Raw genomic sequence first — 144,179 nt, 5'->3', positions numbered from 1 at the left:
TTTGTCTTCTATATTGTCCTGCAAGTAAAATAACAGAACCTGTTTTTAAAATACTACGAATAAACTAGTGAAGGAGAGCTCCAGCAAAATAGATCCTTAAAATAGTCTTGTGCGTATAGCGTATCACAAGGGGCAGGGGCGGATTAAGCCATTTTAAAAAAAGGGGGGTCCCAACCCATGGTAAAGGGAGTTCAAACTATGTGTCCCCATTCAAATGCACTGATCGGTAAATAAAAAGGGGGTTCCAACCCCGGACCCCCTTAAATCCACCACTGAGGGGAACCTTGTCAATTTGTATATACAGCAATGTTATTCATATATAAAGACAAACTAAGATTTTAATCTGCTTCCTCTGGAACCATACACACAGGCTCGATTACCGGATATTCATATGTTTGATTAGTGTTTTTTATGCTCCATTCATGGGCATTATGTTTTCTGGTCTGTGCGTCCGTTCGTTTGTTCGTCCGTTCGTCTGCTCGTTCGTCCGTCTGTCCCACCTCAGGTTAAAGTTTTTGGTCGAGGAGGTTTTTGATGACGTTGAAGTCCAATCAACTTGAAACTTAATACACATGTTTTCTATGATATGATCTTTCTTATCATAATGCCAAAATAAAGTTTTCACCCCATTTTACGGTCCACTGAACATAGAAAATTATAGTGTAGATGAGGTATGTACTAGAGACACCTCAGAGGGACACATTCTTGTTTCTTCAACTTTTCGTCATATCTCTGTCAATTTGTATTAAAATTTTAAAGTCGTTATCAATAAATATTTCATTGTTTACGAGAAATTTGCAATTTACTATCATTGTCATGAACTCAAAATACGGCAAATAGTTAAAAATAAAATTGATGAAACATGTTTATATCCGCTATCTAAGCCCCTATTGAGACAAACACAACAAAAAGCTATGAATACAAATACGGATATTCTTAGAATTGAGGGTCATCATTTAAAAGTTACGATCATCCTTTATAAATTACAGTTATTCTTTACAAATTACGGTCATCTTTTGCAAGTTACGGACATCTGTTTACCAATCACAGTCATCCTTGTTTTATGTTACGGTCATCTTGAAAATATTTTGATAATGATTTACGGACATCTTAGCGATTTTTTTCAAATTGAATTTCGCATTTCCTGAACATTTTTCGGTAGTAATTTGTGATTTCTGTGTGAATCTTTTATAAATTTACATCGTATCAATGTACACTTTGAAAAGAAAATGATATAGAAACACTGTAACAGACAATACAGATACTGACCTTATTTTTCATCCGACATCTTGGGATGACCGTGAATGCAGTTACGGTCATCAGCTTTACCCCAGTGAAGCAAGAGCATTATAAGAAAAATAACGTTTGAGATCGAGGCTACCATTTAAATTTCAGAGAAAAATACGAACCGAAAAAAAATCCTACCATTTTTTTCAAAACCTCCCCTTAGTTTATGAATTTGCACATTAAAATTACAAACAGATAGACTGGTATGCCCTTGACACATACATGAAAAATTATTTAAGAAAAAGAAAAGAAGAGCAGTAAGTAATGTATTCTCTAAATTATAGTTTTAAAAGAAAATAAAAGTATTAAATATATAAAAATTGCCAGCCTTGAAATTCGTATTTCCATCATTTTTGAGTCTGCAATTAATTTTGTCGAGAACTTGTCTAAAGATTGGTAAGGCACAAAGAAAGTGGAAGATGAAAAGTATAAAGAAATAAATAAAAAATGGAAGGAGAAAAAATTGTGTCGAACTTACAACGTTATATCCATGACGTCACAAATAGTACTCATCTTGTTTTTCCACGAAAAAATCTATGAAATAGGTGAATTGACAGGAAACATAGAGCGCATACGTCGACCAAAAACATCTTTTGAAATAATGTTAGTAAAGACATATTACATATTTGACGAAGCCTGCGTTCTATGTGTTCTTGACCTTTTGGTTAAAATCTAGCCGAAATCACTTATCTTGACCTATTTAGAATGTAAAAATCAAAGCTTTGGAATATAACTATGACACACATAGTTCTGTTTTACTATCTTACATGTATTTTAGTCAGCATAAATTTTTTTTTTATCTTATAACACAAGATTAAGAGAAAACATCATCCGAGATTAAAATTCCCCACTTTCAAAATTAAAACATATTAAAGTTAATTAAAAAAAAATAATTATCACTTGAAATATTTTGACACATATCAATTAAGCCAATGTAGATTGAGACAGCACAGGGCAACAATGACGTACAAATAGTCGAATGGATTAATGTTTTACACTCTCTTAAAAAGAATTGAACCCTAGTAATTTATAAGAGATGCAATTAAACAATCCGACACTCTTGGCAATATGTACGAGAAGTAACAACATTTAATTCTTAAAGAGAGACAAACGATACCAAAGGGGCAATCAAACTCATAAGTCGAAAATAAACTGACTTGGCTAAAAAAGAAAAAGATGGACAAACAAACAAAAGTACACAAAACACAACATAAATCTAAAGACTGACTCAAATAACAATTAAATCAGTGTTCATGTCAAAGCTCCAGACTGTTATTATAGCCTCTGCTAATTCTTTTTTAAGCAATTAGTCGATCAGAAGAAACATGTTTGAAACAGCGTGACACTGTAGCAGGTTTGTCATTTTGTGGAGGAACGGTGAATTTATATTTAGCGGATCTCAAAAACCGAAACAAATTGAAAAACAGGAATCAATATCATTCGAATCGCAATTACACCACAACACCTACTATTGAACCCGGAAACGTATCAGACATCTGCCCGTAAGTGAAATGCTTAGTTTGTATTTTTCAATCTGCATTTCATACAAAATGTTTTGACATTTTAAAATTTCAATTGCGCATGCATACGTTCCATGTATATGTATATCGTATTGAATTCGAGCAGATGAGTATATTGATTCAGTCACAACTGTTATCTACTATCACGTTTTGCTTCTATGCTGAGTCGATTTTAGAAATCAGTTTATAATTTATTGAAAAGTACTAAACAAAAGTTGGTAACCTTCTCGGACAAATTTAATTCAATCCAGATCTATATTTTACACCATGTTTGGTTTTATGCTCCAAAAAGTTGTATACATCTCGTATTTACATATTTTAGCTTAGATGGTACAAGATTGAGATTCTTCGAGAAAATACGTGTTGCGTATCAAAATTATGAGTTTCTTAGAAAAAAAACGTGTTTCGTTGGAACACAAAGTATAAAAAGATAAGGAGAATTCAAACTTATTGAATAATGGATAGTTTTAATATTGACCTCATCTCTTCATATGACCGTAATGCGTTTATCTATACTGCAACTAGTTGCGTGTATTTCCTAAATATAGCAACATAGCTTTATTTTGTATAATGTCAATTTCACCATGGAACACTTTCTCAACAATCAGGGGTTAATTGAGGGATAAAAATAAGTTTAACATTTGGGTGACAATTTAAAAAGCTATCAATGTATTAATTATGTTGCAGTATAAAAACAATATTAGGTCAATGTCATAAAAACATAAACTTTTCTGTACTAGGCGCAAAACTGGTGAAGGGCTCGGTAGAACCTCGCCCTTCCCCATTTTCTCGGCTTCATACAAAAATGTTTATATGTTTTACCCCGCCAGATTATTTATGTATGTGCCTGTTTCAATTCAGGAGCCTGTAATTCAGTGGTTGTCGTTTGTTTATATATTACATATTTGTTTTTCGTATTTTTTTTATATAAATAAGGCCGTTAGTTTTCTCGATTGAATTGTTTTACATTGTCATATCGGTGCCTTTTATAGCTGACTATGCAGTATGGTCTTTGCTCATTGTTGAAGGTCGTACGTCGGTGACCTAGTGTTGTAAATTACTGTGTCATTTTGGTCTCTTGTGGACAGTTGTCTCATTGGCAATCAAACCACATCTTCTTTTTTATATTATATTTTTCTTTCATTGACCTAAGATTGTATATTTATATATCACGTTTTAAACACCGGTATACTATTGTTGCCTTTATTTATATACACTCTTTGTAGAGCAATACGAACTGTGGATCAATGTATTCGCATACAGCTACAGAGATGCAGTCCCAGTTTAGCACAAGCCTTCGCAGATGTGGAGAAACAACTTCTTACAACTGAATGCTTTAACTCAAAATCTAAATGGATTGAGAATTCGCACTTTACCTCGGTTATGATGTATTGTGGTATGCACATGTGGGGTGAACTCGTTCTACGCATCAATGGCAAAAACAAAACAATTGACAGAAAACAAGCTAATTTGAATTTTGTTAAAGAATTTATTCCATACGTATGTGGGTAAGTAAATAAATAATTTCTGTAAAAGGAGATACTACTTATTGAATTTGGTTCGAACAAAGCCCTTTTCTCGATTAACGCCAAAATCCCAAAAATTAAAAGCCAATCATGTATAGATATCAGAATAACAAGAATGTGTCCCCAGTACACAGATGCCCAATCCGCACTATCATTTTCTATGTTCAGTGGACAGTGAAAATTGAGGAAAATCTCTAATTTGGCATTAAAATTAGAAAGATCATATCACAGGGAACATGTGTACTAAGTTTCAAGTTGATTGGACTTAAACTTTATCAAAAACAAGTGAAACTGCGAGCTACTGCTCACTGATGATACCCCCGCCGCAAGTGGATAATATTAATAGTGTAAAAATATGCAAGTGTTCGGTAAACAGGAAGTTGTCGAGTGATGAATCTGAAAACGCATCACACGGTATAGCTGACTTATAAAAATCCTGAAACCAAATTTCAGAAATCCTTGTATTGTAGTTCCTGAGAAAAATGTGACGAAAATTTTCAACTTGGCTATCATGTGTAAAATCAGACAAGTGTTCGGTAAACAGGAAGTTGTCGAGTGATGAATCTGAAAACGCATCACACGGTATGGCTGACATATATAAATGTTGATACCAAATTACAGAAAGGGTGGATGTGTAGTTCCTGAGAAAAATGTGACGAAAGTTTCATGGGACGGACTGACTGACTGACTGACGGACGGACTGATGGACGGACGGACTGACAGACAGAGGTAAAACAGTATACCCCCCCTTTTTTAAAGCGGGGGTATAATAAATCCTGAAACCAAATTTCAGAAATCCTTGTATTGTAGTTCCTGAGAAAAATGTGACGAAAATTTTCAACTTGGCTATCATGTGTAAAATCATACAAGTGTTCGGTAAACAGGAAGTTGTCAAGTGATGAATCTGAAAACGCATCACACGGTATAGCTGACTTATATAAATCCTGAAACCAAATTTCAGAAATCCTTGTATTGTAGTTCCTGAGAAAAATGTGACGAAAATTTTCAACTTGGCTATCATGTGTAAAATCAGACAAGTGTTCGGTAAACAGGAAGTTGTCAAGTGATGAATCTGAAAACGCATCACACGGTATGGCTGACATATATAAATGTTGATACCAAATTACAGAAAGGGTGGATGTGTAGTTCCTGAGAAAAATGTGACGAAAGTTTCATGGGACGGACTGACTGACGGACTGACGGACTGACGGACTGATGGACGGACGGACGGACGGACTGACAGACAGAGGTAAAACAGTATACCCCCCCTTTTTTAAAGCGGGGGTATAACTACCTCGACCAAAAACTTTTACCACAATTTTAACCTGAAGTGGGATGCACGGACGGACGGACGAACGAACGAACAGAAGGATCACAGACCAGAAAACATAATGCCCATAAATGGGCATAAAAAAGGGACGAAAGATACCAGAGTGACAGTTAAACTAATAGATTGAAAATATACTGCCATGGCTAAAAAAATAAACAAAAGGCTGTCAGAGTGACAGCAAACCGGATTTTTTAACATTTATTTGTGTCATAGCATTTTCAATATCACGTACAAGAACCATTACTGATGAACGGTGAAAGTGAAAATTTTTAATATGAAATTTTACCTCAATTTTGTCACCAGTAACATCATGTTTAAATTTGAAAAGCTTTTGTTGAACTGTTCATGAGTAAATACACGGACACGACTAGAAACGCCAATTTTTCAATCTTTCAAGAACCATAACTCCTGAACGGTTAAAAGTCAAAATCGCTTATATTAAATTTGACCTCCATTTTGTCATCAGTAACAACATATCAACATATTGAAAGCTTTGGTGAAACAGTTTATGAGTAAATGCACGGACAGGACTGGAAACGCCAATTTTTAATCTTTCAAGAACCATAACTCCAGAACGATAAAAGTCAAAATCGTCATTATTGAACTAGACCTCCATTTTGTTCTCAGTAACAACATACTAAAATTTTAAAAGCTTTGGTTGAACAGTTCATGAGTTAATGCACGGAAAGGACTGGAAACGCCATTTTTCAATCTTTCAAGAATTAAAACTCCTGAACGGTAAAAGTCAAAATCGTCATTATTGAACTTGACCTCCATTTTGTTGTCAGTAACAACATACTAAGATTTTAAAAGCTTTGGTTAAACGGTTCATGAGTAAATGCACGGACAGAACTGGAAACGCCATTTTTCAATCTTTCAAGAACCATAACTCCTGAACAGTAAAAGTCAAAATCGTCATTATTGAACTTGACCTCCATTTTCTTGTCAGTAACAACATATTATGTTCATGAATAAATGCACGGACAACATTTGGCTGCCGCCCGCCCGGCCTCCCGGTGATTATGGACTTTCCGATTTGATTTTCCTCTGAGTTCAGTATTTTTGTGATTTTACTTTTTTCCCGCCCGCTGTACATCCCCAAATCAATAACTTACATTTTTGTCACAAAAAAATCCGGTTAAAATGACAAACAGACAAATAATAGTATAGAAGACACAACATAGAAAACTAAAGACAACACGAACCCCACCAAAAATAAATGAGGAGCTATATGGTCGAAAGGGACATACAAAGATTAGTTTAGATGGAACTTACAAAGAAAAGCCAAACTAGAGGCTCTCAAGAGCCTGTATAGCTCACCTGATTTACTTGGGTTTTTGAAATCATATAAAAAAATATAAAATTTGGCTAAAAGTAACAACACTTGGCAAGCACCTCATAAGGAAAGGAACATTCATGCTATGTTTGATTTCATTCAATTAAGTGGTTCTTTAGGAGAAGACTTTTGTATGCATTCCCCATAGGGTCCTATGTTAAACTAAGTCCCTCCCCACTGGCGGCCATTATGGATGTTGCAATGACAACAAAGTAACAACACTTGGTCAGCATCTAATTAGGAACATTCATGCTATGTTAGGTTTCATTCCATTCAGTGGTTCACTAAAAGAAGACATTTGTATGTATTTCCCATAGGGTCCTATGTTAAACTGTCCCCCACTGGCGGCCATCTTGGATGATGGATGGGCTACAAAGTAACAACACTTGGTCAGCATCTTATAAGGAACATTTATGCTATGTCGCTTTCATTCCATTCAGTGGTTCTCTATAAGAAAAAAACATGTATGTATTTTCCATAGGGTCCTATGTTAAACTAAGTCCCTTACTGGCAGCCATCTTGGACGTTGGAATGGCGACAAAGTAACAACAGTTGGTCAGTATCTCATTAGGAACATTCATGCTATGTTTGGTTTCATTCCATTCCGTGGTTCACTAAAAGAAGACATTTGTATGCATTTCCCGTAGGGTCCTATGTTAAACTAAGTCCACCGCTGGCGGCCATCTTGGATGACGGATCGGCTACAAAGTAACAACACACTTGGTCAGCACCTCATAAGGAACATTCATGCTATGTTTTGTTTTATTCCATTCAGTGGTTCTCTAAAAGAAGTCATTTGTATGCATTTCCCATAGGGTCCTATGTTAAACTAAGTCCCCCTGCTGGCGGCCATCTTGAATGTTGGATCGGCTACAAAGTAACAACACTTGGTCAGCACCTCATAAGAAACATTCAGGCCATGTTTGGATTCATTCCATTCAGTGGTTCTCTAGAAGTTTAAAATGTAAAAGGTTAACGACGACGACGACGACGGACGACGAACGACGACGGACGCCAAGTGATGAGAAAAGCTCACTTGGCCCTTTGGGCCAGGTGAGCTAAAAAAGGACCTTCAAAGATAAGCCAAAAGGGACATAAAAGGAATAGCAAAGTACATCAAGGATCAGCGTAGAAAATCTTGGAGACGTGTTTGGTTAATTTGCAAAAATAAAAACTTTAAAAAAAGCAATTTACTGAACTAAAATACAAGAAATACCAATACAGAGTCTGATCTAGAGGAATATACTAGAAAGTAATATAATAATTCGAAGCTTAACTAACAGCTAAAATATTTGGAACAAATCATTAGTTTTTGCTTAAGGGTACGGGATCCTTGTTGAATATTACGAATACTGAAATAAAATCAATTAAATCAGTAGGCTATATATTGCACGTTCCTGCAATATGAAATCAAGTGCACTTCTCAAATGCAATTCAAGACAAGATGGGGAATTGTTTTGACAAGAAAACACGAAAAATAATGGCCTTCTAAGATCATCAATCTACCTTTTTTATTGACTCCATATTCCAATGTTGTAATACAAATTTATGTGTAGTATTTAAATTGATAGCCTTTATTATGAATAGTATGAAATCTTTCTCAGCCTACCTTCTACTAGAAAGTATCCAGCTGTACGTAAAGACGTATATGATAATCATATAATGTTCGTTCTGTTTAGGGTTGTCAAAACAATTTTGAAATTTGTCAGAACTGCTTTTGAGCAAATCTAAATTCCTACATTATTATCTTTACAGCGATATGAACGATTTTGTCACTTGCATCGCTCGGGAAGTTGGTCAGTCCAAAAATATGTTAGATAGAATTTCCCTGAAGTTACTTGACCTAACCAATGCTTATCGCCTACAAGTAATTTTTGGAACAATGTGTGATCGAACACGAGGTAATAATTCTAAATATCTTAAATGAAAAAGGGTTGCTGCCTTTTTTTGACACTTTTGAAACATCGTGAGGAAAATATGTATTAAGGTATATTTTCAATTTTAGCTGGAACATATGTATTAAGTTGACAAAAAGCAAAAATTTAGGCCCACAAAATACACCAAGATTCAAGCATAATTGCAGGCCAGAATGATTTTTTTTTAACATTTAATTCTATTGTCAATATGGTGTGTTTGATTTTAATTGAAATTCCCACAGTGCTAAATCTGATACATCACTGGTTCATTTTAACAAATTTATAAAGAATCATTAGTCCATGACATGCATGCCTATTTCAACTACCTTCCCTGTTGATTTATAACTAGATAAAATGCGGTTCAGTACTATTTACTTATCTCAATGTCATTGTTTCAGACATTCAGGATAACGTGGAATGCTTCAGTAAGGGAGCATTCACTAATTGTACATATCTACCAAAGGAGCAAAATCGTCTTTTCATGAAATATTGGGAAACTTTTCAAAACAACATAACATATTTTGATGTGGATTCTGTAACAGAACTTTGTGGGTATGTATTCTTTAGATGAAAAATAATATTTAATGTAATCGCTTATAAACGTATAAGATAGAAATATACTTCTATAGTTCCATGTATGCATATTCTGATATATAATGACTAAGACATGTTGTTATTTAACTAATTCGCACATTAGAAGGAAATATTGTTCTAGAAAAAACTAAGTGAACACTCATTAAAACATTATGAACTCCAGTATTTGTACCGAGCTATCAGAATACCACAAAATACTGAAATTACTTATAAATTTAAAAAATATAAATAAAGGTTACAGTATTATACCGCTGTTCAATAGTCATCAATCGATTAAGCGAAAACAAATCCGGGTCGCACATTTTCAACTGGATCTGGTTGTTGGTCTTTAGAACGAGGACTGCACCTAATAGTTATCAAAGGTACCAGGATTATAATTTAGTACGCCAGACGCGCGTTATGTCTACATAAGACTCATCAGTGACGCTCAAATCAAAATATTTATAAGCCAAACAAGTACAAAGTTGAAGAGCATTGAGGAGCCAAAATCCTAAAAAGTTGTGCCAAATACGGCTAAGGTAATCTATACCTGGGATAAGAAAATCCTTAGTTTTTCTAAAATTCAAAGTTTTGTAAACAGGAAATTATTCAAAATGACCACATTGTTGATATTCATGTCAACACCGAAGTGTTGACTACTGGGCTGGTGATACCCTCGGGGACGAAACGTCCACCAGCAGTGGCATCGACCCAGTGGTGTTAATAGTTATCAAAGGTACCAGGATTATAATTTAGTACGCCAGACGCGCGTTTCTTCTACATAAGACTCATCAGTGACGCTCAAATCAAAATATTTATAAGCCAAACAAGTACAAAGTTGAAGAGCATTGAGGAGCCAAAATCCCAAAAAGTTGTGCCAAATACGGCTAAGGTAATCTATACCTGGGATAAGAAAATCCTTAGTTTTTCGAAAATTCTAAGTTTTGTAAACGGAAATTTATCAAAATGACCACATTGTCGATATTCATGTCAACACCGAAGTGTTGACTACTGGGCTGGTGATACCCTCGGGGACGAAACGTCCACCAGCAGTGGCATCGACCCAGTGGTGTTAATAGTTATCAAAGGTACCAGGATTATAAAAGGTTTAAAAGACTTACATTTACTCGAAATTTTAGATGCATCGGTGATATATGGCGTTTATGGGCTCTCTCAAGTTTTGTTTTATTAAACACAAATTATGGTACCTGGCATTTTCCTTTTTCATTGTGCTTTCAATACCATATCCGTGGTTTAAACGCCGAATGTCTAGAGGGATAGGGAAGGCATTTAATTTATGAAAAAAGGGATTTTTTTGTCCCAACATTGTATATCCTTCATCTGACGATTTCAGTAGGTCTGTTGTGACACAAACAACATTTTGTCCATATAGTTTCCCAACTATCTGCTGAGGAAGCTGATAAGCGAATTCTTTTTGCCATTTCAAAAATAAAATAACTATTATAAAAATAAACAAAAGTAATCAACAATGAAATAATAGAACAATAACGCAAATAGTATCTTGGTAATAGATAAATGCAACAGTAGTAGTCAGCGGGTTTCAAACTAAAACCGAGTGAAACACATCAACTATAGGAGAAGTCCACAAAGTGTGTGTCTGTAACATGAATGGATTAACGCAACAAAGAGTAACGTCACTTTAAATTTAAATTTCTATAAATTCCAGATTAGTTTTCTAGTTATGTTATTTGTTGTATTTAACAACAATATTATTATAGAATTGCGTTAGTAATAGGGATAGAATTCCGTCGAATCAATATCCGATCAGAATTACAAATAAAACTTCGTAACTAAATACATGAACGTTGAATAGACAAATACCGAGACACGTCTTAATACAATGCGAATTCACACTCAGTAAAACTGTTAACTCGGATAACTCTGCGACCTCAAGCGGCCTATAGACTATCGAACCTAATGTAGCACTCGAAAATTAGTCGGCGCTCGGAGGAATATAACGACTGACATTATTAGGGTTATAAAACAGTTATATTCGGGATATTCATAAAAACCAGAAGTGCGTTATCGACCGATATTTGATCGGAAGGGATATTTTATCTTTATTTACAATGATTTACTCTATCTTGTAACATTTTGGATACAAAAGAAGCAAAAGGGATCATACATTTGATGTTTTCCCTGAAAAGACGTCATTTTGAAAATCCAAGATGACCGCCATGATCGGATGAATTTTTTTCGTGTCTACCCCCCTAATATTATTACATACACATAAAGCCATGTTGATACAAAGTTTCATGCTTGTATCTCAATTTGCATGATTTGTGTGGTAAGCTGCTTAACTATATGTATTAAACAAGACTACACATTGGGCGAAGAACAAGCACGATATTATATTCAAATGGGGAAAACACAACCTTCTAAAGGTTTCTTATCGTAAAAGGATGTTATCAGCAAAAAAATGTCCTCTAAAACAAAACAAAAAAACTCAGTAAGATGTCTTAAATTATGAGGGTTTAAAATTATGATTAATAAACAAGATCTTAACTAAGATTATTTTCAAAATTTTCAAACTTTAAATCGTATTTTTTCCCAACGTTCTTATATCAATATCTTTGTATTGATAGTTTGTTAAACAAAAAATACATTTTAAATTAACTGAAGATTATTTTTTTTTTAATTAAAGAACTGTTAAAGAATTTGGAATGTGTGGTGCAAGAGCGTTGTCACCCTGTAGCAAAGATCTCAGTCAGCTTGGACAGAACATCATCAATGAACTTCTTAGACCGGACTGTGGAGGCTCACGCCCTTTGACAAGATATATCACAAATGGAACTCAGAAGATTCCATTGAAATTTACTTTGTTTTCAAGCATCTTCTTACTGATGCACTTCATGTTATGATGAGGTAGAAAGATTGTTAGTTTTCTATGTTGTGTCTTTTGTACTATTATTTGTCCTTTGTCTTTTTCTTTTTAAGCCATGGCGTTGTCAGTTAATTTTTTATGTATGGTGGCTGCTGTCCATCTGGTATCTGTCGCCCCTCTTGTTTTTAAAGCCTATTCATTCAAATATAAAAAGTATATTTGATCTTGAAATATATATCTCGGTTGCTTTGCTGATTACTAGTATTTCTTAATTTCATATCGAAAGTTTTTAGAAATTTAGAATGAATTTACCGTTATCAATGATTCTTGCAAATGAGGTTAAGGTCATATAAACATGTCAACCAAATATAGATTCCCTTCAAGAATTTTTAGTATAAGAAATACTTCAAGATGGCACAAGAAAATGAGTGGAGGCCAGATGAACAATGTGATAGGTACAAATGAAGTTTTGATTGTACATTTCATGCCGTCTGTATTTTCCTATTTATGAATCATCCCCTCCAGGATATGTGTCAATCTGTGATAATATACGAGTGGTGGTATGAAAACGGATCACAAATCAACATTCGTGTGGTTTGGAATCCGTATCTGTTCTATTCTATACTTAGTATAAGTACGCACATACGAGTCCTCTTAAATGACTATTTTACTGTACAATGTTCACTATATTTATGATTCATAACATCAATTCTTGAAATTTTTCGTTGGTTATTTAGAATTAAGAAACTAAGGTTCCAGCTCCAACTGGCTAAATTGACCGTAAGTCGATTTTGCGATTCTTTTCAATCCCATTTGATAATATAGGAGATCTCAGTATTTATATACACTCTTCTATTTGTGGACGTGAGCTGATTGAAGTAATTCACGTAAAGAGCTTCGGACTAGTTTTGTTTTCATGTCATTATCACCGTATTCAATATACAGCTGTTCAGCTATTATAGCTTCGATTCTTAAAACTGCCTTTGGATGGCATCGAATTGTTAAAAGACAATCACGGGGTCATCCAAGACCTTATCGCTTTTTGAGAATTTGCGACACTTCAGCTTTTTGACGTCCGACAATTTCTTCCGCTTGTCCTCTTCGATAAAATTACTTCACAGAGTTAGAAATCGTATTTCGGATGTCATATTTAGTTAATTATATAGAAAACAGAAATTGTAAAAAACAAAAGTAAATTTGTGTTTGAGGCCAAATGCATTGCATACAATCCCCCGGTGTAAATTGCCTTGACTTATGAATGCCTGTTTTACAAAGCTAATAAAAATAGAAAAAATAAAAAAAGATTCTCGGCTTTTATTTCAATACACGGTTAGTTGTAGTATTGAATCCCTTTGTAAAAAAAAACACGGTGTTGACGAAGAATCTGAAAGGTTTCAATAGACGAAGAAATTGATGATGAACGATTGAAATAAGTGCAGAAAACGCATTGAAAGCTAACAAGTTGTTATAGTTGTCATTTGTTTTTGTAAAGTCCGATGGACGTAGGTTCTTGATGAAGACTTGCATGATCACTTAAGCTGAATACCACATGCTAAAATAGTACGTAGGCTAAATTCGTTAGTGTTCTAGTGACCTAATACGATACATACGGGGTCAGTAAATTCCATATGGGTTGAGAGCGAATATGGGATAAGTGAATTACAGATGGGGTTAGAGCGAATTTACTGATCCCTTAAACCGGTTTATCGTATTAGGTCACTAGAACTCTAATACCATAACTTATTATATGCAGTAGTTAAACAAACAAAAAAACTGAGCTGAAGACCAATATCCGCTTCGAAAACTGGTTTTCATTTATTTGATGTATTTGAGCTTTTGATTTTTTCATTTTATAAAGGACTTTCAAATTTGAGTTTTCCTTTATATTCTGTTTTTTATACTATACTTTTTTATGTTAAAGAATAGGTTGGTTGTTTCTCCTTGCACTGTTGTGTTGCTAAAAAAATATAAAAGAAAATTAAAAAAAAAATGCGGTTCTAAGCATTTCCCAACTCATTGTAATGTATTGTGAAACAGGAAGGTGTCTGGAATATCCAACTAGAGGCTCTAAAGAGCCTGTGTCGCTCACCTTGGTCTATGTGAATATTAAACAAGACACATATGGATTCAGGTCAAAATTGTGTTTTGGTGATGGTGATGTGTTTGAAGATCTTACTTTACTAAACACTCTTGTTGCTTACAATTATCTCTAACTATAATAAACTTGGTCCAGTAGTTTCAGTGGAAAATGTTAGTGAAAATCGACAAATTTTATGAAAATTGTTAAAAATTGACTATGAAGAGCAATAACTCCTTAGGGGGTCAATTGACCATTTTGGTCATGTTGACTTATTTTTAGGTCTTACTTTGCTGTACATTATTGCTGTTTACAGTTTATCTCTATCTATAATAATATTCAAGATAATAACAAAAAAAACAGCAAATTTTCCTTAAAATTACCAATTCAGGGGCAGCAACCCAACAAAGGGTTGTCCGATTCATCTGAAAATTTCAGGGCAGATAGATCTTGACCAGATAAACAATTTTAGTCCTGATTTGCCCTAAATGCTTTGGTTTTTGAGTTATAAGCCAAAAACTGCATTTTACCCCTATGTTCTATTTTTAGCTATAGCGGCCATCTTGGTTGGTTGGCCGAGTTACCGGACACATTTTTTCAAATTGATACCCCAATGATGATTGTGGCCAAGTTTGGTTAAATTTGACCCAGTAGTTTCAGAGGAGAAGGTTTTGTATAAGAAAACTAAGATTTACGAAAAATGGTTAAAAATGTACTATAAAGTGCAATAACTCCTAAAGGTGTCAACTAACCATTTCGGCCATATTGACTTATTTGTAAATCTTACTTTGCTGAACATTATTGCAGTTTACAGTTTATCTCTATCTATAATAATATTCAAGGTACAAAAATGTATTAAGTACCGGTCTTTGTAAGAATCATGCAGGTTCCTGTTGATAGGCGATTCATGACCCATCCTCAAATGTCTTTATATTTTGTTTATGAGGAGGGTATGGTATGAAAATAAGTTTCATGTATTAATTTTTTTCTTTTGAACCTTGGTTGCCATGGAAACCATCCTTACAAAATTTTGCCTAAATACGTTCATAAGTAGCCTTTGAAAATTGAAATATAAGGGGTTTTAAAGTCCCATAGAAATAAAGTTAATCAATACAAAAAATATGTATATTTACAGTATTGACAAACAAAACCCCTAACTATACAAAAACGTTAAAATTTTGAATTTACTAAATAGTTTGTTTCCATAGCAACCATTTAAAAATGTGTTAAAATTCGAAAATGAAAAATTTCAAAAAATCTTTAATTTTAAATCTGTTTATCTCCCAAGACCAACAATACCATGAAATGTCATTGACAAATTTTGAAAGACCACATTCTATATATTGATAAAATAAAAAGAAAGTCGTGTGTTTTTTTTTCTTTAAAAAAATAATTTTAGTCAAAAATTGTCAATTTTCACCAAAATTCAGATTACCAAACAGATGAATACTGAAACATTTTGAACTGAAAAAGCTAAAACATTCCATTTATACGTGCATTTCTGACACAAATTTGGTAATTATAAATGAGAATATGTGATTGATAGAGATATTTTGGTAGAGAAGGAATTTTTTTCTCTCTGGGCATGGTGCCACCCCCTCAAAATTCAAAAAATTATTAAAAATTTAAAAGATGGAATTCAATTGTGAACATTTTGAGCATTAAAACATGAAATTTCTTCAAAGGGTGAGAGCAATAATAGAAACCCCCTACACCATTTTTATACGACCCCAAAAAAATTTTGGGATCGTATAATGGTATGATGTCGTCGTCTGCGTCGTCTACGTCGTCTGCGTCGTCGTCGCCCGAAGACACATTGGTTTCCGGATAATAACTTTAGTTTAAGTGGATAGATCTTCATGAAACTTTTTCAGAAGTTTTAATACCACAAAAGGAAGGTTGGGATTGATTTTGGGGATGATGGTCCCAACCGATTAGGAATTAGGGGCCCAAAGGGGCCCAAAACAAGCATTTTTTTAGTTTCAGGATAATAACTTGTGTAGAAGTATTTCAATTGCTCTGAAATCATATCGCAATGTTTAAAACCACAAGTAGAAGGTTTGGATTCATTTTAGGGGTAATGGGGCCAAAGTTTAGGAATTAAGGGCCAAAAAGGGGTCAAAAGTAAAATCACAAAAATACTGAACTCAGAGGAAAATCAATTCGGAAAGTCCATAATTTGCCCAAAACAAGCATTTTTCTAGTTTCAAGACAATAACTTATGTGTAATTGTATGGATCTCTCTGAAATTGTACTACAATGTTCAATACTGCAATGGAAAGCATGGGATTGAGTTTAAGGGTTATTGCTCCAAGGGGGTTTAAAAAAATTGGGGGGGGGATTTTTTGTTTACGATTTTTGAAGGGCTTCCTTTTTTTTCAAAATTTTTCAAATTTCGAATTTTGAAAAGTTTCAAGAAGAAATCTTCAATTGCACAGTATTGTGCAATAGATTTGTTAGATCTTTGACCACATTAATTTTGTGACAAAAACCTATATTATTTCAAAAATTTGATCACAATCCAAATTCAGACAGAATCAAGCTTGAATATTGTGACCAAATTTGCCCTAACTGTTCAGGGTTCAACCACTGGGGTCGTATAAAGCTGCGCCCTGCGGAGCACCTGGTTATATATTAACATATTTTTTTAGAAATGGGGAATGTGTCAAAGAGACAACAACCCAAGCAATCAACAGAAAATAGCCGAAAGGCTGAAAACTAAATGAAGGATAGCTGCGTCCCTAATTACACTTGTTTTGTGCAAATTGAAATTTAAAATCTTTAAGTGCTATTTCATGGTCTTTAAAATTGACTCTGTCCTAGTTTCATAAATTTTGCATCAATGATTATTTGTGTCTTTCAATATATATCAATGAGTGGCTTAAAAAATCCATTTAAATGTTCTTTGTATCTGTCGTTTTTTCTTCAAAAGCAAAAAAATGCATTTTACCCCTATGTTCCATTTTAGCCATAGTGACTAAGTTTCTTGAAGTACAAGGAAATAAAATACAAAGTTTATACAAGATACTCCCAAGTTGGGCCGAAATCGATTTAGCATATTCAGAAGAAGACTTTTTTTAAAGTAAGCAAACTAGATGAACAAATTGTGAAAAAATTCTTTAAAGGGCTATAACTCCAGAAGGATTCAATTGACAATTTTGGTCATATAAACTTATTTGTAGATCTTACTTTGCTGAAAGTTGTGCTGTTTACAGTTTATCTTTGTCATTAATAATATTCAAGATAATAACCAAAAACTGCAAAATTTCGGTACAATTAACAATTTAGTGGCCGCAACCCAACAATGGGTTGTTAGATTTATCTGAAAATTTGCTCTTAAGGCTTTAGTGTTTGAGATATAAGCTACACACTGCATGTTACCCCTATGTTCTATTTTTACCCATGGCGGCCATGTTTTTTTACGAAATTGAAAATAAAACACAAACTTTATTCTAGATATCTTAAGGATCATTCAGTTTAAGTTTTACTGGAATTGGTTCCGTAGTTTCAGTGGAAATGTTTCAAATATTTAACACCGAACAGACGACGACGGACGCCAAGTGATGGCAAATTTCACAGTTCCTTTGAAACGGTGAGCTAAAAAAAACTACGTCCGTCCTATTAGAAATAAACTGAAAATAAAAAATTAAAAACTTGTACCATCCAGAGCGCTAACGAGGCCACTTTCCACAAATTTTAATATTTTTAAGGGTCAAAACTCTTTAAAAAAAGTCCATTGTCCATCATTATAGAACTTAATTTCGAATTTTTTATTTATAAAAATACTATTTTTGATATAACAAAAATAAAAAAATATTCTATTTTTTTTGTCTTAAAACAGTGGTTTTGATAAGAAAATAACACTCTGTAAAGATTATACCAATGGACAGTTTTAAGCTTGGTACAGTGTATCCAATTTCATTATCTATGGAAAATACATTGCCTTGTATTGTTTCTTTTGTGGACTAGTATACTATTGCGCAGAGTCAGATTATGTACACATAATGGCTGTTACTATTTACCTCCAATGTAAATCGACATGTACATCAAAACCTTTATGCAAACACTTATTTGTCACTATGTCAATTTAACTGGGTTAAAATTGAAATTGAAGAAGAACTACAGAACCTTTCTTTCTATTCTAATATATAATAAATTAATCTAACTTATGTAAAAGATTTGAAATACATGCGGAATGTGTCCATTGGACACAGATGATGCTCCCGCTTGCATATCATAAAAGTTATAAACGGACATAACTGAAGAACAGTAAAAGTGACACTTACCAATTGTGTACTAACTTTTATGGTGATAAGTATTGTGTAAAAGTTTCATAACATTTTGTTGAGGCAAACTAAAGAAAGAAATTCAAAACAAAAAAATCAGCAACTTTTTTCCTCTATAAAGAGGCATTGCATAGAACAGTGAAAGTGACACCACCAAAATTCAAAGTTGATCTGTATTTGGTGGTTTTAAGCATTGTGTATAATTTTAATAACATCTGGTAAAGACAAACTAAAGTTAGAGAACATAAACGGAAAATTTAGCAATTTTTCTATCTGTAAAGGGGCATAACTCTTGGACGGTTTAAGTGACACCACCAAAATTCAAACTAAGTCTGTGTTTTATGGTAATAAGCAATGTGATTAAGTTTCATAACATTTGTTTGAGGCAAACTAAAGATAGAGAACAGAAACCAACTTTGGGACGTACTGAAGGACGGACAAGGGTAAACCTTAATGCCCCCTCCGCCACTGCGGGGGCATAAAATGTGTAAATATAACAATTGATTAAATTAGGCAAAATTCAATGAATGGTCATTGCACATGGTTGTCATAAAGGTTTGAGAATCAAAAGAGTATATAATAGTTAGGACCAGCAAATTGTCCTCAAGGCCACAAGGAAAATGTGTTTTGAGAACCATAAAAAAAATCGATTATTCTGCCGTATACAAATAATAATCAGTTAGGTTTTTAAAAATAATAATAATAGACAAGCTGTCCTTTTCCACCATATACAATAGAAACATTGACAAATTCTTGCACAATTTAATGTAGATCGTTGGTATATTTTTTCTCAGATAGAACATGTAGAATTTGTATGCCCCCACCGTAGCAAAGGGGGCATTAAGTTGTACCCTTGTCCGTAAGTACGTCCGTTCCAAAAAAAAGTGCTGACTTTTTTGTTTCCGTTCTTTAACTTAAGTTCATGAAGTTTGCCACAACCAAATGTTTTGAAACTTATACACAATGCTTATTTCCATAAAATTCAGAACAGTTTGAATGTTATTGGTTTAACATGTACTGTCAATAAGTTATGCCCCTTATAAATTGGAAAAAATGCTGAATTTTCCGTTTCCGTTCTCTCTTTTTCGTCTGTCTGACATAGTTCATCTTACACTGACCTCATTTTCTTAGAACATTGATAATGTTAAGTTAATATGATACTTGAATTAAAATCTTTACATAACACTTACAGAGTTTCAAAAGTAATTCAATGATAAATAAAGCCAACCAGACATTTCAGGGTGAACCTTCTTGCTTAGCAGATCTTAGTCTAGGTTTAAAGTTTTTAAAGCATCTATCTGTTTCAAAAACCAACAATGAGTTGCATTAAATTGTTCCTGTAACTTTTTATAGCCATTTTGAAAGACAAAGTATCCTGAGCTATTTTTTTTTAAATGTTCATTAAGATTTGTTTTTCTAGATAATCATGTTATGCTCATTGTTGAAGGATATACGGTGACCTGTGTTTGTTGATTTCTATGTCTTTGCTCTCTGGTGGAGAGTTAATTGTCTCATTGACAATTACAACACATCGTCTTATTTTTATACATAGACTTACTAGTAATTAAGTTTTGGATTCAACATTATTCTTTTTCACTGACAGCATCAGTCTTAGATACGACAACGGGTTATGCGTATTACCAATTTTTTTTAAACTTCTGAGAAATCTTACATATATAAGATTGAAGGGAGGGGGTACATTTGCTTTAGAAGTTGTGTTATGCTTAAATTCTTAAAATACTTAGTTCACAAGTAAACTAAATGAGATACCACGTTTTTTTTTCAACAAATTTTATAATTTTGAAAAAAAAAAAAAAAAAAAAATCGAAAAAAGGGGGGTGGACCATACCCAAAGTGATGATTTTTCATTTTGTACAAGTCTATCTTCATTTACTATATATTTTTGTTTAAAATTAACAAATGCGTGTCAGAATTGCACATATAAATGGAATATTTTAGCTTTTTAAGTTACTAAATGTTTGATTATTCATCTGATTGTTAATCTGAATTTTGGTGAAAATTGACAATTTTTGACTAAAATTTTTTTTTTAAAGAAAAAAAAACGCACGACTTTCTTTTTATTTTATGAATATATAGAATGTGGTCTTTCAAAATTTGTCAATGACATTTCATGGTATTGTTGGTCTTGGGAGATAAACAGATTTAAAATTTAGGAGTTTTTGAAATTTTTCATTTTCGAAATTTAACACATTTTTAAATGGTTGCTATGGAAACAAACTATTTAGTAAATTCACAATTTTAATGTTTTTGTATAGTTTGGGGTTTTGTTTGTCAATACTGTAAATATACATATTGTTTGAATTGATTAACAATATTTCTATGGGACTTTAAATTCCCTTATTTTATATTTTCAAAAAGGGTCTTTTTTCACATATTCAAGCAAAATGTTGATTTGATGGTTACCATGGCAACGGGCATAATACAGGGAAAATAAAGACAGAATTTTACTCATCTACCAAAGTTCTTATGATATAGGGCAAAAAAAATTACTTCTGTGACATGTCATGAATCACCTTCTGCATGATTTTTACAAAGACAGGTACTTAATAAATAACCAAAAACAGCAAAATTTTCCTAAAATTACCAATTCAGGGACAGCAATCTAACAACAGAATGTCTGATTCATCTGAAAATTTCAGGAGAGATAGATCTTGACCTGATAAACAATTTTATTCCATCAGATTTGCTCTTAATGCTTTGGTTTTTGAGTTATAAGCCAAAAACTGCATTTTATCCTATGTTCTAATTTTAGCCATGGCGGCAATCTTGGTTGGTTGGCCGGGTCACTGGACACATTTTTTAAACTAGAAACCCCAATGATAATTGTGGCCAAGTTTGGTTAAATTTGGCCCAGTAGTTTCAGAGGAGAAGATTTTTGTAAAAGTTAACGACGGCGGACGACGCCGGACGCCGGACGCCAAATGATGAGAAAAGCTCACTTGGCCCTTTGGGCCAGATGAGCTAAAAAGGATACATATAAGTCAACACAATTGAGCTGTTGGCCAAATATGGAGTTATTCTGTTCAGTAAATTTGAAAAAATGTTTCTTATTGACAAAAATCGAAGTAATTAAAAAAAGGACGTAGGTGTCTAACACACTACACTTAAAAGCGCACATATGTCACTACTTATCGCTGTTATGATGCTTTCCTAATATATTGCCATTCATTCTGTTCAGTGATATATTGAGAAATATTTGACCTAAATTTTAAAGTTCACTCAAAGTACTGAAAAAAAATCAAATAATCGAAAAACAGGAGATAGGTGTCTAGCAGACTCTTAACAGTTTCGATAATCATAAGCATGAGCTGTTAACCAGATATGAAGTTGAATTAGAAATGTTTGAACAGTACTATATGTAGATTCGTTCAACAAAACAATTTCGACAAACAAAAAGTATGTTTATGAGAAACCTAAAAACGCACACACAATACAACGCATCACCAAACTGCTGGCGAAATATAGTCATTCGGTAGTTTTTTGATTAAAGTCTGACGGAAATAATTGTTTGACAAATGTACAAGATGATTGCAATATATGCCTAAGATGTATAAGCGAGTCAGAAGATACCAAAAGGACATTCAAATTCATTCGATGACAAACTGGCAATGCCATTGCAAATCAATATAAAACTAGAGGCTCTAAAGGGCCTGTGTCGCTCACCTTGGTCTATGTGAATATTAAACAAAGGAAGCAGATGGATTCATGACAAAAATGTGTTTTGGTGATGGTGATGTGTTTGTACATCTTACTTTACTGAACATTCTAGCTGCTTACAATTATCTCTATCTATAATGAACTTGGCCTAGTAGTTTCAGTGGAAAATGTTAGTAAAAATTTACAAATTTTATGAAAATTGTTAAAATTGACTATTAAGGACAATAACTCCTTAGGGGGTCGATTGACCATTTCGTTCATGTTGACTTATTTGTAAATCTTACAATGCTGAACATTATTGCTGTTTACAGTTTATCTCTATTTATAATAGTATTCAAGATAATAACCAAAAACAGTAAAATTTACTTAAAATTACCAATTTATGGGCAGCAACCCAACAACGGGTTGTCCGATTCATCTGAAAATTTCAGGTTTTTGAGTTATAAGCCAAAAACTGCATTTTACCCCTATTTTCTATTTTTAGCCATGGCGGCCATCTTGGTTGGTTGGCCGGGTCACCGGATACATTTTTAAACTAGATACCCCAATGATGATTGTGGCCAAGTTTGGTCAAATTTGGCCAAGTAGTTTCAGAGGAGAATATTTTTGTAAAAGTTAACGACGACGGACGCAAAGTGATGGGAAAAGCTCAATTAGCCCTTTGGGCCAGGTGAGCTTAAAACGAAGAAAGATCAAATGACAAATAACAGTATACAAATCACTACTAGAAAACTAGACTGAAAAACACGAATCCCAAACATCAGCGGAGATCTCAGGTGCTCTGTGAAAGCAAATCCTACTCCACATGTGGCACCCTTCGTGTTGCTGTTGTACCCGTGTTTGTGACATTGTTACCTATTGTGTTTGTTTGTTTTGTTCCCATATTCTTGTCAATATAACGGAATTTGATGCAACTGTCATACAAATGAGACGTTTGTCTAGCTCATTTAACCCACCATTTTTCTTAAAATGTTCTGAAAGTTAGGAAAATGGCAGTTGTTTTCGAAGGAATGTTTCCAACTTCATCACTTAAACTCAAGAATCACGATAGAAAATGCAACAGCTTGAATATCATACCAACTGGGATGTATATACTCCACAAGCAGGCGCTATTGGAATTTTTCTAAATAGAAACGAAATCGAGCGGAAATCATCTTTTTTATTGTTAAGCTTTGCTCTCAACCGACTGTCATAGTCTATATCTAGATGTAAGTAAAGATATGTTGCAATCTTAACTGTTGTACCCTTTTTCAAGTTTGATGATTTGATAAAACTATGATATATTTCACCAAGGATTTGTATAGTAAGACAAGTACTATACAAATCCTTGATTTCACATGTTTAGAGGAACGTGGAGAAATGTATAAGGCTAGCTTCTTTTAATTCTTCCTAAAAAGCTACTTTATGAGGTATGCCTCATGTGAATCCAGGAAGAATTCAGTTAGTAACAATGGGAATGCCTATTGTTTGTTTGACAAAAAACACGTCTTTCAAACAACAAATATTTTGTTCATCAAGAACACAAGCTTCTTAATAAAAAAAAAAAGAGGCAGACAATACCAAAGGGATGAGATGAGAATAAACTGACCCAATCTCCGGCGCAGAGCTCACATCTGTTCCGTACTTACTTCGTATCACTACACTAAATATGACATTGTATTGTAGTGTACTAAGTATACGGAAAGGAAACGAGCGCTGTACGGAGATTGAAACTGACCATGCATGACAAAGAACTAAAGAACAAAAAGAAACTAAAACACAAACAAAATTATATTAAACACAGGATAGAATTCTAATGACTGAACAACATGAACGCCACCAAAATCTTGGATAACCTTAGATACTTGCAGAAGAGTAAGAAGAGAGTATTTTTTGTTTGTATTAGACTGCTTTTTTACAAAGTATGATTTGTCACTCCTTAAAACAACATTATATCTACGTAGGTAATTCTTTCATGTTAAGAATTCAATTTATATTTTACTTTGAAATAGGAAATACTTGTGTAAAGGATAGACAAATCAAAAGTGGTATAGTATTGAAAAAATACATAGATTGTATGTACTCTAATAGTGTTTTCATTTAATTCACAGTACAGAGAGCAGGGCTCAGCAGGCAGTTTCATATCAACTCAGAAGACTAGCTTGTTTTGCTAATCAAATTGATGTCAATAGTTTTGAGAGGTTTTGCAGCGCACTTGGAATACCTAGAAATATACTGCTGTTTGTAGGGGCACCAATGTTTTTTAGGTATCAATTAACATAAGGGAAGATCCACTTCTCCATCTCTGGTTGAAATTCCAAATGAATAGAGAAAAGAACTGATATAATTCAGCAATTCCTCTTTGCAAAGTGGAAAGGGATTTATATAAGTTGCAAAACTTGTTTCCCAATCCACTATAAATAAATATGTTTAAACTAATTCCTCTTTGGTAAGTGTCGTGGGGGTATATGTTAAGTTTCCAAGTGAATTGTCAGTACCTAATTCCTTTATCAGCGGCCTATGGAATGTGATTGACACAAAAATATGGAAGGAGGATAACAACATATTTGTCATGGTAGTTGGATAGTTGCTTAGGAACATTTTTTTCTTTAAATCATAGTCAATCAGTTTTATAATTGTAATTCATATCATTGACCACAATGACCATTCGGAAAGATCATCTGCATCTTCTTTTTCAGTTTGCCCATTGTCATGCATAATCCTCAACTGAATCGACCAGTATTTTAAATTTGTGTTTCCAATCGGAGGATAATACTTAGTGTTACTTGGAAAACTGTAAAATTTAACATGTTTATCAAACAATCTCAAATAACTTTTAGTTTAATCATCAATCACCTACAACTGGTATGCAGCCTCAATGTAGCACTTGCAACCAATATGGAGCTCACTCATTATCCTGGTGTGTCAGGAGACCATTGACTAAAGTTATTATTATCATGAAGTAATAAGTTGTAAAAGCAACAACTGAATATCTCAAAATCAGCAAAATGTGTAAGTTAATTTTTTTCCTGCAAGCTGCAACCTGGTAAGCTATCAAGTTTATAATCTTACTCAGGTTTAAGTTGCATCAAAAAGGGTTTATTCACAAATATTTGCTACTAGAAAACAAAAATTAATCAATCTTCATTCCAACTTATTTTTTCAAAAACATTATTAAATGTAAAACTTAATTATCTTCCTTTTGCATATTTAAATACATGAAATGAAAACCTAATATTTGAAAATTGTTTAAACTTCACTTCTTCCATACCAGGCAAAATAGAAACATGTCTACTTGAGTCAAAACTTTCTTACTTTGACATTTTTGACCAAGAAAGTACTTTTGACACTGATGGTGTCTTAAATTGATTTGTATTTATTAAAGTAAACAGGAAAAGAAGACTGACCACTGGCCAATAGTAAAGACAATAACTTATCATGTAATAAATGACAATATAACTCTACCTCAATACATTAAAGATAACATATTATTATATAAATTATTTATTGTATTTCATGATCATCTGGATGATAAAGTTCACTTAAAAGTCTGTACACATAGGATGGTGCATTTCCTCCACTGAAAAATCAATTAAAGTGTAGTAACTCAAATGTACAAGTAGAATTACATTAAAACAAATCAAATAAAAAAAAAGTTTAATATAGGTAGAACTTCAAATAAAAATGATGAGTTAGGATGTCAAATGTTTATACTTGTCACTATATGTTGATTGATTCCTTAGCAATATCCTCTTAACATGTCAATTGTCATCCCATTGTTATATGTAAATGTTATGTTGAGTTAGATCTGATTAGACACATTTCTAGTATCATTGAAAAGTATTCTTCATTCTATTTATTTTTTAAACTTGAGATATGTGTGTATTTTTTTTTCTTCAAAAGTTGCTGGTAAAGATACTTGGCTCATAATGTTGTACACCAGACATTGTACAACAAAAGTTACACTTCAATGTTTTTTTTAACTGCAAAGCAGACAACTGATAAATTCCTCATAACAAACACCATCCCTTTAACCATCATTGTTAACTATTGGTTTGATGTGTTTGGACTTTCGATTTTGTCATTTGATTAGGGACTTTTAGTTTTGAATTTTCCTCTGAGTTTTGTATTTTTGTTTTTTTTTACTTTTCAAAAGTAGGCATAAATCAAATGGTTCAGTACTTACATATTAGAAACAAACAGAGTTACTAATTCTGGTGGTACATAGTCAAACACAGGGTTGTGAACTTGAACTTTTGACAAGATTTCACCTTCAGAAAAGTTTAACACATCTTGTGGACTAACAAACTTGTTAAAGGCATCCTGTATAAAGAAATATAAAGACAGAGTTATTTTGCTTGATAATGCAGGATGATAATTACAACACTACCACTATTTATCAGTGTTGTATTTGCTGTATAAGCCTTAAATTTTCCTGAAAAGATTAAACATTTGGTAGTATATATTTGTGGTCTCTATGGATAGTTATCTCATTGGAAATTATAACACATCTCCTTATTTTTATATTTCTAAATGCAAAACCCTACACCTTACCTGATGAAAATAAAATATCACTAAAAATCCCCAAAATGTTCAAAAAATAAAACACATAAATGCAATCACATATTAACAAATATTTTAGTTTCTTTTCTAAACATATCACCCATACTTATATTTCAAATATAATACTAGTGTTTTCATGTTGATTGTTTTATATTCATTGATAAAATAGTGTTTGAATAAAGATAAGAATAAAATTACCTGATCATAGGAGCATAAAAACTGTGGTGATAACTTAAACATAGCTGCACATACTATAAGCTGAAAATAAAAACAAATGTGGAATAAGGAGATAAACTGGAATCAATAGGGACATTTTTGTTAGGGAAGATGGTTGTTTGAACAAGCAGGAATGTTTTATAAACTTATCAATTAGCCGAACACCTGAAAACCATTACTTCTTTTCAAAGTTGAATGTTTACAAATTATATATTTTAACCTCAAGAAGTCTGTTGGTTTAATTTTGTAAGGTTACTGTCTCCTTAACAGATATATCCACATATCAGTTTTATCACCAGTGTACACAAATTACAAAATTGTTCTAAATTAAATTCCTTGCATTTTCATTCATCTCTTAATATCTGTTTTATGTTGTCAATAAGGTCTTAAAAAAAATCCCATTTAGTTTCAGAAAAAAGTTTAACAGATATATTGGAAATGTGCCAATGATGGTGTATCATCAACTGTAATGTTGCCTTAAGCAAATCCCATGCAGTATTTAAAGAATATACATTCCCTTTCTGGTTGTTAGGAAAAACAGATCTGACTTAAGACAACATTATAACATAAATGAGCTGATTAAATTATCAAACTTACCGGTACAGAGTAATGTTTTGCTGCTAAAGCTATTGCATGACTTCCATTTATTGCCTTCAGTCTGTAAAATAATTTTAAATATGATTACTGTAACAAAACAATAAACTATATATGTGTTTCAACATGTTAAGCTCACTAACACTCTGTGTTCATTGTATTTAAACAGATCTATGTATTTAAACATCTGTAAACCGATGGGACATTACTCTTATTAATATTACTGCTAGGTTTAAGTTTACCATTTTTGTTAAGGTATTATAAGGTAACAGATTGTTTTAAAGGTAATTTGGTTTCTTCTAAATGTCTGTTTTTTTTTTTGTAAAACTATATACTATTACTTCAACTTAATTCTATGAAATAATAGTGACTCTATAAAATGGCATTCTATCTTTATAAAGCATAACAGTCACTCCAGGGTAGAGCAACAGGAGCGAGCCACTTTCACTGTAACAGGAGTATAATCACCCTAAAGGAACATTATTAGTCAAAACAAAATTGTCTTGATGCAAAAAGAGGTAGTTTTTCCTTAATCATAGATATTGTAGAGATGGTATAGAAATCAATGGGGATTTCATGATACATGAATATACTGTTTTTAAGGATTTTTTTGCTTATTTTGCTTTGAAGTCAAATGTACCACTAAACATAACCTTCTCAAGCTATTTTCAGAAACCAAAATTTAAAATATATGATAGTACAAATTTATGACTGTTGCAAAAACTTAACCCCTGTGGTAAAGTGAAATTGTAAGTATATACCGGTATATATTAAACTTGTTTTAACATGTCTCCTTTTAAACTTACCCTCCATTTGCCATAACAGTATGTGTTCCTATGATAACTTTGTTTACTCTTGACATAATAGCAAATACAGCAGCATCATTAATGACTGTAGTTTCTATTCCAGACTTTGCCAAACTCATTGCTAGTTCTTGACCCTGAAATGTAAAGCAATTTTAAACTACAAAGTTTAAATAGCATGTATGGCAAAGCTAGAATGTAAATAATATAACTAATATTTTTTGTTCTAATTTTTACTTTTAGGAACTTTGAGTAGAACTTCTACCTAAGTTTAAATGGGTTCATCATTGGCGAATCTTAATGAGGAAAATCTATGATTTTGTTTTTAAAATCAGTCTGATATAGCCCTTGGTTTTCACAACCCTTTATTAGATATTTTTATTGATTTTTTTCCCCCCATTTTTTTTTATATTTCTAAATATAGTGGTGGCCATGTTTGAATCTAATTTGCCTATAAACCAGAATTCTTCAAAAGAACTACGAAGGTAAAATTTAGTCCAGTTTGATAGCAATTAGTGAAAAAAACTTCTTTCTTTTTTTTCACCTTTGGTATACCTTTAGTACCAGCTCTATGACACAGCAGAATATTACTCTGAATCTGAAAATTGTAAATTGAATGCATATAAATTCAATATCTTTATGGTATACGATTTGCAAGGAACAAATTAATTAATTCAAATTCAACAGAATAGCACGATATAGGTGCCCAGGATGTAATTCATAATCTGCAAGAAAATGATATACACACATGATTATGTGATGGCATATACAAACTTATTTCCATTACCGGGATGCTGGGAATCTGGAGCCTTCTCAGGAAATTTTATGATCGGCAAACTTCAAATTTCACTAAGTAAATGTAAACAATAAACAAATAAATTGAACCAGAATCTGTTAATGTTTATGGTATAGGTAGAGGTGAAGCCAAAAATCTGGAGAAAAAAAAATCTTAATAACTTTCTTTCTTTTGATTTCTTAATACTGGCAGACACTTAAATTCATTTGATCTAAAGTTTGGAATCTATCGTACAACCAAATTCATTAGTTTGACATTTTGTTACGGTAGCATGAGCCATGAAGGTGTTTGCGTCACAAAGTTAAACTCCAAAAGAGGAAATAATTGAAAACTGGCAAATTCTTACAAATTTATGTCAAGAAAGTATCATTTTACTGATGCAGGTGTGTTACAATTATCACATAAAACTAGCAAAACTTGTTCATGGGTCATTAACATGTCTTGCTCTCATTTTATAATAAGGAGCTACGGCATGAATGCCGATGACACAACTATATGAGTGTCCAAATGATGATGCTTGTAAGAAATTATAGGTCACCATATACATTCTTGCTACATTAAAATCAAACCATACAAGATTACCAATCTGTATTGCTTACATTGTGACAATTCTTTTTTAATTGCAATGTATTGTCAATGCAGGAGTTTTCATGCTTTATAAGCTAGGGTAATTTTGATTATAATTTAAACATTACTTTGTAGATTTTAGTATTTCTTCTTTTTCTACAAAACCTAGTGGTTAGTTTGATCAATAAAAGACAGTATGTGTGAAAGAAGATATATTTCTTTGTGTATTTCCTAACTGACATACAACTATCATATAACTCTGCATAATGAATCTAGTATTCACACATACAAAAGTTAATAAAAGAAGACATTCAAAGACCTTTTAGGCTTTTATCAAAGAACAATTAGCAATGATTCACAGATATTCTGAACTTTATAAAAGTACCTTGAAAAAGTCTGGATTACACTGGAAGACATTATCTTACGACAATTAACACATACAAATTCTTTTACCAGACCTATTCACAGATATTCTGAACTTTAAAATTACCTTGAAAAAGTCTAGATTAGACTGGAAGACATTATTTTACTTCAATTAACACATACAAATCATTTTACCAGACCACCTCAAAAGACATTTGCAGGGAAATAAGCAATGATTAACAGAAAGCCTACAGATTGAAAATAGCAGTGAGAAAAAATCTGCACTTTCACACCTTTGAAGAATGAAGATGTTCAATAGTCTGCATAATTAATTTTTAATAAAAAAAAACGATAGGAGACTGATTACTGTAAATTCAGAAATTATTGCGAGGTTTTTATTATTGCGAAAAATGCGACAGAGTTGTAAACGCAATAATTCAAACTCGCATTTTGAAATATTTAATATGAATTTAACAAGATATATCTCAAAATCATAATGACTAATATCGCATTTTAGTCTAAAATGACAAAATCACAATAATAAATGCACACAATAATTTCTGAATTTACAGTACATGAATGCCTAAAAGACCTTTAAGAAAATGCAAGTCTTTCATGAAACATTGTTAAAATTGAAGAAAAAAGTTCTAACAGGAAAAATTCATCAACAATTAACACTTTCTATTAAAATTAATTCATATTATTATTTAATATTTTATTACAGTTATATACTGGCTGAAGTGAGGAAATATTACTGGAAATCAGTTCATTCAGTTCTTATATAAAATCTATTCCAAATAATTATAACGTGTCGTCTAGTAAGGCTATCTAAGATTTTTGCTGTGACACTTTTCTATATGACGTCATCATGCCAAAGTCAAATTTTTCAGCTGGAGTTCATTTTGCGTCACAAACTTTATTGAAAGGAAAGATATAATTGACATCTGGAAGATTCTTAAAAATGTATTTTATGGTTATAACAAGTAATTTAACTGACGCAGTTGTGTTTAGTTTTTCTATTAGCACATATATACATTTACCAGTGACTTAAAAGACCTTTAACTGAAGGACAATAAGCAATGATTCACAAAATGCCTACACTTTGAAAATATGTTCATTCCTTGAAAGACATTTAAACACATTGTCTGATGAGTTTTCTGTTAGTATTAATAAACAACTAACTTTACAATAATAAAGTAAAGACCTTGAGAGAAAAATTCATCAGCAATTATCACTTTCCAATCAAAATTAATTGAATCCATCATTCTAAATTAAACTATCACTTCCAATGAAATAATATACTAAATGAGAAGTTGAATTAATAATGGAAATATCATTGAAAGAGTTTCAATAGTTCTGATAACCAGCTGTACCATGAATGTAAAGTATGCCCTTACTATGACCATAATATAGACCTATAACTCCAGACCAACATATTTATAATAAGGAGACTGAAAACTTCAGAAATATCAACAAATTTTGTGTTTAACTAGCCTTGTGATATCAGGAATGATTTCAAGTGGAGAAATGTGGATTTCTCCGGCATCAAAGCTGCCATGATTTTGTTTTCGAATAAAATTATCTGAAAATCATGCTAAAAGGAATAGGTTTGATAAGGCCCTAAATTTGTTCTTATAATTAGCTTTAATTTTAAATCAGGATTTATTAACAAATAATACATTGAATTTTAGTCAAAACATTGGCTAGGTAAGACATATACCTTTTTGTTTAAAATTTATGTATAAGAGTTCTGGTCTCCACTTCTTTTAAATAGCACACAATCTGATTTTCCATGAAAATTAAAGGAAATAGGAAGATATCAATTGGAACCGGGTGCTCCGCAGGGTGCAGCTTTATATGACCTCAGAAGTTGAACCGTGAACAGTTGGGGCAAGTATGGACACAACATTCAAGCTTGATACAGCTCTGAATTTTGTTTGCGATCAAATTTTTCACAAAATATGAGTTTCTGACACAAAACAAATGTCAAGATCTTACAAATCTTTTTCGCAATATTGTGCAATGGAAGATTTCTTCTTTTAACTTTTCAAAAATTTATGGTATTAAACATTGTGGTACAATATCAGAACAATTGAAATACTAATACACAACTTTTTGTTCTGAAACTAGATAAATGCTGTGGGACCATAACCCCCAAAATCAATCCCAAACTTCCTTTTGTGGTTATAAACATTGTGTTAAAATTAATTGATTTCTTTTTACTTATTCAAAAGTTATTATCCGGAAACAATATGTCTTCGGACGACGATGACGATGCAGACGACAACGACGTGATACCAATAGCCTGTTGTCTAGAATTCCTTGCCCTAAATTTAGTAAAAATCCAGACGATGTCAAAATTTCATCAAAATCTCTACTTGACGCCTATATCCACTTTGGTTGAAAACATAAAAACTATACAAAAAAAAAAATGCACAAAAATAGTTATATTTCCATTCTTACATGTCTTCATTTACTTAAAACATTTTTTTATCATAAAACTATGAGCTTAATATTTGAGGTCGAATATGACTCTTCCCAATATTACTCCTTTATTTAAAATACCTCCAACAACATTAAAAAAAAAATAGATTCTAGCCATCCAGTGGTTGTTATTGGTTGTTGTCTGCCATACCTGTTTTGGTTGGTTGTTGTAACATAAAATAGACCTTTATTTTTGTATTTTGAAATATGTCAAATTTTGTCATACCAGGGCCTTTTAAAGCTTCCTATATTGTTCACATATTGCTCATTTTTAAAGGCTTTAAGGTATTCTGTAATTGATCATTCTTTGACCTTTGGTCTTTATGCATAGTTGTCCCATTGTCAATCCTACCACAACCCTTTATTTTTATAAAGACCTTTGACTCACATGATAAAATGGGGCACACTCTACAACCATCACTTGGAACTTTCTCTTCTTTGCTGCTTTCTGTAACAAGTGTAAAAGTATCAATCAATTATTGTCTTTCTTATGCCTTTTGAACCGCGGTATACTACTGTTTCCTTTACTCATGGTATTTTCATTATAAATCTTTTTTTCATAGGGCATAAGAAAGACTCAGCCTGTATCAGCTTCTTGGACAATCTTTTTTCCAGAAAGGATTGCAATACTAATACTTAACCCTAGATTGTAAAAAAATAAAGATTTATTTCCTGCTAGATTGTCATCGAGTTTGAAGGAAAAAAAAACAAACAATGTGATAACACAAGAGTGCACACGCTGAAATGTCTCGCCTTCCATACTAATCATTGATATTATGTTGATAGTCCTAGGTATAAAGCTAAGCTTTATTACAACTGTCACATAAACTTAACATTAACCAAGATAACTAAACAGACCAATGAACCTTGAAAATGAGGTCAAGGTCAGATGAAACATGCCAGGCAGACATGTACAGCTAACAATGCTTCTATACAACATATATAGTTGACCCATTACTTATAGTTTAAGAAAAATAGACCAAAACACAAAAACTTGACACTGTGCAATGAACCGTGAAAATGAGGTCACGGTCAAATAAAACCTGTGCAACTGACATAAAGATCATAAAATATTTCCATACACCAAATATAGTTGACCTATGGCATATAGTATTAGATAAAAAGCCCAAAACTCAAAAACTTCACTTTGACCACTGAACCATGAAAATAAGGTCAGGGTCACATGACATCTGCCCGCTAGACATGTACACCTTACAATCATTCCATACAACAAATATAGTAGACCTATTGTATATAGTATGAGAAAAACAGACCAAAACACAAAAATTTAACTATAACCACTGAACCATGAAAATGAGGTCAAGGTCAGATGACACCTGCCAGTTGGACATGTACACCTTACAGTCCTTCCATACACTGAATATACTAGCCCTATTGCTTATAGTATCTGAAATATGGACTTGACCACCAAAACTTAACCTTGTTCACTGATCCATGAAATGAGGTCAATGTCAAGTGAAAACTGTATGACAGACATGAGGACCTTGCAAGGTACGCACATATCAAATATAGTTATCCTTTTACTTATAATAAGAGAGAATTCAACATTACAAAAAATTTGAACTTTTTTTTCAAGTGGTCACTGAACCATGAAAATGAGGTCAAGGACATTGGACATGTGACTGACGGAAACTTTGTAACATGAAGCATCTATATACAAAGTATGAAGCATCCAGGTCTTCCACCTTTTAAAATATAAAGCTTTTAAGAAGTGAGCTAACACCGCCGTAGCTGCCGCCACCACCGCCGCCGCCAGATCACTATCCCTATGTCGAGCTTTCTGCAACAAAAGTTGCAGGCTCGACAAAAACCTCATCATAATTTTTTTGAACCATAACCATTTTATTTTTACTTTTTTCTATCTTTGATGTTATAATGTAAAAGAAGTTACCTCAATTTCAATGAATTTCATTTTAATCATTATGAATATAAAATGTCCTTTTATCTACATGTCAGAAAAAAATTGAGAATGGAAATGGGGAATGTGTCAAAGAGACAAAGAAAGATTTCAACAAATGGCATAATATTCTATATATAAACATTTTTTATCCACACAAGTTCCCCTTCCAATTACCTTTAGAAATGCCTCTACTGTTTTTGATTTTCCTGCTGTTAATATAACTTCATTTGAGTGTATATGTTCTAGGGCTTGTCCAGCTATGTTATCAGCACTGAAAAAACAACATCTTTATCAATCTCATCTCCAAAAATACAATTAAAGATGACATTTTTTTTTAAAATCTTTTTTTTGTGGTATGTTTGACAATTCCTGTGTTATCCCTTTTTATGTTTAATGATATATTTATTACTCTCTGTTTCACTAAGTAATAAATAAACCTAAGTATACTTTTTTTTACTGCAATACAAAAAGCTTTCACAAGAAAATATTTTATTTGAAAAGAAGAGTACATTGTCCTAACAAGAAACTGAGAAACAGTGATTCATTTTGATACTCTGTACTACTGATTGATACTTATATATATGAGTACTCATTGACATCCCTAATACATATATTTAAAAAAATCTTCAGGCCTTGATAATACAATTTGAAATCAATGATAAAGAGAAAAATATTAAACAAACCTATTTTCTAATTCAATCTTTAATTCATTAACAGCCTCTATCACAGTTGCCTGAAATTGAATAAAATAAACTGAATCAACCATGCTTATTATCATATTAATCTACATACAGCCTCATTTTTGCACCTGTCCCAAGTCAGGAGCCTCTGGCCTTTGCTAGTCATGTGTTATTTTTAATTTTAGTTTCTTGTGTACAATTTGGAGTTTCGTATGGCATTAATAATCACTGAAATAGTATATATATTTGTTTGGGGGCCAGCTGAAGGACGCCTCTGGGTGCGGGAATTTCTCCCTGCATTGAAGTCCTGTTGGTGACCTTCTGCTGTTGTTTGTTCTATGGTCCAGTTGTTGTCTCTTTGACACATTCCCCATTTCCATTCTTAATTTTATTGATAAACTTATAATTATTACCTATTATTAATTAACTACACTGTTATTGGACTTAATATGATGAAAACTGCCTATGCAATATAATGTGTAAACTGGGCCAATACAGAATAACTCGGCCAATATAGATTTTTTTCTGTATTGGCCGAGTTATTCTATATTGGCCGAGTTGACACAAGTGCAGGATTTCGGAACGTCTCTAGATTTTACATCGACAGTCACGATAAACACAAACTGAAAGTAAACAGTTGTTTTGAAGACGCAGTTGTCATTTAGTATAAATCTTAAACATGCTGAAATCAGGCGAAAGACGGTCACATTCATTTAAAAGGTATTTTGAAGGCAGACGATAGAACTATTTCAGGTTTGGGGAACGAGTAGATTATCACAAAGTTCATTTCTTGACGACCTCATAATTTCACGATTGTACACATCGATTTTAAATTAGTTTCTGCATAATGCAATGGCAGTACCTTTCCAATTACTATTTATGTGTTGCGTCTAAATTTAAGTTGTAACACTTTATAGTGACTGAAAAGGGTAGAAAAATTCATCAGATGAGAAAATACTGAAGACACCTGGCCCTGCATTTAATAAAAAGAAACAAACAGAGATTTGGATAGTTCCACTTCAAGGTAAAAATATTTATCTCTTTTGAAATGAAATTAAAAAAATATTGTAACACTGTAGTTAATTAATAAAGATATTATTACGTGTATTTCTGTATTGGCCTTGTTATTGGTCCTCGGCCAGCTGTATTGTCCTTCTATTATATTTACCATATGCATCAAATATACTAAAGCACTTATATTTATTACTGAGTGAATATAATATAGATGGTTTCCCCAATATCTTCAAATAGCATGTCCAGATTTGAAATAGCACTGCTACAGCGGGGGCATAAATATATCCAAACATTATACTAATAAAGGAAGGAAATATTGAAATACCTAGAATGATTATTGTGTAAAAATATATGTGCTAGAATACCTGTACTTTAAAAAAAAAAAAAAATTGGAGGATCAAGTTGAAGCCTATATAGTGAGCTTTAGATATCTTTTTTTTATTGAACTGATAATGTTTGGAGCTGTTCTCTTCACCTATGAACACCTTGTTTTGCAATGTTAATAATCTGGCAGTAGAATAAATTGACAAACATACCTTGAGATTTGGCACAGACTGACCATAGTCTTCTTTTTGTCCTTCTGCTGATAATAATTTCTGTATAAAAAAATCAATAATAGAAATATTATCCTCTTTAATGTAGACTAAATTTTGTGGATACTTCAGGAGTTAATCTTTTAATAAAGAGAATAATTATGATAAATATTTCAACTTACACAAGTCTGTCAGTTTAGCCTGTATAGACAATCATAAACATTTTTTCCCTTATATGTGATATGTCAATAATAATAATGAGTAACAAATATGTCATATACTCTCTCTAGATTAGAAATTAATGGATGACAAAAATCCAAAACTCATTTATGTTATTTCTCTTCACACTTGCATGTGACTTGTATTAGAGTTTTTGTAAAACTGTTGCATAAGTGATTGTTCGATGAACATTTATATAAATAATTTCAGTAACATAAATGATTTTGTTGAATGTTGAACACTCATATGTGTGAGTTTGCTTAACCCTTATAGAAGTGATTTTAGTATTAGTGATTTTTTTCACACTTATATTAGTGATTTTGTTCACACTTATATAAGTGATTTAAATGCTGAACACTTGTATAAGTGATTTCACTGCTGAACACTTATATAAGTGCTTACATTGAATACTTATATTAGTGATTTCTTCTACCACTTATATTAGTGATTTTGTTGAACATTTATACAAGTGAATTTACTGAACACTTGCATAAGTGATTACATTGAACATTTATATAAGTGATTACATTGAACACTTATATAAGTGATTACATTGAATTCTTATATAAGTGATTACATTGAACTCTTATATAAGTGATTACATTGAACACTTATATAAGTGATTACATTGAATACTTATATTATTGATTTTGTTGAAAATTTATATTAGTGATTTCTTCAACCACTTATGTTAGTAATTTGGCTGAACACTTATATTAGTGATTTTGTTGAACATTTATCTTTAAGTTAGTGATTTTGCTGAACATTTATACATGTACTAGAACACACCCGTGATTATGCGGGTCTGTGACTGAATTAAAGTATATTACAATATGTAAGCCTTATTTTATGCCTTGATTTTTAGTATTGGTTTTGTCATTTGATAAAGTCATGCTGATTATAAGATGCACAGTTTTCTCTGCTTTTAAAATCTCTCTGTTTGAACCTGTCAACCTGGAACTAATCAATTATTGGAAATATTAATTATTTGGAAAACAAAAGGGCCTGGAGTAATTTTGAATCAACAGCATTGTCTTATATTAGTTATAAATAAAGTTGAATTCTTTGATTGGCTGTTTAACGTCATGCCAGCTAACAAATTGGAAACTGTACCTTTACGCCTTATTTTTAAGTCTAGATTTTTAGTATTCTTATTGTCATCTTACTAAGTCATGCTGATTAAAATACAGTGATTAGGAAACAATGTCACAATGGTTCAATTTAGTACTGTCAACCCTGTGATTATGACCCGTGTATAGAGCAAATCTAAATACACTGTTTTGTGATGCGCCTGTCAGATGCGGAACGTACAGATAAGGTAATAGGTAACAAGTGAATATACTATTGGAATCGGTATCAGATTCGACCCAGTACTTGTTAATTATTGAAACAAAAGGGTCTGGAGTTGTGTAATTTCTAATCAACACCATTGTCCTATATTAGCTATATATAAAGTTGAAGTCTTTGATTTGTCATTGTTACCCCATGATGGCTTACAAATTGGACCTCGTTATTTTGGTATTATATACCAGGTGCTCCGCAGGGCGCAGCTTTATACAACCGCAGAGGTCAAACCCTGAACAGTTGGGCCAAGTGTGGACACAACCTTCAAGCTTGATACAGCTCTGAATTTGGATTGTGATGAAATTCTTGACATATAATGAGTTTCTGACACAAAACAAAGTCAAGATCTTACAAAGCTATTATGCAATATTGTGCAATTAAAGATTTCTTCCTCAAACTTTTCAAAAATTTGGAATTTGAGAAATTTAGGGGAAAAAATTGAAAACTACTAACCCCCTATTTGTTGCAATAAGTCCAAAACCTGACATTTCTTTATACATTATTTACAAGTAGAGTAAGAGAGGTAAATCCAAACATACCAAACATTGTATGCTAACTGTTTTTGAATTACCTCCCTTACACTGCTTTAAATTGTCTTAATTTTCCATTGACAAGAAAAACCTAGTTTCCCCCCTTTTTTGGCCCTAATTCCCCTTTTTTGCCCCCAATTCCAAAACATTTATAGCCATAACCCCCCAAAGCCATAACTAACCATCCCTTCATGGTATGGAGGGACCTATACACTTAAACACAAGTTATAGTTTGAAAACTTCAAATGCTTATTTTGGGCCCCCTTTTTGGCCCTTAATTCCTAAACTATTGGGATTATAACCCCAAAAATCAATCCTGACCTTCCTTTAGTGGTATTGAACCTTCTGGTAAAAATTTATAGAGATCCATTTCCTTAGTCTAAAATTATTGTCCGGAAAACCGGTTTTTCCCCTTTTTTTGGTCCCTAATTTCGCCCTTTTTAGCCCCCTTATTCCAAAATATTTTGAGCCATACCCCCAAAGCCATAACTAACCATCCCTTCATGGTATGGAAACTTGTGGTATAATTTCAGAGAGATTTATACACTTAAACACAAGTTATTGTTTGAAAACTACAAAAATGATTATTTTGGGACTATTAAGACCATAACCCCCAAATTCAATCCCAACCTTCCTTTAGTGGTATTAGACCTTCTGGTAAAAATTTGTAGAGATCCATTGCCTAAATCTAAAGTTATTGTCCGGAAATGCGTCTTCAGACAACAACATGATAACCATTATACTACGCAAAAATTTTTTTGCAGTCGTATAATTAGCATTTTGTTAATATATTTGTGTATTAGTACCCCATGATTATTAACAGATCTATAAGGAAGTAGAAATGTCTCACTGACCAAAGAGGGTAAATTATCAATTCATTTCATCAATATTACTTGTATTACTTACATGTAGAGATTCTTGTGGATCAGCTTCTTCAGAACCTTTTAAAGCACTGTCAATATAAAATAAAATTTCTTAACTTATAAAAAAACATAAAAATGGCAATTATTATAATTAATCAAAGAATATTTACCAAAACTAAAATCTTAGAACTCACTAAGAATAGCTGTTAGAAAATATGGAAGCGATCAAAGGCACACATCTGCCTGTGTCTCTCAATTCGTTAACAAAGTAGCCATCTGCTAATAGGAGCCTTTACATGTACATACTAGTTATTCCTTGTGTTGCCAGTCATTGTTGTACTTTTTTGTGTTTAACCTAGCTCCTATATATTTCAAGATAACAGACATTACTGCAAGAAACATTTAAGGCCATCATTTTCAGGAATAATGTCAGCAAAAGTTGACAGATTTTTTAAAATTTTCTGAGCAGATAGATCTTCTTATGCTGATCATTTTTGAATTTACACTTAAAATTTATGTGCTATAATTTTCAAGAAAAAAGCAAAAAACTATGAAAATAAGAAAAATAAATCATTTCAGGGGTAATCACTCCAAAACATTTGAACATATTTTTCTGAAAACTGCACTATTCTATTTACTCCGGGATGGCCATGCTTAATGTTAAACTTGGACAAAAATAAACAAATTCAAAGAAGAAAACCTACAGATGAAGCATACAAAAGTTTATGCCAATCTTTTGAGCAGTTTGAACTGTTTCAAGGAGAAGATTTTTAACAAAGGGTTGATGGACACAAAGTGATGGTAAAAGCTCATATGGCCCATGAAACAGGGGTGAGCCTTAAAAAAAGAAATTTTCACATTAAACTTTTAATTAATAATTCTTTTACTGACTATTGCATAACAATATCCAAACACATTTATTACACCAATGTCTACATGAATGTTCTCGCAGTAAAACTTCTGGAAATAGAAAAAGACAGCTGCTATCATTAAAATTTCAGCATTATAAGACAGATTAGATTCACATTAATGTAACATAAAGTAACAATTGATGCTGTAAAATATTACCTGGCATATTCTTCTCTAATGATTTTAAGAATTCTCCTGACCATGTTGCCCACAGCTGACTCTGATGGTTGAGCTGAAATCATCCTCTTCCCATGGGTAGTCACATTATCTAACAATTCTCTACAATACACAATAGTATACTATAAGCATGGCAAGTGCAATATGGGTTTCATGAAGTGCTCAGTTGTAACTTCATAGTAAGCCCTCATTTTAACAGCCTCTTATGTTATTCGGCAAAATATATATAAGAGTTAATCCATGATGCATACATGTACAAATGTATATAATCTAAGCTGTATGTTGTGCACTCACACTGTTATATTTATATATAGGTTTTATAATGAGGGAGAATTTGGATGTTTTATACTTATTGACTGGGTACATGTATGGGTGGAATAGCAAGTTTATTGTCTCCCAACTATTGCCCTGTATATGGTTACCTAGCTGTTGTCCATTTAGTCTGTTATATCACCCTGAGCAGCAGGGATATGTACTATTGTAAAATATCAGCTGCAAGTCACAATTTGAATTTTGTTGTCGAGTGAGGGCAGCTAACGAGATCAAAAAGCCTTCAAATTGTGTCAAGCAGCTGATATTTTTACAATATCAATATGCAAATAACCTAATAATCGATTTATCAGGCTGTATTTGCATCTTTTGGAAGTGTTTACTTGGTTCCACCAGCAACCAGAAGATTATTTGATAATGTCGGGTCAAACATTATGAAGTCGCTGATATGTCTGGGTCAAAGTTATTAAGACCAGGTCAACTATTTAACATCACAAAGCTGTGATATGCAATTTTATTTAGAGCTGAGCAAAATGATACATGTATAGACAGTGGGACGCCCGATAATGTTCTGTATATGCTTACCTAGCTGTTATCCATTTGGTCTGTGATATCACCCTGACCAGCAGGGATACTGTTCTGTATGCTACATTATAGGAACCTTCTACACTTCTGTAAAATAGAAATAAAGTTTGATTACTGTGTTTTTTTTACTTTCAATGTTCTGTGTCATACAGGAAGTCAGAACACATAGTTGTTGTTCTAATAGAAATGTAAAATTAGCTGTTAATATATTTTAACTGCATAGTGTTTAGTATGTGAGTTTTGCCATTTCAAAAAAAAAAAATTGTATAACAAACTGCAATTATCAGATTATCCTTTGTCACTGAGGGTTTGAAAACCTAAACTTAAACAATGCTGATACAACCCCAAGAGGTAGTGTTCCAATGATGGTTTGTGGAAAGAAAGTATTCCAGTAATCATTTGATGGTGCTGCAATTTGGAAGTTTCTGTCATAAATGTACTTGACAGTCGTAAAGGTAGCACCAGACAACATTCCTTTGTCACTGCATGGTGAGTATAATTTGCATCTTTAAGATTAAACATATTCCTTTAATTTATAGTGGATTGGGAAACATGTTATTACAACTTATATTAATCCCTTTCCACTTTGCTGGTGCAAGTGCTGCCTGCTCTTTTGCAAAATCTACCTAGCTATTTTTTACTTGCAAGAGATCTCTCTCTTAACACAGGTCAGCCATTAATTGCTGTCCCCTTCAGACAAACTATCATCGTTTCTCAAGACCATATGCGCAAATGGTGTCAAGAGAGAGTTGAATATACATGTAACCTAGTGTTCCCAAAACCAGACAACATCAATACCTTACAACATGGGAAATTTTTGTCAGCTTTAGATTGTTGGAAAGCAGTACAAGAGAAGTCACATGTTTTTGAAGATGCGCCACCTGGAAAAAAGTCAAACACCTGGTTCTTAGTTACCAATGTTGATAACATGAGTAGAAAGACAAATAACCGTCATTCCAAATATTATGATGAGTGTGGCATATGGGAATCTTCAAAAGGGAAGGTCTTCCACCAAGACTACTTATTATCAGACAATTTCCAGACCATATTTCTGAACTAGAGGCTCTATGTGCATATTAAAAAGGACACAGATGGATTCATGACAAAATTGTGTTTTGGTGATGTTGATGTGTTCGTAGATCTTATACTTTACTGAACATTCTTGCTACTTACAATTTCTCTATCTATAATAAACTTGGCCAAATAGTTACAAAGTAAAATAACAAAGTAAAATATTTTGTAAACATTTACAAAAATCTACCAAATTACTGAAAATTGTTAAAAATTGACTATAAAGGGCAATAACTCCTTAAAGGGTACACTGACCATTTTGGTCATGTGACTTATTTGTAGATCTTACTATGTTGAACATTATTGCTGTTAACAGTTTAACTCTATCTATAATAGTATTCAGGGTAATGAAAATTGTTAAAAATTGACTATAAAGGGCAATAACTCCTTCAGGGGTCAACTGACCATTTTGGTCATGTTGACTTATTTGTAGATCTTACTTTGCTGAACATTATTGCTGTTTACAGTTTATCTTTATCTATAATAAAAGAAGGACGAAAGATACCAAAGGGACATAATATTCAAGATAATAACCAACAACAGCAAAATTTCCTTAAAATTACCAATTCAGGGGCAGCAACCCAACAACCGGTTGTCCAATTCATTTAAAAATTTCTCGACAGATAGATGTTGACTTGATAAACAATCATACCCCATGTCAGATTTGCTCTAAATCCTTTGGTTTCAGAGTTATAAGCCAAAATCTACATTTTACCCCTATGTTCTATTTTTAGCCATGGCAGCCATCTCGGTTGGTTGGCTGGGTCACGCCACACATTTTTTAAACTAGATACCCCAATGATGATTGTGGCCAAGTTTGGTTTAATTTGGCCCAGTAGTTTCAGAGGAGAAAATTTTTGTAAAAGTCAACGACGCCGGACGTAAAGTGATGGGAAAAGCTCACTTGGCCCTTCGGGCCAGGTGAGCTAAAAATGACCAATATTGCACAAAAGTTAGACAGGATGGAAAGACATATTTGTACCTATAACGCCTCATCCAGATTCTACATTCATTGTTACTATGCACCAAATAGTACAAAACAATTCTTTTAAAAAACATGTCACATGGTTTAATTTGTCCTTTGCAAATGATTTGCCATCCATTGCAGTGTATGAATATTCCAGTACATACTCTTTAGAAAATGCAAAGAATTATGTAAGAACCCACCCAAAAACGTTAGAAAAAGTAGTTGACGAATGTGTATTAAAACTTCAAAGATAATATAGAGGTTTTCATACAGATGAAAAGAGACAATTCTTTACCAGAGATACCAGACAAATAAGAAATGCCAACTATCGGAATAAACTTAAAACACAGCCTGCTTGTGCCAATGTTGGAGATGAAATTCTTGCCGTTGTCGGGATGCTCCATACACATCCGTTTTTTACTACAAATTATCCACAACAAGAATCAAGTAACAGCAATAGTGTGTTACACAGAAAACCAAATAACAGATTTGAGACATTTCCTAGCACAAAGGTCTGAGCATCCTCTTAGGGTTGACAGAACTTTCAATCTCAGAAGCTTTTATGTATATACGTAACATCCATTGTTTACAAGAACCTGCGGGTAAATAGAAAAGAAACCAAAGACCATCCAATCTTTGCAGGACCAATGCTTCTACAAAAGGATGTGTCATACAAAACATACAGAGCCTTCTTTTCAAACATTTCTGCCACTCTGGAACTAGCCATTAATAATGTAAAACTTTGTCTCCATGAAAATATAGAGTTCGGCAGTGATGATGAAAAAGCGATGACAAGGCATAGAAAAGGCATTCCAAACCACCAAACGAAGATTGTGCACAAATCATTTAAAAGACAATGTACAACATTACCTTCAAGATCGTGTTGGTGTTAGCACCCAAGAAAGATAAACCATCATCAACACAATTTTTTGGAGATCACAGAATTACAAGTGCAGACGACACATTGCAATTTGCAAGGGCAGATTCAGAACTTAAGGACTTATGTGCAAACTATCCTTAGTTCCTGAAGTATTACGAACAAAGTTTTCAGCCAATAGTTCAAGAATTCGTCAATGCACTTAATAGACGTTTGGGCACCAAACAAATGTGGACGAACAACAATGCAGAATCCATGAACTGGGTGATGAAAGTGGCAGTCAACAGGAAGCCCCAACATGACCCAGATTTGGTTGATAAACTATTTGACATGGTGGAGTACTTCCAGTTCATTAATCTTCGGTCGGCCCTTCATCATTCTGGGGACTACATGCTTGTCAATTCAAACAAACAGTATACTATAGCTGATGCCATCTGGAAAACAAAATCAGATGAGGAAAAAGGAAAGCTCTTCACCAATTTCCTACAGGACAATAAGAAAAGAAAACATGAAAATATCATAACTTCCTCAGATGGACTTTATTCAGTTGTCAACAAGGCTAAGTCAATAGCCAGGAAACGTATGCAGAGAAAGAGACCAAGAACAGAAAGAGCCGAAAAAGACATTAATCACCTTGACCATGTATTTATTGAATTGAATTGTTTTGTTATTGATGTTATCAAATTAAAATTTTCATCTTAATTTTTATCTCTCTTTATTATTATTGAAAATATCTACACTTTAAAATTCTATGGTTTTCTCGATAATTGGTCTTACATTCATTTTTAGTATGGACCCAATTAAAGGCCAAGTCAATTGGGGGCGTAATGACAGTGAGTCGACACTAGATTGAAAATTTTAATTTATTTGAAGAATAAAAGTCATGTTATAGACATAATTAGCAATAACAACAACTCCAATGTCTGAATTGTTACTATTTAGGAATTCTGTGGTACATTTTTAGTGTTCTGTGGTAAAAAGATGCTCCCAAATATTAAGTCCCTGAAATTTCCTCCACTGAACAAACCAGGAACATATTAGTCCAAATAATTATGACGTCTGGCAAGGCTATTTTAATTTTTTTTCTGGGACACCTTACGACGTAGGAAGGCGTCGCAGAAAAAAAAAATTAAAACAGCCTTGCCAGACGTCATAATTATTTGGAGTAGGAACATATGTGTTTGTAGTTCAAAGCACTAACCACAACACCACAGTTCTCCTTTGCATCTTAATGCCTTTGCTCCATTTAAAGAGATTGAGCATCTCCGTTACACTTCAGTGATCATGCAGTTTGCTCATTTTTTAATATCTTAGTGGGTCCAAGGAGACTATTGTCATTGACGGTCCGATCGGTGTTCATAGATGGAGTTGACCTTTTATTAGACGGTCCGAGTTGTCTCGCACCTTGTCAGGCTTGTGGAATGCGGTATTTATTTTAGATTCTGATTAATATTTAAATGAATATTTTCGTTACCCTTGTTTCAATTCTCTTATAAAGTGTCCAATTCTTTCGTTTAAGTCTTCGATTTTTTCATCACCAGCAGGCATGTTTACATTTATGTCAGTTTGCATTCAACAGACCAAAACTCAAGAGACCTTCCGAATATAAAAACACAGAAGTATCCAATAGAAAATCAAATTCACCTCGTTACTACAAGATGGATGCGCCCATGATTAAATTTCTTTGACATTTCATCAGGACGAATAATGTCCTTCGAAAGAAGATAAATAACCATTTGTAATGATCTTTAGATATTTGAAAAATAAATGGAAAAATTACAGATACAGATTTACTCCTTGGATCATAATGAACTTAAAAGAAAGGTACACATGACTGCTGAAATAAGAAATCTGCTAGGATTAGGAAGTAAAGTGACTGATACCTAATAACAAATGATCAGAAATTTGATCTAGACTTTTTTTATACGACTGCAAAAATTGAAAATTTTTTGGTCGTATATTGGTATGATGTTGGCGTCGTCGTCTGCGTCGTCGTCGTCGTCCGAATACTTTTAGTTTTCGCACTCTAACTTTAGTAAAAGTGAATAGAAATCTATGAAATTTTAACACAAGGTTTTATGACCACAAAAGGAAGGTTATGATTGATTTTGGGAGTTTTGGTCCCAATATTTTAGGAAGTAGGGGCCAAAAAGGGCCCAAATAAGCATTTTCTTGGTTTTCGCACAATTACTTAAGTTTAAGTAAATAGATATCTATGAAATTTTGACACAAGGTTTATGACCACAAAAGGAAGGTTGGGATTGATTTTGGGATGTTTGGTTTCAACAGTTTAGGAATTAGGGACCAAAAAGGGGCCCAAATAAGCATTATTCTTGGTTTTCGCACCATAACTTTAGTATAAGTAAATATAAATCTATGAAATTTAAACACAAGGTTTATGACCATAAAAGAAAGGTTGGGTTTGATTTTGGGAGTTTTGGTCCCAACAGTTTAGGAATAAGGGGCCCAAAGGGTCCAAAATTGAACTTTGTTTGATTTCATCAAAAATTGAATAATTGGGGTTCTTTGATATGCCGAATCTAACTGTGTATGTAGATTCATAAGTTTTGGTCCCGTTTTCAAATTGGTCTACATTAAGGTCCAAAGGGTCCAAAATTAAACTTAGTTTGATTTTAACAAAAATTGAATCCTTGGGGTTCCTTGGTATGCTGAATATAAAAATGTACGTAGATTTTTGATTATTGGTCCAGTTTTCAAGTTGGTCCAAGTCGGGGTCCAAAATTAAACTGTTTGATTTCATCAAAAATTGAATAATTGGGGTTCTTTGATATGCCAAATCTAACTGTGTATGTAGATTCTGAATTTTTGGTCCTGTTTTCAAATTGGTCTACATTAAAGTCCAAAGGGTCCAAAATTAAACTAAGTTTGATTTTAACAAAAAATGAATTCTTGGGCTTTTTTGATATGCTGAATCTAAACATGTACTTAGATTTTTGATTATGGACCCAGTTTTCAAGTTGGTTCAAATCAGGATCCAAAATTATTATATTAAGTATTGTGCAATAGCAAGAAATTTTCAATTGCACAGTATTCAGCAATAGCAAGAAATCTTCAATTGCACAGTATTGTGCAATAGCAAGAAATTTTCAATTGTACAGTATTGCGCAATAGCAAGAAATCTTCAATTGCACAGTATTGTGCAATAGCAAATATTTTCAATTGCACAGTATTGCACAATAGCAAGAAATATCTAATTGCACAAATAAATTGCACAATATTGTGCAATAGCAAGAAATTTTCAATTGGAGTTATCTTTCTTTGTTCAGAATAGTAGTTGAATCAACTTAAATCATTGTTTTATACAATATACAATGTATATTCACTTTTACTACCAACCAATCTTTACCATTCAGTGATAACAAGCACTTTATTTTACATTCTAATATTTTATGATGTATTTAAAAGAGTAGTTATTGTTGCAAACTCCATTAGAAATTTGAATTGATATCAGTTTTGGAAAAATGGAAAGGGGGATGTGAAAAAAAATGGGGGGGGGGGGGTAAATTTTTCTCATTTCAGATTTCATAAATAAAAAGAAAATTTCTTCAAACATTTTTTTAAGAGGATTAATATTCAACAGCATAGTGAATTGCTCAAAGGCAAAAACAAATTTTTAAGTTCATTAGACCACATTCATTCTGTGTCAGAAACCTATGCTGTGTCAACTATTTAATTTTAGATTTAAATAAGTTTGAAGAAGAAATCTTTAATTGATTTGTAAAATCTTGACATTTATTTCGTGTAAAAAACCCATATAATGTCAAAAATTTGATCACAATCCAAATTCAGTGCTGTATCACGCTTGAATGTTTTGTCCATACTTGCCTCAACTGTTCAGGGTTCGACCTCTGCGGTCGTATAAAGCTGCGCCCTGCGGAGCACCTGGTTTTTATTGTCAATAGAGAAAAATTACAATTTTCCCATCCCTACAGAAACAAGAATGCCATTGTTGGGGGATTTTTAGTTTTTAAATGAAGGGGGAGGGGGTCGGAGGGGTCCTGATGCTGATCTTGGGCTTAAAACATGAAATCCTGAGTATCCGAATTTAAAGAAATTTAAATCCTGACATCCAGAAATTGGAAAAAATAATTCCCAGATCGCAACACCCAGAATTTCAAAAAAATAATTCCTGTACCCCGACACTCGGACAGGAGAAATTCCGAGCTGAAAAATACTCAATCCTGACGTCCCGAAAAAGTTTATAAGATATCTAATATAGTTTATAATATAACTTATATACATTATTAGATATCTCATATAGTTTATAAGATATTTTATATAGTTTATGAAATATCTTATAAAGAAAATTATAAAAAATATCTTCTAAATAATATCAGATATATAGCCTCTATATCTAATATAATATATAAGATATCTCATATGATATATAAGATATCTCATATGATATATAAGATATCTCATATGATATATAACATATCTCAAATTATAAATACAATATCCCATATAATATACAAGATATCTTATAGAATAAATAAGACATCTTATATGATCTGTTATTTATAAGATATCTCATAAAAACAGATTATATAAAATAGAAATTATCCTCTATTATGCTATCTAATACAGTATATATTATATCTTATATATGTTGTGTACAAGTTATCAGTGTTTTTGTGAACTGCTTAACACACATGGATGATCCAAGCACACAGTATTTTGTTTCGCATATTTCTGACATATTTTCACAGCTACATGATAAATCTAATACTGAGCATTGATACAACAAACATTATAAGACAACAAAAAGACTTTTTATGAATATGAATATGGTATCAGGAGAAAAATTAAATTTGAATTTAAACCATTCAGGTATCCTCATTTTCAGTTGGATGACAAGGAGAATAGAACTAAATGTTAGGTTGAAGTATATAAATTCCAATTTAAAACATTAAACTAGTACATTTTAGAAGATAAAACTGTATCACGTGGTGCAAGAAGGTATGTGTCAAAAAGCTTATAACTTGTACAAAAACTCTGTACAAATTATAATTTGTACAAACTTACATCTTGTACACAACAAATACTTTATAAGATACCTCATATATAGTTTATAAGATATCTCATATAGTTTATAAGATTTCTTAAAAAGAAAATTATATGAGATATCTTATAAATATATGATATTTCATATACTATATAAGGTATCTTATAAGGGAAAGAAGTCCCCTATTACAGTAGAAAAATCAATTAAAAAAAAATCAGGAATTTTCATTGTTCTGATGAACTAAAAGTCATTAACTTTTTTTTTGTCACTTTTTTTAATTCCCGCATTTGCGCAGAAATTGGCACACAGAAATCTACTTCCTTCTTCCAGTCTTGTTTGTCATGAGAATTTGAGTGAAATATATATTCATTAGACGGTCCAGTAAAATATAGGAAGGAACACAATAACAATTTCATTTCTAATTATTTTTTGATATAACATAACCTGATGGTAGCGTTTCTTTGTTTACATTGAATACGACATCATATCTAAAATAACGTCACAACTAAAAGCCCTAACAACAGAACCAAAATCGGAAATGTTACGGTACCGTATTTCCGTTTCTTTTTTAACAGATTTAGAACTAAAACTATGTTTGAATTAAAAACTTAATTTATAAAGACTTCGTCCCCTTTCACAGGTAATGCCTGTCTCATACATGTCATATTAAACTATATTATATATCTTATGAAGTTAAAACTATATAAGAAATCTTATATAGTTTATGAGATACATTGTATCTTGAAGTTGGAATAAATAGAAAAGCGGTTTGCCACACATCATTTGTACATTGGCCCTTATTATTATTTTATTTTTTTGCATTTTTGTTTAGGTACATAATGTTCATTATGTGAACAGAGAATGTTTAAGTTTTTCTTAAAATGATGATTTCTAATAGAACAATGACAGTTTTTCGACTTTTGAACCACAATGACCGTTTTGAATGTAATGATGAATCAAGATCGAATTGTTTGTTATTTTTAATAATTAATTGAAAAAGATTTTCTTGACAGATTTTGTCTATCAAGATCAGACCAAAAGGATGCAGAATTATTTGGTTTGCTTAATTTTATTTGGTGTTTTTATCATTTTAAAATCCTATCTGGTCAATATAATGAAATTTAGTGATGATAATTCTTAGATTTGTATTAGTTACAATTTGATGCACATTTGAACTTATAAACTTGTTAAGGACTTTTTTTAAATTAAAAATTGTGTAAGAAATTTTCTTACAGTGTATGGATCTTTTATAAAAATAGGTTCATTCATAAACAAAGGAAGATAACTCAACATTTTTATTTGCCTATCTACATGTAATTCTTAATTCAATGTTTTATTTTACATTTATATCAATCTTGCAAAAGGATAGCAATATAACATTTCAGTGCTCACAAGCACTTTGATTCAGTTTGGTTATAGACTTCAAATGACTTTTTTTTTTTAATTAGGATTAGATAATATAAATGATGATTTTACATTAAATATGTAGTGAAAAATTTTAATTGTAATTACATTGTTCTAAAATGTACTTACATCTACATTCTGTACCTGTACAAAGTAAATTATTTTAGTTTAGAACAAGAATGTGTCCATAGTACATGGATTCCCCACTTGCACTATCATTTTCTGTGTTTAGTGGACTCTGAAATTGGGGTAAAAACCCTAATTTTGGCATTTAAATTAGAAAGATCATATCACAGGGAACAATGTATACTAAATTTCAAGTTGATTGGACTTCAACTTCATCAAAAACTACCTTGACCCAAAACTTTAACCTGAAATTTGCACTCTCATTTCTATGTTCAATGAACCATGAAATTGGGGGCCAAAACACTAACTTGGCACTTAAATTAGAAAGATAATATCATAGGGCACATGTGTACTGAGTTTCAAGTTGATTGGACTTCAACTTCATCAAAAAATACCTTGACCAAAAACTTTAACCTGAAGCAGGACGAGCGGACGGAAGGACAGATGGAAGGACGAACAAACGGACACACAGACCAGAAAACATAATGCCCCTCTACTATCGTACATGTCGTAGGTGGGGCATAAAAATAATGTCCCTATCAATTAGCAATTTTTTTAGATTTAAGGATATATAAAGTTAAAACTTTAAAAAAAATAAAAATTTAGGTTGGAAAAGAATTGTTGCTTAAAACATTAATGACAATTAATAGAAAACAGTATGGTCGAAATTTTATTATCTGAATTCATTGATTTTGCTTTTGCTTTATTATCACAAATATTCCTCAAAATTTCAGAAAAGTCAGAGATGTACAGAAAGGACAAAATGATAAATTGATATCAGATGAACAAGTTCTAAAACTCTTAACAAATTTTCTGTCCAAATTGGAGAATGACCCAATTGAAGAGGAATCAATCTATAACAAGAACTTAAACAAGATGAGAGCTGATTTAGGTTTTGTTACTGAAAGGAAACCAAGTGTTTTACCAACTGGAGGTATTGGTGTATTTGTTACACATGGCAGTGTAGAACCAGGAACTGTAGTATCCATGTATCCAGGTTAGTTTCAGTGGGGCAGGGGCCGATCCAGCCAATTTGAAAGGGGGTTCCAACCCAGGATAAAGAATGGGTCCCAACCATATGTCCCAATTCAAAAACATTGATTGTAAAAAAAAAGGGGGGACCAACCATATGAACAGATTCCCCCTTGATCAACCACTGTGGCATTATCACAAAATGTCATTCATTGATCATAACATTTTAGACATCCTATCTATCAACATTTCAAGAAATTTATGATCGGATGTATTATATGCTCAGATATTCAAGGCACAAAAATGATTTAACACTTGTCAAGAAAATTACATAACTTCTGTAAGATGCAGGAATCTAATATCTGTTCTAAAAATAGAATGATGTCATTGTTAGCATCATCTTTAAATATTTGGAGTTATCTTCCTTTGTCTAGAATTGCTGTTAAATCAACTACAACCAATGCAATAATTAATTTTACTCCCCACTGGCACTGATAAATTGAAGCAATCTTTACTGTTCAGTGCTTTCAAGCACTTTGATTATAATTATATAAGAGAAGTAGGGTAATAATGTGATGTAATTTAAAAACAGTAAAAGTTGAATCTATTAAAAATTTGTCTTTTGTGCACTTTATTAGTTTACATATGCGAACACTATTTATTAACATTATTTTTTCAAAATTTAGAACAGTCTAAAATTCACAAAATGTTTTAAAAAAAACATCTGAAGAAATGTTTTATGACACATATGCAAACACTTTCTATTTATTTTTATTTTTTCGTATTGAGAACAGTCTGAAATTCACAAAATGTTTAAAAAAAACATCTGAAGAAATGTTTTATGACACATATGCAAACACTATCTATTTATTTTTACTTTTTCAAAATTGAGAACAGAAATTCACAAAATGTTAAAAATAAACAACAACTGAAGGCATGTTTAATGGTACATATAAGTATATGCTACTTACATCTGAATATACTTTTTAGTCTATTTCAGGTCTGATTTATTCACCTCATGAACCAAAACTATTCCAGAGCCTCTTAAATCCTTTCATATTTAGATGTATTGATGGCATGTTAGTTGATGGAAATGATAAGAATTTGTCAAAATTCATGTACAGGTAAATTTTGAATTATGATTTTTGATAAAAAAAAAAAAAAAGGTATTACATTTGTTCCTTTAAAATGATGCTCTGGGGCTATAAGTCAATCTGACATTTTAAATGCTAGCAGTGTTTGTCTTTAATTCTATGTCATTTGCAAAATTTATTTTATGACTGGAAAATGATATTAAGGATGTTCGCTGCTCAGTTTCAAAAGAAATAACTTTTCATAAAACTAGTATGCATTGATAGGGAATGAATTGAGGAATCAAAAAAGCAAAAAAAATATAGGGGTCAATGTGCTTGTTTTCGAGATATTAGCCATTGTAATTTTGGGAGAAAATGTTCTCTCTTGATTTTTCATAGCTTTATCATTGACCAGAAAAAGTTCTCAAATACCATTAAAAAATAAATAAAATTTTATAAGACTTTTACAAATGACTTATGATTATACTTGTAAAAGATTTATAAAAAGAATTAGAGGCTCTCAAGAGCCTGTGTCGCTCACCTTGGTCTATGTGCATATTAAACAATGGACACAGATAAATTCTTGACAAAATTGTGTTTTGGTGATCATGATGTGTTTGGAGATTTTACTTTACTGGACATTCTTCTTGCTACAATTATCTCTATCTATAATGAACTTGGCCAAGTAATTACAGTGGAAAATATATTCTAAAAATTTACAAAAATTTACGAAAATTGTTAAAAATTGACTATAAAGGGCGATAACTCCTAAAGGGGTCAACTGACCATTTCGGTCATGTTGACTTATTTGTAAATCTTACTTTGCTGAACATTATTGCTGTTTACAGTTTATCTCTGTCTATAATAATATTCAAGATAATAACCAAAAACAGTAAAATTTCCTTAAAATTACCAACTTAGGGGCAGCAACCCAACAATGGGTTGTCCTAATCATCTGAAAATTTCAGGGCAGATAGATCTTGCCCTGAAAATTTTTTTTACCCATGTCAGATTTGCTCTAAATGTTTTGGTTTTTGAGTTATAAGCCAAAAACTGCATTTTACCCCTATGTTCTATTTTTAGCCATGGCGGCCATCTTGGTTGGTTGGCCGGGTCACGCCACACATTTTTTAAACTAGATACCCTGGCAATGATGATTGTGGCCAAGTTTGATTAAATTTGGCCCAGTAGTTTCAGAGGAGAAGATTTTTGTAAAAGTTAAACGATGACGGCGGACGACGACGACGGACGACGCCGGACGGCGGATGCCAAGTGATGGGAAAAGCTCACTTGGCCCTGAGGGCCAGGTGAGCTAAAAATAGGGGTTCATGGGGATTTTTTTTAAAGAATTCAAATGGATAAAACCAGAGGATTCCGTAAATCTGACAAAAATTCCGAAACTTGACCAGCAGACATCCTTAACCTAAAATAAAAATTGAAAATACTTTTCTGATTTATTTATAAGCAAAATTCTTTAAAACATATGGGCTTGGAAAAAGACAGGGGTTAAAAAATAGTATGTAATGATGTAGATATTCAATTTTAGCACACATCTGTAAAACAAAATGAGTAACTTGAGTAATTAAGTGATTTCTATTAAAAAATGTCCAGCAAGGTGCATCAACTTAAGAAGAGGTATTGCTGGTTCATTCAGGGTTCTCACTAAGGCGAGTCCATGAGTCCTGGACTCATCAAAATCTGTCTGGACTCACCATTTTCAAAACTGATGAGTCCACAGATGCATCAAGATTGAAATTTTGTATATAAACTGAACACAGTTAAACACAAATATCATCATTTTATAGCAAAAGTTTAAAAGTGATCTGAATTAAATGTCATTTCATTGCTCTATTAGGATATGGAGACTATAATATTACATTATATTGCAATAAATTATTTTCATCTAGCTGTTGGATTCATCATGGCCAAAAATGACGAGTCCCTGGACTTGCCTTCAAAAATCCTTAGCAAGAATCCTGTTCATTTCTGTCAGTCCAGTATCAGTCTTACAAAATGCTGTTGCAATTTTGTCAGCAATTACAAATCATATAAGTACGTTTAACATACATTGTATGACACCAAGCTTCATCTATATTTTATTCTGTGCTTGTGACATGTTTATTACAGTTCTTCTATGTTTACTTCTCATATGCAGAAAAATCATATTTTCAAAATGCCATGCATGGTGTGCATATATATATATAGATGAAATTTTCATCACATTTAATAAGCAACATAGATCAGGACTATAACTAGTAAGTAAAACCTCACAGTACATGTTCATCTTGTTCTGAGTCATATATTTATTAATTTTTTTTCTTTTCTGCAGAGTTAAAGGAAATCTGTTAAAACAAGAATATGTCCATAGCACATGGATGCCCAATCTAAACTATCATTTTCTATTTTCAATAGACCATGAAAATGGGAGCAAATCTCTAATTTGGCATTAAATTAGAAAGATCATATCATAGGGAACATGTGTTTTAAGTTTGAAGTTGATTGGACTTCAACTTCATCAAAAACTACCTCGACCAAAAACTTTCACCTGAAGCGGGACAGATGGACGAACAGACAAACGGACAAACAGATGGACGGACGCACAAATCAGAAAACATTATGCCTATAAAGTTTGACATTAAAAAGTTAGAAAATATAACAAACAATTATAGATGCCATTTTATTCACCATGCTCTTGATATTGACCTAATTATTCATGTGTTGTTTATTTTTCAGATCTTGTTGTCAGAGAGACAGAATTGGACCATATTTGATAAGTGATATGTCTTGGCTAACACCATTTCCAGTCAATCCTTTAGCAGTTGGACAGTATGTTAACAATCAGTCAACAGGTAATATTATGATATTATTACGTAAGTATTTCTGTATTGGCCTTGTTATTGGTCCGAGGCTTGCTGTATTGGCCTGAGGCGAAGCCGAAGGTCAATACAGCTGGCCGAGGACCAATAACAAGGCCAATACAGAAATACTTACGTAATAATATCTTTATTAATTAACTACAGTGTTACAATATTTTTTTTATTTCATTTCAAAAGAGATAAATATTTTTACCTTTAAGTGGAACTCTCCAAATCTCAGTTTGTTTCTTTTTATTAGATGCAATACATAATGATCTGGTGCTGTTTCCAGGTGTCTTCAGCATCTGATGAATTTTTCTACCCTTTTCAGTCACTATAAAGTGTTACAACTTAAATTTAGACGCAACACATAAATAGTAATTGGAAAGGTACTGCCATTGCATGTGTTATGCAGAAACTAATTAAAATCGATGTGTACAATCGTGAAATTATGAGGTCGTCAAGAAATGAACTTTGTGATAATCTACTCTTCCCCAAACCTGTAATAGTTCTATCGTCTGCTTTCAAAATACCTTTTAAATGAATGTGACCGTCTTTCGCCTGAAATGTATGCCATACTGACATTTTCAGCATGTTTATGATAACTAAATGACAACTGCGTCTTCAAAACAACTGTTTACTTTCAGTTTGTGTTTTTCGTGACTTTCGATGTAAAATCTAGACGTTCCGAAATCCTGCACTTATGTCAACTCGGCCAATATAGAATAACTCGGCCAATACAGAAAAAAATCTATATTGGCCGAGTTATTCTGTATTGGCCCAGTTTACACATTATATTGCATAGGCAGTTTTCATCATATTAAGTCCAATAACAGTGTAGTTAATTAATAAACCCTTATATTGACTGATTTTTGGTGTTTTAAATTTGCCTTTCAGCATTATTTTAAAACTACTTCTTTGCAATCAGTTTTTATAGGTGGAGGAAATTGGGGTGCCCAGAGAGAACCATCAGTCTTCACCTGGAAAAATGACAATTCTTGTCAAATGAGATTGGAGTCCAAGGCAACAAACCTACAGTACCACTGTACTTAGTGCAGGGTTTGAACTTGCAGCCTCAGTGTTGATAGGCTAGTGATATCATGAAATAGAAGTTCCTTCATACATGTAATATAAATGTAATATAAGTTCCAAATGGAATAAATATTCTGAATTATTATTTCCACTTGAATAAATATTACATTATATGTTCTGAAAGGAATACATGGTATAGAATATTTGTTCCATTGGGAACAGATATTATGACTGATTATAACAAAATTTTCATTAAAATTCTGTTAGGTGGAACAAATATATACGTTGACAGTGGTTTGGAAATTGAACCACAAATGTAATTAAACAATTCAGCTACAATAATAATATGATCTATAATACTGAATAAGAAATTGGATTTATGTATATGGCTTCACTAAATTCCAGATTGAATGAATTGTTCTTGTATAATATTGAATTATGAAAGAAGATTAAAGTTAATGTTTATATGATACAACTGTCTTTATATTTATATTACAGAACATCAAGCAAATGTTGCCTACCAAGAGTTTGACATTCCAGCTGACTTCCCATTCCATCTACGTAAATTTATTCCAAATAATTTCTACAGTTCATCTTATGAAAATGAAGAAATAAGGTACATGTATTTATAATGTGACAGAAAAGGAGTAGGGGCATTAAGGCCTAGTTTTTGCCCAAGAAAATGAAATGTTTGATAACTATTTCAAATTGGCACATAATGTTTAGAAATGCATAGGGTCAAGAAATATAAATGAAAAACATGAAGATTTTTATCTGATGATGTCACAATTACGTCATGATATGTACTGATTTCACAAAAACGATGAAAAATACAGAATTTATGCAGTTTTCCGACTTTTATTCTGTTGTGGAAACATCCTGCGCAGCCGAGAAACAACAAAATAATTTAACAAAAGCTTTATTATGACTATTGGCATAATCTCACCAAATATAAAGTTGTTTCTTGGGTGCGCACATACTTTTTCAGTCTAAAATATACTTAAAATTTGATGAAAAAACAAGGAAAATCACGAAATTTAGGCAAAATATGCAAATTAGGATATGATTTGTTGCCATGGTATCTTGTTCGATGTCAAATATGTTTTGTTTTTCTTAGTACCTTATACCTTAGACAAGTTTTCAGTAATCTAAGAATATGTATGATAACTTTTAAATTTACAGTAGTTTTGGGGCCAAATAGGGGCCTTATTGCCCCTACTCCTTACCGCTAGTAATAAAACTATTCAGAAATTTGACATACCTTTTCTTAATTTATGTTAGGGAGTCTCAACTATCAATATCCTGTAAATAATGTCTTGACCAGCCAGAACATCCAAAACAGTGATGTTCCCATAATGCTACCCAATTTCTGATAAGGTCCCTTTACTCTTGAAAGAAGAGTATACATTAAATGAATGCTTAAAATAGTTTAAACAGGTTGACAATAAGAAGTTTCTATAAACATCTGAAAAAGGTTGAAAATTGTTCGTTTGTCTCCTGCTGTCTAGCATAATGACTTACTCTGGGGAGGTTTCATTTGGCTTTAAAATAAGGTGTATATAGATGTGCTGCAATATATATCTTATATTATATCTATCTTATATAATCTTTCAATTGCCAAAAAAAAAAGGATTGAATCTGAACTTATTTAAAATGTAATTTTATTTGAATGTATGATATTGTGCTTTTAATCTATGACTGTATATATAATTTCAGACAGACAAGAGTTATAGTACTTGTATCACTTAGAAATATAAAAGAAGGAGAAGAACTATTTTCATCCTACTTCACAGTTGTGCATTAGGAATGGGAATGTAACATATCCTAAACAGGAGTAAAAGATGGCAGATACGTCTGAAGATTCAGAAGTTGAAAGGAAGCTTATAGAGAATATAGATGGCTATGTATCATTTTTCTTTGCATAATACTGTGAAAAGCATGATTAGTTGTATAAGGTGGATAAGAGACAAAATACGCATACTGCAGCTTTATTCACCCTAATATATTGTAGTGGATAATTGTTGAAGCTGAGATCGATGACAGAGAGCATTCATTTATTTAATGTCCAAAACTAAGTACTAACAATCATAATTAATATGTCAAATAAGTTCTGACCGTTGTTAAATACAAATGAAAGTTGAGTATTATTGTTGTTTTTTTCAATAAAAGGTTTTAAACATTTATAGTCTTGCCATTCTCATGATTTGTATACAAAAAAACTTGTAACTATGGCAAATCATCAGTTAAATTTCTTCGATCTAAACCTTGTCAAGTCGTGGAGTGCTAATTTTTATACAACTGCCCCTAAAAAGGAATAGAATGATCCATTGTTGAAATAAAAATAAGATTTGTAATCATGCAATGTTTGGAATTAAAAAAATCTTAATCATGTTCTATCTATATTAAAATTTGAATTTAAAAAACCCAACTTATTTAGAATATTTCACAAACAAACAAATTGAACAGGGTTGATGATGTTTACTTATTACATAAAGCTTAATATTTCAAGAAGAAGTAGAGATAGACAATCAAGTCCTTGGTCACATTTTCCTCAATCTTTTACTATCTAAGGCTTCATAAAGTTTCAATACTGAGGATTTTTCTAAGTTTACTATAAGTTACCAACCAACTTTATTTGATGTATAGAATGATGTAAGGTCATGTCATCTGACCTTGACCTCTTTACAATACACCATAACGCTAATCCCTGCTGACCTGGCCGCTTGAACTTTTGACGCATACAACAATCACGTTTCCATTATGGCGTCAGATATTTTGTTTTATGACGTCAAAATTTTACGGGAACCTGTGTGATATCCAGTAATGGCGGACAAATAGCGATAAGGTGTATATGAAATAAGGTAATACTGTATAGTTCCCTAATAAACAAAAATTCACCTAAGACAAAATAACGATGAAATGAACTATGTCACAATAAACCTTCAACAATGAGCAAAATCCTACCCCTTATTAAGCTTTTTGAAACCAAATGTTGGACCTAATAATCCTTAGAATGCATAGTTTCAGATTATTTATCTGACAATTAATCAAATTGGAAACCATTTATGAAATGAATATTAAAGAAAAGTGCAAGGACATAACTCATACATTGAAAATCTTAATAGAGAAGTGAAAATGCTCACAAGGTCGAGATTTACTTTTTGTCAATTTACTTAACTATTAGATGACTCCTTAAAGGAGTTATTTCTCTTAAATTAAGATGTTCCATCATTGTACTACTGTCACATATTGTAAGAACTATACTATATTGACCGATACTGTCAACAACAAAAAAACAGCTGCATAGAATCATATTCAAAACAGTGTGGCTGTGGCCATTGATTGACGACCTAAATTATCCCATTGACTGGGACAGATTATGTGAACGTTTGTTTGTAACGACCACTGCTCACTGTTAATCCTTATTGGAGTTATTTCACTTAAATTAAGACTTTTATTGCTTTATTCCCACTGGTATGATGCCACTGCTGGTGGATATTTTGTCACCTAGGGTATTACCAGCCAAGTAGTCAGCGATGTGATGCTGATATGCAGTAGCTTTGATATGTTCTTTTCTATAAATTTACTGTTTATAAAATGTTGAAGTATTTAAAACGCTAAGGTTTTTCTTTCCCAAGATATAGATTGTCTTGCCTGTATTTGGCACAACTCTACAGAATTTTCGGTTATCAATACTTTTCAAATTTATTTTTGATCTGGTTCTTGTGTTCCGTTGTTTTACTCTGATAGTTGATGTGTTTCCTTAGATTTTAGTCTGTTACCCGGATTTGGGTTTTTGCTTAATCGAATAATTACAGCGGTATTACTGTTGCCTTCATTTCTTTCAAGATAACTGTGGAATACGATATGCAAGCATTCATGGAGATGAGGGTTATTGTGTGATATGACATCATCAATCTACATGAGAGTGTAATTAAAGAACTGTGCAAGTTGTTTCTCTTTCTTTTTGTCTTTGAGAATGTTCTTTGTAATTCATTATATTGACGAAAATGTGTGAACAAAACAAATAGACACAACAGGTAAAAATGTCAAAATAGTGATACAGTAGTCAACATTGTATTATAATCTTTATAGTCACAATAAAAACAAACATATGTCAACAACAACAAAAATGGCAAAAAGTAAAAGCACATAAGCAAAAACAAGAGACAAAAATACAAAAAAAAGACCACATCACTAAAAAACATGGGGTGGGTCCATAAGAATCGAGCAACGCAAAAAGGATTGATGGATCAAACAGTTAAGTAAAATTAGCAAACACAGCATCAAGTAAAAAGATAAACGGCATAATTTTGTCAGGTGAGCGATAAATGCTTTTAGCTGCCTCTTGTTTCTAGTGTATAAATGTTGGTAAATGGTTCATGAATACGGGGAAGTGCACACCTGCCAGACAGTCGCATGCATCTTTAATACAATGAATCAAGAATCTAAACATAGTTGACCCTTGTTCAAAGGAACCATGAAGATACAAGGTGATATTCAAAACTCAAAAACGAAGACATACTGACAACACCATGACAAAACCAAAAACTATTAAAGTACAAACCTCTTCATAGAAAAATAAAGACCGAACCCCACCAAGAACTGAGATGCTCTAGAATGGTAGACAATGCCTATTCCATATAAGGCATCAGCACGTGGAAGTACAAATTCGACGAAGAAAAGGGACACAATTGCAGTTAACAACGATTCGAACATATAAATGGTCATCTGTGATACAGATGTTCAGTAACGGTTATAAAAACCGTGATGTCGTCCAGAAAACTTTCCAAGATTCGAACGCATAGCTTTACTTTACCATTATGTACCCTTGGTTATATAGCTTTCTTGTCACCAGTAACTCTTTATCAAGAAAATCAGGATTTGGAAACGTAACCTCTGGAATACTGTATGAACTTGGAAATGTATACTCCATATGCAGGCGGTCCTGAAATGGTGTTACATCGAAATGGATAATTAACAATTAGGAAGCTGAGATCATCTCATTTTCCATAAAGTTTTGTTATCAACCAACCCTCTTTGTCAATATCAATCATTATGCAAGTCATTAAATGTGGAATACTCAACATGAATATCCTTTATTTCATGTTCGATGGGAGCGATACGTTTAATATTGTAACCAATTGTAAATTTGGTATTATATTCGGAAACCCAACCTTGCTCAGGTGACCATTGTCAGACAGATAAGGATATTTAAAACACATTGCTTTAAAGTTTTCACGCCAGACGCTCGTTTCACCTAAAAAAAAAAACCTCGTCAGTAGCACTGGGAGTGAGTGGGAAACTTGCCTTTTATTAGGGAAATCAACGAGTACTCGAGTATCGCTTGGTAGAACGGCGTATCGAATAATAAAATGATACTCGATTACTCGGTTTTCCGTTACAAAATTGTTCCCTTCTATCCGTAAATAAATTTTGTCTTGAAAAACACCTCCGAGAATTCATTAGAAAGCACTAAAAATGTTTCTTGAAATATTTGTATGCTAAATGTCCTTCAAAATGCTTCAGAAAGCTTTATCTTCGAAATACGTTGTAAATATGTTTACCATATTATATCGAGATATGATGATTCCGAAGAATTAAATAACATTAAAACGGACAATAAGGCATGACAAAGATGACTTTCATCATATAAATAAACTCATCATAGATACCAGGACCAAATTTTGTATTTACGCCAGACGCGCGTTTCGTCAACAAAAGACTCATCAGTGACATTCGATTCCAAAAAAGTTAAAAAGGCCAAAATAAAGTACGAAGTTGAGGAGCATTGAGGGCCAAAATTCTTAAAAGTTTTACCAAATACAGCTAAGAGTGTCTATTCCTGAGGTAAAAAAGCCTTAGTATATAAAAAAATTCAAAAGTTTGGTAAACAGTTAATTTATAAATATGACCATATCAATGATAATTCCTGTCAGTACAGCACAGAAGTGCTGACTACTGGGCTGGTGATACCCTCGGGGAATTAAAACTCCACCAGCAGTGTCATCGACCAAGTGGTTGTAAATAAACTCATCATAGATACCAGGACAACATGTTGTATTTACGCCCGACGCACGTTTCGTCTACAAAAGACTTATCAGTGACGCTCGAATCCACAAAAAGTTAAAAAGGCCATATTAAGTAATATGTTGAGGAGCATTGAGGACCAAAATTCCTAAAGTTTTTGTCAAATACAGCTAAGCTTATCCATTCCTGCGGTAGATAAGCCTTAGTAGTTCAAAAGTTTTGTAAACAGTTGATTTATAAATATGACCATATCAATGATAATTCCTGTCAGCACAGCACAGCACAGCACAGAAGTGCTGACCACTTGGCTGGTGATGCCATCGGGGAATTAAAACTCCACCAGCAGACGCATCGACCCAGTGGTTGTAAATAATCCGCCTTTTTCACAATTATATCTTTGTAGTCTTGTTTCGTGGCAAATGATTACACCAAGACAATATAAAGTTATGGATTCTTTATTTCGTTATATATTGTACGTAATCCAAAATAAATACCCTGTAATAACAATACATTATATTAATGGATGTAATATAATTAAGTAACTATATAAAAGGTTTAAAACATTATGTTAACAATTATGAACAAGGAAACTGTTTACTTTTCCAAGCATTTCAATAATAAAAGAATACTATATAATTTCATTAAGTCGGAAATAGTGATCTCCAATTCTATTGTCTCATGAATACATCTAAATACCAAATCTAATCATAATGCATATGTCGATGCATTAGTAATACATTATAACAGTAATGAAATGAACTGTTAAATACCAAATTTAAATAAGCATATTTGAAAATAACATATACATGCAAAGCAAGAACATACGTGCAAACAAAGCATAAAGCACTTTCTAAAGCAGACAATACAATAAGCAAAACGCACATAGATTCAACATAACATAACCTACCTCACAGGTATTTGTGAAGGCTTGAATACAATAAAAGTACAATCACATCAGGTTGATGCCGACATGGTGGGTCATCAATATGGAATATACCTGCAGTACAAATATTAAATTCATAACTAACCTAATCTGCATATCAAAATAAAATAGTTGTTATCTTTATCAATTTATGACTTTATTTAATATCTGAAATTATTATAAAACATTCATTCCATAAAATTCAATAGTTTAATCCATTTACTGAAATTTAGCTGTTTTATATAATTTACTGTTTTAACCATAAAAGCACAATTATTAAAGATATTTAAAGTTCTTTTAAGTTTTCTATTGTTACACTTACATATCACATCTACACATCATTCAAACATGCATTTATTCATAACATTCGTAAATCATGCATACATATAATTAGAAGGATAGATAATTAATATATTAGTATAAGAAGAATAACTGACCTTATAAATAGGAAAACCAAACTCCAAATAGAATATAATATTACAATTTACTAGACAATGAAAATGGTGTCCATTACACAAAGTGACCATGTAGAAAATGTAAAGTTCCCGCCAAAGAATTGACCACTAATCAATACCAATAAAACACAATTGAAACACCTGATAAAAGTCACACCTGAGCGAACCTAAAATATACACTCTGTATAGTTTAACCATATAATATAGTATTACTTATATATAAAATACATATATCCTAAAATAACACTTTACCACATCTTCATTTAATTGGAACTGTTGTTTGATCTAGTTATAATTTATACATTCCAGCAGCACCTGCATACGGGGTATATATCTCCCAATGCTTGCATTTACTATCATGATTTTCTTGATAGAGGGTTGCTGCTCACAAGGAAGCTATTAAACCAAGAGTTCCAAATGGTGAAGTTGAAATTATCCCTTCGTAAATTTAATTGACGCTATCACGAGTTGGTTGACCGTTATGGAATAACCGTTTCACAAATGATCGGATATGTTCCTTGCGTCGTAACTACAATCCCCTTCCCTTTCATGAATGTGACCTACCGAATTAGACTACATGTATTTACCGGATTTGTTATCACATAAGCAACACGACGGGTGCCACATGTGCAGCAGGATCTGCTTACCCTTCCGGAGCACCTGAGATCACCCCTAGTTTTTTGGTTGGGTTCGTGATGTTTATTCTTTAGTTTTCTATGTTGTGTCATGTGTGCTGTTGTTTGTTTGTCTTTTTCATTTTTAGCCATGGCGTTGTCAGTTTGTTTAAGATTTATGAGTTTGACTGTCCCTTTTGTATCTTTCGTCCCTCTTTTATAATCATCGATATTCACGTATTTGTTTATTTTTTGATTGATTAAATTGTTGATCGGTTCTTGAAAAAGTTTTTAAAAAAAATACCGTACTTCAATGTAAATTCAAAAAGAGGAAATCTATAACTAACAACATCAAATGTTAGATTTATCAACCAACGAAATTTATAGTGATAGTGATAGAGCTATTACCTATTGTGTATGAATTCCTAGAGTTATGATTTAATATCGAGCTCAATATAATGATATAGAGTATTTAACGTTAATTCGGTAACAACCAAGAGAGCGTAAAATGCGTACTAGTATCATTGTTTTCCGATTCTGTCGATATTTTTCCGAACAAGTACTAGAGTATCACTCGATAAAACCAACTAGTACTAGATAAGTCAGTCTCCACCGATTTGACATCCCTACTGAATATGAACACTTAAAATTGATCACTGAACTATAGAAATTAGGACAGGACGAGATGAAACCTGACGCGCGGATATGTACAACTTGTCATATTTAAGTCTACCTACAGTATTACTCATAGTAACTCAGAAACAGATCAAGGCATGAAACTTAATATTCATCACAAAACAGTGTATTGAAGCATGACATACATGTAGGTCGACATGGTTGATTTTTAATTCATAAAATAGCACAAACAATGAATGTATACAAAAACTGAACCAAATATAAAAATGAGATCAATAGGTGACCCCTGTCAGACAAACATGTACGCTTTCAACGTATGATCAAATATCTATGTAACCTTTCACTAAATCATTCGTAATAACTTAGAAACTTACACAAGCATGATAATGTAATTGTTTTAATTGCAATGAATACGCTACCTTAATTAATTATGAAATATTATTTCCTATTGTGTCGTAACAACAGACGGTATCCCAATACTAAAAATTGACAATTCAGATATCGTTGGTTTGGCATTTATGTATGCGAGATACCAATTAGCGTCATTCCATTTCCATCTGATCCATAGACATCACCTGTTTCTCCAAGATAACAGATGAAGGCCTTTTAGGTTATCACACCTTTGAAAATTGGTAAATAGCTTATTTTCTATTAATATTTTTTTCATTTATACGATTTGAATTTGATTAATAAATGTACACAGTAATACAATGGACTTAAAATAAAATAATCATTTCGATTGTATCATCTGAGCGTCACTTATTAGTCTTGTGTTGACGAAACGCGCGTCTGGCGTATTAAATTTTAAACCTGGTACATTTTGTTAGCTATTATATTTGTGTTTCTCTGTCCTATATGTTCTCACATTTATTTGTATTGTAGTCCTGTCATGTAATGTTTTCATTTTAATGTTATATTTCACATTGCCATAAAAGAGAAGGGTTTGGCATGCCACAAAACCAGGTTCAACCCACCAATTTTTTCTTAAAAATGTCCTGTACCAGGTCAGGAAAATGGCCATGGTTATATTATAGTTCGTTTTTGTGTGTGTTACATGTTAATGTTGTGTTTCTGTTGTGTCGTATTTCACTTATATTTGATCCGTTTCCCTCAATTTTAGTTTGTAACCCGGATTTTTTTTTTTTTTTTTTTTTTCTCAATCGATTTTTGAATTTCGAACAGCGGTATACTTCTGTTGCCTTTATGTATGACTATAACAGTATAGGTTTATAGTAATCTCAGCACGGATTCAGACGTATGAGTTACTCCATCGGTTTGGACTAATAAGAATAATATTTTTTGAAGTGCTATTAGATCCTATGCTAATTCGAGTTTTTGCTAAATCATCATTAGCTTAGCCCGTACCTGTTTTTAATTGTGGGTTCTTCTCTGGCTTATTACAATCTGTCTATGAAGGAATAACGAGACTTCAGATAAATCTAACCACTCCTTGTTCTCGGACAAGATATTTCCGTTGCCTCTTTTTCCGCCTCAATCTGCTACTTCCAGGAAGAAAAGACCTATTTCAGCAGGCAGAACAAATCTTCTGCTTCCAAGTCTCCCAAACCTAATATCTACTGGATCTTTAGACAACTTAGTCCTGTTACCTAGGTATTTGCCCATCTTACGTTATTGACAAGCTCAGTAGAGGATTTAACTTCTTCTTTTGCTTGGATTTTTGTTCGGGTTACCTCTTTTCTAAAATAGAGGTGGAAATTGACTGCACATAGTTGGGTGTTGTCAATATTAATTATTTTCGAGGGCTCGGCTCTTCAGTTCGAGTCCTTATTTGTCATACATCTCATAGTTTGAATTTTGTGTAAAAATTTTCAATGAATGGAGAAATTGTTTTACATATATGTGTCTAAGTCCGTCTCAACGTTTCAACTCTCGAAGTTTTATTCACAAACATATTTCTATTTCACAACTTCCATGAAAACCCTTTTTTGTGGAACAACAAGGGCATATCACTTCGGCCTAGTCTGTCTTTACCAGTGTTATATGTAGGTGGTAATAACTCACATTCATACTCTGGCTGTCCAAATTCAATCTTATTGGGACGATTACCTTATCAAAGATGTACTTTACACACCTAAAAGCTCACACAGAATTAGTTATCAAGTTTGAAGTTCATAAATCGATTGGGGGAAAAAGCAAATCCGGGTTACAAACTAACCCTGAGGGAAACACATCAAATATAAGAGAACTACGACACGACAGAAACACAACACTAAAATGTAACACACACAGAAACGAACTATAATATATCAATGGCCATTTTCCTGACCTGGTACAGGACATTTTAAGAAAAAAAATCAAACTCTATCTGTTACTAGATTTTCTCAAATTCTGCAGAGAGAGAAAGACGGGGAAGATAGCATCTCAATATTTTATATACCCTGGGGAACTATCCACCATATCATTATTAGCAACCTTATCGAATAGACAGTTGTTTGGCAACCAAAAACACCACAATTGTTGCTCAAACTAATACGCATGGAGGAACTCATTATTAGTCTTGCCTTTGTTTGCATGGTTTTTTTTTGCGTTTTTTTTTTCTAATTTTGGTTGATCTGTAGGTTTCACCATTTAGTGTGACGTCTATTTTCTCTTAAAAAAATGAAAACGACACGTTATATAAATTGCATGCGTCCGACGCGCTTTTCTCGATTTACCTTCATCAGGAAAGCTCAAAGCCAACCATTTGAAAGCCAAGGATTTATAAAAACCGAAAAAAAAAAAATAAATTGAAAAGCAACCTGATAAAATAGCCAACTCCATCTTGTACAAACTTTGCCTGAGGGAGTTGCAATCTAAGTACACATTTTTGTTTAGGTGCCGCCTGAAGACCGCCTCTGCCTGCGGGATTTTCTTGTTGTATGAAGGTCCATTGGTGGCCTTGGGTTGTTTTTTGCTCCTTTGTCGAGTTGTTGTCTCTTTGACACATTCCCGATTCCATTCTTCTCAATTTTCTTTACTTCATCATGTGGTGAGGTACATTTTAAGCAGCATCAATGTTTCAGTAAAATCACAAACAATTTCACTTGATCCAGTGAACAAGGAATGGGAACTTCTTCAGTAAATGTTACGAGCAGTAACTCTTCGTTGGAGCTGTCAAAAATGATTTACAGATCTTCCTCGTGCTCGCTTATTCTTTTTTTTACGACAATATATTCGTTCTCAATTCAATGGTAGAGTCCTTCATCCTTCAATCCGGGCAACTTCATCTCCACGCCTGGCTTCTTTCGGGCATATCCTTATCTGTTCTTGTCAATCATCAAATTCCACACCCGTGGTTATCGCTGCATTTCCTTCGGCCTCAAGTTTTTAACTCACGGGTCTAGTTTGAGTTAAATGCGTATGTTTATCTTAGAAAAATTATGATACCATGTACTAGTTGTGATTCCATATCCTTTTATATTGTTGTAATGATGCAATAGGAAATAATAAAAAAAAATGTACAGTCACAAAAATACTGAACTCCGAGGAAAATTCAAAACGGAAAGTCTCTAATCAAATGGCAAAATGAAATGATAAACCACATCAAACGAATAGACAACAACTGTCATATTCCTGACTTGGTACTGGCATTTTCTATGAGATATGAACAGCGGTAAACTACTATTTCTTTCTTTTTTTTTTTTTTTTAAACTTTTAATGCATTGAATCATTCAACTTTAGTCTCTAGTGGTTATTATGTTAGCTCATCTGATATCTACACATACCGACTGTCGGTCTTATTATTTATTTAAGAGAATCGATATTATTTTAAGTTTAATGTTTTTCAACAACTGGCAGTTTGTATGGCTTTTATTTCGCACTTCAACGTTCCTGCTGTTCCTTTGTTTTCCTCTTATACTAGATGTGTTTCCCTCGGACTTTTTTTTCTCTCTTTTGGTTTATGACTTTTGAACATCGTTATACTACTCTTGCCGTTATTTACTTACAAAAACTTCAAAACAAGTGTAAAATGTCGATGGATCAATTATTAAAAGTACACAATAGGTGTCTTTTTTTTTTCTTTAAACTTATTCAGATGATGGCTTTCCAATGGTATATTCATTCGGCTTTTCTTGTATCCGTGTTTTTGTTACCTGTTATACCGATTAAGGAATTTCGTATTAGGAAGGGACTTATAATCATGGTACAAACATATACCGTTAAATGCCTTTTTAACTGATTAAATAGTAATGAACCTTATAGATTTTAAATGGAGAAAGTTTAAATTGATATACTCTAAAATCTGATTTCGTAAACTAATAAACAACTTATAGGTTTTACCAAAATAAAAGGAATTAAGAACTCAGAGATCGACAATTCAACAAATAATTGAAATTTGTAGGGACGAATTTACATACATTTATTTTCATATTTGTATTTTTTTATTTATTTTTTTTTATGTTTCATTTTTATGTTGTATTGTCATGTAATTCTGTCCCCAAGGGTGACTGGGGAATAGAAATATGGTCACTTGATCTTCTCTCGACTGGCAGTAAAACGCTTACCAAAGTGGGGCGTCCGTTTGGCTGTGCGGGATGTATCAAGTTCGCAGTCACGTCCGGTCAGAATTGGGATTTTAAATTCAATGTTTCGTGTAAAGAGAGTGCCACGCTACCATAGCGCCCAGCTTTGAGCGCATAAAATTGTTCACTATTAAAAATGGAAAAATGTCCTATTTTACCAAACCGATCTGGGATACGTACATACACACAATTTCCGCTGCACACAATGTTTTGATATCCTGACGGTTTCAGTCGTTATTTTCCGTAGTAACCGTCTTTTTTTCAATTAAAAAACTTACTTTTTTTAAACAAGTTACAAATTTAACATATCTTTGAAATAACATTGAAGTATTCAAATCTGTAGAAAGAACTGATCTTGGTTAAGAAAAGAACACAGGCACTGTAAGGCGTCATTTAGGATTTAACAAACCGGAACAAGGACATGGAATCGACTATCTTTTTGAAAAATGCTTTTGCACTTAATGAATATTTATATAAATAAAAACATCAAATCATTCTAGTACTCAAGTTATGATAAAATAAACAGGACTAAAGCACAATTCGGCAATTCTACTGATCCCTTTCGGTTTTTGATCGATGTAAATATAAAACCATACAGATTGCAACACGTTGCGGGCGTTAACATGTATTGATTTAACCATTTAAAAGGATTTTCCTGTCAAAAAAGCAATAGTTCCAACGAAATTATAACTTAATTAGAAACATTATTTAAAAGTTAAACTACCTGTACAGATAACAGAAAAAAAAAACTGTGTACATTTGTAAAATATATTTAAAATGATCTGATCTAAACTCTCTCATATTACGTCTTATAGACTTGTACTCATTTGAAGACATTTGTGCAACAAAATGACATAAAGTTTCGTTCGAAGTAAGGCGATTTCCCCCCTATTTTAAAGATTAGTCAAAGCCATCCGAAAAAAAAAGAGCTCGATTGCTATGCAACCAATTTGTAACTAATGAGAAACCATTTAAAATATAATTATAATAAGCTAGTTACAAAATATTTGAATTTTATCTGACCGAACAAGGTGTTTCAGTCTTAGCTCTTGTCAATATTACAAAATGTATCAAAGGAATACAAGAGCGGAAGGTATATCTGCTGTGCTTAGAACTAACTTTTAGTACCATCTTCACATCAACATTTATGTATTTTCTGTTAATCAATTATTATCAAGCAAACTTAAACCAGATTTTAAATTAGTACAATACTTTATAAGTTTTTCAAATATATTTTTTTCTAAATTTCTATGACATCTTAACTGTCATATATGGATTATACTTATGTGGTAAAATATTCATAATACTTTAATTTTTCTGTCGCAATTTGTTTTTCAGAATGACGCCAAATCTTCGCAGTAGAAAAACCTTGACTAAATCCTTGTCTATATTAGTTGGTATTTCAATTAAGCTACATTCACAGGAAATCTGGCTAATTCAAAAAATAAATATTAGTAGAAGGTTTTAAGTGAATTACAAAAAGTCAATCGCCCGAGTACGTAAATATAGATTTTCCCGTACAGAGACACATGTGTGACATTGATATCTGGAGTGTTAGGATGATAGTCTTACCGAACCTAGCATGAACACAAGAATTCGATTTATCAACAAAATCCTTGAAAGATAAAATTATTAGACAATTACTGTAATCATGTTTTTGAACAATTGCGTATTGACGTTCACTGTAATGAAAAGGTTTGATGAAATCGATTGACTAACAAAGAATACAAATTTCGGCATTTAAAAACGGATTTTCAATTTTTATTTTATTTAAGGAAAGTATTTTGTAACAAGAATACATTTAAATATTTGTCTTTGATTCCACATTGGAAATATTCAGTGTTTACAGAGTCTGCAGTCGATTTATAGAAACTTGGCATACTCTTGGATACGTCATGGAATAGTATATTGGAAATAGAACAAAGCTGAAATAATTTTGGTTGTTATTTGGGTTTGTGTTTTTTTGTTTTGTTTGTTTGCATTTTAGATACGGTTGGTGTAGTTTTTCATTAGTGATCAAACGAGATGTCGAAATCTTCAGTTCATATAAGAATGTCAGACAAGGGCAGTTTCCTTCACGAACATGAAATATTTGAAATGATGAAATCGAGAACACTTTATCAGATGCAGTTTGACCTCAGAAGGAAACTTGAGAAACGAATACGTTCGATTGAATTGGCCGAAAAAGTACATATGTCAACATTTCAGAGTAGGAAAACGTTATTTCTAACTAAAATGAGAGAAAAGATACGACAGAAAAACTTGAAAAGATTTAGCACGGAAATAGTGCGAGACAGTGTAGAGGCTGAAGCTGATATTCACTTTTTGTCTGAGGACGAAAATGAAGACGAAAATGACGACGAAAATGACACAAACAAGGAGAAAGTTCGAAAAAATATAAGATCAAAATCATTAGTGAATGTAGTTACTTCAGAAAGTGAAAGCGTATCTGAACGTCCAATTACATCTCGTTCCGTTGTGTCTTTACACGGGAAATCATTGACAGTGGCCAAAAGTAGTGGCAGGCAACGTATGAATCAATCGGTAGAAAGCAATAAGGCTCTTGTAACAGAAATAACTATATATCCGGGAGATTTCACCGAAGAGCTTGCTACAGTGAACACTTTATCTCCTATAACTGGAAACGACGATAAAATTAAAGTCAACCGTACAGAAGAAAAGCAAAGGAAGAATACCAAATTTATCCTAAACGAAAGTGAATTAGATAAACGCCTTTCGCTGCCTACAATTCCAAATGCCGATGTAGTGAAAAACTTAGCATCGTTCGAAATGGGAACTTTAACACCAGACGGACATCTTCTTTTAACGAAAGATGATTATAAGAACTACATGAACAAATTTGAAAGAAAGCGAGAAAAACGATTATGTAGAGTTCGTAGGCAGAGTGAGTCGCTGGATCAAAAAGTGCGAGACTTTACTATAAATGAGGAATAAATAGGAATTTCAACGATTTTTAAAAACTTATTATGGAAATTGAAAATAATTGATTAAAGGTAGTATTTGCAATTGTTGTATATTTTGTATATTTGCTTGCATGTAAAAAAAAACAACAACAATACAAAGCCCACCAACAGAAAATAAAACAAATAGTAACCATTTTGTTAGTTGTTCTCAATAAGAATACGCATATATGAATTTTATATAAGAGTTTAGAAATATTGAAAATTAGAAACAGTTCCTTTCTTAAACAAGTTTTATTTCGCAACTTTTAAAATTTCTTAAAATTTTTAAAAGAAACACAAAGTCGTCAATTTATTTATTATTTTTTTGGGGGGGTCATGTTGTATTTTTTTAAACAAGAAAAAGGCACAGGAACGTGTGTCAGAGTTGTCTTTATAACTACAACTATTTTGTATATCAAGTTATTTTTTGCTGGAAAGAGGAAGTGAAAATTTTTATAACGATCTTGTCATTTATCGAAAAATTTACAGTTACCAAACATTGAATATTTACTTATCAAGCAATAAAGGTGTCAGTATTAAAATTTAACAAAAAATTAAAAGGGAGGGCAATCCAGTCAATGATCAAGTACCTGTGAAAATAGACGGTTATATTTCAAGTCAAATACCAAAATTTTAGAACTATATGTGTATTTGACCTATGTATATCTATATATTTAAAACTAAACTAATTTCATATACAATACATTTTTTTAAACCTTTCAAAGGTAACACTGGCAATGGCGTTAAAAACCTCCTTTGCAATTAAATTTATTGCTTTTAAATTTACAAAATTAAAAATTTAGATTCGAACTTTGATCTTAAATTGAAATTTCTTTTAAATTTTCGTTAAGTTAAGTTTTTACATAGACGCTTTTGAAAGGTGCTAGTGTGTGAAGATTGACGTCTAATGAACTTAATTTATGACTCTTATTCGCGTTAATAACCTTGATTTTTCCTGTAGGTTATGAAAGTTATAAACTTTTCTATAACGATTTGAACTTCACGGAAAGATGTGTAATCAATTATTTCAGGCACACTTGAACACTTTATCTTTCAATTCTTCATAATACATATATCTATTATTAATGTACATTTTGAGATATTAACATGAAAATGAGGATATTTTTTCCGGGGGAAAACCACAGGCACTTGTCTCAAAATCAAGTCGGGAGCCTTTAATTCAGTGGTGTACCCGTTGGTTGTTTTGTTACATACTAAGTTTGGTTTTCGTTCATTTTTTTTGTACATAAGTTAGACCGTTAGATTTCTTGTTTGAATTGTTTGATACATGTCTGATTTCAGTGTCTTTTATAGCTGACTAAGCAGTATGGGCTTTGCTCATGGTTGAAAGCTTTACGATGACCTATAGTAGTTATTGTCTGTGTCATCAGACAGTAATTCAATAGCAGTACATTTCTTTGTCAATATATATGATTTTCTTTTACAAGACCGTTTACGTTCTCTTGTTTTATAGTAATACGCGACCACTCACCATGTTCCCGTATATATAAAACAAACTAAACATTTTTTTTGGTTTAAATTTTGAAGTTTCATATGACTTAAAGTAAACCAGAAGTAAATGTTTGTTGTCCATAAACGTTCTGCAGATACTTTAACGTCCTCGTTTTCTCCTAGAATACCTAAAGTGGACAAAAACGTTTTCCCCCAACAACCAGATATTAAATCTTTCAATACAATTTTTAAACTAAGCCTATTTTGTATGACGCGTATACTCTCGACTGTCTGAAATGGGCGTAATGATATGTTTGGATTAGACTACTCACATTAAGTATTCATGGGTAGTGTTAAGCAATTCATTAATAATATTGTTATTCAATACTATAGTACAAATAGAAAACACAAGTTATTTGTATGACCGTTATAGTTTAAACAATACTTTATTTTTCAAAAGTTTAATATATATATATTGTTCGATTTCCAATACAACATCAAATAGAGTTGCAAAATACATAGTTAACTGCACTTTTCGGTCTATCGTTTTTTTCTCTCGCAAAAAAGGCTTTTTTGTTTTCATTTTGTTTTTATTAATTCGATATATTGTTAAATGCTTAGCGACTGAATTTGATTCATTAATTTATCCCCAAAAAAAAAAGGGAACACAGCGGACGTCAATACCAGAGGTGGAACAGTTGACCTTCCGGAGCACCCACGTTGGTCCTGAGTAAATGGTAGGTTCGATTTGCTCAACATTGAGTCTCATTGTATTTATATGTGGTTTGTCTTTTCGTCGTTTATTTTTCTCAGTGGTCGTTAAGGTTTTTGTACCCCTTGGCATCTTCTGTCTCTTTTTTCCAGTCGTGGTAAAAAATAAAAATAATATCTCCTAACAGCACCAGAGACATATAATACAGTTGTATTATATGTCTCTGACAACACTAAATTAGCTTGAAGCGACCCAAAGTTGATAAATGATCCATGATAATTTTGAAAAAAGTCAAATGGTCAAGTGTACCTTACAACGATGCAACGTGTCAAACTAATACACCAGACAGAATTATTCAAACTTAATATAGATGACCTATTGCAAGAAATTCATTACCATTATTTATAGTTTCTTATACTTCTATAACACACACATCAGAAAATTCAAATTGTCAACATATAACAAATTGTTCTGAACTCAATAGTCTCAGCCTGCACCACTAAGTAAACCGGCCTTAACTTTAAAACTTAACTTAACTACTTAGTATTGAACGTTGTAAAAGTAAATAAACCTATAATTTTTGTCTACAAAGTTTCATGAAATTCTGTTGTGTGGTTACGGAGGAGTTGCGATGAAAAACTTTTGCAGCAGTATATTTTGGCCAACATTATAAGTTAAAGGGGCATTATTCATAGAAAAACATGTAATCGTAATTTCCTGTCGATGTGCACATCTTCATAGTATGTCTTAATTATCTTCAAAGTTTTTAGGAATTTTGTTGTGCGTTTTCAGAGGAGTTGCGATGACAATTATTAAGATCAGGACTGACAGACGGACAGACGGGTCAAAAACATTATACCCTTCGCATCTTACCTTTGTTGCACGGGGTATAATCGAAATTGAACATTGACCAATGAAACATAAATCAATAATAAGGTCAAGGTCAGATTAACCCTGTCAGACAACATGCATACCATGCCTCCATTTCACACCGAATGTAGTGAACCTATTGCTTACAGTATCTAAGAAACATAAATAACAATAAAGACACATGAGCAACATGAATCCATTTCATACCCCAAAAAGTGGACATATTGCTTACAGTATCTACAAAACAGAAATAACTATGAAAACTTAACATTGACTAATGACGAAAAAGGTTAAGATCAGATTAAAAAGCAAATACAGCTGATCTATTGCTTATTGTATTTGCTTTTTAATCTGATCTTAACCTTTTTCGTAGGTTATTGGACAATTTTCAGATTTTCCAATTTGATCTATCTATGAGATACTATAAGCAATAGGTGACTTTATTTTTGTGAATCCTACCTTGACCCTATTTTAATTGTTTATTGGTCAATGTTAAGTTTTAATGGTTTGTGTGACATCAGATACTTAAGCAATAGGTCAACAAAATTTGTAAAAAATTGGAATTATTGTTAGGTTAAGCATGTCGTCTGACAGGGTTATCTGACCTTCAGATCATTTTCATGGTTCATTAGTCAATATTAAGTTTTCATAGTTATTTCTGGTTTGTAGATACTGTAAGCAATATGTCCTCTTTTTGGGGTATGAAATGGATTCATGTTGCTCATGTGTCTTTATTGTTATTTATGTTTCTTAGATACTGTAAGCAATAGGTTCACTACATTCGGTGTGAAATGGAGGCATGGTATGCATGTTGTCTGACAGGGTTAATCTGATATAGTATTTGAGGACGGAAAAAAAAACGAAAATATAACATTAACCAATGAACCATCAAGTTGAGGTCAAGGTCAGATGAAATATGCCAATCTGTTATTTACAGCTTACATATACATCAAATACAGCTGATCCATTTACTGCTCATAGTATTTGAGGAAAAGATCAAACAACACAAACTGAACTTTGACCTAAAATAATGATGTCATGCTCGGATTTTAATGAATTTCATATGATAATCATTATCCTGTCGTTGTAAATTAAATTACAATGTAACCTGTGTAATCCGACACACTGGGAAAAAATATCGAATTAAGCATGATGTCGGAATACTCAGGTTTTTTCTGCAAGGATAGGCATATTTTGGGACCATGAAAATGTGTCAGATAAAGTCGGATGTAGGAATACTCAGATGCCGGATTAGGCAGGTTACACTGTAGTATCATATTTATACTTCCCAAATGGATTCACGTCATGTGAAACATTGCTTCCCAGAAGAAAACAAGTTTGCTGCCAAAAAATAGGAAATTGTTTTTCTAAGTTATATAATAACATGAGTGCACACACTGGAATGTCTAGCTTTCTTTACTCATGATGGAATATAAGTTGAAAGTCTTTAATATAAAGGAGTCACTACAAGTATCACATAAAAAACATTATCAATGATCCATGAAAATGAGATCATGGACAGATAAACCATGTCAGACAGATATGTACACCTTACAAACATTTCATTACCACGTGGAGTGGTCTTATTGTGTATGGTACATTATAAACAGATCAAAGCACACAAGCTTGAAACTAATCATTAAACCATGAAATTGAAGTCAAGGTCATATGAAACTTGCTTGACAGACATGTACACTTTACAATCATGCTATACACAAAATATAGTGGGCCTATAGCTTACAACATTTTAGAAAGATCTGACTTCAACATTGTCCAATAAACCATGGAATTGAGGTCAAGGTCAGATGAATCCTGCCATTTGACATGTACACCTTTCAGTCATTCGATACATCAAATATAATTGGCCTATAGCTTATAGTATATATGTATGGTTTTGACCAAGAAAACTTTGTAATATAAGGATCTGCATACAAGGTATGAAGCATCCTGGTCTTTTATAATCTAAAATATAAAGCTTATACAAATAGTTTATGCAGTTGCTGCTAGATTGTAATCCCTATGTCTCTGGTTCTGTAAATTTTGTCACAGGTGAGAATTATAACAAACCACATTTTGGTTGAAAAATTAGGAGACAATTCCATCCAACCCAAACACATCATTATGATGTCATCCTTATCATTTTTTTTTCTTCACATGGAAACAAACATAAAGATATCATTTGATTTTTTGTGTCAATAAGTTTTTTCCCACTTTTGTCATTGATGAATACCCAGACGGCCCACATCCAATGTTTTCATACTTTGCAACCACAAGTTTTTGTGGCATAAAAAAAAACTATTTTGGTCCACAATTGCTATTGATTGCAAACAAGACATCCATTACATGTGTGTACTTATCAAAAATTGATACAAGACCTTTCTGTTTTACAAGATATATCAATTCACCCACCTAAAACCAATATTTACATTTTGTTAAACAGACTTTGTTCACTTTCTTCATAGAGACTTAATCCTGACAGATAATCCATTAAATAAACAATTAACAAAAGTAAATAAATGAGCATTTATTATAATAAAATAAATAATATATTGATATCACAGGCTTCATTGATCCCAATGATCTAAAGTAAAATAACATTCTCATACTTTCAACGTCTGTATCAAAAATAGGTCATATTCTGTAGCCACTTAAAATATTTCAATTTTTAAGCTTTTAACTCAACCAGATTTTTATACTTTAATCAATTCAAATTAAATCAGATCAATTTATAGAATGAAGTCAAATTCAAATTGAAACCTTGAATATTTTTTTTTGAAGTTTCAATTTAAGAAAAAAAATTAATTAATTTGTTCCATCAATTAAATGTTACTTTTGAGTAAATAAAGTTTAAATAATGTCAAGTTTCAAACCTTCAAAAGGGAACAGATACCCTTGAAAACATATAAAAAGTAACTCTTAACATTCTGGGTTAATCTTCTCACTTGATGGGGTTTAAAAATTGACATATATTCAACATCTCCCTTTACTCATTAACAAATATGCAATATATCTAAAGAAAATCTGTGGTTTAAAAACAAAAGGAAAAAAATCCCTCTGCCTCTACTCCAAATTAAAAAAAAATGGTTCTTATTAGTAGTGACAGTCTTATCCATTTTGTTGTAAAATATTTTTGGGTGAATTCTTTTTGAAACTAATTCATTAAAACACATTGCATAAACATTTCCATCCATTGTAAAAACTATGGACGGTGATCTTGGCTGTCCATTTTGTTTTCATATCTATCTGGAAAATGTACTTTTAAATAAGCAATCATTTATCCATTAAGGAAATAAATGATTCTATTAATGCAATAATGTGTAACATTAATCATCATATCTCTATTGTAATATCCATAAATATTCTAACGTTTGTATTAACAACATAGTTATATGATATGTAATTGATCTGGTAGTCCAATTAAAAAGTTAAACAACAATATATTCCCTTTTAAAGGATGCAATTCTGCATTAAATAATAATGATTAGGCTGTGATATCTGATATGACTGAAATAAGCCTTTACAGTAAAATTATCAATCATTTCAACCATAACACTAGAGACTTGTACCGTTTTAGACGAAACATTATCTGATAATTCCCAGCTTTGGAACTTTAATTGGAATCTAAGGTTTAGCAGAATTTCATGTTAGATCAGAATTTTATAGTTAATTTTAGCAAATTAAGTTTCAAGGGAAAAATAAATTATTTTTTAATGAAAATTAATAAATAGACAACTCATTTACTGTAGTTCTATTCATCCAGTCTTTGATATAGTCCAGCAAATGACTTAAAAAGGGCACATGACCATTTTTGTCTTGTGACATAGCTCATATTACTTTTGTTAGTATTGTCTATTGCTATGGCTGTTAACTACCGGAAATTTGCAATCATTTTTAATCATGGAACTCAGATTTAATCAAAGACAGGGGAGAAGGGGAAGACTAGCCAAAATATATTCTAGAAACAATTCAATTGTGAAAGAATGCATTCTTTCAATTAATCCTTGAAATATCTACACAGTCAAAACCGTGATAATGGTTACTTTCACAAATGTAAATAATAAAAATCAATTAATATACATAATAACACTTATTGTTCATTTGAAATTTCAGATGCATAATTTAATTTCTGAGAATGTAGAATTTACTAAGATCTGGAATGGACGGATACTATAACTAATAACAACATAACTGGTAGCACTATCACTATAGGTTCTAAATCTTGCTATCTCATTCTAATGAGTGATGCTACATACACCCATACAGATAAGACATTGTTTGGGTAAGGATGCATGTATACAGCCAGGGCAAATTCTACATCACTCGACTCCTGGGCATGCACTCCTGTAGAAAATACTTCTTCTGTAATGGATGATATTTCTGTAAATGGCATGTTTAATGGAAATCCTGACACCTGAAAAAAAAAAGATAATAAGAGTCAAATTTTAACAGCTATTGAAACATTTGGATAGTCAATAGTCAAAGATCATAAAACTTTACAACACTTACCTGCTTTTTAATATTAAAATGCATCAAAAAAAGATAAATACTGAAGATTTATTATTATTCATAGGATACCAATTTTTGCAGGGTTTCGTGGATTTCAGCTGAACAACAGTGTCAAAAATTCAAAGAATTACAAATTCCTCTAGGTTTTGTATGAGATTGTGGTAAGACCACAAAATAAAACAACTGTGGAAATGCAAGTTTACCTTGATTCACAAAATTTGATACTCATGAAAATATATATAAAAAAATGACAATTGAGGGAAGGTCAGTTTTATTGCTCACTTAGCTCATTTTTAACATACCTGTTTATGTGCTACAGAAATCATATCTGCCCCAGTATTACAAATGGCAATAAGGCCAATCATTCAACCATACTCATATAATAACATATTTACTTTCCTTTCACAATTTTAAAACAAACAAAAAACAAAATCACAAAGGGTTTAAAAAATAGACAGCAGATAACAAACGTACAAAAAAAAAATCAAATGTAGAACATGAATGCACATACTGAAATGTATCACATGCTTTACATATGATTGAACTGATCTTGAAAGTCTGTAATATGTAGGTTTTACAATGGGGGTCACAGTTTGATAAACCATGCCATACAGACATAGACATGCACACCTTACAATCATTCCATACACCAAAAATACATGTTCTATCACTTAGAGTACCTGAGAAATAGATCAAACCAAAAAATTTACCAAAAAAAAAAAAAAAGATGCTCTGCAGGGCACAGCTTTATACGACCGCAGAGGTTGAACCCTGAATGGTTGGGGCAAGTATGAGCACAACATTCAAGCTGGATTCAGCTCTAAATTTGGATTGCGATTAAATAGTTGACACAGCATAGGTTTCTGACACAGAATGAATGTGGTCTAATGAACTTAAAATATTTTTTTTGCCTTTGAGCAATTCACTATGCTGTTGAATATTAATCCTCTCAAAAAATGATTGAAGAAATTTTCTTTTTATTTATGAAATCTGAAATGAGAAAAATTTACCCACCCCCCCGATTTTTTTTTTTTCACATCCCCCTTTCCCTTCTTCCAAAACTGATCTCAATTCAAATTTCTAATGGAGTTTGCAACAATACCTACTCATTTAAATACATCATAAAATATTTAAATGTAAAATAAAGTGCTTGTTATCACTGAATGGTAAAGATTGTTTTAATTTATCAGTTGGTAGTAAAAGTGAATATACATTGTATATTGTATAAAACAATGATTTAAGTTGATTCAACTACTATTCTGGACAAAGAAAGATAACTCCAATTGAAAATTTCTTGCTATTGCACAATATTGTGCAATTAGATATTTCTTGCTATTGCGCATTACTGTGCAATTGAAAATATTTGCTATTGCACAATACTGTGCAATTGACGATTTCTTGCTATTGCGCAATACTGTGCAATTGAAAATTTCTTGCTATTGCACAATATTGTGCAATTGAAGATTTCTTGCTATTGCTGAACACTGTGCAATTGAAAATTTCTTGCTATTGCACAATACTTAATATAATAATTTTGGATCTTGATTTGAACCAACTTGAAAACTGGGCCCATAATCAAAAATCTAAGTTCATGTTTAGATTCAGCATATCAAAAAAGCCCAAGAATTCAATTTTTGTTAAAATCAAACTTAATTTAATTTTGGACTCTTTGGACTTTAATGTAGACCAATTTGAAAACGGGACCAAAAATTTAGAATCTACATACACAGTTAGATTTGGCATATCAAAGAACCCCAATTATTCAATTTTTGATGAAATCAAACAAAGTTTAATTTTGGACCCCGATTTGGACCAACTTGAAAACTGGGCCAATAATCAAAAATCTAAGTACATTTTTAGATTCAGCATTTCAAAGAACCCCAAGGATTCATTTTTTGTTAAAATCAAACTAAAGTTTAATTTTGACCCTTTGGACCTTAATGTAGACCAATTTGAAAACGGGACCAAAAATTAATAATCTACATACACAGTTAGATTCGGCATATCAAAGAACCCCAATTATTCATTTTTTGATGAAATCAATCAAAGTTCAATTTTGGACCCTTTGGGCCCCTTATTCCTAAACTGTTGGGACCAAAACTCCTAAAATCAATCTCAACCTTCCTTTTGTGGTCATAAACCTTGTGTTTAAATTTCATTGATTTCTATTTACTTATACTAAAGTTATTGTGCGAAAAACCAAGAATAATGCTTATTTGGGCCCTTTTTTGGCCCCTAATTCCTGAACTGTTGGAACCAAAAAAAAAACAAAATCAATCCCAACCTTCCTTTATTAGTCATAAACCTTGTGTCAAATTTCATAGATTTCTATTTACTTAAACTAAAGTTATAGTGCGAAAACCAAGAAAATGCTTATTTGGGCCCTTTTTGGCCCCTAATTCCTAAACTGTTGGGACCAAAACTCCCAAAATCAATCCCAACCTTCCTTTTGTGGTCATAAACCTTGTGTTAAAATTTCATAGATTTCTATTCACTTTTACTTAAGTTAGAGTGCAAAAACTAAAAGTATTCGGACAACGACAACGATGACGACGCAGACGACAACGCCAACGTGATACATGTACCAATATACGACCAAAAGATTTTCAATTTTTGCGGTCGTATAAAAACTCATGAAAATGAGGTCAATGTTATATGAACACTGCCAAATTGTCATGTATCCTTTACAATCATTCCATACACAAAATATAATTGACCTTGACCAAAACACATAAAACTTAACATTGACCAATGATTCATGAAAATGATGTCAAGGTCAGATGAAACCTCCCTACAATCATTCCATACATCAAATATAATTGACCTTGACCAAAATGCATAGTTGACCAATAATTCATGAAAATGATGTCAAGGTCAGATGAAACTGGCCAGGCTGGCATGTACACCTTGCAATTATTCCATACACTAATTATTGTATACCTGATTTATTGCTCTAAGTTTTTGAGATATGGAATTGATTTACTTTAACCTTAATCACTGATCCATGAAATGATTTCAGCTTAATCATATCTGACAGACATGCAGACATTTTAAGGAGCACATATAGAACTTGAGTATCACTAAAAGATTAAAATACATGAGAATTTGTCATGTCTATGGTCAACTCCCTTAAAAAACATCCTTTTTTTGCTATTGTTACTTCATTCACAAATTTCATACAATTATAAAAGTAATACATGTTGTACGATAAAATCTCTAACAATTCTGCAGCCGCCAACTTGTGTTATCACAAAAAAATGCTTTTAATTATAAAATTGACAATAATAAATGCTCAATAACTTCACATCTGAAAATATTGAGCATAAAGACAAAAGAGCTTTCCTCTTTAATGAAAACTATGTCAAGACTTTTTTAGATTTGTTAAAGCAACTTGAATTAACACAAAGTGTCCTTAACTTGTAACTATAGGGTAAGTTCATGATTAAATGAGTTATTCATTTGACACAATAAGACACTTTAATATTAATGATTTTTTTTATTGATTTGAGTCTCAAAACTTTAAACTGCAAAGGGGGGTTTAGAATTAAATGGTCTTCATTGATTACGAGCTACGAGATATATAAACTAGAGGGTCCAAGGACCCTGTGTCGCTCACCTGATATTTTTATTTACAATTGATGCATGATAAATGCAACTGTTGTACTGTCGTTTAGTTTCAGAGATATAATACTAAAAAGTGCATTTGAAACCTGTTTTATTTCAGCCATGTGGGCAGGCAGGGTCATCATACACAGTGGTCCCTGGATATCCTAGTGGTGATTTAAACCAAGTTTGTTTAAATTTGACAGTTGTTTCAAGGGAGAATTTTGTAAAATTTATCTAACGAGAAATGCAAAGTAATGAGAAAGTTGTGAAGTTGTTTTGTTGTTGCGCAACCCCCTGCTCCCCCTTTGCCAAAAAAATCAAAAAGGTAATAAAAAATTATCATATAAGGGCAATCTATCCTATTAATGATTTCTGCAAAATTCAGTTGATTGTGCAAAGGGTTGTATAGCCAGCTGAGGTTGTTAAAAACTCTCTTTTGTTGTTGCAGACAGATCTTGACCTGATAAACAATTTTACCACATGTCAGATTTGCTCTAAATGCTTTGGTTTTTGAGTGATAAGCCAAAAACTGCATTTTACCCCTATGTTCTATTTTTAGCCATGGCGGCCATCTTGGTTGGTTGGGCGGGTCATTGGACACAATTTTTAAACTAGATACCCGAATGATGATTGTGGCCAAGTTTGGTTTAATTTGGTCCAGTGGTTTCAGAGGAGAAGATTTTTGTAAAAGATAACTAAGATTTACGAAAAAAGGTTAAAAATTGACTATAAAGGGCAATAACTCCTAAAGGGGTCAACAGACCATTTTGGTCATGTTGACTTATTTGTAGATCTTACTTTGCTGAACATTTTTGCTGTTACAGTTTCTCTATCTATAATAATATTCAAGATAATAACCAAAAACAGCAAAATTTCCTTAAAATTACCAATTCAGGGGCAGCAACCTATCAACGGGTTGTCCGATTCATCTCAATATTTCAGGGCAGATAGATCTTGACCTGATAAACAATTTTACCCCATGTCAGATTTGCTCTAAATGCTTCGGTTTTTGAGTTATAAGCCAAAAACTGCATTTTACCCCATTGTTCTATTTTTAGCCATGGCGGCCATCTTGGTTGGTTGGGCGGGTCACCGGACACAATTTTTAAACTAGATACCCGAATGATGATTGTGGCCAAGTTTGGTTTAATTTGGTCCAGTGGTTTCAGAGGAGAATATTTGTAAAAGATAACTAAGATTTACGAAAAATGGTTAAAAATTGACTATAAAGGGCAATAACTCCTAAAGGGGTCAACTGACCATTTTGGTCATGTTGACTTATTTGTAGATCTTACTCTACTGAACATTTTTGCTGTTTACAGTTTATCTCTATCTATGATAATATTCAAGATAATAACCAAAAATGGCAAAATTTCCTTAAAATGACCAATTCAGGGGCAGTAACCTATCAACGGGTTGTCCGATTCATCTCAAAATTTCAGGGCAGATAGATCTTGACCTGATTAACAATTTTACCCCATGTCAGATTTGCTCTAAATGCTTTGGTTTTTGAGTTATAAGCCAAAAACTGCATTTTACCCCTATGTTCTATTTTTAGCCATGGCGGCCATCTTGGTTGGTTGGCCGGGTCACCGGACACAATTTTTAAATTAGATACCCCAATGATGATTGTGGCCAAGTTTGGTAAAAATTGGCCCAGTAGTTTCAGAGGAGAAGATTTTTGTAAAAGCTAACGACGGACGACGACGACGACGGACGACGGACGCCGGACGCCAAGTGATGAGAAAAGCTCACTTGGCCCTTTGGGCCAGGTGAGCTAAAAATCTAAAGTTTGATTTTTTTTTTTGTTCAATCAATAATGAAAGTGAAATAGTGAAATAACAATTCGCTTTTTGCAGCCAAAAAGAGTCAATTTTGTCAAATTACGTTAAGAAACATTGATAACAAGAATGTGTCCACAGTACACGGATGCCCCACTCACACTATCATTTTCTATGTTTAAAGGACTGTGAAATTGGAATAAATTCTCTAATTTGGCATTAAAATTAGAATGATCTTATCAAAGGGAACATGTATACTAAGTTTCAAGTTGATTGGACTTCTACTTTATCAAAAACTACCTTGACCAAAAACTTTAACCTGAAATTTGCACTATCATTTTCTATGTTCAGTGAACCATAAAATTGGGGTCAAAACTCTAATTTGGCATTTAAATTAGAAAGATCATATCATAGGGCACATGTATACTAAGTTTCAAGTTGATTGGACTTCAACTTCATCAAAAACTACCTTGACCAAAAACTTTAACCTGAAGCCAAAAACTTTAACCTGAAATTTGCACTATCATTTTCTATGTTCAGTGAACCGTAAAATTGGGGTCAAAACTCTAATTTGGCATTCAAATTAGAAAGATCATATCATAGGGCACATGTATACTAAGTTTCAAGTTGATTGGACTTCAACTTCATCAAAAACTACCTTGACCAAAAACTTTAACCTGAAATTTGCACTATCATTTTCTATGTTCAGTGAACCGTAAAATTGGGGTCAAAACTCTAATTTGGCATTTAAATTAGAAAGATCATATCATAGGGCACATGTATACTAAGTTTCAAGTTGATTGGACTTCAACTTCATCAAAAACTACCTTGACCAAAAACTTTAACCTGAAGCCAAAAACTTTAACCTGAAATTTGCACTATCATTTTCTATGTTCAGTGAACCGTAAAATTGGGGTCAAAACTCTAATTTGGCATTTAAATTAGAAAGATCATATCATAGGGCACATGTTTACTAAGTTTCAAGTTGATTGGACTTCAACTTCATCAAAAACTACCTTGACCAAAAACTTTAACCTGAAGCCAAAAACTTTAACCTGAAATTTGCACTATCATTTTCTATGTTCAGTGAACCGTAAAATTGGGGTCAAAACTCTAATTTGGCATTTAAATTAGAAAGATCATATCATAAGGAACATGTGTACTAAGTTTCAAGTTGATTGGACTTCAACTTCATCAAAAACTACCTCGACCAAAAACTTTAACCTGACATGGGACAGACGGACGAACGGACGAACGAACAGACGGACGAACGGACGCACAGACCAGAAAACATAATGCCCCTACTACTATCGTAGACGGGGCATAATTAGTTATTCACTTGCAAGTGAATGAGTCGACCTCTTTAAATCTGTATTCATGTGAACTTCAATTTAAATATGAGAATTTGAGTCAAATTGGTGACCATGAATTTGACAACTAGTGCCCCTTTAAGGTCTCAAAACATTAAACTGCAAGAGAGTTGTTCCTCAAAGAAAATTTTGAAAAGATCAATTAAAACAAACTTCAACTTATTATTATAATTTTTTAACAAATATTGTGTTGTAATTTGCAACAAGCTTATAATTAATGAATTTTTTTACAGTTAACGTCAGTTAACTCTGGAACAATGCTAAAATTCTACAAAACTAAATACATTCTGTACAAAAATTTAAAAAAGATCTGTTAAACCTAATTTCAATTATCAGAAGAAATTCATTTTATTGTCAAAATTTTAAAGATTAATGTCAATGACTCTGGATTAAAACATTGATGAAAATGGAAATAAACTTTTCCTTGAAACCACAGTACAAAACGTCTAGACCAAGGATCCAGATTTTTTTTTTAACCTAATTTCGGCCTTTTTGAGATAACTTAAAAGTTTGTGCCCTTTTTCAAAAAAAGATTGTCAAAATCACATAACTGATCATAACTGAGTATGCTGATACTCGTAGCCTCAACAAACTTGTTTAACTGTTGCATCGCATCTACTTCATGAATTTTCCTACTGTTTTTCTAAAATCATTCAAGTGCAATTAAAAGAAGGCGACAGTTTAAAAATGAAATGACTTTAATAACTCAAAACGAAGAATTTCTCAGATATCACTAACGTTTCTTTCATTTTTGAAGACAAAATCAAAACCGGATGTGTTGCAAAATACTTAAAGAAGCAATTCTGGACTTGTTTCCAGGGTTAGTTTTGTTGATCAAATTAACAGGAAATCATCTGCTTTTTATTTTTTTTTACCATTGATAGTGTTTGAATATTAATGATAATAGTTCCACTTGCTTTATTTAGCATGAAATCATTTTGAATTTACGATTTAGTGTCTTATCTGCATAAGACAATTTCAACAGTGTATTACACAGTAAACAAAGCAAGTGTGTTAGTAGTGACAAAATACTTTGTTCTACATTAATTAAATCAAGTTTTAATTTAATTTTAAATGAGAATTTACAATTATCTTAGCTAAAATGTAATTAAATAATGAAGACAGTTGTTATGGAATTTTAATTTCTTAATAATATTAGTTCTGAGCTTGTGATCAATATTATAACCAGGTGTGAATTAAAAATACAGGTGAAAGGATTAGCGATAATTAACCAATATTTCCCAGAGGCATTAATATAGTTATTAGGAGGGCCCTCAGGATTATACACAATACTGGAGTGGCACTTTTATTACTGAAAATTTAAAGGGATAACTAAACAAAAACAAGTTCAAATGGCGATTTAGAAACTCGATCTCAACGAAATGACCGAAACTATTTCTGTTAAAAAATAAAATTTGTCCTAAATCCCAGTTACACTTTTAGGACAAACGCTTTCAATTTAGGACAAGTCTGGTAATATGACGGTTTCTGGACCCTTGGTCTAGACAAAAATTTTGGGTTACAATGAAAAGTGCTTGTTTTTATTAATCTTTTAAGTATGAGAGTCTCAGAACTTGAAGCATATATCTTTAAAGTCTGACATTATTAAATGATGCAAGCATTAAACAGAAAATAAACCAGATATGTCTATTTAATCATTTTAATAGGATGCTTACAGATTTCCCTACATTCTCATATCATAATAAACATCAACAAGTTTTAGAATTGAATGCACCAATCATTAATGTGAGACTTATTTTCAATGAAACGCTGACAAATCAACCAGCAACCAAAATTACAGGGAAGAAAACATGATTTAAAGACCCAATGTGAAGATTTTAAGCTTGTTTCTGCACTCACTCGCCAAAACGGTTCACAGTGGGGCTCACAGCTGATATTTTACGAAATCTATGTGTAGAGAACCTGATAATCTATACGGAAAGGGTATTAAAATTTTTAGGAATGACAACATGGTTTTATGGATAACATTAGTATGACTTACCTTATATGAACTAAACTGATTCTCTAAGTCCTGTAGATGTGAAGCACCTGGTGACTTTCCTAAGTTTTCCTCCAAACTGTAATATAAAATTTTAAACAAATGACAAAGTTACCTTATAAACTCTTTAAAAACTTTCAAAAAAAGGGAAAACAGAGATCTCACAATTTCTATGTACAAAATGATGTTGTATGAAGATTTATGTCAGATTTTCTTATTTTCTGTTTACAATTTGATGTTGTGTGAGGATTTTTGCAGGATTCTTCTCATTTAGTGTTTATAATATGAATCGTGTGAGAACATAGGAAGAGTTTTTCTTATTTTCATGTAAAATGTGATGTTCTATGATGAATAAGGCAGTACTTTCCCCATTTTTGTTGTGAAGTGTCTGTAATGATATAGGTAGTGCTTTTCTAATTTTCATGTCCATTGCGTTTCATGTCCATTTTCATGAATATTGTGTGAGGAGATAAAAAGTACTTTTCCCATTTTCTTTGATTAAGGTTATATGTGGATGGGAATGAGAATTGCTTATGCAGGTTTTTCTCATTATCATTATTCAGTATAAGGTATACAAAATGAGACTTACATAGGTAAAACTTTTCTCATTATCTGTGTACAATGTCTGTTCCATCGTGTGATGTAACGACTTCTCCATTCCATTATTTTATTCTTTAAATGCTGCTCTAACTTTTCTTGTAATTCTACTACATTTTTCTTTGCAGTAAAATAATAAAGACTTTCGGGCTAAAAGAGAAAATGACATCAAATTATTAATTCAACAAAGAATACTATTGCTCAATGTTAAACCTCATTTAAAATTTCAAGCGCTTCCAATGATTTTTCTTATAAATTCAATTGAATTTTATAACGATATTGATGTAGGATGCAACATAAAACCATTCATGTGATTAACATTTGAATCTTCTAAAAAGCTATTAGAAACTGTAGGGGTTGAATAAATCTTCAATCATTTTTATCATTTTTTGAAGCACTTAAGGCATTGACAAAATGAATCAATACCGACATGAAATAGAAATATCTGAATTATTGTAATTTGAATGGACTTGTTATAGGATAGAATGATATAAAAGCAGAAAAATGTTGTATGGAAAAACAAAAATATATTTTATAAAATTGTTAGACTTTTATTATATTAATAGGTTATTATAGGTTGATCATCAATATATCAAGGATCCTAGGAAGAAAGTTATATCCTTGAAAGATTTCTTAATAGATTTAATGGAAAATAGAATTGCATGAAATGAAGGATCAAATTTTCAAAAAGACATTAAAAATTCTAAGGTGAAATTGCTTGATTTCAATATTAACATCAACTAAGTTTTCATTTTTTTAGACAAACAATTTCTTATAATTGTTATGTCATACCTGTATCGAACCCAGGTGTTGGTTTGGAAATCTTCTGCCATAGAATGGTGTCCAGTATGATGTATTACTAAATTCAAAGTTCATCTGTGCTGGTTTCTCATACTGTTGTACATTAGCAAAAATCTAAAAGAAACAAGTTCTTGGTAAGCATTTCTATAGATATCTGAAGATGTGGTATGAGTGCTAATGAGACAACTCTCCATCCATGTCACAATTTGTAAAAGTAAACCATTATCACTATCACTATTTGTGCAAGCAAATGAATATTGAAGCTTGTCACAATTATTTGCCTGAAAGTCAAAGACATTTTGTGAAATATTTGTTTTTCATAAGTAAATAAACTAGAGGCTCTAAAGAGCCTGTGTCGCTCACCTTGGTCAATGTGAATATTAAACAATGGACACAGATGGATTCATGACAAAATTGTGTTTTGGTGATGGTGATGTGTTTGTAGATCTTACTTTACTAAACATTCTTGCTGCTTACAATTATCTCTATCTATAACAGTACTTTCTGTGGAAAATGTTATTGAAAATCTTCAAATTTTAAGAAAATTGTTAAAAATTGACTAAAAATTCCAATTCAGGGGCAGCAACCTAACATCCTATTATCCGATTCATCTGAAAATTCCAGGGCAGATAGATCGTGACCTGATCAACAATTTTACTTCCTGTCAGATTTGCTCTTAATGCTTTGGTTTTTGAGTTATAAGCCAAAAACTGCATTTTACCCCCATGTTCTATTTTTAGCCATGGCGGTCATCTTGGTTGGTTGGCCGGGTCACCGGACACATTTTTTAAACTAGATACCCCAATGATGATTATGGCCAAGTTTGGTTAAATTTGGCCCAGTAGTTTCAGAGGAGAAGATTTTTCTAAAAGATTACTAAGATTTACGAAAAATGTTTAAAAATTGACTATAAAGGGCAATAACTCCTAAAGGGGTCAACTGACCATTTTGGTCATGTTGACTTATTTGTAGATATTACTTTGCTGAACATTATTGCTGTTTACAGTTTATCTCTATCTATAATAATATTCAAGATAATAACCAAAAACAGCAAAATTTCCTTAAAATTACCATTTCAGGGGCAGCAACCCAACAATGAAATGTCCGATTCATCTGAAAATTTCAGGGCAGATAGATCCTGACCTGATGAACAATATTACCCCTGTCAGAATTGCTCTAAATGCTTTGGTTTTTGAGTTATAAGCCAAAAACTGCATTTTACCCCTATGTTCTATTTTTAGCCATGGCGGCCATGTTGGTTGGTTGGCCGGGTCACCGGACACATTTTTTAAACTAGATACCCCAATGATGATTGTGGCCAAGTTTGGTTAAATTTGGCCAAGTAGTTTCAGAGGAGAAGATTTTTGTAAAAGTTAACGCAGGACGACGACGGACGACGACGATGGACGACGGACGCCAAGTGATGAGAAAAGCTCACTTGGCCTTTCGGCCAGGTGAGCTAAAAAGTCAGGACAATTTTCAGTTTAAATCTAACTATATATTTTTCTTAAATATTAAATTTTGAGTTTGAATTGTTTGAATTTGTTTTGAAAGTCTTCACTTTATTTGACCTCAAGAGAGGGTCACAGACATAAAATAACATTGGACCCATCTTTGAAAGCCCTTGTAACAAGTTTTTATATAAAGTGTTTAAAAATATTGATTTGTTTCTGAACGTGAGTTTTGACTTTCAAATGGACTTGAAGTGTAGCACATTTCTTACATTTTCATCGTTTATTATACAGCCTATAGAGATTAGAGGACAATAGTTGTCATGGACTTTGTAATGTTCTCCTGTATTAGCATTCCATATCAGAAAACCATTAGTACCATCCTCAGTCAATACATAGGCAGTCGGACCTTCTGGGATACCAGTTCCTGTAATACACAAAAAATGTTCATTTTCCTGTCATTTTTCTTTTTTCTCTCAAACGAAATTAAAAAAAACATAATTTATAAAAAAAAAATAACTGACTCTACTTTACTTTATTGGTCATTACTTCTACCCATAGCAAAAAGATTACTTCTTCATCCAACTTGTAAGTTTTACCCTAAAATTATTTCTCATATAGTGTGCATTTTTCACAATCTTCATAATATGACATTATTAACATAAAACCGTCACCTATTATAATCCATGCTTTTAAACCAATACCAAGGAAGAAATTAGTCAATAAAACAGCATGTTCTTCTTCGTCACCAACATTCATGCGTAGGAATTGCTGGAAATAAATATTTTAAACTTTGTAGTAAGACAATAATATTTAGCATAAGTAGTAGTACATTTTATTTCCATGGAGATTATATGGTCACATCACCTCAGTCATGGTTCATTAAACTTTGTGATCATTTCAGTTAAAGGGGAACCACTTATATTTAGTTTATGATAATTTGGTACACATTTGCATTGTCACAATTAATTTCCATGTTGTTCATAAGTGTTTCTCGTTTCTCGTTTTTTTTATATAAAGTAGACCCTTGGTTTTCCTATTTGAATGGTTATACACTAGTCATTTTTAGGGCCCTTTAAAGCTATTGTTCATTGTGAGCCTGGGTTCTGTGTTGAAGACCGTACTTTGACCTATAATGGTTTACTTTTACAAATTGTGACTTGGATGGAGAGTAGTCTCATTGGCACTAATACCACATCTTCTTATATCTAATTATTTTACCTTTCACCTATACTTTTGGTTCATTGACATTAAATGTGTTGCAAAGATTACATGTTAAAGTTTTGCCATTTTTATTTCTCTATTTGCATTTAACTGTCAAAGTTACATACAGCCAAGAAATATGTGTGTATCAACAGTTCATTGTACTTGTCATTCTACTTTGACCTGTAGTTAATTTCTTATTTGTCTAATTACTTTTTTTTGACTGAAAATGGTAAAAACTAATACAGAATATATATTCAACAGGTGCTTGTGAAAACTTACATCACAGGTACTCCAGATATCACACAGTCCAGGAAAAACAACTGCATCTGATACATGAGGAATTAATGATACATATCTGGCTAGTAATTTCTGAAAATACAGCAAGAAATTGTGAATTATTAGGTCTTAAATAGTATCATGGTACATAGTAAAAATTTAGGTAAACAGGAAATTAAATCACACAGTGTTTTATAAATATATCAAAAATCAATTGTGGACAACAATCATTAAACAGTTGGAAATATATTTTCATAAAATAACATTCTAATTATACTCTAAAAATAATACATAAGAATTACAATTATAAGTTTTCATATTGCTTTTTCAAACTTTATTCAAATGCTGATGGTTTGAATCTGAAGACTGATTTGGAAAACGCATATATGAAAAAAAAATTATACATTGCAGCCAAAAATGTAAAATGCCTTTTGACCCCTCATTCTTTTTAAATGACCCCCAATTACTAACATATTACTTTTCAATCTTAGTACTTACAGCTGTTTCTAAATTATTTTCTCTAATTAGTTCCTCTGGAGGTTTCAAGGACTTGAAATATCTGGTAACAAACACACTTTTGCCATTAACATCCACCACTGTTGATTTAAATTCACGTTTTGGGAATCGACCATTTAATTCATTCTGCCAGGTTTCAGCAAATTGTAATAATTTTTCACTTTCATTCGTTACAAACTGTAAAAGAATCAAATATACATGTATGCATACTGTAATTAATATTTCCTATTTTATGCAGTTTTTAAGAATACATGGCAAACATTTCAAGCATTGACTTCCAATTTTTCTATATATTTCTTGAATCCTACTTCTATTTCCCCTTCATAATATGTTCATTTGACTGTTATCACAAAATTGCACAATACAAAATGCATTTCATGCAAGGTAGGAAGATTTTTCCATCTTTGATTTTTTCTTATACAATGAAAAAACTAGAGGCTCTAAAGAGCCTGTGTCGCTCACCTTGGTCTATGTGCATATTAAACAAAGGACACAAATGGATTCATGACAAAATTGTATTTTGGTGATGGTGATGTGTTTGAAGTTCTTTCTTTACTGAACGATTTTGCTTCTTACAATTATATCTATAATGAACTTTGCCCATTAGTAACAGAGAACTATATTTGGTAAAAATTTACATAAATTTACCAAATTAATGAAAATTGTTAAAAATTGACTATAAAGGGCAATAACTCCTTAAGGGGTCAACTGACCATTTTGGTCATGTTGACTTATTTGTAGATCTTACTTTGCTGAACATTATTGCTGTTTACAATTTATCTCTATCTATAATAATATTCAAGATAATAACCAAAAACAGCAAAATTTCCTCAAAATTACCAACTCAGGGGCAGCAACCCAACAACCGATTGACCGATTCATCTGAAAATTTCAGGGCAGATAGATCTTGACCTGATAAACATTTTTATTCCATGTCAGATTTCCTCAAAATGCTTTGGTTTTTGAGTTATAAGCCAAAAACTGCATTTTACCCCTATGTTCTATTTTTAGCGGTGGCGGCCATCTTGGTTGGTTGACCAGGTCATGCCACACATTTTTTAAACTAGATACCCCAAAGATGATTGTGGCCAAGTTTGGATTAATTTGGCCCAGTAGTTTCAGAGGAGAAGATTTTTGTAAAAGATTACTTTAATTTACGAAAAATGGTTAAAAATTGACTATAAAGGGCAATAACTCCTAAACGGGTCAACTGACCATTTTGGTCATGTTGACTTATTTGTAGATCTTACTTTGCTGAACATTATTGCTGTTTACAGTTTATCTCTATCTATAATAATATTCAAGATAATAACCAAAAACAGCAAAATTTCCTCAAAATTACCAATTCAGGGGCAGCAACCCAACAACCGATTGACCGATTCATCTGAAAATTTCAGGGCAGATAGATCTTGACCTGATAAACATTTTTATCCCATGTCAGATTTCCTCAAAATGCTTTGGTTTTTGAGTTATAAGCCAAAAACTGCATTTTACCCCTTTGTTCTATTTTTAGCCGTGGCGGCCATCTTGGTTGGTTGACCAATTCATGCCACACATTTTTTAAACTAGATACCCCAAAGATGATTGTGGCCAAGTTTGGATTAATTTGGCCCAGTAGTTTCAGAGGAGAAGATTTTTGTAAAAGATTACTTTAATTAACGAAAAATGGTTAAAAATTGACTATAAAGGGCAATAACTCCTAAACGGGTCAACTGACCATTTTGGTCATGTTGACTTATTTGTAGATCTTACTTTGCTGAACATTATTGCTGTTTACAGTTTACCTCTATCTATAATAATATTCAAGATAATAACCAAAAATAGCAAAATTTCCTCAAAATTACCAATTCAGGGGCAGCAACCCAACAACCGATTGACCGATTCATCTGAAAATTTCAGGGCAGATAGATCTTGACCTGATAAACATTTTTACCCCATGTCAGATTTGCTCTAAATGCTTTGGTTTTTGAGTTATAAGCCAAAAACTGCATTTTACCCCTATGTTCTATTTTTAGCTGTGGCGGCCATCTTGGTTGGTTGACCGGGTCACGCCACACATTTTTTAAACTAGATACCCCAATGATGATTGTGGCCAAGTTTGGTTTGATTTGGCCCAGTAGTTTCAGAGGAGAAGAATTTTGTAAAAGTTAACGACGACGGACGACGGACGACGACGGACGACGGACGACGACGGACGCCGGACGCAAAGTGATGGGAATAGCTCACTTGGCCCTTCGGGCCAGGTGAGCTAAAAAGGAAAACTCAATTATAAAAAAAAAATTTTTTAAAAAAATTATTAACTATGATAACTGGGTTTGACCAAATGATCTTTACAAAAACGAGTTAGTATGGGTATAGATAGTATATATGAATAATATAGAAATAGAATTTTTTTATTACCAATCATGTACCCTTGCAGGTTTTAAACTTCATTCAATAAATTTTTTTTTCACATAAAATTTATAAAATTTGATATTATAGAACACTGAAAAGTCAGTGTAAGAACACAGCGTTGTATGTTAACAAAGGAAACAATCAATTAATTTTTAGAGAATTATTTCCCTTAAAAAACCCTATTTAATTTTAAGATATCATGTTTTTGAGAGTTGCAAAAATATGTATATGAACAACCTTTGTCAACCTACCTTTTCTCTCATAGGTTCTGGTGGTGATACAGGTGGTTCCATGGTTATAAATAAACTCATGTAAGTTTTACCATCCTTCGACGTGCTGATACCATCCTCCTCTGCATCCTCACCACTGTAACCTAGTAAAATGGGAGGGGCTTTTATTTGGAAAGTACCTTCAATCTGAAAAGTAAAATATTCAACCAAGTAAAATGAAGGGTTTATTTCCAACTGGAATAATATGCAATATGGCAAAATGAAATTTGTTTCAAAATTTGATGTTCCTTTGTGCTAATTTTATTAAAAAAAAAAAATTACATGTAAAGCAAAAAATATGGAACCTAATTAAAAAAAAATCAAAATAAAGCATGTATTTTATTTCCCTTTCAGTCAACAAATATGAAAACATAACTTATTCTATTAAAATTCACAATACAATAAATAAATATATATGGCACCAAACACCTTGTGGTGGGGCCTTAAAAATACATTTTCTGCTTTAACTGCTCTCATGAGAAGAAGAACAAAACAGCTCTATAAGTCTATCATCAAAATGTTTGAAAAAGAACATTTTTGGCATAATATTTGAATCATACAACAAAGGTCAAAGGTTGTTTCACCAATATTGATTGGTTTTATATGATTTGTTGACAACACTATTTTACTGCTGACATTGTCTGAAATACAAAATAAACTTTTGTGTATAATATGTAAAATGTCTAGAAAGTGGAATAAACCATCTACATTTACATGATAACTTACTTTTCCATTATAATATATAGTAGTAACTTACTTTTCCATTGTAATATATAGTAGAAAATGGAACACACATTCGACCTAACCATTTCCTTTCTATCCTTTGATGCACTGTTTGTGATTGCCTATCATCCTGAAATATCAAGTTATATTTTAATATAATTTCTCCTATTCAGTATAAAAAGTAATTGTTGTATTACAATTTAAAACATAAATAATAAATTCTGTACTCATGTATATATTTTGTTATTTTTGTTATTTCTTACTTTCAATACATTTATACCTTAATTTAAAAATCATCACAAGTCTTGTAGATCATTTCAAAAAAATTAGATGTACTTTTCAAGTTAGAAATGTATTAGTATGAACATGCCTTAATAAATCAAAACACACTTTAAGGCATAATAAGACTTTTTCAATTATTTAGGCCTTTTTAACATATTAAGGTGTTGGCAATTATAACAAATAAACCATGTTAGATCCTGGTGAAAGTTTTGGGGTTATCTATTTTTTTTTCAAAATGATTGTTTCATTTATTTCCAAATAATTTATAGAATAATATGGCAGAGTGTATATAATTTTACCAATAGCAGGTTTAAAACATTGTTGTTTTTTTTTCATAAATTTGTGAATTAAAAACAGTTGAGCCATGGTAACAAGTGAAACTGCGAGCTACTGCTCACTGATGATACCCCCGCCGCAAGTGGATAATATTAATAGTGTAAAAATATGCAAGTGTTCGGTAAACAGGAAGTTGTCGAGTGATGAATCTGAAAACGCATCACACGGTATAGCTGACTTATATAAATCCTGAAACCAAATTTCAGAAATCCTTGTCTTAGTTCCTGAGAAAAATGTGACGAAAATTTTCAACTTGGCTATCATGTGTAAAATCAGACAAGTGTTCGGTAAACAGGAAGTTGTCAAGTGATGAATCTGAAAACGCATCACACGGTATGGCTGACATATATAAATGTTGATACCAAATTACAGAAAGGGTGGATGTGTAGTTCCTGAGAAAAATGTGACGAAAGTTTCATGGGACGGACTGACTGACGGACTGATGGACGGACTGACGGACGGACTGACAGACAGAGGTAAAACAGTATACCCCCCCTTTTTTAAAGCGGGGGTATAATTAACATCTCTGATAATCATGCATTTTTTGTACATGTGTATAACTATTTGACCAACTAAAATTAATATATAGTAGAAAATTGTAAGATTTAGACATTTAAAGACTTGTATTAAAACAAACAGTGCTGGAGGGTTCATAGGTCAAAGTGATAAGGAATATAAAAGTGTTACTCAATTAAATTTTATCATTTATAGGAAAATAATATACATGTGTTAGAATTCATGAAACAATACTCACTTTGGATTGCTACAGTAAAAGAAGTCTTGAAGAGTAAAGATAAAGCACACAATACAAACAAGAATAAACAAATATTACAATAGAGTTCATGCCTATCATTAAACTATTAATAAAACGATATAAAAGCCATTTTTTCGTATGAAAAAGCTGAAGCAGAAAACTAAGTAGAACACTAACTGTATTGAGTCAATAAAGATATAGTAGAACATAATTACCTTATCGATGTCAACTAGCACTTCGTCAAATAAGTTAAGATATACATTATCATCAATGGTCTGTAGACTGGACGGACTGTAATCTCCATTGGGAGCTCTGAAATTATATATCATACATATACTAAAAACAACTTATTTTTGTAGGTACTATATTCTGTTTAGCCCTTTCATATAGACTTTGGGACAATACTTTTTCATCATTTTCTAATTTTTTATGTTTTTATTTAAGAGAAGATCATATTTTAGAAACGATTTTGTTCACACTAATATTTTTCTAGTGAAAGTCATAAAAATATGTTGTTAACAAAAACTAGTTGGTTTTCAATAATAACATTTGTAAAATGAAAATGTAAATACTGGTGAATTTTTTTTTTTTTAATTTTCTTACATATATAAAGTGGTTTTATTACATTTGAAAAGATTTTATGGAACTTTCTAATATAAGTAATACATGTAGTAGTCACCTTTGTTATTGTATAGGGTTAATAAAATCATGCATATAAGATCCTATAAATTATCTCTTAAAAAGATCACCCTGTCTTACCACCTGTAAACTAACCTGAATGGTAAAGTTAATTCTTCATTATAGCTAGGATTAGGACCATCTCCAGTGCTTGTTCTCACTGTATTGTGTTGAAACATCACTTCTACAAATGGCTGTACCCGTGTCTACAAAATCATTGAAAATCTCAATAAATACACAGCAAGCTAATGGGAAATGATAAAAGTTAATTACAAATTTGAAACACAGTAATTTGTGATAATTCTTCAACATTTTCAATGAAAAAAAATGCATATTTATCTTTCTTGAAAGGGCACTAGCTACGAGATATATAAAAAATCTAAAGTATGATTTCTTTTTCGTTCAATCATTAATGAAAGTGAAATAGTGAAATAATAATTCGCTTTTAGAAGCAAAAACGGTTCATTTTTTTCAAATTAAGATAAGAAACATTGATATTGAATTATTCACTTGCAAGTGAATAATTCAACCTCATTAAATCTGTATTTATGTGAACTCCAATTTAAACCCTTAGCTACAGATGGATAACCCATGCATTGTCTGTGTACTGGTTATTTAAAGGAAAAGAATGTCAACATTGAAAGTGAAACAAAGGTAAATCATTTGATTGACAGATTCGATCCACAAAATATCAATCTCATACAGGTAAAAAAACGATCAGAAACATATATTTTTAATCTATAATATATAATTAAACAGACCTATAATAATCCAATCGCACAAGTTAGCTTAATCTATCTATATCAATATTTATGTTTACATCGCGTATATGGTCATTTGAGGTCAACTCCATAGTTAATAAGATGGCGTCTAGACTTAAATACACACGAAACGAAGCTACATATTATTGTTCTCTTGCCCTGAAAATGGTTTATTTTAGACTTTTGATAATTTGGATAAATGTTTTACATTGTTATAAATAAAATATGAAAATCTGAGTCAAATCAGTGACCATGAATTTCACAGCTAGTGCCCCTTTAAATATTTAACATTAACAAACAACAAGTTGAAATGTAACCATCATTGTTTGGTAAAGGTTGAATACTCCCTAAACATGTTTAACCTAGTCATATTCTGTATATGCCTGTCCCATAAATGGAGCTTTGAATTCAATAATTGTGGTTGAATGCTGTCTGCCATATTTGTTTTTGTTTTTAGCATAAGTCAGGCTATAAAGTTCCATCTTTGAGCTGACTGTAATAGGGCTATATAACCAGTTAAGGTCGTTAAAAGCTTCCATCATCAACCATTTTGGATTTTTTTTACATTTTGTCGTGACAGGACATTTTATATATTGCTATACCTAATTGCTCAATGTTCAAGACAGTATTGAGACCTATAGTTGTTTACATCCATGACATTTCAACTCTGATTGATTGTTGTCTTATTGGCAATCATACCACATCTCTTATTTGTTCAACCATAAAAATTTGGTAATTAAAAAATAAATTAATAAAAGACTAATTACCTCCCCTATAATCGTTTTATGTGTTTTTGTTTCTTCTCTTGATGTCATACCTCCATGTCTGAAACATAAAAATGGTACAATATTCATAAAACACTGTGGATTCATTTATTTTCTTGGGTACCATATACATGTGTTTTAACTAACACAATTCAAATCCAAAGTTGTTATTTCATACCCTGAAATATGAATATGTCCTTTTTATTTACAAACTTTAAACTTAAGGTAACCTTAGCTATAGGCCTGGCTTTAGAGATGAGATAAATATTTTAGCCTGAAAATTATGTGTTACTAAGATACAATATTTCAAGGATATTTAAAAATAACACTGGTCTTCTTTTCATAAAATGTGACAGTCATCATATGTAAGTCAGATATCATACAAATTTAAATATGCATTACTGCATTCATTGAAGTGCTTTACTCATGTGTTTGTCCTTTTTTCTTTGAATCAAAAAAAGTTTATAGGTTCACTTTTTTTACAGCACACAAGTTTGAGAAGAACCAGTGAGTAAAATTTCAAATATAATAACAACAATGATTCATTGATCCTAAAATGCAAAAATCTCAAAGACAAGATACTCAAATAAGATTTGGTCAAACCAATAAAAATGCCTGGTCAAGAAATTATTAAGTCATAATTAAGCTTTCCATCCATATCCAGACATTATTCTGTACTGTTCAATTACTTTACAATCAAATAAACACTGTTCATTCAATTTACAAAATGTTCTATTGTTGTTATGGAACTGTGCTAAACATGAATCTGAAATTCCTTGGATGTGTTTGAAAAATACTGGATTGTAAGCATGCAAAGTGTCTTAACTCCAATGGATTTACCACATTGAAAATAGTTTAAAATTTGACCATGATTGTGAGCTATTCTGTTACAGTAAGACATTTTTTATTACTGATACATTTGGAAAATAATCATTATTTCAGCTGTTTACCAGGATCAAAATAGATAAATGATAATACATGTACTTCTATTTATTGTTTCTAAAACTAGTTAATAAAGGTCTAATGGTATTTAATTCAAAAATTGTTAAAAAGATAGGAATTTCTACTAGGAATTTTTCCTGTAAATCTTCAGTTTTTGTTATGAAAGATGATAGGATGTTGGATAATGCCCAAGACTTGTTGCTAGTCAGCAGAGAAGTTTGTTAATAGCATGTGTTTGTGCCGCAGTGGAAGTTGTGCTACTGAAAATGCAACGTGAATTATGATTTAAGTCATAAAACATATTTTCAAAGTTTGGTTTAATACCTTTTTTCAAACATACAGTTGAAACTTAAAATGTGTTCAATAATTCTTCTGTATGGGCATAATTGTTTAAAGACATGTACAGTTGAAATCTATAATGCATATAACCCAAGAAAATGACATCTACTTTATGTATATGGATGCTAGCTGAACAGTTTGTTATGGTAGTTGCTTTGTATAGAACCCACTCGACAAAAGGAGATAAAGTGATAATTGCCAAATTTTCTTCTAAACTACATTGTTGAATTGAGACACAACTATGGACTCATTTATACACGTTTCCAGACAATTTAAGTTTTTTATTTAACATTACCCTGGGACCAATAGAATTTAACAAAATTGTACGTAACTTTATGTAGCAAGGCAGCATAAGATATCACCTGTACAAAGTATGGGATCGTTTGATAGAAGAAAAGAGATCTAACAAAGAGTACTTACTTCTCATCCCTGAGGAATATATTAAGCAATACATACAAATAAGTATTTTTATTATCGTAGGAAATTTAATTATGCGTTTATAAAGCATCTTACTGTTTTAAATTATTAACTACTTTCTAAAAAGAAATCTGTATATGCAGGCATGGTTAAAGGTAAGCAAAATAATTTTATAATACACCCTAAGAAAACATTTATAAGAAAATTGCCAAAAAACAATTTAGTCCGTTAAAAAAGCTGCTACTTAACATTCTATTGTTAGTGATATTTGCATGCCTTGTAATTATAGGTTAACTTTACACTCATGGCTTTATGACGTTGTATTCTATCTTTTGTGGCTTAAAAAAAATTAAAAAAATTTACAACACAAAAATATAGTAACAAGAATTGGTTAAAATAAGAAGACACTAATTCTTACCCTGATGAACTACTAGCTCGGGTTGGGACATACAAAGCTCTGGTTATGCTAACCAATATTTTGAGATCATTGTCCTTTATAGCTTGAGCTGTTACTTTCTTTCTTTCTTTTCTTTCTGGTCTTAGGGGACGTCTCCTTTCAGTAACCTTTACTAAATTAGCACCAATCATTCTGTATAGAAATGATATAATGTACAATTAAGATTGATTAACAATTTGCCATATGTGCAATATTTTTAATCTTTAAATGATGATCATATTTGTCTTACTACTCTGTATGAGTTTTTCACTGTTGTCTTTCAGCCATTTAACATGTTGAGTTGAGGTTATCAACATCTTTGTGACCAATAAACTGTTGACACAGAGATATGTCTCCCTATACAATAAGTATTTTATTTCAATATATTTAAATCAACTCTTTAAAATATAATTAATTCAACAATTTTATAAGTAATTGACTGTGACCAATGGGGAAGACCGAATTATCTAAGAAAATGAGATGTGCAAAAGCTAATAAATGAATGCAGATTAATACAATGCTTTTATTTTATACTGACTGTATTAATAAGATTATCAAGCCAGCCAACAAGGCAAGCTGATATTGGAGCTGATGTAATCAGTATAAAAAAAAAACATTTGTCATTGTTCTTTATATTGGTAATTTGTCTGAACTTTATGCTTTGGTTTTTTTTAGAATATGATATTACATGAAGAAAAAGTGAAACACTTTATATGCATATAAAGCTGAATTGTACTTTTTAGGTTGTGTTGATGCCATAAATACTTACGCTATGTTAGGAACCTCTTCCTCTAACACAACATCACCCAGATGTTTCTTATGAGCCAACTGTCTAAATTTCCTCATTACTTGCTCTCGTGTCTAGAAGAAAATCAAAATTTATTTTAGCATAAGCCATTCATAGTTCTGAATGATAAGTCTATTTTCTTGCAAATAATGATATTCTCTGTTTACAAATCAAAACCACTCTTTCTCTGCACATCTTAGTTACATGTTGTGTAAATTTTTGATACCTGAATCATGATGTTCTACATAAGGTATGCTGATTACAGATGCTAACAATTTTATAAATCTTCTGTACCAATCAAAGATTTGACAAAGACAGTCGTCAGATATGGAGTATACATCAGTGAGACAGCAATGTTTAAATGAAATAAAATAGTACATAGCTAAATAAATGCTAATAAGTCAACTAACTTTTTGAAAAATTTCATATTCTGTAAGTCACACTAACACATGACTTGCTGAGTCTCATCATTCAAATTGAAAAATAGACTTCAAAAATATCCTTAGCAATGGCATTGTTGATGAACACACATTTGATTGTTGGACTTGAATTTCAGAAAGATAGCATAATTTCATGTATGGCAGTCATTTATCTATTCAAAATGTAGTGCAATAAAAGAATACAGACTGCATCTTGCCGTTGTTGTAACCTACAGCACCTATTGCAGTGGTGAAGTAACAACAAGACAAGTCACAATTTTTGGATATGAATATAATTTTTATATACATTCTTCACATTTTAAAAAAGCTATGCTATCTTTAACCCATGATAAAGGTCTATTTTGATGTAGGCCTTTCTATTACCTTTATTGATATCCCTTCAATCAGAACTGAGGTTTTGAATGTCTATTATGTTCACATTATTAGGTTTGATGCCTTTGTTATTGTTATTTTGTTATTTAGTAATAAACAAATTTAAATACCTTCAGCCACATGTTAATCCTTTCAAAATATCCTTTCTCCATTATACAGAACAAGATTTTATAGTTGCTTTGTCATAAAATTATGATTTATATCTACATGATCTGTTGTTTACATCAGTAACTTAAACCGGATGTTTACAATTTCTTATGTTTATAAAATCTAAAATCATATTAGGAACAGACATGAAAATAATTTGTGTTTATCAACAATGCCATTAAAAAGGATATTTCTCTTCTATTTTACACACCTTAAATCTCAACTATAATAGGTTTATTTTGTTAGATGGGGTGACCCCCTAATATTTTAATGTTAGAATCATCCTTTTTGGTGTTCACATAATGTTATTTGTTGATAGATTAATGTTCACTTAATATAGAATAACTTAAAAATACATGAAATTTTCCACACAATGGGAAAACAATTTAAAAAGCAAGCATGATTAACAATTGCCACTATGAACCCTTGGTATATATTTATAGCTATTCTTCATAAAAATAAAAGTTACCTTTTGTAAGAATCTTGATATAGCAGCTCTCTGTTCCTCTATATCCTCAGTTTGCTTTATCTTTTCTTCCTCCCTTTTCTTCTTTTCATACTCCTGTAGTATTTGATAGATTCAAATTTAAAATCACATATGTTAAATCACTCATTGTTATGGGCAAGTAAAATTCATGGTTGTGTTACCTTTCTCTAAAAATTACTATTTCAACAAGTTGATTTCATTTTTTATTTCATATATTGTAAGGAAAAACTTATTTCTAACAGTAAATATTTCCAAATCAAATATTAGACAAAAACAGATATAAAATTAAATTATATTGAAGTTCTAAAAAGTGTTGTTAAAAATTTATCAAATTTTTAAATTATTTTGTGATGTGACCACATAATAAAAAACTTAAACCAAAACTTTAGCCAGATACATTTGTGTGCTCAGTGAACTATCAAAAAGGATTAAAACCCTAATTTGGCATACTTTTTTTAAAAATACAGATAATATAGAACGTGTGTTATAAGTTTCAAGTTGATGTGACCACAAATTATTGGTAAACTATCATAAACCAAAACTTTAATCTGATTGAGGATGAACAAATAGACAGAAGCAAAAAGTTAAAAATAAAATACCTTCTACTTTTGTTTGTGTTGACATAAAAGAAAACTTACAGTAAATGTATCTCTAGGGATTTCTTTCTCAACAGCTGGAACCAATTTATAGTTTTTGAACTCTGCCACTTCACCATCTCTTAACTCTAATAGCTGAAATCTTTTGTTATTAGCAATGTCTGTGTCATCACAAAAATTAAATTCTTCCTGAAGCTGTTCTAGTCTGAAGTAATCTGGGGGGTGCAGTTGTATTTCTCCACCTTTAGGCTGAAACAAGTTAAGAATGTTTTTAAAGAATTTGGCTTGTTGATATGATTTAGTTGAAAAATTCATCACTGACAAGCTATTTGCAAAAAAAGAAATCAGCATGTTGTCTGTCCAATCCCTTATATCTAAATCGTCATCAAAGATCATTATATATGTGACATTTATGCATACATTTTTCATAGCAGTTATTTTTTTCTAATTTAAGTGCGACATACAGAGTTACAGAATGATATCCAGTCTACATACCTTTAACATATAGACTAGATAAGTATTAGCTGGATCATTATGATCCAGTCTACATACCTTTAACATATAGACTAGATCAGTATTAGCTGGATCATTAGGATCCAGTCTAGACTCCTCATTCAACCTACCTTTAACATATAGACTAGATCAGCATTAGCTGGATCATTAGGATCCAGTCTGGACTCCTCAAACCACTTTGATAATTTCTGAATATCTACAACACCTGTAGCACCTATAGCTGCCATGGGATCCATCTTTTTCATAGCACTGAAAATATATGTATGTCTTATATACTAAGTATGATAAACAGGAAATGTGTTAGATGAAAAATTTTAAAAAGACAGCAACGAAACAATACAAAACAAAATGCTAAACAGACATCTGTTAAATTTATTCATAACTCTTCTACACTTTGGGCAATTTGTAGACATTTGTCTGTTGTTGACCTCTAAATGTTTTATTTCCTGTTCTTGTTGTTGGGTTTTTTATCTCACTGAGGTAAACCCTAAATCTACTTTTATTTATGTATAGAGGTCAATATGTGGTCTTTAAAGATTTTAAGTTATGTATAAATAACAGTTCAATACAGATTAACAATTTCTAAGAAGAACATTCTCTATGTATGTGCCTGTCCCAAGTCAGGAGAATGTAATTCAGTGGTTGTCATTTGTTTATGTGTTACATATTTGTTTTTCGTTCATTTTTTATACATAAATTAGGCCGTTAGTTTTCTCAATTGAATTGTTTTACATTGTCATTTCGGTGCCTTTTATAGCTTACAATGCAATATGGGCTTTGCTCATTGTTGAAGGCCATACGATGACCTATAGTTGTTAATTTCTGAGTCATTTTGGTATCTTGCGGAGAGTTCTCACTGGCAATCATACCACATCTTCTTTTTTCAAAATTCATTACAAAACAATGACTTTCCTGTCTTGGAATAGAAACAGTGTCCTGCAGCAGAAATATTTAACAGAACAAAATCTAGTAAAGCTAGGTAGTATTATTTGTTTGATAAGTCAACATACACTTCAACGATCAGACTTACACAATAAATGAAATCATTGGCCAGCATTGTACATTAAAGGAATGTGTGATTTAGATTGAGCTAATTTTATCTTATTTATCAAACTATTTATCTATTATTAAACTATTTATGGCAACAGAGTAAAATATCCTATGTAGTCTTACTCTACTACATTGAGAGCAGTGCCTGTTACAGGAGGTACCAAGGGAATGCCATTCTCATCTACAGCCCAAGCCACACTAGTACTGATCTCTCCTGTTGTCATCAGTGTCATCATTTCTCCTGTCTTGTTAAATGTGAAAGGTAAACCTGGCAATAAACAATTTCTATTAATTGACTATTAGATCTTTAATGAAATTTCTTTGGTAGGAGTTATCTTCCTTATGCAGATATGTTTAATATATAGTTTAAAAAGAAACACTGACGTTTTGTTCACAAATAAATTCAAAAAGTCCTAAAACAATAAATATTCCAAATCTTTTTGCTATATATCAATGCAATCTTAATATTCTTAAAAAGCCATACAAAGATAGACATAGTGATTCCTGTATATGCCTCAAAACTTTCTTTCAATTCTTAAAAAAATCTGACCACTCAAACTCATTTGTAACAGTGATGTACACTATGGTACTTGTGACACAGTTCCCCACCCCTTCATTTGATTGATGTAGCCTGTGGTTATTTCTTACTACTTCTCTCAATCCTTTTATTGGAATAATCAAGTTGTCACTGACCACCACCAATGTCACAAATGACCACTTCTGACCCTTTGAAGTGAGTGAGGTAGCCAGTAGTCACTTAGTGTGTGAGTGAATGACCCCTATTGTCATTACTTACCACTTCCGACCCCTTCATGTGAGTGATGTACCCTGTGGTCACTACTGAACTCCATGTTTTCCAGCTGAACACTCTGTGAAGTAACAGATACCTCTGGGATACCAACACACAGCTCGGCTAACATCTCACTTCCAAAACCAAGGGTCTCATGTATCTATTAGAATCAAAATAAATAAAAACTTATACATATTATTAGTACTTTTCATTTTGCATTGATTAAACACTGTTATTGAAAAAAATATCTAGTATTGAGACCATAACTGATTATGTTAATATATGTATTGGATAAAGTCATTAGAAGCAAGCCATTTTGTGGTAGATTCATCCTATAGGGTTCCCACAGACATTATTTTCACAACAGTTACAACATGTATTGCTTCTCTGCATTGTATCCACATATTTACTAATATATGCATTTACAACTTACCTGAAATTTGATACTTTCAGGCCACTGAACAATCTTTAGGTTATATATCTGTCCAAAGTTGACTTTGAAATCCTGAGATAATATTCTGAAAAAAATTAAAAAAAAAAACAAAACTTGAAATTATATGGAAAATGATTGACATCGTGTAATTAAGAACAAGCTAAACTACATTAACAGTTAATTCCATTTTAATTTTAATCTTCCAAAATTGAGCTATCCATAGAATATATATCATTGATATTGTTCTCCCTGGAGTTTATTCAATGGGAAATTTAAACTTTTCTTGAATAACCAATCATTCATTGGTAAGTTTTGATGTTCAAAAAAATAAACTCCTTCATGTTTAAATAGGTCACAGTAACTTACTTTGAAGGTGTCCTTGAGACTTCTTTATTATTGAACATGACTTTGATGTATATTTTACACTTGGATATATCCTCTCTTCTTTGTTGTTCTCCCCTTCAATAAAATAATCGAACCATTATGACATATTGAAGTTAAAATATAGAGCACTACTTTAGTGGAACCATTTTTTTCAAATAGGTTTCATGATATTTTATTTTACCTTTTCTGACAATTACTTGCAATAGATAATGCTCATTTAGTTGTTATTGTCTAAGGGGAAGGGGGAAATAATCTGTACTGAGCTGTATCAGACAAATATCCTCGATAGTTGAGTGATTATATACCTCAGACTCAGATTTCTCTTGAACTGAATTTTGATGTGCGTATTGTTATGCGTTTACTTTTAAGCATTGGCTAGAAGTATAGGGGGAGGGTTGAGATCTCATAAACATGTTTAACCCTGCCGAATTTTTGCGCCTGTCCCAAGTCAGGACCCTCTGGCCTTTGTTAGTCTTGTATTATTTTTAATTTTAGTTTCTTGTGTACAATTTGGAGTTTAGTATGGCGTTCAATATCACTGAACTAGTATATATATTTGTTTAGGGGCCAGCTGAAGGATGCCTCCCTGTGTGGGAATTTCTTGCTGCATTGAAGACCTGTTGGTGACCTGCTGCTGTTGTCTGCTCTATGGTCAGGTTGTTGTCTCTTTGACACATTCCGCATTTCCATTCTCAATTTCATTTAGACAATACCTGGTTGTGGTAATTCTTGTTGTTCATAGATATTGCTGGGTGTTTGTCAAGATGTAACCAACTTCAGACAACTGATTGACAATTTGTTAAAATTTATTTTTGACCACAATTGGTTGACATAATATTAACAATTTGTTGAATTATAACTTAATTGACAAAAGTAAAGCGGTATTTTTGTATGGAGATATAACATACCTTGGACACTGGTTGGTTGGAGTAATGCTGGATGTTTGCGTCAGTTCTGGGTATAACTTTGGTTCACCTACAATATCATAAACATAGAGTTAAATCATTGAATTTCATAGGTGTACACTTTAATGGAGATTTTTGAAGTAATATTTGTTGATTACATTTATCTATACATCAATCATATAATTTCTAGCTTTTAATCAAATCCTTGATATAATTTGTTCTTATCTTTTGTCAAAATACATCTTTGCAAGTACTAAGAACAAAGTTTATTTTATAGTAGTAAAGTTCCTATACTGACTTGTAGTAACCATTAAAAGCTTCATGTAACTACTGAACCTCAGTATCATATGAATACTTTCAGAGATGATTGAAACCAACATTTCATTCTAAACCTTTTTAAGGTTCTTGTAAGTCAGATGTAAGTTGTAATAGGTATGTAAATGACAGAAAGACAAAGAATATAAGGGTATCCATCCATGGCCCAAAATCAGTACATGAACAGTAAAAAAAAACAAAAAAAACCCAAAAACATTGCTTTTATTACTGTTCTTCATCAAAAAGCATACTTTCAAACTTTGTCAAATACATGTCAACAAAATTGAAATACCAAAAGGATAATTAATACAATTCTTTAAAACAATATCATGTAAAATATCATTTCATGATGAGCCTCTCCTACATGATCAAAATTGTCTTTGACAACCACTAGTTCTTTAATAATTTTTTTTAGTATTGGATCTTGGGGAAAAAAATGCATTTCAATCCTTCAATGAAACCCCACTCAGTTTTTCTTTACCTGGTCTCCTTCTACTTGTCATAACTTTTTCTTTAATTTTAGATTTCACAGCTTCAGTATCAAATTCAACAGGTGGATCAGGCTCTGGTAAATCTTCCTCTTCTAAAATCTTTTTATCATCATCCGCCAAATCCTACCACACAAAATAATAACATATATTATTATTCTTGTATACTTTCCATATCTACAAATACTTGAATATAAATTTGGTATGTTAGAATTCTTCTGTTTATACTTAAAAAGACCATGTTACCAAAACTATATTCTTAACTCCAAAGATTACACTGTGGTATATCCATGTGGGATACATAGATAAGATAAAACTATGTAACTACATAAATCCGACTTAGAAATTATAAGAACAAAAATAACAGATGCTCAGATTAAAAATATACGGATTAAACAGTTTTTCGAAACAACACATTTTAGCATATGAATATTTGTTAAAAAGCTAATAAGAAATTCAGAATAGAATACTCTTGTATGAAATTGTATCGTACAGCCAATTAAAAGGAGAAATTATTTTGTTTTTTCAGGAGTGAGGAACTGTTCATTCATGTGTTCCAATCATAAGATTTGCTAAAGAATTGCCTTTTTTTAACAAAATTTGCTATGCAAAAGTCCCCAGAATTTGATAACATTACCTGTTCTTGTTCAGCACTAAGTTTTGATTTCTGTGATTTCTGTGAACCTTTACTTCCTTTTCTTCTCTGTCTTTTCCTAGCTTCCTCCTTTACAGAAAATAAACAATAACTTTTTAACTTCTATTTATGTTTCAGAAAACAGGATATGGTCAGAATATCCAGGTTTTAGTTGAATATTTATTAACATACATCTGTTATACCTTCTGTTTCCTTTATTTACTGAAAAAATGAGGTTTGATAAAACGAAGGGTAACTTTTATACAAATAAACGAAAAAAGTTATGTGGTTTGACTACAAATCACAAAACCTAAAAATTAATACTGAACTTTGTATGCAAAAAGATGATAATTATTCCCTTGACGTCCCATTATTCTTTTCTACCTTAGCATCTCTTTGTTTCTTTAGTTCTTTCATTTGTTGTTCATAAGATGCTCTCTTGTGTTCATATTCCTCTTCATGTTCTTCTTTCATTTCTTCCAACTCTTCTTCTATTTCAAGTTTCCACTGAGCTTGGTCATGAATTTTATCTACTTCTTCTCTACATAGAATAAAAAAAGTAAAAATATTATTTATGTCAATATTTCTAAAATAAAAAAAAAAAGTGTTGTTCAGTCTAAGTATACTTTTCAATTATTGATTTCTTACATTATTTACTCTTAATTATAATTTTATTGTTATTTTGTAACTAACATTGAGTTGTTATTCTTGTTTGTAATCAGGATCCCAAAACTTGTCATTGTTTTCAACTTACTTATGTATTTGAAGTCTAGCTGGTGTATTGTTGAAGTTCTGTGTGTCTCTCTGAGCTTTCAGATCTTTCCAAGTGTGTATAATATTCTTCAGCAATTGTCTGTCAGAATATTCTTCTTTGTCTCTTAATGCTCTTGTTTTCCTAAAATATAAATATACAATATAATGATAGCACAATTTATAACAAATACTATGTTTACAAAGAAGCATCTATGATTTCATTTAAAAAAGTCAACCTTGTTATAAGAAATTTCGGAACGTGTAGAGCTTGTAGGCCATGCAAGTACAAAAAGAGGATTTTATTCACATAATTACAACTTAAAATAAAAATTTTGGCTGTAGAAAATGGCTGAATTTGGTAATACATTTGTAAATCAGACTGATTTGAAAATGCATTTAATATTGTTTTCTGAAAAAAAAACCCACAAACTTCAAGCAACCACACATTTAAAAAATAAATTTTAAAAAGTACAAAAGACAAGAGTGCACACGCTGAAATGTCTTGCCTTCTTTACTAATCATTGATATTATGTTGAAAGTCCTAAATATAAAGCTTAATTACAACTGTCACATAAACTCAACATTAACAAAAAAAAAATTGACCAATGAACCATGAAAATGAGGTCAAGGTCAGATGAACCATGCCCAACAGAAATGTACAGCAAACAATTCTTTCATACAATAAATTTAGTTGGCCTATAGCTGAATAGTTTAAGAAAGAAAGACCAAAACACAAAAACTTAGCACTGAGCAATGAACCATGAAAATGAGGTCAAATAATACCTGCGTAACTGACATAAAGATCATAAAATATTTCCATACACCAAATATAGTTGACCTATTGCATATCATATTAGAAAAAAAAAAACTAAAACTCAAAAACTTAACTTTGACCACTGAACCATGAAAATGAGGTCAAGGTCAGATGACACCTGCCAGTTGGACATGTATACCTTACAGTCCTTCCATACACTGAATATACTAGACCTATTGCTTATAGTATCTGAGGTATGGACTTGACCACCAAAACATAACCTTGTTCACTGATCCATGAAATGAGGTTGAGTTCCAGTGAAAACTGTCTGACGGGCATGAGGACCTTGCAAGGTATGCACATACCAAATATAGTACCTATTACTTATAATAAGAGAGAATTTAACATTGCAAAAAATCTGAACTTTTTTTTTCAAGTAGTCACTGAACCATGAAAATGAGGTCAAGCACACTGGACATGTGACTGGTGGAAACTTGGTAACATGAAGCATCTATATACAAAGTATGAAGCATCAAGGTCTTCCACATTCTAAAATATAAAGCTTTTAAGAAGTTAGCTAACGCCACCAAAGCTGCCGTAGCCGCCGCTGGATCACTATCCCTATGTCAAACTTTCTGCGACAAAAGTTGCAGGCTCAACAAAAACTACTCTTAACATCTATAAACCCCTACACTTCTTTTCTAGTAAATAAAGATAAAATGACCTACAGATGATAATTTCCATTTAATGTTTTACCTGATTTCATATTTGTAGTCTTGTAACCTTCTTTCATAATTAGATCTGTCAGAATAACTGTGTTCTGACTGGAAAAAAACCCAAACATTAGTCATTCAGAAAAAAATGTTAATTTAAAATAACAAAGTATATTTTCTTATATATCTGTTAGTGCCAATAGTCCATTTGCCAATTATTGATTTGATCTGTTATTACACACTTTTTAAACAAATAACTTCCCTCTGTCAATCATAGACTGTTTCTATACCCGACAAAATTGCATTTGCCAATGCGAAGCATGATAAGTTAAAAGTGATGTATCAGCGGTTTAAATATTTTTTTATGAAAAATAACTTCTGGTGACAAAAGTATTTAGCTAAACAACAAATTAATGTAACTAAATGATTTGAAAAACTTAAGAGTTAATCACATTATGCACAGGTAAATTTGCTCTTTCCTCTACCTCTCCATTGTCAATAAAACTTTATGTCCCTCCTAAGGGAGACAACTTAAAATGAATCTCTAATTACAGGGTCAATTACGGGAATTGGCAAATAGACTATTAACCCGCTAAATAATGGTGAGACTAGAGAACCTTGAAATAAGTTTTGTCACAATTGCATATAAACTGATGAAGATATGGTAATCAATGCACATCATTTTAATAATAATATATAATTGTTGGCACAAGGTGAAATCTTAAAAGTTGGAATGAAAGTAACTAGAGCAGGCTTGATCTAGAGTGTAAATAAACTGTCATTTAACTGTAGTAGACTAGTCATTGCAGTAAAATCTAAGACTCCCTAATTTAAAATAAATATGTAAGCCATTTTACCCTACTGTTTTACTGAATGTTAAATATTTACCTTGTGAACTACCATGTGTTCCCTTAAATGTAATGCTGAACTTTTCAAGGCTTTCAACTGTAATGAAATAATAAATATAGGTAAGTGTATAACCATACAATATGAGAAACTTCTAAAATAAAGAGCTACTGTCACATGGCTTTTAAAAATATACATAAAAGTCTGAATATATCTAATTAAACATGTTGTTTAGAAAAGTAACTTTATTAAAAAAAAGTTTTTTTTTTAAATTTTCAAACACTATCCTGTATAATAAAATTGAGAATGAAAATGGGGAATATGTCAAAGAGACAACAACTGAACAGATAACAGCCGAAGACCACCAAAATTTAATTCCTTATTGATATTCCTACCTTTTCTGTTAAAAACTCTGTCATATTTTTATTTTTTCTGGCACAATATTGTCCATACAATGTTGTTAATCTCTCTGCTAACACATGTTCTCTGCTGAACAAATGATGATGAGAAAAACTAATAGAATTCATGTCAACATCTAACTGATAAAATCCAGCATTATCCATAGATCCATCAATGTACCGATTATCATACTCTCTAACCACAGCCTTACGATATACAGTCTCTAGGAAAGGTTCTGGTTCTTCAGGAACCTGAGGCCTAGATGGTTTTGGTCGTAGTGGATTAGGTAATGCCAACATTCTACCATCTTCACCAAACCATTCCTAATTAAAAAAAATTAAAAAATTCGAAAAGAAATCACATATCATTACTGTAAATTCATAACATATTGTGGGCATTTATTAATGTGATATTATCATTTTGAACTAAAATGCTAGTTTAATTTTTGCGATATGGAGACCAATCCTCTTTAAATCATATAAAAAATTTTCAAAATGTGAGTTTAAATTATTGAGATTATAACCATGTCGCCTTTTTTGTAATAATAGAAACATCGCAATTATTTCTGAATTTACAATATATCACACAATCCGAGGTGTAACTTTTTTTACCTACAAACTAGAGGCTCTAAAGAGCCTGTGTCGCTCACCTTGGACTTTGTGAATATTAAACAAAGGAAGCAGATGGATTCATGACAAAATTGTGTTTTGGTGATGGTGATGTGTTTGTACATCTTACTTTACTAAACAGTCTTGCTGCTTACAATTATCTCTATCTATAATGAACTTGGTCCAGTAGTTTCAGAGGAAAATGTTGATAAAAATTTACAAATTATAGGAAAATTGTTAAATATTGACTATAAAGAGCAATAACTCCTTAGGGGGTCAATTGATCACTTCGGTCATGTTGACTTATTTGTAAATCTTACTTTGCTAAACATTATTGCTGTTTACAGTTTATCTCTATCTATAATAATATTCAAGATAATAACCAAAAACAGCAAAATTTCCTTAAAATTACCAATTCAGGGGCAGCAACCCAACAACGGGTTGTCGGATTCATCTGAAAATTTGAGGGCAGATAGATCTTGACCTGATAAACAATTTTACCCTGTCAGATTTGCTCTAAATGCTTTGATTTTGAGTTATAAGCCAAAAACTGCATTTTACCCCTATGTTCTATTTTTAGCCATGGTGGCCATCTTGGTTGGTTGGCCAGGTCATTATGCCAGGATTATGCCAGGCAATGGGCTAAGCGCGAGAAGGAAGACGTAGACACTCTTTCCGAATGAATTAAGGCAGTGAGGTCGTTGATACAAATCAGAATTAAGAAACTGAATGGGTCTATCAATGCCCATGCTACGTCAATCTCTAAAGACCCAAATGTTGCAAAACACCTATCCTACCTCCATGACAAATATGTTGTTGTCCCCGCAGATAAAGCCCCAAACAACATCGTTTTTGTATATAAAACTCATTACATTAACTGCTTGATGAACGAATTAGGTATTGACAATTCACTTGGAAATTCAACATATACCCTCACGACACTTACCAAAGAGGAAATCCTGGATAATCATAGGTCTGTTCTGTGTTCCTTTGGAATTTCAACCAAAGATGAAGAACTGGATCTGCCATCACTGTATTGGATACCTAAACTACATAAGTGTCCTTACAAACAACGGTATATTGCTGGGTCTTCCAAGTGCTCCATGAAACCTCTTTCTAAATTATCAACATCTATTTTATCAGCAGTCAAAGACGGGCTTCAAAGTTATTGTAAAACTGCCTATTCTAGAGGGGGCGTGAATCAGATGTGGATACTTAAAAATTCCAAAGATCTTTTAGAGTACATACAATCTAACTCTCTTTCATCTTGTAACAGTATTAAAACATTTGACTTTTCTACTCTGTACACTAGTATTCCACATTCCAAACTAAAAGACAAATTGAAGAGTTGGTATTGCTTGTATCTTGTCTTAGGGAGGGATAAATCCTACTTTGTAAAGGATCACTCTGATTCAACAATAAATTCTCTGAAACTGATATTATCAAGATGCTTGATTTCTTGATTGACAACATATTTGTTACGTTCAGAGGACGTGTTTTTCAACAGACTGTCGGCATTCCAATGGGAACAAACTGTGCCCCTCTACATGCCGACTTGTTTCTTTATTATTATGAGGCTGACTTCATGCAGGAACTTCTTAAGAAGAAAGATAAGAAGCAATATCCTTTAACTCTACTTTTCGCTATATAGATGATGTTCTTTCACTACATAATTCAAAATTTGGTGACTATGTGGAACGCATCTATCCAATCGAGGGTATCCTTACCCTTCCGGAGCACCTGAGATCACCCCTAGTTTTTTGGTGGGGTTTGTGTTGTTTGTTCTTTAGTTTTCTATGTTGTGTCGTGTGTGCTGTTGTTTGTTTGTTTGTCTTTTTCATTTTCAGCCATGGCGTTGTCAGTTTGTTTTAGATTTATGAGTTTGACTGTCCCTTTGGTATCTTTCGTCCCTCTTTCACGCCACACATTTTTTAAACTAAATACCCCAAAGATGATTGTGGCCAAGTTTGGATTAATTTGGCCCAGTAGTTTCAGAGGAGAAGATTTTTGTAAAAGCAGCGATTTCACTAACTTTTGAAGAAGCAGGCTGAATTTCTAAAATAAGCTTGCTCGTCGTTACTACGGCAGGGGGTCTGGGGCCCGCTCAAGGGCCCCAGGATTTTTTTTAAAAATGGTGCAAAATCCTGCATTTTTGGGGTACTCTAGACCTTTATTCAGACCTCTGAAAACATCATTTTTTACTGAAGATAATGTAAATGATTAACTAAAATTAGCAACATGATGGGTAAATTTTCTGTACATTGATCATCTTGATGGACCAATATACATTTCTGTGCATTTTCCTGTTGGTTGACTGCTAGTAAATATTTTTGAACTGAAAGAATCCAAAGATCTTAGTTTGAATAGAAACATATTGTCTCTGGTTTGAATTATCACTTGAATTATTTAGTTTTAAATGAAAATTGTAATTCTGACATTATATTAAAAAAGTGTTGGTTTTGTTTTTTATACAAAATTAAAAACAATATATTTGCTGACTAGTAGTCAGCTGGAGCTTCGATTTCAAAGTTAAAACTTTTACAGAGTTGCTATATTTTATAATATCCCCAAAAAGATTTGAAAATTTAGACTAAAAATCCTGCATTCTGAGCATACCTGGGAGTGATTTAGATGCTTGGGAAAATGTAAATTTTGACTTATTTTTGTTGTTGACTTCAATCACATTTGAAAAAAAAAAATAAAAAATGGGAATCCGCAGTCCTGGCAAGGTTAATCTATATTGATTTTTTTTGTTGGGAAGGTGTCTTTTGTAAGACAACTAAGGAAGTCTGTTCTTGAATATAGGTAAATAATAAGTGAAATATTATAATTTTATTTCAATAATAATCGAATTTATCAAATATCCTAGACGATTTATTTTGCGTATGTACTTAGTGACAAATGACCCCCTTTTTTCTCATAAGACTTGTACACCTTATTTAAAACATGTTGTCAAGCTATGTCCTTTTATTTTTTTCTTATTTGTTAACTGTCCAGTAAGCAGTAAACTAAAATCCTTTTGAACTAAAGATATTTTTAAAAATTATTTGTGGTCGACAACATTCTACTTTCGTTATTGACCTTCATTCTCTGGACACCATGTGGTCGTGGGCTTTGAAATGTGAACTACAAAAGGTGGTGATTTCCAGATTTTTGACAACATTATATATTATACTTTCTTTTATTTGACTGATGTATTTTCATAACATGCTATTGTCATCTTTGGCTTTTCCTTCTCTAGATGCAAAAACCAAACAGGGTCATAATGTCCATCGGAACATCTCTCTTTTTATCCTTGCAAACATACAATACTTTCCGACTTTAAATAGACGACCAATCAATGGACTGCATTTACATGAACTATATTTAGTCAAAGGTAAACACTGATTTACATCCTTGTTTATCAAGACTTTAATCGTGGAAGCTGATGCATTGAGCAATTATTTTTTAATATTAACCTGACTATCTTTTTATCTTTAATATTTTTTTTTACTCATGCAAAAATAGCCGGCGGGAAAAGGACAATAACCGGCGAAAATCGCCCGGCTGCCGGCTTTTAACGACATCACTGAAAAGATTACTAATCTTTACGAAAAATGGTTAAAAATTGACTATAAAGGTCAATAACTCCTAAAGGGGTCAACTGACCATTTTGGTCATGTTGACTTATTTGTAAATCTTACTTTGCTGAACATTATTGCTGTTTACAGTTTATCTCTATCTATAATAATATTCAAGATAATAACCAAAAACAGCAAAAATTCCTTAAAATTACCAATTCAGGGGCAGCAACCCAACAACGGGTTGTCAGATTTATCTGAAAATTTGAGGGCAGATAGATCTTGACCTAATAAACAATTTTACCCCATCAGATTTGCTCTAAATGCTTTGGTTTTTGAGTTATAAGCCAAAAACTGCATTTTACCCCTATGTTCTATTTTTAGCCATGGCGGCCATCTTGGTTGGTTGGTTGGGTCACGCCACACATTTTTTAAACTAGATACCCCAATGATGATTGTGGCCAGGTTTAGTTTAATTTGGCCCAGTTGTTTCAGAGGAGAAGATTTTTGTAAAAGTTAACGACGACGGATGACGGACAACGGACGACAAGTGATGAGAAAAGCTCACTTAGCCCTTTGGGCCAGGTGAGCTAAAAAGGCCAAAACTTGACACTCCATATGAGAAATAAGTCAATTCATTGTTTTGGCAAACTAATAAGTACCTTATCTCCATGTTTTAGTAATCTGTTTTCCATTATGTTGAGATTCCATCCACCCAGATCAGGTCTAGTTCCCACATAAAAACCTTCATCTTCTAAAAATCTAGGCTGTTGTTGTTCTCCAACTTTCTGTTCTGTTGGTGCTACAAAATCATTAGACTAATATTTTATACCTTTATGGTGAAAGTATTTGTGCATTTATTAAATACAAAGACCCCTTACTACCTTTGATGGTTACATGGTTAAGGTGGTACCTAACACTACAGGGAGATAACTCTGTAAAGTCAGCTAAACGCTTTAATTACGTTGTGTTGTAAAGGGAATATTCAGCTTGACAGTGATCAATATTGGTGTTTGTCAAACTGCTATATAACCAGTGCAATTTTTCTGATAAAATGGTAAGTTCAAAATTTTAGAAATTTTTAAATTTTTGTTAAGGGTCAAAGTAGATATTTTGTCAAAATTTTATGAAAATTAAACGAGCCAAATTAATTTTAGTGAAAGTGTTGGGTACCACCTTAAATGGGTAAACAATTTAACTCTGTAATTTTTGTGATTTATTTATTTTGGCAAAATTGTGTTGTGACAGATCTTTTTATATTAAGCATTGTCTAAAGTATACACCATTTAATGTGGTTTCTTACAAGGAATTGTTCCAATTACTGTTCCCCATTTTTTTTTCTGAAATAGTTGTTGTTAAAACAATATTGTTGACTAGCTTTATTCAGGATACTTTATATTAAGACTTTTTTTGTTGCTTTCCACATAAACAATGCTTGATTCTTCCATTAACATTTCTATAAAAGAGCTCTTGTTAGATTAAAAAAATATCACATTAAAAAAAAATCATGTATGAATGGTTTCTGCAATGATGCTTACTGGAAAAGACAGATGGTATAAACAACATTTCTTCTCTCTTCTTTTCTGTCTCGGGGGTATCATCATAATCTGCTCTTCTGATAGCTACCATACCTACTCCCTCCTCATCAATATCATCTAACAGAGGTTGTTCATCTATATTACAATAGTTTACATAGTAAGAGTTAAATAAAATAATAAATATCTGTTATATCAACTGTTCCAAACACCTTCTACATGGTTTATTTAAAATGTATTTTACTTTACTGTTAATATCTTTCAAACTTCATGTGAGGTAATTTGTTGCAAAAAGCCATCATATTTTTTCAGAGTAGTTGCATATTTGAATTTTAAAAAAATCACCTCTATATAATCAATGTTTTGCAGAGGCATTTTTGCACTTGAATGGAAACTGATTTATCTAATAAAATTTAATACAGCTTTCATTCATAGGCAATGACTTGACAATATTTTTTTTATCAAAATAGGTTGATTAAGGAATCTGGGAAATCCAGTGAGATAATATCTAAGAATCACTCTTTCAGACAGGATTTTACAATTATGCAATTTTTAATTTTTCCCTTCCACATAGTTTAACTTAGAACTTGTTTTTTTTATGGCATTTCATTACAAATAAATATGATCCAAACATAGCACACCCCTCTGCCAATTATACATGAAACTGAAACAAAATGAATGGCCCATGTTTTGATCACAGACAGAAGAAAAAAGGTGTAAAATTCTGCACTTTTTCAGATTAAAACAAATTATTACTGTTTTTTTCCTGTCTTTCTTAACAAAGTAATTTCAACCGTAACCAGTGAAGTGTATCATATTTTCATACAAAATTATACTACAAAATGTTCTCAATTTTTTTTATTAATGAAATAACAGCATTAAAATTTGGGTGTTATAACTAGGCAGAAATCTTGGGACTAATTTGTTCTTTAAAATAGCAATTCATATAATTATATCTGAAATGTAATTACATAACATACCAGTTAAATAACACTTAAACATGTAACAAAAATATCAAATTAAAGCAATTTTAATTTCATGGTACTGAACTCTTAGAACTGTTTAATCAAAATTTCTAGATTTTAGGTATGATGAAATGTGTTGCAAGTCTATACATTAGAGTTATGCCACTTTGTACACATTAGTTTAATAAAGTGCAGAAAAAAATATACATCTATGTATACCAATGCAAGTACTCAAATGGTTGTTGGTGAGAAAATCCCAGCTCTTTGCAGATCTTTAAAATCACTTTAAACCATTATTTTTAAAGTTTTTAATGTTTAGGTTTTACTTCAAAAGGTAAACTGTAGAAGGTCATCTTAAAAGTATATTCATGAACTTTTTTTCAATTTTATTTAAACTAATTATTCTGTTCAAAATAATTAAATCACTTCTTAATTCAAACAGATCATACCTTCAAAGAAAATAGAATATAAGTAAATAACGTTGTTTTTTTTTACTACAAAAGATCAAGTTCTACACATACTAGGTATAATAGACTTTCAAGAAAAAGATCATAAAAATATATATTAATTCTGGTTTAATTAAAAATAATTTGTGACATTGATCATTAATTACAAATATTTATAAAATTACTTTAATCTTGGAATAAAAATTTGTTTGCATGTGGTTAGCATAAAAAAATATTATAATTAAAGTTCTGCTACTCTTTTCACAAACAAAAAATCTTATTTGTTAAAATTGACTTTGAGCTATATTGAAATGTTCCTAACTTACAAGTATTTTTTGAGAAAAGATCCACAGTTGGTTAAACATTTTAGTTTTTATCAAAGGGTATTTTGGATTTGTGTTATTTGAAACCATTTGTGATGTTTTAACATAAGAATTCTAAAAACAACTAAGTAGGTTAAACTAAAATACAAAAAAAAACTAAACACATACCCTCTGGAAGGTCATCTTTCTTTTTTGCAGCTGTTTCCTGTCAGGAGAAACAAAAAATAATTTAGCAATGATTAGATCTTCAAAAACATCTTTTCCAAGCCTCTGTTGTTTTAAAACTAATAACATTCACTCTTATTTTCATTGGAAAGCTTGTGCTATTAATCTTAAATGTAGCCTCTTTTTGATTTTTCTGCAATGTTTTATTTATTTTGGTTTCCAATATTTATTTTATATTTACATGTCTAAACTTCATAGCACTATTGAGAAACTCTGATTCAATAATAAGACCATAAATGTTCTATGGATTAGTTAGAAGCTAAGATTCTTGTCTTTAACAATCCCTAACCTCGTCCTCCTCTTCTTTTTTATCCTCTCCTTCTTCTTCTTCCTCTTCTCCTTCCTTCTTTTCTTTCTTTTTCTTTTTCTCTTCCTTTTCCTTAGATTCTTCTTCAGCCTTTTCTTTAACAGTTTCTGGTTCTGGTTCAAAGTCCCGTGCAAAGAAATCAAATGCCTCCTCATTAGATGGCATAAAAACACCCTGTAAATATTCACATATATATCATTCATTTATAGTTAATTGGAACTAATTTTCATGGACTTCGTGGGTATAGGTACCGCTAAATCACAAAATGAAGTGTTTAAAAATATACAAATATAGTAAGATTTGTATGCAGAATTTGAACAAAACCTGGAAATATAATACTAGTATCCACAAAAATGTAATTGATCTGCAATCAATCCAAATTGGTAGTACCTATTCACATCTACCTTGAACCTTATTCAACAACTGCACATATAAATGGAAGCAATTTTATTATGATTTTTTTTTACATATCGTGACTTGGATGGAGAGTTGACTCATTGGCATTCATACCACATCTTTTTATTTCTAATTGATAGAAATATTGTAAAGAAATTTGCAGAAGTTAAGAATCTGAACTTTAAGTACTAGTATAATAGAATATCTATATTGTTTTTTTAATACTAATTTTCTTGGATTTCATGTTTAGATGAGCCACAAATTTTAATGTTCCAGAAAGTAAAAAAATTCTAAAGACCTTTGCAATAATGACGAAATTTAATAGTCATGGAATTACAATTATTTTAAATCCAGGAAATTGGTACCAGCAAAGTAAAATGAATACACTGTATCATATATATTTAGACAAGTGTCCAACCAATGTTTAGATCCTGAAATTGTGTACTGTACAGAAAAAAATAACACAATCAAAATGTACAAATATGAAAAATTTAGTCTTGTACCTAATACTTGATAAACATTTTGAATACCGAACTCTGTTCCTCAATTGTGTATCCTTCAGGTCAGGACATCTGATTTTTATTTATGCTACTGTGCAATTTATGTCTCAAAAACATTAAAATATTGAGGAAGGAAGGATATTCAAGGTTTAAATAAATTGTGTGCTATTACAAACCATTATCTTCCTTATTATCAGAATTTACTCTGCAGATCTAAGTTTTCACAGGAGAAAAAGAAATGCGTTTTAAAATATTGTCCTATGTTGTTTTTTAAACCTTTCAGATGCAACTTACCATTTGCCTGCTTCCTTCACAAATTCTACAGAAATGTTAATGACAAGATGTTTTCAAATACTGTGGTATATATTTTATTAAATTAACTACACATATAACTTCAAAATAATGAAAGATGTTTAAAAAAAAACAAAAAAAAAACTTATTATTTGTTTCAAAGTAAAATAATGAAGTCAAATGTAATAATTTAAAATTTTGAATTTTCAGTCTTATATCATTGGCAAGTTTGACAGCCAAAAAACAAAACAAAACATCAATGGCATCACATATATGAATTCCTTCACAGACTTGATAGTTCTGTAAGTGTTATTTTTTTGGAATAAAAATTGTTATGTTCACAAAGTGTGTTGAGGTGTAAACTAAGCCTTTTAAAAACAAACTTAAAATGGACTATATTCAATTTGTGAGTAAGTTGGCTAACTTTACACATCAATAAAGTATATATTAGCTTTTCCTTTCATTCATAAACTTAACATAATGTCCTTCACACTTTTTCAGTTTGTGAGTAAGTTGGCCGAGTTAACACACCAATAAATCCTTTAAAATAACCTTTACGACTATAATAAATTATAAAGGCCAACATCTACCTGGTTGATCATACATTTACATATAAAATCACTATTTACTAGTAACCACTGTTAAAGATCTTTACACTCTAATTGCATGTTTTGGTGAAGATTAAAGTGATACTGCACATAAAATACGTCTTACATTGATAAAATAATAAAAAATAGAAATAAAATCCTACAATTCAAATCTGTTTATTTCTGAAAATAAATTTAATACAGTGCTGACAAAGTAGAAACTTTGGTCCAGTTGACTTATTTATACATGATAAATGAGTTTTAATTATGCTAATTACAACATTAAGTTTACACCAAATTATTTGTACCAAATGTCAATGGTTAAATTCATTCAAAATTTGAAGATTAACAGATTTCTTATTTGGATCCCACCTGTCAAATCAATTTATGAATGAAGGTAGATTAAATCATTCAGATGTCCTATTTTTTAATGAGTTTAGAATTGACTGAAAAAAAGTGAAAACAGAACACAAATTTGAGATGGATAATTTGTGCAATCTTGCAGAAGTAAATAACTAGCCATTTTTAAATATTGAATGGTTAAACCATAGACAAATATGTATGATCATTAACCTGACTTTGTTGAAGAATGGTGTCCCCCACCTTAACCACCTTCCCCAAAAATAAAATAAAAACCTAGATAATTTCTGTTTGGAATAAGAATAACAAACTGTTGAAACAGAAATATATACCTAGCATCTATTTACACAATGGCAAACTAAAACAATAGTTGTCACTAATACACAAAACAGAATGCCAAAGTCTGATCTACACAGCAGTGGAGACAAAAACTCTTCACATCAGTACAAAACATAAGAAACAAAATGCCAAAGTCTGATTTACACAGCAGGGCAGGCAAAAACCCTTCACATCAGTACAAGACACAAGAAACATAATGCCAAAGTCTGATCTATGCAATAAGGCAGTCATAAACACTTTTAATCAGTACAGTGAGACACAAAAACTAGAATGCCTATTAAAGTCCTGCCTATGCAGCAGGTCAGACAAGAACAATTAATGTCAGTATAAGACACAAGAAACGAAATGCCCCAATCTCAAGTATGCAGTAGGGGAGACAATAAGTTCACATCAGTACTGGAAACAAGAATCAAAATACCTTAATCTCATCTATGCAGTAGTGGAGACAAAATGGTTTACATTAGTACCAGTCACAAGAAAAAGAATACCTTCATATAACCTATGCTGCCGAAAGACAAACCGGTTCACATCAGTACAAGACAAAATTTTAATCTATCTTTAGCTGCTGTGACCTTGACTTTTACCCTATAAACTCCCAAAACAACTAAGGTCTTCCTTAACCCATGCCACATTATTCAATCAAGGTAGGTAAAAGATTTAGTTGAAAAGACTACATCCAAAACACAAAATTTTGCTGAATTTTTAAAAGTCTGACCTTCACCTTTGACCTACCGGTATTGACCCTTCATCAACAAGCTCTACCTCTTCTGATGGGACATTATCAAGACAAGTGTTGTAAAAGATATTCCTTATTTCTCAACTGATTATCTCCAGGAACCCCAGCTGAACATCTGGACAAGCCAGACTGTATTCATCATAATATAAGCTTTGTTTGACTTTGCTGTAAAGATTTTTTAAGAACAAGGTACACATATCAATTGAAAATCAGTCTGTAAAACTTTATTATCATCTTAGATAGAAAATAATCACCTAAACATACACTCTGGACAGACAGATAGAGTAGACAATATTTGAAATTAAAATAACAATGATTAGTTATCCCAGCAGCTCACTGGTGTTTATCTTGTAGCATAACAGAACAACTTAATCTCAATCTGTAACTCCTTACATAACCACACCCATCATAGGTATGTTATTTTTTAAAGACAGCATCAACCAACAAATATATCTCCAGTAGCTTACAAGAAAAACTTGATCTCAAACTGTAACTCCTGAGGTAACCACACCCTTGATAGGTATGGCCCTCATTAAAGACGATAAACATTGTTGATTAATTCTCAGTATTGTAGGTGGATGATATTTTGAAATAGTAAGTTTATCTGGTGCTGCAAAGAGTGAGAATGAAGCAAACATTCCCAAAGTAATCAGTTTAAGTAGAAAGAGACTACACTTTAAACCTTTCAGGTGATTTAAACTGTTTCTTATGTCTGAACAATTTACATAGCAAACATTTTACATTTAAATCCAGAAGTTTAAATCAATTTAGAATTTATTCTAATTACAGAAAATTTAAAGACTATTAAAACCAAATATTGTACCTTGCAGGGGTTGTGGTTTTTCACTTCTAAATATAATTTAGTATGTTTTTATGGAGTAATTAATTGTATAATTCTCCACATGGATCACAGGAATGCTTTAAACTGTATATTGACAAAGCAAATACATAAATTAATGAAGTAAATTTACAGATGGAGTCTCATTAAAACTTCATGTGTACAAATATATAAATAGACCATAATGACTTAGCAAATTATTTATATTGTTATACTGAATGAATTCTTTAAAAAGGCTATTTTTCACATAGAAAATAAAAATATAAATTAATTGAGCATCAAATATTGTTCTGACTTACTTTTTTAAACTTTGTATGTATGAACTAGTATACATTACTGTTTAAGGGACAACTAAAGCCTTCCTCCAGGTGCCAAAATATTCTTGCTTTATCAAAGACCCACTGGTGGCCTTGGCTGTTTTCTGCTATTTGGTTGGGTAGTTGTTTTTGTGACACACTCCCTGTTTTCATTCTTAATTTATTTTCAATACCTGTATGTCTTTATGATTCCAGTAGTACATTATAGTTAACTTTGAATCTACCGGAATATCCATTTTAAATTCTATTGTGCTATTTAATGATATATCTGCTTTCAAGTTCTATTGGGTAAACAGAAAATTGATAAGCATTGGATGTGAAAAGAACATCACTCAGTAAAACATGCTCACACTAAGCTTGATATCAATTTCAGGAAGCTGTGAATCATATTCCTGTGAAAAATGTGACAAATATTTCTTAAATGGAAGTTATGTGTAAAAATATGTAAGAATTTAGTAAACAGGGGATTGTTGAGTAATAGATCAAACAGCACACCATAGAATATTGACTCCATTCACATTCCATAGATTGCCATACAAAAACAAAAAAAATCTCCAAACTTCATACTTTGGTGGCCAATATGTTCACAGGGGCCAACTGTTTATGTACAGTCTTCACAAATAACCACAAGTCCTACAGCCATGGTTTGGAGAATTGCTTGGGAGCTTGTAAAATTCTTCTGTACAAGCCAACAGAATCCAACAAAATTTTTCGTAAAATTGAGCTTCGGGCTTGTGGATTCAAAAGTTTATCTTCAAAACTGTATGTAGGGTACGACAAACTACAGTAGAAAATAGGGTATACTTGTTAGGAGGCTAGAAGACAGAGATACACTTTGGAAAACAATCCTTTTAATCTTAAACCAAACTTTACTAAAGACTTCCAGAGGATACATTGTAGTATTCACCTAACATACTATAGGTCTTACATAAAAACATCATATCATACATAATTTTAATCTTAACCATTTTTCTTCTTTAATTTTCTTAGCATTTTTAAAGTCGGCATCATAAATGCCTAAAATGGCATAATTCTGCATAATTTGATATAAATACAAACTACTAGTCCTGAATAGAGGCGTCTTATCCCAAATTCTTGAGATAATAAATAAGGAAAATCAACTTCCCATTAAAATAATGAATCAGTGCCCGCATCACAAAATAATCAAATTAGGACTTCTTGACAAATTAACAGGTTATTCCCAAACTCCTGGCAATTATCTTAATACCCTTCTCTGCTTAGTTCTAAAGCTGTTAAATTGTACACAAAGAATATCAATGCATAATTGAGGAACATTTCATTATATTCATAATTTCAATGTCATAAGTCAAGCTGTAAGTGGAAATTGGAGAAACAGGTAAAAGGTTTCCGGGTAAAGCTTTAGGTGGTATGTGAGTTCTTGTGTACGTGTTGTGTAAAACATGTTATCATCATTGCTCATCCTCAAACACTCAAACACACATTAAACAATGTTGAGAGCGTAAAAATGGATTGTGTGCAATGTGTAAATTTTTTGGAGCAATCACTAAATTTCCTAAAATTGTGCATCCACATGCAAAACCAAACTTGCCGAAGCGGTAAAGTGTATCAGAGGTTCCAGACCTGGTGTTAAAACACATGGGATTTGTTGTTTCTATTGATTGGAGAGAGAGCTTCATGGTTTGTAAAAAATACCCATATGATTTTGAAATTTCTTTAAAAGGCATAATTTATGTAAAAGTCTGAAAACTTTAAATAAGGTATACAAATACCTATATTTGTTTTACAGTAACTGTCAAATCTTGACATCAGTATTTTAATTATGAAAAAAATAAATTTGAAATATTGTATATTAATTTTGTCTTTAATGTTATGGTAAACAAAACAAAATCAAATCAAAACAAGAATATTTCAAAATTCACAGTACATTATCTTTCACATTCATTGTAAAATAAATTCAACCAATCAAAAAAAAAAGTGTAATGAAATTTTACCAAGAAGCCCTTCTTCTCCATTACAAACTATTACCTTTTCTTTCAATTCAGCTTTCCTCTAAACAAATACAACACATAGTAAGTTATCTTTGCAAATTTTTAGACATGTATATCAATTAGCATAACACTTTTGGGGTAAATCTGCCTCTCATATCTCAACACTTACTACATGATCCCATAATTATGAGTTTAACTTTAGCAGTTCTTTGGTATTTGCTTAAAAGCAAAAAATGTGTTATTGTATAGATTGACAATCCTTTTCGAATTTCAAATTAAAAGTGTTATACAGAAAGTCATTGTTTACCATTTATTTTAGAAATTTTGTCATTTCAAATAAAACATGATACACATAAAGGATCAATGATTGCATTGCCTCTTCTAACTTGAACATCTCAAATAAGTTTGAATGTAAAATTACTCTTTAATCAATGACAAAGCTGGAAATAAACAACTGGGCCATGATCCCAAGACTATACACCCATCCTCATACTCTCCTTATTCAAACATTTATAAGGCCAAAATCTCTAGAACAAGATATCTGAAAATAATTTCATAATTGAAAAGGAATGCATAAGATGTCAATTTTTAATAATTAGAACCTTATAACAAAGAAATGATAAATCTTTAAAATTCCTACAAATGAAAGGGAAGCTTTTGAAGATGGACCTAAAGGTTGTGTACAAATTTTGTTAAATACCAATAGAGCAATGATCATGCTGAAAATAGTTGAATTGTTAATGATTATAGTCTTACAACTATGGAATTATAATTCTGAAACGATTATCATAACATAATCAAACATTATGTATAACTTTTGTATAGATACATGAATGCAAACACGAGTTAGAATGAGACATCATAAATGAAACAGATGAGCATAAAATCAATCAATGGAAATGGAAATTTTTATGCTCTATATATACAGTATTTCTAATAATGAAAAATGCTATACAGTGAAACTTCTCAAAACCGGCCGCCCGTCGGACCACGGGATTCGGCCGGTTTTCAGGGGTGGCCGGTTTGTTGAATTTGAAATTAACAAGAGTTACTTCCCTTCAATATTTGTGCATTTGTATTTTTGACCATGTATTGTACCTCAATCATAAAGTTTGTTTTGTTGTGTAAATTTAGCTTCGTATTCTAAATTTATTATGAAATAAATATTAAAACATCATTTGTATCTTTATTATTTTTTATTTTGCAGGAATAACAAATAAAATGCAACTATATAACAAAACAGTTTTAATATCGATATATTATGTTATTGAACTCATTATTCACACATTCATCATCGGTACCATACGGTGATAATAATATCGAAGCAGTACACATACATTACAGCACTACACATGCTCATAAATACATATAAATGATTAATTTTATAGGCGTTAAGATTTAATTTTATACTTTTAAAACATAACATTTTCCAATTAAGTGTGAGCACTATCTATTTACGATTTATTTGAAAGATCAAAGTGATTAATTTCTGTAATTTGCCTAAATCTTTTTTTTCAAATGATCAAATAAAGTAGCCAAGCTAAAACATTTAATAAAAATTAATTATCATCATTGATTAGCGTGGGTGAAGATCATAATCTCTCAACCGATAATTTATTCGGGTATTGATTTGACATTGACAGGTAAACACTACTCAGTGGCCATGCAGGTGTCCTAATTGACCGGATTAACTTGTTTGTTTATATAACATTATTTTATATGGACTAATGATTACAAATGACAAGGCCGGTTTTATGAGGTGATATTTTATTGATTTTGATTACACAAATACACAAATATCGGCCGGTATCCGGTTTAAAGGGGTGGCCGGTTTTATAAGGTTACCTGACCGTTTATTTACATACACGCCGGCCAGGACTTGTTGATTTGGCCGATATGAAGGGAGAACCGGTATTAAGAGGGACCGGTTTAGAGAAGTTTCACTGTATATATAATTTAGTATATGCTTATACATTATATTCAGAATAATGAGCAATATCTTACGGTAAGTCAATTCTTACCTTTTCTCTTTCTGGGATCAACTTCTTCTTCCATCTTTCTTTCATTTTCTCTCTTTTTTCTTCAAATTTCCTTATTTCAGTCTCATCCATCTAAAATATCCCCAAAATTTATTTATAAGTCTTTTTATGATATACTAAAATCATAAAAAATCTAAAGAGTCTAATTTGGTCCTGCCATATGAAACGATAAGCAACGGTTTTACTAGAAAATAAATGGTAACACTATTGATCAAAAACATTCTACATTGTTTAAAAATTAAAACTAGTACTGATACACTGGAATACTTCTGAAGTATTATGATATTTTTTTCATTTTTCTTTTTCTAAATTAGAGAATAAATTAAATAAAGAATAACAAGGACATGTTTTTTTTTTCTGATCCTACAAATACATTTTTTGTTCTCCATAAAGTGTAAAATCTAAATTTATTTTTGCATCAAATATTGTTAGATTAAAAATACAAGTGCATATGTTAATGATAATTCATTTGAGAGTCAACTAAGGATAGCTATATATAAATTCTATGCAATCATTATTTTACTTGTCTGAATTTGCCCCTGAACATTAAACAAACCTTAAATCAGTTTACACTTTGTTTTAAAAAGTCAGAAAACTTATACACTAGCATCTTTCCTGAAAAATCTAAGGTAGCACTAAATAGCTAAACATTCAAATAATCGTAATGCAACAGCCTTCCTTTACCAAAACAGAAAAGAATAAAGCTCTTTTGTTAACAGAGGTCTCCTATAATTAAATTCTGATGTTTGCAAAACTTGCTGATGTTTCATTTTTCCAAATACTGAACAAAGAATAATTTCTGCTTCAATAATGTAATCCATCTTGTGACCTTTCAATGTCAATTTACGTTTTAATTTTCTGACGTCAGACACGCGAACCACTGCTGTACCCATATTTTGACTATTTTATTTATTATGTATGTTTTGTTCACGCATCGTTGTAAATATAATGGAATTTTATGAGACTGTTGTACAAGTGAGAGGTTTAGCGCTATAAAACCAGGTTCAATCCCCTATTTTTTACATTTGAAAATGCCTGAACCAAGTCAGGAATATGACAGTTGTTGTCCATTCGTTTGATGTGTTTTGCCATTTGATTTTGCCATGGGATTAGGGACTTTCTGATTGAATTTTCCTCAGAGTTCAGTATTTTTGTGATTAACTTTTTTTGTATATAGAAATAATAGAAAAAAATAACAAAAACTTTCATTAGGTATTAATACATTTCATAGCATTATCAAATGTCAGAAATTGAAAAAATGAAAATTTCAACATAATTCTCATTTTTTAATTTAAATTCATCAAAGTGTTTTCTAATTATTTCTAATTAATCATCAAATCATTGTTTGTTATTTGCTTTGGGATAAGTTTGCAAAAACTTATTTTCCAAGACTATTAAAGACTTCTTTTTATTAAAAAGTCACAATCTACATTTAAATTTCCTGTTGACACATAAATTTGTGGTATACATACGGCTAATACCTCAAAAACAAATTTTGGTAATGAATGTTATTCTCACTTAGTTTGTATTTTATGTGTGTTATGTTACACTATTGTTTGCATCTGTTCTAAGTCAGGAATTTGATGTTCAGTAGTTGTCGTTTGTTGATGTGGTTCATAAGTTTTTTTCATTTTTCGTTTTTTTATATAGATTAGACTGTTTCCTGTTTGAATGGTTTTACACTAGTAATTTTTCTGGCCCTTTATAGCTTGCTGTTCAGTGTGAGCCAAGGCTCCTTGTTGAAGAATGTACTTTCACCTATACTGTGAAAGTACTTTTATTCGTGGGGTACCAATTTTCGTGGTTTTCGTGGATGTCTTTATCCACGAATTTAAGTGTCTAAAGAAATAAAACAACCAATGTCTAAATCAAGACACGGAAAGATACCCAAGTAGGTTTGAATACTGTTATGATCAAGAGAATATATTGATTAACGCCAAATCTGAAAATACTAGAATAGTAGTCACAGGGCAAATGCACTATTAAATACAACTGCATGCAGGATTATATCCATTTAATCTTAAATAACCTAAACCGTACAACTTTTGATCTTTTAATTCTCATAAAAAGTATTTTTGATCGATGAAAATCAGATTCCCGGTATTGGTATTGCTAAAATGATAAAGTGTTCATTTTATATCTTCATAGTTCTCTTACATATGGGAAAAAAATATTTCATGCTGGGCTTGATTTTGATAAGAATTATTTCACAATTCAAGATACGTTTATAGCATTTGTTTATGTTACTGTTTTTTTTTTATGTGACATGTTTATGGCGTAATTAACACATTTGATGGTCTTTAATCTGTTGATCACTTTATCTTGGGTTAATTAGTGTTGTCACTACGATTTATACGGGTCAATGTTTACTTAGCAATTTCCTTCAATCCAGACTAAGTGTAACCGTCGTTTCTAAAGGCTTCAATTTTTTTTTTCTAAACTTAAATCCACGAATTTAAAAACCCACGAACATGTAAATATTGCTGAAACCACGAAAATTGATACCCACGAATTAAAGTACTTTCACAGTAATGGTTTACTTTTATATATCTTGAATTGGATGGAGAATTGTCTCATTGGCAGTTATACCAAATCTTTTTACATCTATCAATGTATGAATAATGATGGAATGTTGGATTTTGTTCTATTATTGAAGCAAACTTCCAATCTATGTTACAAATAAACAGTTTGGGGTAAACCTTTGGCTGGGTGCGTTTGACAAATAATCCATCATGACAGTTCAAATAAATCACAAATGATGTCTTACAGACAAATTATCTTTTGAAAAGTAAGATGAGTGATTAACAAAGTCAGTTTTCTACTATATAGATGAGATTATATAAGTTTAAAATATATAATGTATCCATTTATTAAATGGGTTTCCAATACTATAACTAATCTAAGGAATGTCCTAATAATGGTAAGAAAAAAATCCAGTTGTGTTTGATTTATGAGCTCAATAGGTAAAAAAATGCAACATTACTTAAATTTTTACAATTCAAAATGTTACACTTTTTGATTATATCCTAAAATGAACACTCATGTACTGATGCATGTTAAAAAGAAAAAAAACACAAACTATAAATTGACACTTATGATGCAAAACTAGTTTCACTCTCCTTAGCCATTAAAATTTATGCACAACTGAACACCATTTTAGCCTAAAAATATTTAATGTTATATTAGCTCAAACAATTTCACATTATCCCATTAAATCTTTAATCTGCATAATTCTGTCTGTTAGCAAAATACATGAAAAATGAAATTACTTATTAAAATTGTAGACCAAATTTTTTATGATAATGATGATGTGTCCCATTTCATTAGGGATATGATTTAAATGAATGGGTGGAGCTAGCATACAAAGACACGCCTACATTACCTCAGACTGTGGGAAATGGATCAATTAATAAATCAGATTATAATTAGTTTTCAACACATCAAAGACATAATACCTGCCAGGTTGATCAAATTATTTATAGGATATTTAAAGGTACGCAGATTAAATAATTTCAGATGATAAAATCTATGAATTAAATTTTTTAATTTGTAAATAAAGGCATATAAATTCCCATAAATACCATCTATTGTCTGCGAAATATGGTTCATATATTCAAGGCGTCCATTCACAAGATAATCAAATCAAAAGTTAAAAGACTAGCTGTTAAAATACTACAAGCTGTCGATCGACATGTCCTCTATCACCTAATTAAACTATTTAACAAGACAACTCTTTTGTTTGTAAATAAAGTTAATTTGACTGATTGATCATGATTAGATACTAGATAGTGTTGGCCGATAACTTGGTACGTGTGAACAGCGCACTTCATGTTAACCTAGTACCCTTACCACATTGTCATTTTACTTCCCGTTAACTCCTTTGTATGATAAAATACCACCAGTTTAACAATCAAATTCTTTACAAAGATTGGCTGTGTTTATGTTTTATTTTCCATGTAAATATAAAAAATAGATCAACTGAAACCACAACAAAATGTACTTTTACAGTACTTTTCTATTTGAAACTATAACTATTGTTCTCATCTTGACATTTATAATTATTAAATATCAAATGTATGTAAGATAAAATAATTATGTTTTCATTTGAAGAATAAAGAAGTAAGGATTTAAATCATGACTTTTAAAGTAATTGTGCACTTTTTATCAAGTACTTTTCTTTTGTCTATCATATATATACCATATGATGATTTCACAAATTTTTAAGCCAATGAAAACATTTAAACTATTGTGACATATGTACCTACTACCAAGATATAAAATGTCAAAATTATGAATGAACATTTTTTAAAAAGGTTTTCATCTTTATTAACTGGTAACATTTACATTTAAACCAACTTTCTCAAAAGGAGTCTATTCTAATTTTTTCTATCAAAAGCTGTGTTTCAATGTTAAGAATTGAAAAAAGCTGTAGTAAAGAGTTCTGTGGAACCTGGTGTCACCTTTAATTGCTAAAGTCAGTGTAAAAGTGTAATTGACATTTATCAGTAATAAAAATTCATAAAAATCTAACTTTTTTCATAATCTTGTTAGTGATGTCCAAAAAAAAGAAGCTATATCAGACTGCTTTAATATGCATTAGATCTGAATGTAAATATTTTTTTGGGGGGCTACTAAGTAGTATTTACTTTAGGATCATATGGTATATATAGTTTCCAAGTAAGAATCGCAGAAAATGTATGAAATTCTGATATAAACTAAAGTATAACTATATAAAATTTTGCTGTTGATTTTTTCAAAACCCACTCAGTCAATAGTCATTGTGATTACCTCCTGAAATCTGTCTTTCTGATCTTTTTGTCTTTTCAACCTTCTCTCTTTTCTCTCAATCTCTTCTTGTTGCTGTTGTTCTTCCTCTGCTTCTTCCTGTTTGAAACAAAATCATAATCTGTATTTATTTTCAGAGTGCAAACTGTATAAGTATGTGTAGGAACTAAACTTGTTTCTTAATTAGATTAATGAATAATTAAATATATTCTGTATTCATTTACATAGTGCAAACTGTATACATTGGTGTCAGAAACTAAACTTGTAAAGTACAAAAGTACACATCAGATTAATAAATAAATAGAATATGATGTTTAGAGCCTTTTTTGTTATGAACTATAGTAACAATTCTGCATTTCTTAAAACCAATATACAAAACTAAAACATAGCTTGAAATATCATTTAGGTTAATACAAATGTACTAATATAATGAAAACAACCAAATTAAGTGTGTTCAAACATTTTTTTTTTATTTCACATTCTCAGGGATGTACAAACTAACCAGCAAGATTGCTAAAGTTCATTAGCCTGAGTTCACATCCAGTTTTTATTGATTTTGATTTTCTCAATCTTTAGTTATTTGTGAAGTCTTTTTAGTATTAATGTTTGCTTTTTCACTTTTTATCTCATTTAACAACATTCAATTAATCAAAGATAAGAACTGTTTACAAAAGCTTTTCCAAACCTTTGCTTTTGCCAATCTACTCTTTAATTTATCCTTCAGTGACCTTCCTCTGGGAGTTTTAGTTTCCTCAGGAGGGGCTGGTGGCTCAGGTTCAGGTTCCTCTGCAGGGGGCTCCTCAGGAGCCTCTTCTGTAGGGAAAGCTTGAACTTGAAATTACAAAAATTTCCAATCATTAACAGCACAAGGAAAAAACTGATGTTTACAATATAATTTTAAATTGATAACAACTGGCTGATATCTTTGTTGAGAGAAAGTTATAAATAAAAAGTCAACATTTTGTGTATTACTGTAATATCATTCACAAAATTGAAGAATGATGCATGCAATTGTTTTGTATTTTTTTCCAAGCTCATTAATATACAACAAAATGTTTTCATTTCCTACAAATTGTTATGATCATTTTCACGACTCAAGATGGCCTTGGGTGTTTTTTGCTCTTTGGATAGGTATTGTCTTTTTGACTCATTCCCCGTTTCCATTCTCAATTTAATAGTAAATAATAACTAACCACAGTTTGTTTTATTGACAACTGTCTTGATGTATGTTCCAAGAATCACTTTTAATTCCCTTTTACCGTGGTAGCCACAAGTACATTAAATAATTTTTAATATAAATCTATGGTGATGATGTATGATTGCCAATGAGACAGCTATCTAACAGAGCTCAAATGATGTGGATGTAAGCTACAATGTACTATGTATCACTGTACAACCTTCAACATTGAGCAAACCTCATACTGTAATTTTTTTACAGAAAATGGTAAAATAATTACTGTGTATACCTTCTTCTTCAATCTTCTTCTTTTTCAAACGTTTAACTGGATCTTCCTCCACTTCTTCTGGCTCTGCTTCTTCTTCTGGTTCCCTAAATGTAACAACTGTTTCTGTGCCTTGTCCATCTAAAGTATCAGGAGGCATAGGTACAGTACCATCATCAGCTACCTCCATTGTAGCCTCTTCTTCCTCCTGTCTTTCAGCTTCCTCAATTTTCTCTCTGCTCTTCTTTTTGATGGTCTTCATTTCTGTTGCTAAATCATCTTTAGGAGATATTACCTTTGATAGCTGAAAATATAATGTCAAATTATGGATTGATTCTTTGTTGTTTTTCTTAATGTTCTTCAGCTCAAAAAATATCCACATAATTCTTTCCTTTGACTAATATTATTTCAGCAATGTAAATCATGTCGTATGCAACACAAGGGAAGTCTACTTTGTGTCCAAAGCTATTGGTAAAAACAAGTACTGTAAATTCAGAAATTATTACAAGGTTTTTATTAATGTGAATAATATGACTGGGTGAATATTGCCACTTGCCAGGCAAGTTCTATTGTTTTTAAGATAATAGGCAAAAACACTTTTAAAAATAAAAGAAAAAATTATTGTCATTCAAGGACAATAACTCTTCAAGCAGTCACTGAAAAGTTTTGGTTATAATAACATTTTTAACCTTATACTACTGTTAAAAGTAACTTATTATCTATTATTGTCGTCGTGATGATTGACAAAAATTAAAAAGATTATCCAAAATCTTCATTTTAAGGCAAAGACTTCTTGAAGAGTCAACTGATAATTTTGGTGCAAACAGGAAGTAGATAAATTTTGACATTCTTATCGTGTTTTTCCCCACCCCTCCCCTTCAGATTTTATCTATTTACTACGATTTTCTAGATATAAAACAATGCATTTTATCCTTATGTTGCTTTTTTAACCATGGTGGCCATTTTTGTGACTGACTCGTGAATAAAATCACAAACTTTATATAAGATAGCCTATTAGATTCATACCAAAGTTTGCTTGGTTTCTGAGGAAAGGATCTTTGAAAAGTTCAAGACAGAAGACAAGTAAGCTGGAAATGAATATTTTGATACTTGATTAAAAAAAAAAGAAAGATACAAGTTTTGTTTGATATTCTTCTTTATGTTTAATATAAGTGAGAAAAAAAAATTGTTTTGACTTTTAAAAGTTACAAGTTGATGGATGCTTAATACTGTTAAAAGTTATTTTAAATACATCACAGTAACAAATATATCACTCACCTCTTTCTGTTTTCTTCTATGTTTTGTTTTCAGATCTTTTACAAGGGCATCTGCTTCCATAGCTTCAGTCTACAAAGTTTAAGATGTAACATTGAAATATGACACAGGAAGACAAATTCTCAACACCATGACCAATGTATTGAAATCAACTTTGATATTTTTTGTAAAGATTGCTTGTCAAGTGCTTCTTATCAATCTATTTAGTTTATTTGTATTAGTTGCTTGCCAAGTACTTCTTATCAATCTATTGAGCTTAGCAATTTGCAACCAATTTTCAATTTCTTCTTATGTTGTACTGTTTTACCACTGCCCCTGTTTAAAGGGGAGGGTTAATTGCCAAAAAACCCTGACAATTCTTATGTGCTTATCTCAAGTCAGGAGCTGGTCATTCAGTTGTCATCGTTGGTTCATGTCTGTCACATTTGTTTTTTGTAAATTGTATTGTATAAATGAGGTTGTTACAAGTGTTAGTTTTCAAATATGAACTGTATTATATTTTTCATATTGGATTATTTATTGCCAACTATACAGTATGAGTATTTCTCATTGTTGAAGCCTTACAGTGACCTATCATTGCATTTATCTTCATCAATTGAACTCTGGTTGAAAGATGTCTTATTGTCATCATAACAGTTCTAATTTTATATTATATATTTCCACATCCCTAATTTTATATTATATATTTCTACATTTGTAAAGACTTTCTAAATTCATGCAAGTTGTTTCAATATTCCGAAAAGTATACCCATATATATTACATATTTCTTCTTCTATGGTTTGAGATGTAAAAACTAATCACAAGATGTTCTCTGAATAAAAATGTAAAAACTATCCAACAAATTTTTATTAGGAAATTGCTTTTAAACATTACCTCAGCTGATGATTCTCCTCCACTGGGCCCTGTCCCTTCCTCATCCTGAAAACATTAAACATCATTTATTAATCCTTTCTGAAAATTAAAGGAAAGCAAAAATATGGATTAAATATTTTAAGCCAGATCTTACAGACAACAATATTCTAACTCCAAATAAATATGTATGAAAACAAATGAAGTAAATACATAAATGTACCAGGGTATAATCTTTTATCATACAAAATGTTTAAAACATTCAGGATGGACACATTCTTTTTATTGTTAAGTATAAATAAAATAATGCAACTTCACGTACATGTATCAAATAACTAAAATGAAGGAAACATATCGTTTTTTTTTAATTCTACCAAGAATTTGCATAGTAAGTCTTACTATACAAATCCTTGATTCAACAAAATGTGCATCAAATTTTAAATTTGATATCAAAATGTCTTCAAAAAATAATATGTAACGTATATTGATATTATATTTTTATTTAAGAAAACATGAATGAGTCTCCTATATTCACATATGCATACCATGACTGGATTACTGATTCCATCCTGTTCATCGTCTCCAGGTACCAGTAATCTGTCCTTCTTCTTACGCTTGTCCATTGTGGAAACTGAACTTTAATAAAAAAGAAAAAGAAAAAGAATAACATAAATCAAAGAAGGAGAGAAACACAAAAAGAAATTATATGTTTTTATTCTGCATTCAAGTACACAATAGTCTTCTATTATAAATTATTATACATAAATGCTACATACATGACAAACTGCATAATCGTTTTAAATCTAAATATTTTTGTCTTAAATAATCATATATTTCAATGTGTCTGATAGTAAAATTGTGGTTAGAAAGAATTCAAACAATATTCAAATAATTGTCTCACTTAGAGAATAAAATATTTTTGAATATGAGCCAATTGTAGACAAAATTAATGTTGGACATTAAGTACATGTACACAATTGTAGCATGACAAAAATGAATTATTGTTTTCGCTTGACATATACATGTAGTATTTTCATATACAGTCGAACCTCATTGTGTCGAAGGGACCAGACGAAAGTATTCGACTCATCCGAGGTTCGACTCATCCGAGGTCGAGTGTGACGTCATATATTTGAAATGTATGAAAAACCAATATGTGATTTCTGTTAACTAGATGCATGTTTATTGACCATTGTGCTTTTTTCGATATGATAATATATGATTGTGTATTTATGTTCCGTATTTTTAAGATTCAACACACAACATTCACAAATAAAATCAATACACAAATATTTACAAAGGTCAGTCACTGTAAATTATGGAATCACTCGCGAAAATATTTTCATAACTAATCTTTAAAGAATGTGAACAGTGTTCATAGATTAAAAAGACCGACTCATAATAATTAATAAAATATTGTAATCCTTTTAATTATTCTTCTTATTCTAATGGTTAGTTCAATCTCAGCTTGGGTCATCAAAATTCGTTTCGTTTTTATACCAAGTGAAATAGGTTCAGCACATTCAAGTTCCGCTTGGACGAACAACAAAGGTGTTGATTAGCGGTCATCATAAACATGTCATTTTAACTGTTTTACAAACAAGTATGTTTACACAGCTATAATCACTTATGGAATTTACACAGCGTTAATCACTTATCGAAATGAATAGGTTAAACAAGACAAACATCCGTTATGAATTTTATTTTTTAAAGTTTTTATTTCTTTCGATTTTTTTTTTTTATTTCTAACTTCGAGACATCGGGGTCAATTTACACCAATTTTACATCGACGGGACTAAAGAATTACCTCGACTTAACCGAGAATTCGAATCATCCGAGTTCGACTCATCAGAGGTTAAAATGCATTGATCAAACGAGAATTATGCCGGGACCGAGAAATTACTTAAACTCATCTGAGTTTTCGACACAACAGAGTTCGACACAACGAAGTTCGACTGTTAGGCAGAATCGTATAGCAGCAGCTGGAACAACATGGAATCAATTTCCCCTGACCTGAATTTGGGAGTTACTCATTCATTAAATTGTAATGAAATTTGATTCTTGGGAGAGCACAGCATCATTTATCTTCTTATTCTTCCAGGTAAGGAACCAATTTAAATTTTGAATGTACAAGTGTACATGGTTCAAAAAAAAGTGTTCGGGGAATACAGAAAGTTCTCTCTTGGCTGTTTACATGTAAAACATTTGCAATATTTTAACAATTAAAACTATGTACATACATGTACATGTACAGGTATTGGTGTTGTTTATTTCATTTTAGAGCATGCCTTAAGCTTCAAGGCAGCTCTGAACCTATCAATTGTGTTGGACAATGATATTGATGTAAGTTATTCCAACGTTAACATTGTCCAATCCCTGATGGTCCTTGGGAAGAAAGACTTGCCATACATTGTAGGCATCTGTATTGGTTCTTTCTTGTTAGAAGAGGTTTGTACATCTGGTCTGTACATATATATCGTTTGAGGTCAAATATTGTTATCTCATGTCTATTGGATACATGTTGTGTAATGCTGGATCTTGAATAGCATGCATAATCTGCATGTGTTCCTCTGTTCTTCCAAGACTTTCCTATTTTAAAGTTTTTACCATGTATGATACACAGGTACATGTAGGTATTCAGTCTGTTTAGACTGTAGTTGTTATTCACAAGTATTGCTGCTCCTTCCTGTATGTGTTCTATTGCATTGATCTTATTTTGGTTGGATAGATCACATTTACTGACTTTAATCTTCAATAATCAATCAACTTTCGCTCTTTGACAGTGATGGGGCAGAAAAATGCATAATTTTTTTTATTGAAAGTCAGTTACACATGTGTGTGTGTGTGTGTGTGTGTGTGTGTGTGTGTGTGTATGTATGTAGATTCCTCTGATAACGGAGCACCCCTCGATAACTGTGAGGGTACATTGGAATCTGTGTACACTCCCTATCAGGATTAATGGAGATGTGTCACTAACGTATTTTTAATGTTCAATATTTACAAGGACAATCCCCATCCCACCACTGGGGAGTATTAGGACACCGGGCAGAATCTGTTATTATGGTGGAGGAAGCTGAAGTACTCGGAGAGAACCACCAGGCTGCTAGGCGGGAACAGACAAACCAAAGAGATATCAGCAGATTGATCTCCAGGTTAAAGTCTGGAGCAACTTTGACCAACCGAGGCTCCCATAATACCCATTCTAGTTTAAACTCTGGTTTGGGTACCAGAGATGTGTGTGAGAGAGTGAAAATCACCCTTCTGATGTACTGATATTTTTAGCACTCGAGTGAGAATCTGTCCCAAGTTTGACCTTTAGCACTGTAGCCAGCGGTCTTAACCACTAGACCACGAACTCACATGCATGTACATACTGTATATAAATAGTAATACAATACAACATAACTTCATAAGCTTTGTGTCCCTTTGTGCATAGAGCTTGTATTCGACAAATCTCAATCATTAACCTGTCACAAATTCCTTGATGAAATGCACACTTTATAATTGTTGCTGATTAGTTAATGCTGTCGAATATAGCCTCAGTTTTGCAGAATGTGCTTACCTGCTGTAAGTATTTTTGTGGTAGACTTGTAGATAAATTAAATAATGTGCGTTCTTAGCAACTACTGAAATGCATTATTTCATCCAAAACCTCTGCCTGTTTAAGAAATATCTTCAAGTTTTGTTTCAAGAACGTTGAAACCTTTGAATTTCCAAACAGATAACAAATTATTAAAGAAATCGTACAAAATATTTTGGTTTTTCGTGACAGAACTTGTTGTTTATACCTTTATCGCCTCCAAAGTAAAGAGCTTTGTTTGTATGGGGACATCTATTGACCGAAAATAAATTTACAGGTAAAACGTACTTAATAATAAGCGTGTTATTTTTAATATGATCTTTTGTGAGTTTTACGCTGAAAAGATGAAAACAAAGGTGCAATTATTTCTGTTTTGCTTTGATTTAAATCAAACTGTATAAAAGAGAAGAAAATTAGATCTGAGGAAAATGAAACCATTGAGCCTCTCAAATAATAGTTAATAAATTGAAGAATTCACGGTACTCATCAACTGATTCTGACTTTTTAAAAGGTCAGTCTCATTCAGGAATA

At 31.7% G+C, this 144,179-nt stretch overlaps 5 protein-coding genes across 7 annotated transcripts in view; 3 read left to right on the top strand and 2 right to left on the bottom strand.

Annotated features, from left to right (window-relative positions):
* LOC143046217 (uncharacterized) overlaps nt 1-12,442 on the top strand; it is a 21,767-nt gene extending 9,325 nt beyond the window's left edge. The window contains exons 10-14 of the mRNA XM_076219261.1: nt 2,591-2,789; nt 4,034-4,315; nt 8,755-8,900; nt 9,314-9,467; nt 12,154-12,442. Of these exons, the coding sequence (XP_076075376.1) occupies nt 2,591-2,789; nt 4,034-4,315; nt 8,755-8,900; nt 9,314-9,467; nt 12,154-12,370 (998 nt within the window). The 3' untranslated portion in view covers nt 12,371-12,442. The remainder of the gene's footprint in view (nt 1-2,590; nt 2,790-4,033; nt 4,316-8,754; nt 8,901-9,313; nt 9,468-12,153) is intronic.
* A 13,399-nt stretch (nt 12,443-25,841) lies between these two features.
* Nucleotides 25,842-46,323, bottom strand: LOC143046197 (translation initiation factor eIF2B subunit beta-like). Its single transcript, XM_076219240.1, has 13 exons — nt 46,174-46,323; nt 41,785-41,871; nt 40,912-41,031; nt 39,887-39,932; nt 36,891-36,950; nt 35,344-35,393; nt 34,835-34,931; nt 33,128-33,187; nt 28,533-28,666; nt 27,730-27,790; nt 27,115-27,174; nt 26,540-26,676; nt 25,842-25,933 (listed from the first exon to the last, which is right to left on the bottom strand). The coding sequence occupies exons 1-13, from the start codon at nt 46,269-46,271 to the stop codon at nt 25,858-25,860; spliced, it is 1,086 nt and encodes a 361-aa protein (XP_076075355.1). The 5' UTR covers nt 46,272-46,323; the 3' UTR covers nt 25,842-25,857.
* A 26-nt stretch (nt 46,324-46,349) lies between these two features.
* Nucleotides 46,350-59,368, top strand: LOC143046207 (SET domain-containing protein 9-like). Its single transcript, XM_076219253.1, has 6 exons — nt 46,350-46,523; nt 51,990-52,252; nt 53,228-53,351; nt 56,034-56,149; nt 57,686-57,803; nt 58,904-59,368. Exons 1-6 carry the CDS (start codon nt 46,441-46,443, stop codon nt 58,989-58,991), a joined length of 792 nt encoding a protein of 263 aa, XP_076075368.1. The 5' UTR covers nt 46,350-46,440; the 3' UTR covers nt 58,992-59,368.
* Nucleotides 59,369-66,337: 6,969 nt separating this feature from the next.
* On the top strand, nt 66,338-73,486 carry LOC143046188 (uncharacterized). The gene is made up of 2 exons (XM_076219231.1): nt 66,338-66,476; nt 71,706-73,486. The coding sequence occupies exon 2, from the start codon at nt 72,393-72,395 to the stop codon at nt 73,320-73,322; it is 930 nt and encodes a 309-aa protein (XP_076075346.1). The 5' UTR covers nt 66,338-66,476; nt 71,706-72,392; the 3' UTR covers nt 73,323-73,486.
* A 5,387-nt stretch (nt 73,487-78,873) lies between these two features.
* Nucleotides 78,874-143,869, bottom strand: LOC143046168 (coiled-coil and C2 domain-containing protein 2A-like). 3 transcript variants are annotated; one of them, XM_076219209.1, is made up of 43 exons: nt 143,631-143,869; nt 140,614-140,704; nt 140,093-140,137; nt 139,222-139,290; nt 137,968-138,247; nt 137,187-137,332; nt 136,505-136,600; nt 131,699-131,788; nt 129,715-129,738; nt 123,326-123,517; nt 122,980-123,016; nt 121,081-121,215; nt 120,205-120,344; nt 115,371-115,697; nt 115,018-115,074; nt 114,173-114,240; nt 112,664-112,804; nt 112,294-112,450; nt 111,913-111,999; nt 111,269-111,401; nt 110,476-110,542; nt 109,550-109,642; nt 109,184-109,268; nt 108,757-108,910; nt 108,084-108,228; nt 107,021-107,159; nt 106,440-106,646; nt 105,784-105,876; nt 104,338-104,429; nt 103,551-103,721; nt 101,438-101,495; nt 100,006-100,115; nt 99,447-99,543; nt 97,894-97,989; nt 97,119-97,283; nt 94,456-94,650; nt 93,961-94,050; nt 93,150-93,246; nt 92,748-92,902; nt 91,016-91,138; nt 90,216-90,373; nt 89,630-89,705; nt 78,874-80,775 (listed from the first exon to the last, which is right to left on the bottom strand). In XM_076219209.1, the coding sequence occupies exons 2-43, from the start codon at nt 140,689-140,691 to the stop codon at nt 80,587-80,589; spliced, it is 5,157 nt and encodes a 1,718-aa protein (XP_076075324.1). In that variant the 5' UTR covers nt 140,692-140,704; nt 143,631-143,869; the 3' UTR covers nt 78,874-80,586. The 3 variants fall into 3 exon arrangements, with proteins under 3 accessions (XP_076075324.1, XP_076075332.1, XP_076075337.1); XM_076219217.1 differs by having other exon boundaries at nt 140,614-140,699; nt 143,631-143,867; XM_076219222.1 differs by lacking the exon at nt 129,715-129,738.
* Nucleotides 143,870-144,179: the final 310 nt, after the last annotated feature.

Source organism: Mytilus galloprovincialis, chromosome 1 (assembly GCF_965363235.1).
Source record: "Mytilus galloprovincialis chromosome 1, xbMytGall1.hap1.1, whole genome shotgun sequence".
Taxonomy (NCBI): domain Eukaryota; kingdom Metazoa; phylum Mollusca; class Bivalvia; order Mytilida; family Mytilidae; genus Mytilus; species Mytilus galloprovincialis.
Note: the sequence above shows the minus strand (reverse complement) of the source record. Positions and strands in the feature narration are given on the sequence as shown.

Coding starts and splice junctions, on each gene's coding strand:
- LOC143046188 (XM_076219231.1), top strand. CDS start 72,393: ATGTCGAAATCTTCAGTTCATATAAGAATGTCAGACAAGGGCAGTTTC.
- LOC143046197 (XM_076219240.1), bottom strand. CDS start 46,271: ATGCAAACTGACATAAATGTAAACATGCCTGCTGGTGATGAAAAAATC. Junction 34,932..35,343: donor AAGATTGAATTAGAAAATAG/GTTTGTTTAATA, acceptor TTGTTTTTTCAG/TGCTGATAACATAGCTGGAC. Junction 27,791..28,532: donor ACTGTTATGGCAAATGGAGG/GTAAGTTTAAAA, acceptor ATTATTTTACAG/ACTGAAGGCAATAAATGGAA.
- LOC143046168 (XM_076219209.1), bottom strand. CDS start 140,691: ATGGACAAGCGTAAGAAGAAGGACAGATTACTGGTACCTGGAGACGAT. Junction 105,877..106,439: donor TCCCTAGAGATACATTTACT/GTAAGTTTTCTT, acceptor CAAATACTACAG/GAGTATGAAAAGAAGAAAAG. Junction 90,374..91,015: donor AACACCTGGGTTCGATACAG/GTATGACATAAC, acceptor TTTCTCTTTTAG/CCCGAAAGTCTTTATTATTT.
- LOC143046207 (XM_076219253.1), top strand. CDS start 46,441: ATGATCTTTAGATATTTGAAAAATAAATGGAAAAATTACAGATACAGA. Junction 52,253..53,227: donor TGTAGTATCCATGTATCCAG/GTTAGTTTCAGT, acceptor AGTCTATTTCAG/GTCTGATTTATTCACCTCAT. Junction 56,150..57,685: donor TGTTAACAATCAGTCAACAG/GTAATATTATGA, acceptor TTTATATTACAG/AACATCAAGCAAATGTTGCC.